At 45.2% G+C, this 142429-nt stretch overlaps 8 protein-coding genes, 1 non-coding gene and 1 pseudogene across 9 annotated transcripts in view; 7 read left to right on the top strand and 3 right to left on the bottom strand.

The window, feature by feature from the left end:
* LOC129395003 (heterogeneous nuclear ribonucleoprotein C-like 3) overlaps window positions 1–645 on the bottom strand; it is a 1563-nt gene extending 918 nt beyond the window's left edge. The window contains exon 1 of the mRNA XM_055105452.2: window positions 1–645. This exon is cut by the window's left edge and continues 918 nt beyond it. Coding sequence (XP_054961427.2) covers window positions 1–14 — 14 coding nt within the window. The 5' untranslated portion in view covers window positions 15–645.
* A 26718-nt stretch (window positions 646–27363) lies between these two features.
* LOC117978273 (PRAME family member 8) lies at window positions 27364–30149 on the top strand. The gene is made up of 3 exons (XM_034951113.4): window positions 27364–27650; window positions 28033–28608; window positions 29524–30149. Exons 1-3 carry the CDS (start codon window positions 27364–27366, stop codon window positions 30083–30085), a joined length of 1425 nt encoding a protein of 474 aa, XP_034807004.3. The 3' UTR covers window positions 30086–30149.
* Window positions 30150–32204: 2055 nt separating this feature from the next.
* LOC129395205 (U6 spliceosomal RNA) lies at window positions 32205–32311 on the top strand. Its single transcript, XR_008622713.2, has one exon. It is a non-coding gene; the product is annotated as a U6 spliceosomal RNA (small nuclear RNA).
* A 4422-nt stretch (window positions 32312–36733) lies between these two features.
* On the top strand, window positions 36734–37899 carry LOC129393906 (PRAME family member 1-like). Its single transcript, XM_055098130.2, has 2 exons — window positions 36734–36864; window positions 37341–37899. The coding sequence occupies exons 1-2, from the start codon at window positions 36734–36736 to the stop codon at window positions 37897–37899; spliced, it is 690 nt and encodes a 229-aa protein (XP_054954105.2).
* Window positions 37900–48001: 10102 nt separating this feature from the next.
* LOC129393907 (PRAME family member 15-like) lies at window positions 48002–57230 on the bottom strand. The gene is made up of 4 exons (XM_063596251.1): window positions 57153–57230; window positions 51881–52189; window positions 50637–51218; window positions 48002–48887 (listed from the first exon to the last, which is right to left on the bottom strand). The coding sequence occupies exons 2-4, from the start codon at window positions 52171–52173 to the stop codon at window positions 48326–48328; spliced, it is 1437 nt and encodes a 478-aa protein (XP_063452321.1). The 5' UTR covers window positions 52174–52189; window positions 57153–57230; the 3' UTR covers window positions 48002–48325.
* A 4605-nt stretch (window positions 57231–61835) lies between these two features.
* LOC129393908 (PRAME family member 17-like) lies at window positions 61836–65572 on the bottom strand (annotated as a pseudogene).
* Window positions 65573–80154: 14582 nt separating this feature from the next.
* Window positions 80155–86952, top strand: LOC117978308 (PRAME family member 18-like). The gene is made up of 3 exons (XM_055098132.2): window positions 80155–83219; window positions 83606–84184; window positions 85134–86952. Exons 1-3 carry the CDS (start codon window positions 82933–82935, stop codon window positions 85705–85707), a joined length of 1440 nt encoding a protein of 479 aa, XP_054954107.2. The 5' UTR covers window positions 80155–82932; the 3' UTR covers window positions 85708–86952.
* Window positions 86953–100217: 13265 nt separating this feature from the next.
* Window positions 100218–102481, top strand: LOC129395023 (heterogeneous nuclear ribonucleoprotein C-like 3). The gene has a single exon (XM_055105525.2). The coding sequence runs from the start codon at window positions 101523–101525 to the stop codon at window positions 102327–102329; it is 807 nt and encodes a 268-aa protein (XP_054961500.2). The 5' UTR covers window positions 100218–101522; the 3' UTR covers window positions 102330–102481.
* A 15729-nt stretch (window positions 102482–118210) lies between these two features.
* On the top strand, window positions 118211–122156 carry LOC129393936 (PRAME family member 10). Its single transcript, XM_055098192.2, has 3 exons — window positions 118211–118497; window positions 118894–119472; window positions 120584–122156. Exons 1-3 carry the CDS (start codon window positions 118211–118213, stop codon window positions 121140–121142), a joined length of 1425 nt encoding a protein of 474 aa, XP_054954167.2. The 3' UTR covers window positions 121143–122156.
* Window positions 122157–129025: 6869 nt separating this feature from the next.
* On the top strand, window positions 129026–130619 carry LOC134728972 (heterogeneous nuclear ribonucleoprotein C-like 1). Its single transcript, XM_063596255.1, has one exon. It carries the CDS (start codon window positions 129556–129558, stop codon window positions 130360–130362), a length of 807 nt encoding a protein of 268 aa, XP_063452325.1. The 5' UTR covers window positions 129026–129555; the 3' UTR covers window positions 130363–130619.
* The last annotated feature ends 11810 nt before the right edge of the window (window positions 130620–142429 follow it).

A 142429-nucleotide genomic window follows, 5' to 3' on the forward strand; every position in this document is an offset into this window, starting at 1 on the left:
ACGTTGCTGGCCATTGTGTTGGATGATAAGGTTTCTCCAAAAGCCAAAAACAGGAGGCGAGAGGGAGAAGAGATTCGATTCTAAGTCTCCTACTGCCGGGTTCTACGTGGAGAAGCTGACTGCAGCTCGAGGCCAGAAATGCAGCCAAAACAGCTCAGTCTTCCTCTCTTCACAAAATGGCTCCCAACAAGAATTCTGAAATGACGTAAAGAAAAGCACAATCAACATTTTTGAAATAAAGACAAAACTGCATTTAGAAAAAAAAAGATCAAAGCTTGAAACCGTTCTTATGAAAAAAAGAAAAAAAGACAAGATATAGTTCTGTGCCATCGTAGGCTACACTGTCATCATTCTACATCGGCTGACTGTAGGTCAGATGGGAGTGTCCTTACAGAAACTAGTGACTTACCAGATCTGGACTCAGTTTGCAGGGTGTTCAGACCTCAGGAAGAACCAAGCAGGAACTCCAGGCTTGAAGACTTTGGGTCTCTCCTGTGGGTCTTTAGAAGCTTTTATTGACCTTTCTAATCACAACTCCCACCCACGCCCTTCCACGTATGCACTGCTAGCTTCCAATCAAAAAGCAATATCTGATTGCATTTCTGAAGTTCCACCCAGCTAATCCTGATTGGGTTTTTGGCTTTCCGCAGATTAATGGATTGAACCAAATATCCATTCATATCACATATCCATATTCATTTCATGAATCAAGAAATTGACAGCATTAGGGATAGAGTGGAAGTCAAGAATTCATTCATTTAAGGCCAGCTGAGTTGGCTCATGCCTGTAATCCCAGCACTTTGGGAGGCCAAGACCGGCGGATCACCTGAGGTCAGGAGTTCAAGACCAGCTTGGCCAATATGGTGAAACCCTGTCTCTACAAAATTACAAAATTAGCCGGGCATGATGGCGGCTGCCTGTAATCCAGATACTTGGGAGGCTGAGGTGGGAGAATTGCTTGAACCCAGGAGGCTGAGGTTGCAGTGAGCCGAGATTGCACACAGCCCTCCAGACTGGGTGACAGAGGGAGACTCTGTCAACAACAACAACAAAAAAAGAATGCCTTCATTCACGAACTCCACAAGAACTGATGGAATTTTACTGATATGTCACCTTCATAGCCCTGAGTGTGAGGCAGGGAAGGGGTTGATCTGTTCCGGACATTAGACAGAAAAATAAAACCTGAGAGTAGTGTTGTTGGGAGATCTTTGGCCACATCAATATTTTAAAAATGCTTTATAGTTAAAATAGCTTTATAAAAACAGAGAAGTCATCCCTACAAAATAAGAATAAAAATCTCCATGTATGGAATGGTCTTGTGAGTTTTATATCACCTAAGGTAGCAGGTTATATGCTCATTCTGGTGGAAGAGAGGTGCTACTGAGGGTGTCAATGGTCTCAGGGCTTAGGTTAAGGCTTCTCTGAAAGAAATTGAAACCATACATATAAACTTTATGAATTTAATCAGTGAAGAAGGGAGGGGGAGAAACAAAAATAAAGCAAGCTTGCAGCTCATTCAGCATTCATCATGAGGTCAGCTTGAACTGCTTCCTCATGGTTGCTGGCAGCCTACTGTCCCAAAATCATGTAGACCTTAAATTACAGTTCCCCTTAACTGCCCTGCAGACAACAATTTAAGCATTGTGAAGCATTAACTTTTTCATTTGACATATTCTTTCAGGTTCTGCATGTCAGTGAAACTACTGATGCCAGGTGATCTGAAGGGCCCTGCAAGGCACCAACTCACCAAAGAATGCAGTTTCAACATCCTGATGACTTCATACCTCTTACTGCTACACCAACTTTCCAGCCGCTTGCTATCTGGGATCCACTGGAAACCCTCAGTACTCCTTGGGGAGATGAATTTGAGGATCTCCTCCTAGCTTCTCATTCAGCCACCCTGTGATCATTAAACTCTGCTGCAAACCCTGCTGTCTCAGAATATTGGTCAGCTACTGTGCAGCAGGCATAGGAACCTGATGGTCCTGTAATAAAATCATGCCAAAATTACAAATCTTATCATGAATGTAGCATCCTCAATTGCTACCCAACTGTGATGAAAGCAGGTTGTAGTATTAGCTATGATCCTTCCCTTTCATCTAAATGACTCCATAGCCAGCAATTGCTTTGGTTAGTGCGAGTGGCTACATTTTGAACAGAAGATCTTAGAAAGTGTTTGGTTTGAGTGGTGGAACTACCTAGCAACATAGAATATAGGTTTGATAATTTTGTGTTAATACAAAACCAAGTCTCAGTCAATGGAAGAAGATCAAATGGAGTCTTGTTCCATTGTCTTGGAAAAGCTGTCTACCAGGTGATGATGTCTGCTTCTAGGGAAGGCTTTTCCTCGGATATCTTTAAGTTTAAGTCATCTGGTACGGTCCCATCCATTGCCGCTCATGCGCAGATTTCCCTTGGCGTCATTTCTAAAGGATGCAATCTCCAAACGCTAGGGCATCAAGGTCTAAGCATCACTGAAAGCCTCCTTCACTTACTGGAAATAGTCTTTCAAATACTGCATCAAGGTCTTGCAGTATTGAGTCACATTGTTACTGAATGATGGGCTCACTGTCCTAAGTGCATAGAAGCCAATACTATGACACTATCTTTTGAGAAAAGAAAAAAGATTCAGCTGGATGCGGTGGCTCACATCTATAATCCCAGCACTTTAGGAGGCTGAGGCAGGCAGATCACGAGGTCAGGGGTTCGAGACCAACCTGGCCAACATGGTGAATTCCTGTTTCTGCTAAAAATACAAAAATTAGCTGGGTGTGATGGGGTGCGCCCATAATTCCAGCTACTCAGGGGGCTGAGGCAGGAGGATCTCTTGAACCTGGGAGGTGGATTTTGCAGTGAGCTGACATAGCACCACTGTACTCCAGCCTGAGCAACAGAGGCTCAGTCTCAAAAGAATATTAATAATAATAATCCAGTTTTCTTTGTTAGTTTAGCTAATTTTAGTTTCAAGATACCATTTGTTCTTGAATACCTTTGCAGAATACCAGGGATAATGAAATTAATGGTAGTGCCATTGAATCCGTAAAATTTTACCTGTGTGATCACCTGCCTAGTAAACTGAGGTTTCCTACCATTGGAGATTTCTCCAGAGATGCCCCAGAAAGGAAACACATTTTATAATCATTTATTTGCTATGACTGTGGCATCAGCCTTTCTAAGCTACAACCCATCCTGAAAACAGACAGACAATCACAAGAATTGTAGCCTTTTTACCTGGCTCACTGTTATGATTGGTCCATGACATTCCTCTTTCTTACAGCTAGATGTGTGTATGTCCATCTATTCATATCGATATCTATATCTATTTCCTTTTATTACCATGATTCATTTCCACTCCCCTTTCCATAGATAGCCACTCTACTCTTTGACCAACCTTGAATTTGGATGTGACCTTATAGGATATAAGTATATGGAAAGTATATAGAATATATACTGGCATTTCATATGTGTATTTATTTTAATCCACATGTATGCTATAGTGTATGGTGCTACAGAAGACGGCCTGACAATTGTCCAGTCCTGGACACTGGAGAGTGAATGAACATGCTGCTATAGCTAATTTTCTTTCTTTTCTTTTTTTTTTTCGGAGATGCAGCCTCACTCTGTTGCCAGGCTGCTGGAATGGAATGACATGATCTCGATTCACTGCAACCTCCACCTCCTGGGTTTGAGTGATTCTCTTGCCTCAGCCTCCACTCTACCTGGGATTACAGGCGCCCGCCACCATGCCTGGCTATTTTTTGTATTTTTATTAGGATGGGTTTTCACCATATTGGCCAGGCTGGTCTCAAACTCTTGACCTCAGGTGATCCACCCACCTCAGCCTCCCAAAGTGCTGGTACTACGGGCATGAGCCATCTTGTCCGTCCTTGTTGTAATTCAGATTTTCAGAACAACAGGGTGAATGAAGGCTTATAATCAACTTAACTATAGACCTTGGTCTCTTACCAAATTTTTAACTAATATATCTTTCAAATATAATAAGAATAAAAGTATTGCTTGCCCTATGTCAAATCCAGCTTGAAGTACTTAAATAGATTAACTCATAGCACTCTGTGAAGTCAATCTTGTGATTATTCCTTCTTATGGGTGAGTTAGCTGGGGCACAGAGGTTAAGTAAGTTGGATAAGATCATACAGCCATTGGCCACCGAGCCAGATTTGAACCTAAATTAATCAATCTGGATCTGGAATCTTTCCTACTGACCAAAATACCTATGTGCCTCTAAATCCTAAGCTGCTGAGGGTCTTACCTTGTTTCATATCTCAGTAGGAAGGGAGCTAATGTTTATCCATTACATCTTATGTTTAATGCAAATTTTTAATACATAACATTTCATTTTCCAAAATATGTTATTATACATTTACTTTGATTTTTCTGCATTTTTTAGGAACCTTGCTTTTCCTCCTTTAATTTGTTAGTGTGGTGAATTATGCATAGATTTTTCTGAGATTGTCTGGCATTCCTGGAATGGCCATTATATATTACTTTCTTTTCCTTTTTTTTTTTTTTTTAAGACGCAGTTTCACTCTTGCTGCCCAGGCTGGAGTGCAATGGCGTGATCTCGGCTGACTGCAACATCTGCCTCCTGGGTTCAAGGGATTCTCCTGCCTCAGCCTCCTGAGTAGCTTGGATTACAGGCACCCACCACCACACCTGGCTAATTTTGTATTTTTAGTAGAGATGGGTTTTCTCCATTTTGGTCAGGCTGGTCTCAAACTCCCGACTTCAGGTGATCCACCCGCCTTGGCCTCCCAAAGTGCTGGGATTACAGGCGAGATTCAGAATGCCTGGCCTATATAATACTTTCTAATGCACTGTTGCATTTATTAGCTGACATTTTATTAAGAACTTTTGCTGTCTTGCTCCAGATCATAGAAAAAAAGGCTTTCAATTTCTCCATTCAGTATGATGTTGGCTGTGGGTGTGTGAAAAATACTCTTTATTATTCTGAGGTTTTTGTAGAGAGTTTAATCATAAAGAGATGTTGGCCAGTTGCAGTGGCTCACTGGTGAAACAGTGAAACGCCTTCTCTACTAAACATACAAAAAGAAAATTAGCTAGGCATGGTGGTGTGTGCCTCTAGTCCCAGCTACTCAGGAGGCTGAGGCAGGAGAATCACTTGCACCTGGGAGGTGGAGGTTGCAGTGAGCTGAGATTGCACCACTGCACTCCAGCCTAGGTGAAAGAGTGAGGCTCTGTCACACACACACACACACACACACACACACACACACACACACACACACAAGACCTTTCAGGACAAAACCTTGTTCACTCGTGGTGTATATTTAATGTGCTTCCACTAGAAGTGAGAAATTCTCATAGTTTACATAACATTTTAAAATTATGAATCACTCCAAAGGCATACCTACTATTTGTAAAAGTATTAACTACTTTGTCTTTGACTATATGACAAACTCTAGTAAGGGTGTATCTTACTGTAAATTGTTCTGATATAAACTCTAAAATAAACGCAACAGAATTAACCAACTTTTAAAACAGGAAAAATAGGCTGGGAGCGGTGGCTCATGTCTGTAATCCAGCACTCTGGGAGGCCAAGTCAGGCAGATCACAAAGTCAGAAGATGGAGACCATCTTGGCCAACATAGTGAAACCCCATCTCTACTTAAAAAATATAAAAATTAGCCAGGCATGGTGGCACAGGCCTGTAATCCCAGCTACTTAGGAGGCTGAGACAGGAGAATCATTTCAACTACGGAGTCGGAGGTTAGAGTGAGCTGAGATCTCGCCACTGCACTCCAACCGGGGCAGCAGGTTGAGACTCCATCTCAAAAAAAAAAAAGAAGGCCGGTCGCGGTTGTGGCTCACGCCTGTAATCCCAGCACTTTCTGAGGCCAAGGCAGGCAGATTACGAGGTCAAAAGATTGAGACCATCCTAGCCAACATGGTGAAACCCCATCACTACTAAAAAATACAAAAATTAGCTGGGCATGGTGGCGTCCGCCCGTAGTCCTAGCTACTCAAGAGGCTGAGACAGCAGAATCGCTTGAACCCAGGAGGAGGAGGTTGCAGTGAGCCAAGATCGCGCCACTGCACTCCAAGCTGGTGACAGAGAGAGGCTCCATCTCAAAACAAACAGACAAAAACAAAACAACAACAAAAAAACCCAAAAAAGCTGGAAAAATAAATTCTGAAAGAATTTCCATCTCTATGAGTTCATCTTCAGAAGTGATAGCATTTCTTGCTTGGCATTTTTCTCTTACATTTTTGGCATAAAATCTATCAACAAAAAGTATAAACCCAGGTTTGTGTAATAGAATGTTACACAATATTCATACTTTCCTCAGGCTTTTTCCACCCTGCTGTAGTCATTCACTTTTAGGCTTTCCCAGGTCCTAATACATTTGTGTCAACTGATATAAACCAGGTAACCCACAGTCACAGCCTCCTGCGAGGATTCTAATTTACTCAGTAGATCGGTGCAGTGACTCACATCTGTAATCCCAGCACTTTGAGAGGCTGAGGTGGGAGGATCACTTGAGGCCAGAAGTTCAAAACCCACCTGGGGAACATTGCAAAACTCTGTCTCTGAACAAATAAAAATAAAAATCCAACAGAAAATAATGGATACTACGGAGAATATGGAGAAATGAGAACCCTGGTACAACATTGGTAGTTATGTAAATCAGTACAGCTACTATGGAAAACAGTATGGAGTTTCCTCCAAAAAATAAGAATAGGATTAGCATATGAACCATAAATCCCACTGCTGGATATATATCCAAAATTAAATAAATACATCCAGGAGATATCTACACTACCATGTTGGTCAGGCTGGTCTCGAACTCGTGACCTCAAGTAATCCACCTGCCTCAGCCTCCCAAAATTCTGGGATTACAGGCGTACACCACTGCACCCAGCCTGCACTCCCCTATTTATTGCAGCACTATCCACAATAGCCAAAATATGGAATCAAACAAAGTGTCCATCAACAGATGAATGGATCAAGAAAGTGTGGTAAATGCACACAATAGAATATCATTCAGCCATAAACATGAATGAAATCCTGTCATCTGCAACAACATGGATGGAACTGGAGGGCATTATGTTAAGTGAAGTAAGCCAGCTACAGAAGACAAACATGGCATCTTCTCACTCATATTTGGGAATTAAAAACACGAAACTTAAAAATAGTAAAATGACTGTTATCAGAAGCTAGGAAGGGTACTGGGAAACGGATAATAAGAAGGGGATGATTAATGGGAATAAAAACACAGATAGGAATAAGATCCAGGGTTCAGTAGCACAATAAGGCAAATCATGTTGACAATAGTTCATAGTAAATTTCTACATAATTAAAACAATGGAATTGGAATGTTGCTAACACAAAGAAATGATAAATTCTTGAGATGGTGGCTATCCCTGTTACCATGATTTGAACATTACACATCTTATGCTTATATCAGGATTTCAGGCCAGGTGCAGTGGCTCATGTCTACAATCTGAGCACTTTGGGAGGCTGAGGCGGATGGTTTGCCTGAAGTCAGGAGTTCAAGACCAGCCTGGTCAACATGGTGAAATCCCCCTTTCTACAAAAAATACAAAAATTAGCCAGGCATGGTGGCGGGTCCCTGTAGTTCCAGCTACTCAGGAGGCTGAGGCAGGAGAATTGCTTGAACCCAGGAGGCAGATTTCTAGAGACTTCTGATGTATAAATGTCTAAAACAGGTTGATCAATCATGGAAGACACCAGAAAGTTTCCATTCAGGTTCCATTTATTTTTGACATTTTTAAATAACCATCCTTGCGGTGGTAACTCCTGCATCACTCTAGAACTTCAGGTTCTATTTCTAAGTCTAAGACACAGGTCCCTGAAGGCCTCATTGATGCCAAGTCAGCATTTTTACCCAGTCCTGCCCCTGGCTGAGTCACCTTTGTTTTTCCACTCACAGTGAGCACGTGCCTCAAATACGTGGCTGTGTGCTTCCTTGAAGAAGCGGCTGACCGGGCCCTGCTGCTCACACCTGTAAACCTGGCACTGTGGAAGGCCAAGGTGGTCAGATCACTTGAGGTCAGGAGTTTGAGGTCAGCCTTCGCCAACATCGTGAAGCCGTGTCTCTCCTAAAAATACAAAAATTAGCCAGGGACGATGGCGCATGCCTGTAATCCAGCTACTCAGGAGGCTGAGGTGGGAGAATCGCTTGAACCCAAGAGGCAATGGTTGCAGTGAACCAAGATTGCACCATTGCACTCCACTCTGGGTGACAGAGGAAGACTTTGTCAGAAAAAAAAAAATTCATTCATTCATGAACTTCACAAACACTGATGGAATTTCACTAATATGTGACCTGCATAGTCCTGAGTTTGAGGCAGGGAAGGGTCTAATCTTTCCCAGATATTAGACAGAAAACTAAAATCTGAAAGTAGTATTGTTGGGAGATCTTTGGCCACATCAAAATCACAAAAATGTTTTATAGTTAAAATAGCTTTATAAAAACAGAGGAGTCATCCCTACAAAATCAGAATAAAAATCTCCATGTATTGAATGGTCTTGTGGGTTTTATATCACCTAAGGTAGCAATTTTTTCACTCCTGCTGGTGGAAGAGAGGTGCCACTGAGGGCTTGAGTGGTCTCAGGGCTTAGGTTAAGGCTACTCTGGAAGAAATTGCAACCATACTTATAAACTTTATAAACTTAATCAGTGAAGAAGGGAGGGGGAGAAACAAACATAAACCAAGCTTGCAGCACATTCAGCATTCATCATGAGGTCAGCTTGCTCTCTGACCTGCTTCTTCATGGTTGCTGGCAGCCTACTGTCCCAAAATCATGTAGACCTTAGATTACAGTTCCCCTTAACTGCCCTGCAGACAACTATTTAGGCCTTGTAAAACATTAACTTTTTCATTTGACATATTCTTTCAGGTTCTGCATGTCAGTGAAGCTACTGATGGCAGGTGATCTGAAGGGCCCTGCAAGGCACCAACTCACCAAGGAATGCAGTTTTGACATCCTGATGACTTCATACCTCTTACTGCCACCAAACTGCACCAACTTTCCAGCCCCTTGCTATCCATGATCCTCTGAAAACTCTCAGTACTTCTTGGGGAGATGAATTTGAGGGTCTCCTCCCAGCTTTTCATTTTGCCACCCTGTGATCGTTAAACTCTCTGCTGCAAACCCTGCCGTCTAAGAATATTAGTATGCTACTGTGCTGCAGGCATAGGAACCTGATGGTCCTGTAAAAAAGTCATGTCAAAATTACAAAGGGAAGTGAAGGTGGAGGCTGGTCAGAGTTGAGCTGTGTGTTTTAATGGGATCCGGGGAGTGAACCAAGACTTGGTAAACATGTTGGGGGTTATTGAGGGTGTGGAGGAGGAATCTTTCCAACATTGCACTGAGGCCCCCTTGGTGTTGATACTTGTGACCAAGAATGAGTCTTCCAAAACAGTGTATGTAATTCTCCTGATTTTTCCTTTCAAAACCTTTGTCTTCCTTTACCTCCCTGAATAATCTCACATCTATTCCCATTGCTTTGCTCATTTCATAATAAAAATCCTTTTTTTTTTTTAAAAGAATCTCTTTCTCTGTGAAGTAGACCATATATTTTATTGCCACACAAGATGAGTAGCCTGGTATTATGGAGAGAAAGTGTCAAAAGGATCCCATTCCCCACCAGCTGGGGGTGATATAAAGGTCCTGGTTATTATTTGTCATATGTGCACCTGCATATTGCCAGTGAAAACTTACAGGTCACATTTTTCAGGAGTCCAAATTAACCACCTGTGGAAGGTCTTATGATTGGCTTACATTCTGTCCCTGAGTAAAGAATCTGATCTTGAGTTCATGAGTGCCTCAAACTCTACATGTACTGATGAAGCTTCACCCACTGACAGTGAGAAGGACACTGATTTGATTCTGATCATGAAGTTTCACTGGTTGTCTTGCAAGGAAAATGTTTAACTTGTTATGTTGTCAGCTAAAGTCAATGATTGTAACCTCTGTATTGTACCTTCCAATGGAAAAAACAAAAACAAAACAAAAACTCAACTCTATTTGAGCCTTGCCAGGTCAGTAAAACAAAAGAAAATTAAAAAAAAAAACTGATAGGAGGAGTCTCATTCCCTTCTTTTAACTTTTCTCACAAAAGCATTCCAACTTGTAACAGACTTTGGAACACACCCACTTTGTTGGTCTGTGTCTTCCACATTGATTCTCACATTTAGCTTCCAATGAAGATTTATTTAATTATTTCTGCCTTAAGAGCCTTACCTTCCACTGACACCAGGTTGCATGGTGACAGTTTGAACTGGGGTGGGATGAAAAAATATTTTTATGAATTTTATTAAATAATCCTTGCATGTCATCTCCATTGAAGAATGAATAGGGTCTTCTCCAAATATGTGCTGAGTACGGATGCATCCAATAAATGAAACTATTGTTTATTTCATGTAGCAGAGCTATAGATGCATTCTATTTGCCTTGAGTTTCCAATGAACAAATGTCTAGTTTCAGTAAGTTCTCTGATTATATGGCAGAGGGTAACATGGTCATTTTCTGATTCTGTGTCTATGTCAATACTTATAGCATTTCAGTCTTCATAATGTGTGTCAAATGAAAGAGTTTGATTCTAGGGGGAGTCTGGGACACTACCTAGATTAGACCCGGTTACACTAATGTTTCCTATGCATGGAGATAAGTTACAAGTAATGAAATCAACAAGAGTCATAGGCCACTCATTTGCATCTATAGCTTCTGCTCAGTGCCAAGTCATTTAATTATAAATATTAACCAACCACGTGTGAGAGCAGATTCTACTATTAGTTGTGATCCTTCCCATTCATCTAAATGACTCCATAGCCAGTAATTGCGTTGGTTAGTGAGAGTGGCTAAATTTTGAATAGGAGACCTTAGAAAGTGTTTGCTTTGACTGGTGAAAGTACGTAACAAAATAAAATGTAGGCTTGATCATTTTGTGTTAATACAAAACAAAACCAAGTCTCAGTCAATGGAAGGAGATCAAATGGAGTTTTGTCCCATTTTCTTAAAAAAGCTGTCTACCATGTGATGATGTCTGCTTGTAAGAAAGGCTTTGTTCCTTGGTTATCCTTAATTTTAAGTCACCTGGTATGGTCCCATCCAATGCTGCTCATGGGAAGATTTCCCTTGGTGTCATTTTAAAAGATGCAGTCCCTCTCCCTCTCCCTCTCCCTCTCCCTCTCCCCACGGTCTCCCTCTCTTTCCACGGTCTCCTTCTGATGCTGAGCTGAAGCTGGACTGTACTGCTGCCATCTCGGCTCACTGTAACCTCCCTGCCTGATTCTCCTGCCTCAGCCTGCCGAGTGCCTGCTATTGCATGCGCGCGCCGCCAAGCCTGACTGGTTTTCGTATTTTTTTGGTGGAGACGGGGTTTCGCTGTGTTGGCCGTGCTGGTCTCCAGCTCCTAACCGCGAGTGATCCGGCAGCCTCGGCCTCCTGAGGTGCCAGGATTGCAGACGGAGTCTCGTTCACTCAGTGCTCAATGTTGCCCAGGCTGGAGTGCAGTGGCGTGATCTCGGCTAGCTACAACCTCCACCTCCCAGCCACCTGCCTTGGCCTCCCGAAGTGCCGAGATTGTAGCATCAGCCCGACCGCCACCCCGTCCGGGAAGTGAGGAGCATCTCTGCCTGGCTGCCCATCGTCTGAGATGTGAGGAGCCCCTCTGCCCAGCCGCCATCCCGTCTAGGAAGTGAGGAGTGTCTCTGCTCAGCCGCCCATCGTCTGAGATGTGGGGAGCGCCTCTGCCCCGTCGCGACCCCGTGTGGGAGGTGAGGAGCGTCTCTGCCCGGCTGCCCCGTCTGGGAAGTGAGGAGCCCCTCTGCCTGGCAGCCGCCCCATCTGAGAAGTGAGGAGCCCCTCCGCCCGGCAGCTGCCCCATCTGAGAAGTGAGGAGCGTCTCCGCCCAGCAGCCACCCCGTCTGAGAAGTGAGGAGCCCCTCTGCCCGGCAGCCACCCTGTCTGAGAAGTGAGGAGCCCCTCCGCCCGGCAGCCGCCCCATCTGTGAAGTGAGGAGCGTCTCCGCCCGGCAGCCACCCCGTCCGGGAGGGAGGCGGGGAGGCAGCCCCTGCCCGGCCAGCTGCCCCATCCGGGAGGGAGGCGGGGGTTCAGCCCCCGCCTGGCCAGCTGCCCCGTCCGAGAGGGAGGTTGGGGGCGCCTCTGCCCGGCCGCCCCTTCTGGGAAGTGAGGAGCCCCTCTGCCCGGCCACCACCCCGTCTGGGAGGTGTACCCAACAGCTCATTGAGAACAGGCCATGATGACGATGGCGGTTTTGTGGAATAGAAATGGGGGAAAGGTGGGGAAAAGATAGACAAATCAGATTGTTTCTGTGTCTGTGTAGAAAGAAGTAGACATGGGAGACTTCATTTTGTTCTGTACTGGGAGGGGTTCTTCTGCCTTGGGATGCTGTTGAACTGTGACCTCGCCCCCAGCCCTGTGCTCTCTGGGGCATGTGCGGTGTCCACTCAGGATTAAATGGATTAAGGGTGGTGCAAGATGTGCTTTGTTAAACAGATGCTTGAAGGCAGCATGCTCGTTAAGAGTCATCACCACTCCCTAATCTCAAGTACCCAGGGACACAAACACTGCGGAAGGCTGCAGGGTCCTCTGCCTAGGAAAACCAGAGACCTTTGTTCACTTGTTTATCTGCTGACCTTCCCTCCACTATTGTCCTATGACCCTGCCAAATCCCCCTCTGCGAGAAACACCCAAGAATGATCAATTAAAAAATAATAATAAAAAAATAAAAGATGCAGTCTCCAAATGGTAGGGCATGAAGGTCCAGTGATCATCAAAACCCTCCTTCACCAACTGGAAATAGGCTTTGAAAGGTCTTGCGGTACTGAGTCATATTGTTACTGAACGATGGGCTCACTCTCCTAAGCGCATAGAAAAGCAAAAAAGGCTGGGCATGGTGGCTGACACCTATATTTGCAGCACTTTAGGAGGCCAAGGCAGGCGGATCACAAGGTCAGGGGTTCGAGTCCAGCCTGGCCAATATGATGAAACCCTGTCTCTATGAAAAATACACAAATTAGCTGGGTGTGATGACCCATGCCTGTAATCCCAGCTACTTAGGAGGCTGAGGCAGAAGAATCGCTTGTTCCTGTGAGGCAGAGGTTGCAGTGAACCGAGATTGCACCTCTGCACTCCAGCCTGGGTGACAGAGCAAGCCTCCATTTTGGGAAAAAAAATTTATTAAGAGTTAACTGGGCTGGGCATAGTGGCTTATACCTGTAATCCCAGCACTTTAGGAGGCCAAGGTGGGCGGATCACAAGGTCAGGAGCTCCAGATCAGCCTGACCAATATGGTGAAACTCCCTCTCTATTAAAAATACAAAAATTAGCTGGGCATGGTGGTGCATGCCTGTAATCCCAGCTACTGGGGAGGCTGAGGCAGGAGAATCACTTGAACCCGGAAGGCCAATGTTGCAGTGAGCTGAGATCATGCCACTGCACTCCAGCCTGGGCAACACAGCGAGACTCTGTCTCAAAGAAAAAAATAAAAATAAAAATAAAAAAGAGTTAACTGACAAGCAGATAGGAGACAAGTTCTAAACCTGTCTCCCCAATCTGGGGATGGTGCAGCAAGCTTGCATCATCTTTCCAACTGGTTTCAGATGATGCCAATTCAAACAGTCTGCCTGGCTGTGTTAATAGTTAAGAGGTTAAACCTTTTTCCCATCGGACATGCCTGAGCAATTTGGGCTTTGCGTCATCACCTGTAACAACTTAAGCAATGACTAATCTGTTGGAGTTGATCCTCTGGTTACATGATCAGAGCTAAAAAGTGCAGGGGATACATGAGGTTCTATTATCAAAGGCATAGGTTCTCCAGTAAATACTTAATTATCAGTGTTTCTGATTGCAGTTGGTAAAAATAAAATACCTTATGGGGGATCTGGCTGTGTTTTCCCATAGGGGGTGGTAAAAATTTCATTAAAGTAATCCAGTCTTGCTGGACATGATGGCTCACACCTGTAATCTCAGCACTTTGGGAAGCTGAGGCTGGCGGAACACTTGAAGCCAGGAGTTGACCAGCCTGGGCAACATGGTGAAACCCCATTATTTACTAAAAATACAAAAATTAGCTGGGTGTGGTGGTATACCTCTAATCCCAGCTACTTGGGAGGCTAATGCATGAGAATCACGTGAACCCAGGAGGCAGAGGTTGCAGTGAGCTGAGATAGCACCACTGAACTCCAGCCTGGGTAACAGAGACTCTGTCTCAAAAAAAAAAAAAAAAAAAAATTAACCCAGTCTCCTTTGTTAGTTTAGCTAATTTTAGTTTCAAGATACCATTTCTTCACTCGACCTTTGTAGGATACCAAGGATAATGAAGTTAATGGTAGTGCCGTTGGATCTGAAAAATCTTATCTGTGTGATCACCCGCCCAGTAAACGGAGTTCTCCTACCACTGGAGATTTCTCCAGAGACGCCCCAGAAAGGAAACACATTTTATAATCATTTATTCACTATGGCTGTGGCATCAGCCTTTCTAAAAAGGTAAGCTACAACCCATCCTGAAAACAGACACATAATCACAAGAATTGTAGCCTTTTTATATGGCTCGCTGTCATCATTGGTCCATGACATTCCCCTTTCTTGCAGCTATATGTGTGTATGTCTATCTATTCCTATCTATATCTATACTTAATTTTTATTACCATGATTCACTTTCACTCCCCTTTCCATAGATAGCCACTCTACTCTTTGACCTAGCCTTGAATTTGCATGTGACCTCTTAGAATATAAGTATATAGCAAGGATTTAGAATATATACTTAAGATGGCCGAATAGGAACAACTCCAGTCTACAGCTCCCAGCATAAGTGATGCAGAAGACGGGTGATTTCTACATTTCCAACTGAGGTACCAGGTTCAACTCACTGGAGAGTGCCAGACAGTGGGTGCAGGACAGTGGGTGCAGTGCACCGTGCGTGAGCTGAAGCAGGGCGAGGCATCGCCTCACGTGGGAAGCACAAGGGGTCAGGGAATTCCCTTTCCTAGTCAAAGAAAGGGGTTACAGATGGCACCTGGAAAATCAGGTCACTCCCACCCTAATACTGCGCTTTTCTAATGGGCGTAACAACTGCACACCAGGAGATTATATCCCACACATGGCTTGGAGGGTCCTATGCCCACGGAGCCTTGCTCATTGCTAGCACAGCAGCCTGAGATCAAACTGCAAGGTGGCAGCGAGGCTGGGGGAGGGGCCCCCACCATTGCCGAGGCTTGAGTAGGTAAACAAAGCAGCCCAGAAGCTGGAACTGGGTGGAGCCCACCACAGCTCAAGGAGGCCTGTTTGCCTCTGTAGACTCCACCTCTGGGGGCAGGGCACAGACAAACAAAAGAAAGCAATAACCTCTGCAGACTTAAATGTCCCTGTCTGACAGCTTTGAAGAGAGTAGTGGTTCTCCCAGCATGCAGCTTGAGATCTGAGAACGGGCAGACTCCCTCCTCAAGTGGGTCCCTGACCCCTGAGTACCCTAACTGGGAGGCACCACCAAGTAGGGGCAGACTGACACCTCACACACCTGGGTACTCCTCTGAGACAAAACTTCCAGACGAACGATCAGACAGCAGCATTTGTGGTTCACCAATATCCACTGTTCTGCAGCCTCTGCTGCTGATACCCAGGCAAACAGGGTCTGGAGTGGACCTCCAGCAAACTCCAACAGAACTGCAGATAAGAGTCCTGACTGTTAGAAGGAAAACTAACAAACAGAAACGACATCCACACCAAAAACCCATCTGTACATCACCATCATCAAAGACCGAAGGTAGATAAAACCACAGAGATGGGCAAAAAACAGAGCAGAAAAACTGGAAACTCTAAAATTCAGAGTGCCTCTCCTCCTCCAAAGGAACGCAGCTCCTCACCAGCAATAGAACAAAGCTGGATGGAGAATGACTTTGATGATTTGAGAGAAGAAGGCTTCAGAAGATCGAACTACTCCGAGCTAAAGGAGGAAGTTCGAACCAATGGCAAAGAAGTTAGAAACTTTGGGAAAAAATTAGACAAATGGATAACTAGAATAACCAATGAAGAGAAGTTCTTAAAGGACCTGATGGAGCTGAAAACCATAGCATGAGAATTATATGATGAATGCACAAGCCTCATTAACCTATGCAATCAACTGGAAGAAAGGGTATCAGCGATGGAAGATGAAATGAATGAAATGAAGTGTGAAGAGAAGTTTAAAGAAAAAAGAATAAAAAGAAAAAAACAAAGCCTCCAAGAAATATGGGACTATGTGGAAAGACCAAATCTATGTCTGACTGGTGTACCAGAAAGTGGTGGCGAGACTGGAACCAAGCTGGAAAACACTCTGCAGGATATTATCCAGGAGAACTTCCCCAATCTAGCAAGGCAGGCCAACATTCAAATTCAGGAAATCCACAGAATGCCACAAAGATACTCCTCGAGAAGAGCAACTCCAAGACACATAATTGTCAGATTCACCAAAGTTGAAATGAAGGAAAAAATGTTAAGGGCAGCCAGAGAGAAAGGTTGGGTTACCCACAAAGGAAGCCCATCAGACTATCAGCTGATCTCTTGGCAGAAACTCTACAAGCCAGAAGAGAGTGGAGGCCAATATTCAACATTCTTAAAGAAAAGTATTTTCAACCCCGAATTTCATATCCAGCCAAACTAAGCTTCATAAGTGAAGGAGAAATAAAATACTTTACAGACAAGCAAATGCTGAGAGATTTTTGTCACCACCAGGCCTGCCCTAAAAGAGCTCCTGAAGGAAGCACTAAACGTGGAAAGGAACAACCAGTACCAGCCACTGCAAAAACATGCCACATTGTAAAGACCATCAAGGCTAGGAAGAAACTGCATCAACCAACGAGCAAAATAACCAGCTAACATCATAATGACAGGAACAAATTCACACATAACAATACTAACCTTAAATATAAATGGGCTAAATGCTCCAATTAAAAGACACAGACTGGCAAATTGGATAAAGAGTCAAGACCCATCAGTGTGCTGTATTCAGGAAACCCATCTCACGTGCAGAGACACACATAGGCTCAAAATAAAGGGATGGAGGAAGATCTACCAAGCAAATGGAAAACAAAAAAAGGCAGGGGTTGCAATCCTAGTCTCGGATAAAACAGACTTTAAACCAACAAAGATCAAAAGAGACAAAGAAGGTCATTACATAATGGTAAAGGGATCCATTCAACAAGAAGAGCTAACTATCCTAAATATATATGCACCCAATACAGGAGCACCCAGATTCATACTTTTTTTTTTTTTTTTTTGAGCAGTAGCAAGATTTATTGCAAAGAGCGAAAGAACAAAGCCTCCACACTGTGGAAGGGGACCCGAGCGGGTTGCCCCACCCAGATTCATAAAACAAGTACTTAGTGACCTACAAAGAGACTTAGACTCCCACACAATAATAACGGGAGACTTTAACACCCCACTGTCAACATTAGACAGATCAATGAGACAGAAAGTTAACAAGGATATCCAGGAATTGAACTCAGTTCAGCACCAAGCAGACCTAATAGCCATCTACAGAACTCTCCACCCCAAATCAACAGAATGTACATTCTTTTCAGCACCACGCCACACCTATTCCAAAATTGACCACATAGTTGGGAGTAAAGCACTCCTCAGCAAATGTAAAGGAACAGAAATTATAACAAACTGTCTCTCAGAACACAGTGCAATCAAACTAGAACTCAGGATTAAGAAACTCACTCAAAACTGCTCAACTACATGGAAACTGAACAGTCTGCTCCTGAGTGACTACTGGGTACATAACGAAATGAAGGCAGAAATAAAGATGTTCTTTGAAACCAATGAGAACAAAGACACAACATACCAGAATCTCTGGAACACATTCAAAGCAGTGTGTAGAGGGAAATTTATAGCACTAAATGCCCACAAGAGAAAGCAGGAAAGATCTAAAATGGACAACCTAACATCACAATTAAAAGAACTAGAGAAGCAAGAGCAAACACATTCAAAAGCTAGCAGAAGGCAAGAAATAACTAAGATCAGAGCAGAACTGAAGGAAATAGAGACACAAAAAACCCTTCAAAAAATCAATGAATCCAGGAACTGGTTTTTTGAAAAGATCAACAAAATTAATAGACTGCTAGTAAGACTAATAAAGAAGAAAAGAGAGAGGAATCAAATAGATGCAATAAAAAATGACAAAGGGGATATCACCACTGATCCCACAGAAATACAAGCTACCATCAGAGAATACTTTATAAACACCTCTATGCAAATAAACTAGAAAATCTAGAAGAAATGGATAAATTCCTCAACACATACACCCTCCCCAGAATAAACCAGGAAGAAGGTGAATCTCCGAATAGACCAATAACAGGCTCTGAAATTGAGGCAATAATTAATAGCTTACCAACCAAAAAAAGTCCAGGACCAGATGGATTCACAGTCGAATTCTACCAGAGGTACAAGGAGGAGCTGGTACCATTCCTTCTGAAACTATTCCACTTAATAGAAAAAGAGGGAAACCTCCCTAACTCATTTTATGAGGCCAGCATCATCCTGATACCAAAGCCTGGCAGAGACACAATAAAAAAAGAGAATTTTAGACCAATATCCTTGATGAACATTGATGCAAAAATCCTCAATAAAATACTGGCAAACTGAATCCAGTAGCACATCAAAAAGCTTATCCACCATGATCAAGTGGGCTTCATCCCTGAGATGCGAGGCTGGTTCAACATACGAAAATCAATAAACATAATCCAGCATATAAACAGAACCAAAGACAAAAACCACATGATTATTTCAATAGATGCAGAAAAGGCCTTTGACAAAATTCAACAGCTCTTCATGCTAAAAACTCTCAATCAATTAAGTATTGATGGGACGTATCTCAAAATAATAAGAGCTATCTATGACAAACCCACAGCCAATATCATACTGAATGGACAAAAACTGGAAGCATTCCCTTTGAAAACTGGCACAAGACAGGGATGCCCTCTCTCACCACTCCTATTTAACATAGTGTTGGAAGTTCTGGCCAGGGCAATCAGGCAGGAGAAGGAAATAAAGGGAATTCAATTAGGAAAAGAGGATGTCAAATTGTCCCTGTTTGCAGATGACATGATTGTATATCTAGAAAACCCCATCGTCTCAGCCCAAAATCTCCTTAAGCTGATAAGCAACTTCAGCAAAGTCTCAGGATACAAAATCAATGTGCAAAAATCACAAGCATTCTTATGCACCACTAACAGACAAACGGAGAGTCAAATCATGAGTGAACTCCCATTCACAATTGCTTCAAAGAGAATAGAATACCTAGGAATCCAACTTACAAGGGATGTGAAGGACCTCTTCAAGGAGAACTACAAACCACTGCTCAATGAAATAAAAGAGGATACAAACAAATGGAAGAATATTCCATGCTCATGGGTAGGAAGAACAAATATGGTGAAAATAGCCATGCTGCCCAAGGTAATTTATAGATTCAATGGCATCCCCATCAAGCTACCAATGACTTTCTTCACAGAATTGGAAAAAACTACTTTAAAGTTCATATAGAACCAAAAAGAGCCCACATTGCCAAGTCAATCCTAAGCCAAAAGAATAAAGCTGGAGGCATCATGCTACCTGACTTCAAACTATACTACAAGGCTACAGTAACAAAAACAGCATGGTACTGGTACCAAAACAGAGATATAGACCAACGGAACAGAACAGAGCCCTCAGAAATAATGCCACATATCTACAACTATCTGATCTTTGACAAACTTGACAAAAACAAGAAATGGGGAAACAATTCCCTATTTAATAAATGGTGCTGGGAAAACTGGCTAGCCATAAGTAGAAAGCTGAAACTGGATCCCTTCCTTACACCTTATAGAAAAATTAATTCAAGCTGGATTAAAGACTTACATGTTAGACCTCAAACCATAAAAACCCTAGAAGAAAACTCATAGGTGTTCTCACTCGTAGGTGAGAATTGAACAATAAGAACACATGGACACACGAAGGGGAACATCACACACCGGGGACTGTTGTGGGGTGGGGGGAGGGGGGAGGGATAGCAATAGGAGATATACCTAATGCTAAATGATGAGTTAATGGGTGCAGCACACCAACATGGCACATGTATACATATGTAACAAACCTGCACGTTGTGTACATGTACCCTAAAACTTAAAGTATAATAATAATGAAAAAAGAATATATACTTGCATTTTGTGTTTGTATTCATTTTAATCCACGTATATGCTCTGGTGTATGGTGCTACAGAAGAGGGCCTGACAATTAATTGTCCAGTCCCAGACACTTTGGAGAGTGAATGGACGTGTTGTTATAATTAATTGCATTTTTTTTGGAGATGGAGTCTCACTCTGTTGCCAGGCTGGAGAGCAATGGTTCGATCCAAACCATATCACAGGGGGTAATGCTGTCAGACAACGTATTTCTATTTCACTAGTAAAATTTCTTTGGAATAACAGATTTGGCAGTGAATATAAACATAGCAAACATTAGACCTGATGCTCTGGACCCCAACTCTTGCACAAGCCTCTGACTGTGGAGTTTTATTTGAAAGGATGAAAATGAGCAGCAGATTGCAGGGACTGGGACAGTATCATGTCACCGCCAAAGATGTTGACAAACAGGCATTCTGTCATTCCAGTCCCACCACTTACAGGCTGTCTGGCCTTGAAAATTTCTCCCTCTCTCTTTGAATCTGTCTCTTTCTCCATCAAATGTGTAGAAGGATAATCTCAATCTTCAGGTAAAAATGCTGAGCCCAAAGCATGGGGCATAATAAACCCTCCATAAATGTTGGCTACTTTTGTTGACATTCAAAGACAACAGGCATAATCAGGAAAACAGTTGAGGCCACAGGGGATAACTCAGCCCTAAGGCAGAGTCCTCTCCTGTGCCAGCCACTCCCTCTGCCAGGACACAAGCTTCACATCCACCCCAGGAAGAATTAAGAGCAAGTCCTGCTGACTCTGCCTCCAGGACGTCCCCATGCTGTCCATGGCCACTCAAGTGGACACCAGGACCTCCTGTCTGGACAGTGCAAGAATCTTCTGATGCATGTCCCTGCCCTCTGGTTATCCCCCAAGGGAACACGGTCCTCTCAGCCACCTCGGGGATGTGGAAAATAGGCTTCAAGTGGCCTCACAACCCTAACCCCAAACTGCCAATGACCCCTGAGTCACCCTTGCCCCTGGCTGCACCTCTCCAGTCTCATCTCCCTGAGCCAATTCACAACCTGCCACTTCAGACACTGGTCTTCTCATTCTCTCTGTGTTTCCCCTAAAGCACGTGAACTAGTCATTTTGTCCTTCTTGCTGGGGTCTGAGTCACTGGCCAGTCAAGGCCAAATGCTGGATCAATGAGACAGGAGGAGGCCAATGACTCCAGGCCCCAGGTGAGTGGAAGGGAGGCTTTTGTGAACTGGGTGCTATGGGAGAACCGCAGGCCCAGTGGGCATCCCTACAATGACCTCATGGTGTTTACATGTTTATGTGTGTGTGTGGTCAGCTAGGAAGTCACAGCTCTCCAGCATGGCTCCATGGCAGAGACAAGTAAAATATCCCATGTCTCTAGCAGGGCAAGTTTCCCGTGAGTCCAGCAAGAAGGCATGGGATCTGTGGAAAGGAGGCCTCTGGGAAAAACCCCACCTTTGAGGATAATGTTAAAAGCTGAACTTGAGACCCTGAGAATCCTATGTCCTTCCCACTCCCCGCAGGGCTTCTCTTGATCCGGCCCTGACTCCCAGATGCAGAAGCCCAGGGAGGAGCTGGGAGACAGGGAAACTTCCTGGGACGCTCCATGCATTTGTCTCCAAGAGGGTCCCCAAACCCAGGTGCCTGCAGCATCAGGGAGGCTCAGAGTTCCTGTGTCTGCCTGAAGGAAGCCTCATTTGCATGGATCCATGTAAGTTCTGAGATTCCTTCCCACACGTGGCCACCTGCAGGTGCCCCATAAATTCATCTTCCCAAGAAGAGCCAATGGGGATAGGCGAGGACCCCAAACCTGCTCCCAACCCCACATCCACAGGACGGAGAGGGATCACCTGAAGCACAGGCCAGGGGGTGAGTCCTGACCCCACTGTCTCCTCCTAATCCCAGAGGGCAGTGGAGTGGCCACAGGCACCCCACCAACTCCTCCTGTACCCCAAGCCCAAGATGAACAAACTTCCCGACTCACTGGCCTATCCCAACTTAAAAAAAAGCAGGACAACTCTCCCAGGTGGAGAAGACACCAGCTGCCTCTGCGGTGCTGAGCCCAGGAGCAAGATGATCACTGTTCAAACTGCCTTGGCAAGTTGTTTCAAAGAAATAAAACCCTTGGCTTCTCAGTGTTTTGAGTCACGTTGCACTTAGTAAATGTTCGTTTTACTAATGTTTTTCACTTCCCTGTATATTTATATTCAGCAGTGAGAGACCTCTTCATATTCCAACAAAAAGTGATTAAAGGATTTGGGACACCTGTGATTATCCCCATGGGTTATTATGATCGCTCTGCACCACGCAGCCTGCACAGACATTTTTCTGACCGGGACTGCAGTGCTGAGCCTGGTGTCCTCTGCTGAGTTCATTTTCCAGCTTCCTTGCATTTTATTCGTCTTCCCTGGTAGCACCCGGAATTGCAGGAAGCAATCCCAGGTGCTCAGTGAAGGTCTTTGAATGAATCAAGGGGAGAGGACTCAGGGGGAGGCAGAGGGTGTGGGAGGAGTCACATGTGCCAGAATCTTCTCTTCAGACGTGTCACAGAGAGTCCCCTCCAGGCACTCTTGTTGGGTCTCAGTGATGGACATTGGAGGATTTTTCTGACTGAGGATCATTGTGCCCTCTCTTGATCCACTGGAAAGCTCTGGGCAGCCAGATGAGCCTTGGTTTGACTTCCATCCTCTATGATTTTCCCTTTGTTTGTCAGAGGAGGTTTGGAATAACTTGGATGTCAGGGACTCTGAGCCAGACCCCATTCTCTTTCATTCCCTCCTGAAAAGCCCAGTCCTCACTGTCCCATAAGGCTCTGACCAGTGAAAAGATGGAGCTGCACGATTTCCAAACAGAATCCTTTTCTTGGCCTCAAGCCACAGCTGCTTCCCTCTGACCTGCTGCTTGTCTTTGGATCCAGGATGGACACTCGCCACCTGCTCTTCCTCTCCTGGGACTCCCCACTCTCCTGACTCTGTGCCCCCTGGGGCAGGATGGGGCAGCCACTAAAACCTCATTCAGACCAGGGCACATAAAGTGTCTTGGGAACTCACAGACCCAAGTCCAAGCCCCAGTGCCCCACGGTCTCAGACACAAGTCCCTGCCTTTCAGAGACACAGCTCTGTGAGAGCCAGAGAACCTGGCTGCCTGCTCTGCTGCCACCTCCTTCCTTCCCCTTTATTTCAGCCCCATCGGATCCTCTGGTCATGCCCCTTCTTGGCCCCATTCCTACTTTCAGTCCCTCTGGCTCCATCCAGCCCGGAGTGAGGGTGAAGACCTCCTCCCACCCCAGGCTCTGAGCACCTCCCTCAGCATCAAGTGTCTGCTTTCAGGGTGACCTTGTCCTCAGACTTGATTGGAGGAAGAAAGAGAGGAAGCCCCTACTTTAGCTCATGAGATTCATGAATCTGACCTGGAATCAGACCTGGTTGAGGACCAGAGAAGGGCAACAGGGCCAGAACAGGGAGTTTGACTCTTAGAAATGCAGAGAGGGTGAACAGCTCAGGCTAAGAAGAGACCTGACTTGGACAGAAACAGACTGACTGCATTCCAGGTGCAGCCTTGTCAGCTCTAAGGCTGAGCCAGGGGAGCCTGGGAAGGGATGGCCCCTGCACCGGGACATTTCCCAGGACCTCTTCTCAGCCTGGCACCCATAGGAAGACCAGAGGAGTCAGGTCTCCTTCTGCGTGCCAGGCAGGGTCACCCTCCAGCAGTCCGGTCGCAGGGGCCTCTTTAGGGCCAGAGCAGCAGCTGAGGAACTCCCTGCTTTATGGCTTCTCATGTTCACCAAAATAGCTCAATAGAATTTTGGGAGAATTCCTCAATGACTGCTCTGGGGTGAGGGTCTCCCAGCATTGTGGCCATGTTCTGTTGTTCAGGAGATTTGGACTGAGGTATCCAGGATGCATAAAGAGATACCTGCCTTGACAGCTCAGGCTGGAGGAGGGAAACAGAAGCTCAGAAATATTCTAGAGACCCTGAGCAAGGGCCTGGGGGAGCTTTGGTATTCTGGTGGAGATTCTGTGAGTGGAGAAGGGGTCAGGTCATCTTCTCAGAGGGGCTCTGAAGGCTGCTCTGAGTTTGACAGCAGATGAGCACCTTGAGAAGAACAGGTGACAGGACATGGTAGAAATGCCCCCATGTGCAGGATTCTCAATGGGGTCCTGGGGATGGTGCTGGACCTTCTGAATTGGGCAGGAAGGGAAAGTCTGTCAATCAGTTCTTTTCAACATTTAGATTATTGAACTACTTAGGGGATCCTCTGAGCCCCTCACCTGAGGGGTCTGTCCATCATTTGCTGCCTGAACACGGGCAGGTTCCTCTCCCTAGCCAAGTCTCAGGGTCACCACTTTAAAAATGGGGAATATAGCAACATGCCTTAGATTCCTCGTGAGGGAGAGCTGAGATCTCGGATGAATGGTACCAGTCCCTGCTGTGCCTTGTGCATGCTCAATCAACAGAGACACTCAGGATGACCTTTGGTGCTGAGCTCACCCTCAGCCTCAGGCTCACAAAGTGAGGGCAGGTGAAGTAGAAGCCGCACTGAGCACGTTTCAGTTTAACTCGATTGCACACATAGCAGGGCATTGATAGTGAGGTCAGAAATGTGGAGAAAGAACATTTACAGAAATATTCCATGATGGAGAACATCCTTCAAAGTACTGCAGTTTTGGAAGCCAGTGGCATCTCCGAGCTGTTTGGGTTTCATATGGAATGGGAGAGAAAGGCCTGGAGGACTTTCTGGAGGCGGGGGACGTTCTTGCTACTTTGTGCCCTAAAATAGCAGAAGAATGACTGTGTGATCCTGCTTAGGATGGGAGCCATCCCTGAACTTAGCAGATCTTTTAACATGAAATAGAGCTTCCAGGTTTTGTTGGGGAAATGTATTGTACATTTGCACACAATACAACCAGATGTGTGCACCGTTCTTAAAGACAGGAAGGCTGAGTTTCTCTCTCTTCCTTCCTTCCTTTCTTTCTTTCTTTCTTTCTTTCTTTTCTTTTCTTTCTTTCTTTATTTCCTTCCCTCCCTCCCTCCCTCCCTCCCTCCCTCCCTCCCTCCCTCCCTCCCTCCCTCCCTTCCTTCCTCCCTCCCTCACTTCCTTCCTTCCTTCCTTCCTTCCTTCCTTCCTTCCTTCCTGTGGCATCTGCCCCAGCTCACATTCTCAGATTCCATCTTCCCAGGCTGATTTTCTGAGGCGAGCCCATCATTTTTGGGAGTAAACACGCTTTCCCTTGTAGTAGAGGCCAAGACTGTATCTGCCTCCTCTGCCCTCAAAGACAATGTCGTGTTTGAAGAGTCTGCAATGTCTCTTTTGTAATGATTCCCTTTTTAATTTTTAAACTCAATCTAGACAGAGTCTTTCAATCCTTCTGTGGAGATGCCCACAAAATACCCACCATGTTTTATGCTGCCTTGGTTCCTTTCCAGGATTCTATTAGAACACCCGGTCCCATCCTGCCCAGACCCCACCTCACTTTGTCATTCTGTCCTGATTTCCTGCAGTGAAGCCTTGACCTTAGTCTTGTGATCAATCACACCCTCCGTGGTTCCCTTTTCAATCTGAACCCACATATGACCTGCCCTGTTATAAAACATAAAACCCAGGTGACCATTGGATAAAGGAGCTTTTTAATCCATTTTCTTAGGGTGGACATCACTGTCTTTTTAAAGCTGTTTTAACTGTCTTAACGAAACGTGTTGATAATTTCGATGTGGCCACAGATTTTTCCATAAAGATATCATCAGGTTTTGTTTTTTCTTTCTAATGCCAGGAACAGATTAAACCTTCCATATCACTATGAAGGTCACATATTAGTCAAACTTCATCAGTGTTTGGGGAATAAATGAATTAATGAGTTTTGGACTTTCACCCTGTAATTTATTCTTTCACTTTCATAAATGCACATCTAATTTAATCAATGAATCAGAAGAAAGTGTAAAACTCAATCAGGATTAACTAGGTGGAACTTCGGAATCTAATCAGGCATCACTTTCTGATTGGAAGCTGGTGATTGAGAAGGGGAGGGTGTGGTTAGAAACATCAATAAAAGCTCCTGAGTTTGCACAGGAGAGACCCAAAGCCCTGGTGCCTGGAACTACTGCTTGATTCTCTGAGAGATCCCAGCACCCTGCAAACTGAGTCCAGATCTGGTAAGTCACCACCTCCTTAGGAACATGCCCATCTGATCTGCAGCCAGCCAGTCAGGGATGGTGACACGCAGCCCAAAGTGGCACAGAGAATTTCCTGTCTGTTTTTTCAATTAAACAGATGTAGGTTTTGATTTTTCCTCTAAATATAGTTTTGACTTCATCCCTCAAATTTTGATTTCTGCTTCATTTTTCTCATTTCAAAATTCTTATTGAAGCAGTTTTTTAAAAAAGATATTAAAAATTTACAGTTGGATGAATTTTTATGTCTTGACATGTGAAGTTACTGGTTTCTGTGCCCTTCAGCTAGAGTTCACACACTTGGTGATATTGTGATTTTCTCGAGTCTTGTTCTGAACATGGGATTTATCTCTGCCCTTAGACTCTGTCCCTAAGTGGGTGATTGTGAGTATGTGGAAGGGATGTGTATTGGATCCTTCATCTGAGACTTAGTGTTTCCATCCGCACCTTCCAAGTGCTCTAGAATACTGCCACACTGCTTTTATAGTTTCTCTTATAATTTTTCAAAATAAAAACAAATGGCATTGATTTTAGGGAGTCACTTTAGTCTTCCCCAAGCATGCTAATTGTGTAAACTGAGAATGCAGGCTGTGTGGGGCCACAGGACAGTCATTCTCATTGTTTTTGGGTGGTAAGTAGCAAAAAAATTTCCCTCAAAAAGGTGGAGCTTAGCTTTCAGGATCCTGAGTGACAGATCCCAGTAATCCTGAGTTTCAGTGGAGCAATGCATAGAAATTAATGGGCCACTGGCCACCTGGTCCCCTCCTTGGTGTTTGGAAGACATTCTTTGTGGTAGTCGCAGGGGCACAGATACAGATTTGTGGCCACCAAGTGCAGAATGGAATTGGGGGGAATTGAGGGCTTTTCCACCTCCACCAGAGCAATGAGATTAGCAATAGGAGAAGATGAGGTGATCGTATTTGGCCTTAGAGTGATGCCTTTTCTCTGGATCTGTCCTCTAGAGTTTTCCCTTGCAGATTCATCAAGATGAGCATCAGGGCCCCACCCAGACTCCTGGAGCTGGCAAGGCAGAGGCTGCTGAGGGACCAGGCCTTGGCCATCTCCACCGTGGAGGAGCTGCCCAGGGAACTCTTCCCCACACTGTTCATGGAAGCCTTCAGCAGGAGACGCTGTGAAACCCTGAAAACGATGGTGCAGGCCTGGCCTTTCACCTGCCTCCCTCTAGGGTCCCTGATGAAGTCGCCTCATCTGGAGTCGTTAAAATCTGTGCTGGAAGGGGTTGATGTGCTGCTGACCCAAGAGGTTCGCCCCAGGTGAGGTGACCCAGGTGTCCAGGTGGGGAGGGCCCTTTTGTCCAGGGTAGGGACAGCTGTTTCAGGAGGAGGAGGGGCACAATGGAGGCCCAGAGGCTTCTGATGGTGCCAGTGAGGAAGCTCAGGAAGGCCTTGGCCATTGCCCAGCCCCTCTGGGAAAGGACTGCTCACCATGCAGGGTCCACTGAGGAAACAGAAACTTCTCTTCTAGTGGCTCTGAAAGCTACAGGCAATGGGGATGAGGCAAAATCCGGAGGGAAAAGGGGTTGGACAAAATCAGAGAGGGAAAAGTGGCAGAGAGGAGAACAGCTGATGTCTGGGATGTAAATAAAAGCTCAGGTCCTTGCCTTAGTTTGGAGCCTCTCTTCTCCTTTACCCACAGGCAGTCAAAACTTCAAGTGCTGGACTTGAGGAATGTGGATGAGAACTTCTGCGACATATTGTCTGGAGCTGCTGCATCCTTCCCGGAGGCTCCGAGTCAGAAGCAAACAGCAGATAACTGTCCAGGGACAGGCGGGCAGCAGCCATTCATGGTGTTCATAGACCTTTGTCTCAAGAACAGGACACTGGATGAATGCCTCACCCACCTCTTAGAGTGGGGCAAGCAGAGAAAAGGCTTACTGCATGTGTGTTGCAAGGAGCTGCAGGTTTTTGGAATGCCCATCCACAGTATCATAGAGGTCCTGAACATGGTGGAGCTTGACTGTATCCAGGAGGTGGAAGTGTGCTGCCCCTGGGAGCTGTCCATTCTTGTCAAGTTTGCCCCTTACCTGGGCCAGATGAGGAATCTCCGCAAACTTGTTCTCTTCAACATCCATGCATCTGCCCGCATTCCCCCAGACAACAAGGGGCAGTTCATTGCCCGATTCACCTCTCAGTTCCACAAGCTGGACTATTTCCAGAATCTGTTTATGCACTCTGTCTCTTTCCTCGAAGGCCACCTGGACCAGCTGCTCAGGTGAGGAAGGATGGTGAGCTTTCTCTGCAGACCACAGCAGAGCCTTTCTTTGTTACAGTAAACACCAGTGGGTATGCACTGTGAGCCTGTGAGGAAGTAAGAGTGAGGGGACACTAGAATATCCATGCATTATCCTGTTGGTGGCTCTGTCCTGATATGGGTATCACACAACCATCCCAATAAAGTCAGAGGGATCTCCTGGGCTAGATGCTATAGAGAAGGTGCCAAGCTAGGAAGCTAGCTACTACAGGGTTTAGATCTGATGAGAGTGCATTTGTGAATTCCTCCTGAGGATGTGTGTCTAAGTTAAGATGATGGGAAATAGGGAGGTGAAGAGGGCACTAAAGAAGAGAATGCCCATCACACTCCTATATTTTAAAATATGAGGTCTATCCTCACCTGCCTAGTGAACAGGCAAAATCCTGTGTTTCCCTGTCAGCACCCTGTTTTGAGCTCCAGGTCGGTAATTAATGTATTGAAATACATGATGATAGAATAGAGGGAGAGGGAGCAGGAGTGAAGAATGGTAAAAGTGATAGATGGTTTGCTGATGGTACAGGCATGTCAGGGTCCCCCGCAACCTGGCCACCCCAGCTGATGTTGCAGGATCCTGCCTGGGTTTGTCACTTAGGCCTGTGTCTCCATCGGGCTCCTGTGGCCCAGAGATGTGGTTTTCTACCTGAAAGATGAGGAAAGGGAGCCTTAGAGTTCATGGACTTGATCCAGTCACCTCGGTGATGGTGAAGGACTGAGCCTCGATTGGGACTGCACTGAAGGAACAGAGTCTCCATTCCCAAACCCCAGGTGCTGACTATCCTCAGATGAGCAGAGCAGCCCTGGGTTATGGAGAGCGTCATCTCTCACCCTGAAGTCATCCCCACCTCTCTCCTCTAACTCCTTCTTGTTCTCTCCCAGGTGTCTCCAGGCCCCCTTGGAGATGGTCGTTATGACCGACTGCCTGCTGTCAGAGTCGGACTTGAAGCATCTCTCTTGGTGCCCGAGCATCCGTCAATTAAAGGAGCTGGACCTGAGGGGCGTCACACTGACCCATTTCAGCCCTGAGCCCCTCACAGGTCTGCTGGAGCAAGTTGTGGCCACCCTGCAGACCCTGGACTTAGAGGACTGTGGTATCATGGATTCCCAACTCAGCGCCATCCTGCCTGTCCTGAGCCGCTGCTCCCAGCTCAGCACCTTCAGCTTCTGTGGGAACCTCATCTCCATGGCTGCCCTTGAGAACCTGCTGCACCACACCGTTGGGCTGAGCAAGCTAAGCCTGGAGCTGTATCCTGCCCCTCTGGAGAGTTATGACACCCAGGGTGCTCTCTGCTGGGGGAGATTTGCTGAACTTGGGGCTGAGCTGATGAAGACACTGAGGGACTTAAGGCAGCCCAAGATCATTGTGTTCTGCACCGTCCCCTGCCCTCGCTGTGGCATCAGGGCCTCCTATGACCTGGAGCCCAGTCACTGCCTCTGTTGAATGCCTGCCATCAGGGTGGATATATTTCAAGCTTTCTTCTGGTCATTTCGCAGCTGAAACCTAGGCCATGAGTGCATGTTAAAGGGAGCACAGACCCATCGTTTCAAATGCCTCCTCAGTGTGAATGGGAAAGGAATGAGGATGCAGGAGGGGCAGGACTGGGGGAAAAGTTGACTTGGAGTGGATGGGCTCTTTAGAGACCTGTGTCCCAGAGAATCAGAAATGGCAATCTGAATTGCTAGAGTGAGAATCGGGGAGGAGAGACACATGAGAGGGTTACCCCTGCACAGATGGTTGTAAAGTAACAGTCAGAAATAAAGGGAAACTGAGTGGAAACTGTCTGGTGTCCTCCATAATTGCTTAACATGGCTTAACAATTAAACAATTTAAACCTAAAAAAGTCCAGTTACTGATCGAGCTAATAAGGCACTGATTTGTCTGTGACTGATGAGGTTCAGCTCCTGGAAATCAAGCCATCAAAATGGAATTTGATCATTTGGATCAATTCCCTCCTTTTCTTTTCTTCTCTCTGTGCATCTGTTACCTTCTTGCTATTCTCTGTGCCTATTTAATGGGTTAATACACATGAGAGACGCACACAGGGCCTGAAGCATTCTAAGTGTAAAGTGAGTGTCAGCCCCTGAAGTTAAGCCCCTTCAGGTGCCCTCATTCTGTCCCAATGCCAAGACCCTGTTCACTCTCAATGGGTGGATTCAGAGCTCTCAGTTCCTGACCGTTACCTGTGCTGGGAAAGGACTTCACTGCCCAAGGCGTGGCCCTGCCCTGGAAGGAGAGCTCCACACTGTATGAGCAGGAGCCTCAGGGCATCACTAACCCATGCCTGTCATGGTGGGTAGCGGCCCTTGCTGAATTAAAGTAGTTGTGGCCAATAAAGACATCCAAATTCCCTTTTAGCAAAATGCTGACATTACGGAGGCATATAATACCTATAACATCAATGAAAGACCTTTTCTTAACTCCTCCTTTTTCTCCCTGTGAAGGAAGACTAGTGCATGGTAGTAGGAATCACACATCCTTAGAGGGTGGATAATGATCAAGTGCCTGTGGGTAATTAATGACCACACCTGTGCTGAGGGACCCTACACAAAGGGCACCTAAGTGTAGAACCCTGCCGAGGACTCAGGGGCTGGTGCTGTTGGGCACGAAACAGCCAAGAGGCTCAGTTTCCGTGTAAAATGAAGATGATGATGCCACCACCCTATGAGACTATCGTAGGACCCAATGAGACGGTGCACGGCCAGGACTTGGAATGGGGCCTGGCATACAGTAAGAGCTCAATACATGCATCTTGTTCTTTTTTTTCCCGTCCTAATAGAAGTCCCAGCATTCTTCACCCTTCAATCTCACCTTCTATTCCTGATAACAGGGAGGCAGCAGAAACCCAGGGCAGGCAATGGGACTCAACTTCTACATGCCACCACCACTTAATCATGATTCCCCCAAACAGCAGAGCCTCAGCAGCCAGCAGAGGGTGCGATGGGTGAGGCAGGACTGAGTTCATCTCTAGTGATCATGAGATAAAAATTTCCAACCCATAAGACTCATGTGCCATCTGCTGGTTGCTCAGACCATCTGGTGTAATTTATTGATGCAAACAGGGTGATATTGAGTGGTATCTCCAAAAATCTGCTGTTATGTAAATGTTTATAGAGAATAAATATTGTGATTTATATATAACACATTTATACATATTGAATATATATATAGAAATTTTAATTTATAATGGCAATTTGGTATTTTAAAGTATGTAGTGCAATATTTTAAAAATGTCTGTGGGCCAGGCACAGTGGCTCACGCCTGCAATCCCAGCACTTTGGGAGGCCAAGATGGGTGGATCACGAGGTCAGGAGATCGAGACCATACTGGCTAACACAACGAAACCCCGTAGCTACTAAAAATGCAATAAATTGGCCGGGTGTGTTGGTGGGCACCTGTAGTCCCAGCTACTCAGGAGGCTGAGGTAGGAGAATGGCGTGAACCCAGGAGGCAGAGTTTGCAGTGAGCCGAGAGTGTGCCATGCACTCCAGCTTGCGGGACAGAGTGAGACTCCGTCTCAAAAAAAAAAAAAAAAAAAGAAAGAAAAAAAAAGAAAATGTCTGTGTTGGTCTGGGCAGCACATATACTAAAACTGGAATGATACAGAGAAGATTAGCATGGCCCTTGCACAAGGATGACATGTAAATTCGTGACACGTTCCATATTTTTCAGGAAACAACAGATGCTGGAGAGAATGTTCAGAAATTAGGCATGCTTTGACACTGTTGGTGGGAGTGTAAATTAGTTCAACCTTTGTGGAAGACAGTGTGGCAATTCCTCAAGGACCTAGAACTAGAAATATCATTTGACCCAGCAATCCCATTACTGGGTATATACCCAAAGGATTATAAATCATTCTACTATAAACGCACATGTACACATATGTTTACTGTGGCACTGTTCATAATAGCAAAGACTTGGAGCCAAACCAAAAGCTCTTCAGTGATACACTAGATAAAGAAAATATGGCACATATACACCATTCAATACTATGCAGCCATAAAAAATGATGAGTTCAGGTCATTTTCAGGGACATGGATGAAACTGGAAATCATCATTCTCAGCAAACTAACACAAGAACAGAAAACCAAATACCACATGTTTTCAGTCATAAGTGGGAGTTGAACAATGGGAACACATGGACACAGGGAGGGGAACATCATACACCAGCGCCTGTCGGGCAGTGGGGGTGTTGGGGAGGGATAGCCTTAGGATAAATACCTAGCGTAGATGACGGCTTGATAGGTGCAGCAAACCACCATGGCATATGTATCGCTATGTATCCCTATGCACATTCTGCACATGTATCCCAGAACTTAAAGTAGATTTAAAAAATGCTTAATGTGGTTTTGAGTCTCAAATAAAATGACACCTTCAAAACTGATTTTGAAGATCAATGAATAAGAAATGCTCTTATTTAAAAATATTTGAATTTATACAATTTTGGAGCTGGAAGGAAGTGCAATATTTTTAGGGAAATATGATTTATTTTCTGAGAGCAGTTATAAGGTCACAGTGAAGTTGAGCAGAAAGTAGAGCATTCCCACATACTTCATGACCCCACTCTAGCACGGACTCCTAAAGGATCAACGTCCTGCCCCAGCGTGATCCATTTGTTCCAATGCATGAACCACACGAACCATCCTTATCACCCAAAGTTCATAATTAACATTAACGGTTCACATCTGGTGCTGTATATTCTATGAGCTCTGATGAATTGATGATGACAAGTATTCACCCTTATAGCATCATGCAGAGTAGCTTCAGTGCCCTAAAAATCACCTGTTCTCTTTCTATCCATCCCACTGTACCCTGACTCCTGGCCCCCCCAGGCTTTCTACTGTGTCCATAGATTTGCCTTTTCCAGAATGTCATGTGGCCTTTTCACGTTGGTTTCTTTCACATGGTTATGTGCATTTACTTTTTTTAATGTCTTTTAGGACTTAATAATCTACACTGTCAGGATGTGCTACAGTATATACATCCATTTATCTGCTGAAGAACATGTTGGTCCCTATTAAGTTTTGTCTATTGTGAATGTAGTGGTTAAAAACATCCAGGTTTTAGGTTTTCTCATTTGGGTAAGTGCCAAGGAGCGTGGCTGCTGGGCCATGTGCCTAGGTTGTGTTTGATAATGATTTTTTTCCTGGACAATCTCATGTGGTAGACAGAGATTGCTTCTTCAAGGGGAGGGACTGTGTCTCTGTCACCCTGTGGTCCCACAGCAGAGCATGGAGCCTGGCAGGTGGCTGTAAATGCTTATTGATCACATAGTGCTTAGAAATCACTTTATAGCCACTACAATGCAAATGTCGGGCAGTCAACATGAGCTGCCATCAATAATATAAACACGTTGAATATGGATGAAGTCACCCTCCTTTTGCCGGGGTCACTACCTGTGTGTCACGGCAGTGCCGTCATCACATGGATGAACTTCATGTGTTTTTTATAGATTTCCCCCCATGTAATACAGGACACAGTCTTTAAACAAAGAGTCACCAGGGTTCCTGATGGCCACTGGCCTGAGTCTGTCCCCTTGGAACTAAGGGCCCTCATAACTGCACTTACCTACCACAGGCGTCCCTGTAAGCACCACTAGAGGGCGAGCATCTTCACCAAACCTGATGGACCCAAGAAGTCTGACCTGAATGTCTCCCTGCTAGGCAGGAGTCCTCAGAGGAATCTTCTATCCAGTCCAGATGGAGGGAACTGGAAGAGTCTCCTCAAACCCAGGACCAACAAAGAGATTCCCTCCAAGATCCCAATTAGGGGGCCAGGACAGGGACTGAGAGGGAACAGGGAAGGGAAGGCACCATAGGTCCCAAAACCTGGAACTGATGGAGAAGGTCCCCTCCAGAAACTGTTTGGAGAGAACCAGCTGGGAAGAATTAAAGTCTCTGAGATCTTCCACCTAAGAGCTGGACATCTGAATTCAGGAAGACTTACCCGAGGCCTTCCCATGGCGCAATCGAGAAGAGCTCACGGGGCTCTTGCCAGTGCAGGATGCATTGGTTCTGGAGGCATCAGGAAGAAATCGGAGGTCCCCTTTGAATCCCACTTCTAACACCAATGAGGTCCACTAAAAATTATGGGGTCTATAGATTTAGAAAAAAGGAGCGTAATTTCTTCTAAAGGTTTACAACCTGCTCGCTGGGAAATGGGCCTCCAGGCAGGACCTGAGGCAAGCGCTTGGAGGGAGGGAAGGTGACGCAGGAATCTATGCTGCACCTGTAGGCCGCCAAGTGTGCATATTCAGCAGGTTATTGGAGCAGCTATGAAAATTCACAGGGTAGGGGATGCATGCATGTATGGTGAGCAAATATACATGTCACATACGTCCCAGGTTCACCTGGTGGTTGAGGCTTTACATTTAAATGCATTATAATTAGGTTCTCTGCATCCAAAGGTGAAGTTGGGACATGAAGGTCCCCAATTCCTAACTAAAGGGCCTGGGGAGTCACCTTCTACAAATCACAAAGTCCCCTCAGAGGGGGTTTATTTAACCCTATATAAAGTGGCTTGAGGCTGAGCGCAGTGGTTCACGCCTGTAATCCCAGCACTTTGGGAGGCCAAGGCAGGCAGATCACTTGAGGTCAGGAGTTGGAGACCAGCCTGACCAACTTGGAGAAACACCGTCTCCACTAAAAATACAAAATTACCTGGGCATGGTGGTGCATGTCTGTAATCCCAGCTACTCGGGAGGCTGAAGCAGGAGAATCGCTGGAACGCAGGAGACGGAGGTTGTGGTGAGCTGAGATCACACCATTGCACTGCAACCGGGGCAACAAGAGCAAAACTCCGTCTCAAAATCCATAAATAAATAAATAAATAAATAAATAAATAAATAAAATAAAGCGGTTTGTTTTCCAGCCTGACTCAGGGTAGCCCAGAGTCTTCTGATGGTGCTGGCAAGGAAGCTCAGGGAGGCTTTGGCCATTGTCCAGATCCTCAGAGAAAGGACTGCTCACCATACAGGGTCCACTGTGGGAACAGAAACCTGCTTTTTCCCAGTGGAAGGTAAAGGGACTAGAAGTGGGGAGCAGTCTGAATCAAAAGAGAAACCGGACTGAGAAAAGTCAGAGAGAGAACAGGGAGAAATGAGAATGAAAGCAAAAGTCAGGGATGGCTCCTTCTAAATTCTGAGCTTCTCCCTTACTTTACCTATAGGAGGTGGAAACTTCAAGTGCTGGACTTGCTGGATGTTGATGAGAATGTCTGGGCCGGATGGCCTGGAGGCTAGGCCCTGTCCTCCTCCCCAGAGGCCATGAGTAAGAGGCAGACAGCAGAGGACTATCCAAGGATGGGAGAGCACCAGCCCTTAAAGGTGTTCATAGACGTCTGCCTCAAGGAAACACCCCAAGATGAATGCCTGAGATACCTCTTCCAGTGGGTTTACCAAAGGAGAGTTTTAGTACACCTGTGCTGTAGTAAGTTGGTGAATTATCTAACACCCATTAAATATCTTAGAAAGTCATTGAAAATAGTCCACCTGAATAGTATTCAGGAGCTGGAAATTCACAACATGTCCTGGCTGCATCTGATAAGAAAGCTTCATTGTTACCTGAAGGAGATGAAGAATCTTCGCAAACTCGTTTTCTCCAGGTGCCATCATTACACGTCAGACAATGACCTCGAGGAATGGTTACTCACCAAATTCAGCCTGTGTTCCTCAGGCTGGAACACCTCCAATTGCTTAAAGTAAAATTGATCACCTTCTTCAGTGGGCACCTGGAACAGCTGATCAGGTGAGAAAGGATCGTGCACTTTCTCTGCAGACCACAGCACAGCCTTTTTTTGTTACAGCAAATGCTAGAAGGCATAACTTTTGTGTCAGCCAGTGGTGACATCACAGTGAAGGGGACACCAGAATATCAACACATTGTCCCGTTCAGTGCTCCATGTTCTGGAGTGGCTATCACAGGATCTCTGCAATGAGGGCAGCGGGGTTACCTGGGGTAGAGGCTAGAGAGCTACATCATGTACAAGCCAGGTAGTGGGGGTTTCAGCTCTACTGGGGGGTGCATATGTGAATTTCTTGTTACAAAGTGTGTTTCAAGTTGATATGATATAAAAGAGGTAATAGAGGAGGGTATGAAAGGAGGGACAGCGCATCAAACCTGTGCATTTCACAGTAGAAACTCTGTCCTCACCAGCTTAGTGATCACAAATGATCCTGTCTCTGATTCCCTGTTTGTAAAAGGTTGTTTTGAACTCCAGGAAAGGTAATTGACATGGGAAATGCATGCTTCCGGGATGGAGGTGAGGGAGTAGGCGTGAAAGTGGTAAAAAGTGACAGTTGGTTTGCAGATGCAGGCATGTCAGGGAGCCCCTGCTGACATGTAGCTCTAGCTGATGACCCTAGACCTTGCTCAGTTGAGTTCTTCGTGCACATCTCCCACCGGGTACCTGTGGCCCAGAGATGAACTTTTCTGCTAAAAGATGAAGAAAAGAGGCTTTAGTGATGTGATTTTGTGGCCTTGAACCAATCACACAAGCAATGGTGAAAGGATTGAGGCTAAACTAGGACTGCCCCTGAATGATCAGAGTCCTCATCACAGAGCAACTTGCATGTGGACCATCATCACATGATGGGAATAAACTTGTGTTTGGGTGAAGCAGACATTTCCCTTTCAGTTATTCCCCACCACCTTCATCTAACTGGTATCACTGCCCAGAACTAACTTCTTGATCTCCACACGTGCCTCCAGAACCCCTTGGAGAACTTGGAGTTAACTTGTGGCTACCTATTGGAAGAGGACATGAAGTGTCTCTCCCAGTACCCAAGCCTCGGTTACCTAAAGCATCTGAATCTCAGCTACGTGCTGCTGTTCCGCATCAGTCTTGAACCCCTCGGAGCTCTGCTAGAGAAAATTGCTGCCACTCTCAAGACCCTCATCTTGGAGGGCTGTCAGATCCACTACTGCCAACTCAGCGCCATCCTGCCTGGCCTGAGCCGCTGCTCCCAGCTCACCACCTTCTACTTTGGCAGAAATTGCATGTCTACGGATGCCCTGAAGGACCTGCTGCGCCACACCAGTGGGCTGAGCAAGTTAAGCCTGGAGACGTATCCTGCCCCTGAGGAGAGTTTGAATTCCTTGGTTCGTGTCGATTGGGAGATCTTCACCCCACATCGGGCTGAGCTGATGTGTACACTGAGGGAAGTCAGGCAGCCCAAGAGGATCTTCACTGGTCCCACTCCCTGCCCTTCCTGTGGCTCATCACCGTCTGAGGAACTGGAGCTCCATCTTTGCTGCTAGGGAAGGCGTGCCTAGTGGGGTTGATAAATCCAAACTTCTCTTCCAGGCACTTGGACACTAAAATCTAGTATGTAGGTGCAAGTTATGTTTGTTTTTTCTTATTTCCTTTTTTAATAAATCTAAAATTTTATTAAAGCACATTTGAGACAGGGTTTCGCTGTGTTGCCCCAGCTGGTCTGAAACTGCTGGGCACATGGGATTCTCCTGCCTTGGCCTCCTAAAGTGCCAGGATTACTGGCATGAGTGATTGTGACCAGGCCACATGCAACTTACAGGAAGCACAGAATTCTTTGCTTCAGGCAGGTGCTCAGTATGAGGGAAAAAAGATAACAGCAGGGGGCAAGACTAGAGGAAAATGTTGAGGTGGAGTCAATGAGACCTTACGGGACCCATGTCCTACAGAGTCAGAAAGAGAAGCTAAAGTCCTACAGTGATGAGAATGTTATCCCTGCAGGGACGGTTACCAAGGAATATCAGAAATAACCTCAATGAAAACTTTCTGGTGTCCTCTGTATTTGATTGACTTATTTTAGTGATTTATACATCAGAAATCTCTAGTTATTGAGTTACTGATGGAAAAGTATCAAAGTACTCTGTTGTCTGTGATTGAGATTCAGCTGCAAAACATCTAATTCCCACCCATTCTTTTTCTTTGCTTTTTTTTTTTAAAAATAATAATAATAAAAGACAACATCTTGCTTTGTCACCCAGGCTGCAGTGCAGTGGTCCCATCTGGGCTCACTGCAATCCTATCCTTTGGGGCTCCAGTGATTCTCATGCCTCAGCCACTCTAGTAGCTGGAATTGCATGCAAGTGCCACCAAGCCTGCTACTTTTTGTATTTTTAGTAGAGACGCGGTTTTTCCATGTTGACCAGGCTGGTCTTGAGCTCCTGGCTTCAGTGATCTGCTGACCTTGGCCTCCCAATGTGCTGGGATTACGGGTGTGCCAATGATCTCCACCCATTCTTTACTTCTCTTCAGTCATCTGTTTTTTCCTTACATTTTCGCCTGCAAGGAGCAGCTCAGTCAGGCACAAAGGGACGGGCAGAGAGGGGCCCCGAGGAGAAGATGGGCTTGAGGTGGTAGGCAGAGCTGGGATCAAGCTACAGGGGCCTTTGTTGGGAAGCAGAAATGGCACTTAGTTCAATGACCTGGCCAGCTATGGGGCCACTGTGCCCACCCTGCTAACAGTGCCAAGTTCCTGGGTGTCAAAGGGAGGTTCTGTGCTAATCCTCCTGGGGCTGCATTTCCAAGATCTGCCCCCCACAGGGGTGACCACGGAGACTGACGTTCCTAATTGCTGGGTCTGGGGACCACGGTCCACTCCTGGAGGCACCCCACCTTGGCAGGGTTGTGAGCCATGCCTGTGCCCCGTGTTCCTGGGGCAGACAGCTGTGCCACCCACACCCTCTCATGGCTTAATTAGACCCGCTCCCAGGTCTGGAGCCTCTACAAAGCCTCAAACTCACTCCTCACTGCCTGCTGTTAGCCTGCAATATTCTTAACTAGAGTGCAGTTGGGGCTCATTAAACCAGACCCAGAAGCATTGGGTTTGTTTTTGCAGGGTTGGCCAGAGCTGCTGTGAAACTGCATCTCACCTGTCACCTCTGTGGAGAAACACAGAGAGAGGGCATAACTGAGGCTACGTACACTTTGAACCTGATGGGATCCTGGGACAAGAGGGAGTCCTGGCCCTCCTGAGTTGGCAGGACAGTAGCTCCAAAGGCACAACTGAAGCTGCCCAGGTCACAGTTCCAACCAAGGTCCCCCAGTGCTCTTGAGGGCTCAGGAGGTCTCCCCTTCTCCTGCAGCATGGGGGTGTCTGCTCCCACTGTGTGGTCCCTCCTGGCACCTGCTGTAATTTTGGAGCGGGCTTGGGGTCAAGCATGTATGCTGTGGCAGCCCAGATGAGTGTGTGCATGCTCAGGTTAGTGCTGATGCACCGTCCGCCTGCTGTCTTGAACACTCTGGGCTTTGGGCCCTGATGAGCATGGGAGGGAGGCTGAGAGGGGGCTGAGGACAGATCAGTGCTGGCCTTTGGATGCTCCTTGATGCAAGTGACCTGGGCGCCATGGGTGGTGGTGGGAGGCAGACAGACACCTGGATGGGAAGACGAGGGTACCTGGTGAGGCTCTACCTTGTGACCAAGGAGGGCCTGAAGCCCGTGGGCTGGTCCACCAGTGCTATGGACCAGAGTGGGAATATGTGGTGCCTTTTCTGTGCCTGCCAATGGCTACCTATGACCCAAGCAGCACATACTTCCTTCCCCATGATGCCCCAAAAGCCCCAGACTCAGGGAAAACATCAGGATGAACAGTGGCAGAGTGAAACTACCCATTCTTGGGATGATTTTCCTGCAGAGACAAGCAATCCACTCTGGGGCCTTTTCTCTACTGAGAGCTGTGGAGATGATGAGATGACTTTCCTGGAAAGAGCAGCAGACACCACTGTGTACTCCAGGGACAAACATGGAAGCTGCTTTTGCTGTGCCTGGTTCATTTGCAGCCTTGCAAAAATCTGGCACCTGTGCTGGCACCTGGAGCTGCCTGCCCCACTGCTGCGGGAGCCAGTGACTGTCCAAAGTGGCCAGACCCCCTGCTCACTCACACACCCCTCACTGCTCCAGTCCTGACCCTCCCTTAATAGGCATGTGATCCAGGCCTGAAGCATGAGCCAAGCATAGTCTACCAGTCTGAGTGGGCAGAACAAACCCAGTGAACCCCATCAAAACTCTGGCAAAGGTGCCCCCAGCCATAGAGGCTTCTGGCCAGAAAAGTCACATCCCAAGGATTTCATAAGAGAAAATTACTTAAACACAAAGAAAGACAATAAGAAAGGAAGGATGGAAGAGAGAAGTCTCTAACCAACCAGAAAACAAGAAATTAAATGGGAGTACTAAGCCTTTATCAATAACAACAATGAAGACAATTTATCTCAGTTCTGCAAGTGAAAGGCTTAGGGTCGTTGAATGAGTAAAAGAATAAGACCATACTATATGCTGTTTTCCAGAAACTCACTTCACCTATAAGGACACATGTAGTCTGAAAGTGAAGGGGTAGAAAAAGATATTCCATGCAACACACCTGTATTTCCAGCTAACTGGAAGACTGACATGGGAGGATCATTTCAGCCTGAGAGGCCGAGGCTGCACTGAGCCGAGATTGCACCACTGCACGCCAGCCTTAGAAACAAGAGTAAGGCTCTGTCTTTCAAAAGAAGAAGAAAGAAAAGAAAAGCAAAGAAGATGTCTCTTCACATTTTATGCTGCACAGGCATTTTTTTTCTGATCTGCACTGCACTGCCAAGCCAGGTGTATTCTGTTGAGCTCACTTTGCAGCTGTCTTGCTTCTTGTTTATCCTAAGTGGCACCCAGAATAGTAGGTGGCACATTGCAGGCACTCAGTCAAAGGTTTTTTTTTGTGTTTCACATTTTTTTGTCTGTTTTGTTTGTTTGTTTGTTTTTGAGACAGAGTTTCACTCTTGTTGCCCACCCAGGCTGGAGTGCAATGGCGTGATCTCAGCTCACTGCAATCTCTGCTTCCCGGGTTCAAGCAATTCTCCTGCCACCACACCCGACCAATAGGAAGGGGAGGCACTGGATGTTAATAGTGTCAAATGTGCCAAAATCTTCTCTGTGGTTTTTCCCCAGAGTCTCCCCCTCCAGGGCCACCTGAAAATCCTCAGCCCTGGACAATGCAAGATTTTTTTTGACTGAGGATCACTGTGCTCCTTCTAGATCCACCAGAAAGTGCCAGGCAGTCTGATAGGTCCTGGTTTGACTTACATCTAGCAAGACCTTCACCTGGTTGGCACGAGTAGATATGGGGTCACTTGGATGACAGGGACTCCAGTCCAGACCCCATTCTACCCCATTCCCTCCTGCAAAGATCAATCCTCACAGTCCTATGAGGCTGTGGCAAGTGCAGAGACGGAACTGCACCATATCCAATGTGCCTCCCTTCCCCTGGCCTCACACCAAGTCTCCCTCCCTCTGACATGTCCCTTGTCTTTGCATCCAGGGTGGATGTTTGCCATTGACTCTCTCTCCCCATGTCTCCCTGCTAGACTGACTCTTTGCCCCTGGGGTGAGATGGGGCAGCCACTGGAACCTCATGTAGACCAGGGTGAAATCAAAGGGCCTTAGAAACTCACAGCTCCACATCCAGGCACAGGTCCTTTGAGGATCTCAGACACAAGTCCACAGCTTATCAGGGACGCGGCTCTGTGAAAGCCAAATAACCCGGCCCCCTACCCTGCTGCCATCTCTCTCCTCTGTACTTACTCTGGCCCACATCAGCTCCTCTGGGCCACTCCCTTTCTGGGCCCTGTTCTTTTCCTTAGTCCCCCTGGCTCCATCCAGGCTGCAGCGAGTTCCCAGACCTCCCCAACCCCAGGCTGCCACAAGTACCTTCTTAGGCATCCACTCTGCTCTCAGAGTGAGCTTCTCCTCAGATCTTTATTGGGGAAAAAAGGAGGGCAGCCCCTGATCTTGGAAAAGACAGTCACAAATGCGACCTGGAATGAGATCCTGTTGAGGACTAAAGAAGTCCAGCAGGGCCTGAACAGTGATTTCTACTGTTAGAAACATGGAGAGGGCAAACACCACGGGCAAAGAAAGCCCTGACTCAGAAACAGACTTACTGCATTCCAGGTGCAGCCTCGTCAGCTCTAAGACTGGGCAAGGGGATCCTAGAAGGGATGGGCCCCTGCACTGGGACCTGTCCCAGGCTCTGCCAATAGCCTGGCACTTCTAGGAAAACCAGAGGAGTCAGCTCTTCCTGTGGAAGGCAGACAGACTTCCCCTCCATTGGTCCTGGGTGCCTCTTTAGGTCCAGAAGAGCAGCTGAGGAGCTCCCTGTTTTGTGCCTTACTATGTGCACCCAAAAAGCTCAGTAGAATTTGGGGAGAATGTATGAGTCACTGCTGATTCCAGGGACAGTGTCTCTCAGCACTGTTTGTGGCCATAGTCCTCGGTGCAGGAGAGATCGGCTGACATTTCCAGGAAGCAGAGGATTCAGCTTCTCTCACAGCTCAGGCTGGGGGAGGAAAACAGAAGTTCAGAAATATTTTAGAGACCCCCATCAAAAGCCTGGAGAAGCTTTGGAATCCCAGTAGAAATTCTGTGAGTGGAATTGAAGTCAGGCCGTCCCTTCAGATGGGCTCTGAAAGCTACTCTGACCTGGACAGCAGAGGAGCACCTTCAGAAGCACATGCAACCAGAACATGGTAGAAAGACCCCCCAAACTGCAGGATTCTCACTGGGGTCCTGAGGATGGTGCAGGATTCCCCCAAGGGGTTCATTGTTCTCCCAAATTCTTCAGATACACAGCTTGCACCATTCATGCTTCCAGATTGAAAAGTCTCCCTCCTTATGTCTGACCACACCGCTCCTCTTTGGGCTCTGCCCCAGCTCGCACACTCAGATTCACTCTTCCCAAGCTGGTATTCTGAGGGAAGCCCATCACGTTTGTGAGTAATGATGCTTCACCTTCCAGTAGGAACCAAGACTGTATCTGCCCTCTCTGCCCTCAAAGACACTGTGATGTTTTACGAGTCTGCATTATGTCTTTTGTAATTAGGTTTTTTTAATTTTTAAACTCAATCTAGAAGGAAGTCTTTCAATCCTTTTGTCTAGATGCCCACAAAATACCTGCCGTGTTTTATGTTGTCTTGGTTCCCTCCTAGAGTCCCATTAGAACAGTCAGTACTGTCCAGCCCAACCTCCACCTCACTTTGTAATTTAGGCCTGATTTCTTTCAGTGATGCCTTGACCTTAACCTTGAGATAAATTACACCCTCAGTAGTTCCTGTCTTCCACCTGAATGGGCATATGATCTACCATGTTAGGTAGCACAAAACCCAGGTGACCAGTGGATACACTGAGATTTTATTGTGTTTTTAGGGATGATATCACTGTCTTCTTAAAGCTCTTTTAACTCTGAAAAGTTTTGATACTTTTGATGTGACCAAAGGTTCGCCAATAAAGATACCATATATATATATATATATATATATATATATATATATGTATTTCTAATGTCTGAAACAGATTAAACCCTTCCCTGTATCACTATGAAGGTCACATATTAGTCAAACTTTACCAATATTTATGGAATAAGTGAATAAATGAGTTTTAGTCCTTCACCCTATTATTAATTCTTTCACTTTCATAAATCCATATCTAATTTAATCACTTAATAAGAAGAAAGTTGAAAACTCAATCACCATTAACTGGGTGGAAGTTCAGGATCCAGTTGGATGTCATTTTTGGATTGGAAGTTGGTAATTGAGAAGGGGGTCGTGGTGAGAAAAGTCAATAAAACTCCTGAAGATGCACAGAAGAGACCCAAAACCCTGGCTCCTGGAGCTACTGCTTGATTCTCAGAGAGGTCCCAGCACCCTGCAAAGTGAGTCCAGATCTGGCAAGTCACCACTTATTAGGGATGTGCCCGTTTGATCTGATGTTCTGTATAGCATGTCACACAAAAGTCTGGAAGACACTAGCACATACACTGTGAAGAGAACTCTCAAAAAAAGGGAAGGTTATAGAAGACACTTGCTCTGTGTTTTTGGAATGTTTTGCATTGAGAATTCTGTCCAGAGAAGGCAAAAAGAATGAAAAACAAAGGAAGCTCACCCACATGTACCTCTATGTACCTTTTACCATACTGGACTTTCTTTTGTTTTGTTTTCTTTTCTCTCTCTCTCTTTTTTTTTTTTTTTTTGATATGGCATCTCACTCTGTTGCCCAGGCTGGAGTGCAGTGGCACGATCTTTGATCACTATAACCTCCACCTCCTGGGTTCAAGCAATTCTCCTCCCTCGTCCTCCCCAGTAGTTGGGATGATACGTGCCACCACGCCCAGTTAATTTTTGTATTTGTTTTTATTATACTTTAAGTTTTAGGGTACATGTGCACAACGTGCAGGTTAGTTACACATGTATACATGTGCCATGTTGGTGTGCTGCCCCCAGTAACTTGTCATTTAACATTCGGTATCTCTCCAAATGCTATCCCTCCCCACTCCCCACACAACAGGCCCCAGGGTGTGATGTTCCTCTTCCTGTGTCCATGTGTTCTCATTGTTCAATTCCCACCCTATCACAAGGACAAAAAAAAAACACCGCATGTTCTCACTCATAGGTGGGAATTTTTGTGTTTTTAATAGATACAGAGTTTCACCATGTTGCCCAGACTGGTCTCGAACTCCTGACCTGAAGTGATCCATGCGCCTCAGTCTCCCAAAGTGCTGGGATTACAGACGTGAGCCACCACACCGGCCCAATTGCTGGACTCTCATGACACACATGGATATGGTATCACAAAGGCAATTTTTTCCATAATCCAATTTATTTATATTATTGGTAGTGAGCTAATGTTGACGTCCCCAAGTTAGCAATTCAGTGGCTATACCCATGACAAACGTTTCCATGCATCACGTGGTCAACAGCATTTGCTCCTGGGTTCAAGAGATTCTCTTGCCTCAGCCTCCTGACTCTCTGGGATTACAGGGGCCCGTCACCACCCCAGGCTAATTTTTTGTATTTTTAGTAGAGACGGGTTTTTACCACATTGGCCAGGCTGGTCTCAAATTCCTGACCTCGTGATCTGCCTGCCTCGGCCTGCCAAAGTACTGGGATTATAGGCATGAGCCACCACGCCTGGCCATTAACCATTCTTAAAATATCACATTGCATTCTTTAAAAGTTTTATATCTTTCATATACGTAAATTACAACACAAATATTTATACTCAACTAGTATTTACATTATAGTAAATTTTCTTTTCTTGCTCTGTCCCCCAGGCTGGAGTGCACTGGTGCGATCACAGCTCACTGCAATCTTCGCCTCCCGGGTTCAAGCGATTGTCCTGCCTCAGTCTCCTGAATACCTGGGATTACAGGCGAATGCCACCACGCCCAGCAATTTTTTTGTATTTTGAGTAGAGACAGGGTTTCACCATGTTGGCCAGCCTGGTCTCAAAATCCTGACCTGAAGCGATCTGCCCACCTCAGCCTCCCAAAATGCTGGGATTACAGGTGTGAGACACCAAGCCTGGCCATGACAATAGCCTCAGCCTCCCAAAGTGCTGGGATTACAGACATGAGCCACCGCTCCTGGCTCATAATAGTAAATTTTTAAAAATACCATATAATATAATCCTTGCAACATTAAATTACACCATCTGGTCTGATCTACCAGCAGATGGCACCCGAGACCTATGGATTGGACATTTTACTCTTCTTAGGAATGAATCCAGTCCAGAAATGCCCACCCTGCCCCCTGCTGGCTCCTGGGGCTCTGCTGTTTGGGGGAGTCATGATGAAGTTGTGGCAGAGGGTAGAAGATGAGCCCCATTGCATGCCCTGGGTTCTTGTTGCCTCCCTGTTAACAGGAAAAGGAGGTGAGATTGAAAGATGAAAATGGCTGGGACTTCTGCTGAGAAGAGAAAAAAGAACAAGATGTATTCATCTAACTGTGTGCCAGTCCCCATGCCAAGCCCTAAACATGAACCATCTCATTGGATCCTTCCAGGGTCCTATAAGCTGTTGGACATCATCATCCTCATTTTACAGGAACCTGAGGCTCTTGGCTAAGATCCCTGACAGCAACACCAGCCCCTGAATCCTCAGCAGGATCCTTCACTTGGATGCCCATTATGCAGGCTTCCTCAGCACAGGGAAGGTCACACATCACCCACAGGCACTTGATCGTTATCCACCCTTTGATGATGTGAGATTCCAGAACACGCTGCACTGGTCTCTTCCTTGTTAGGGAGAGAGGGGAGTTGTTACGAGAAAATCTCTCATCGATCTGACCTAGCTCCCTAATAAGAAGTAACTTTTTAAAATGTCAGATGGAAATATTTAAAAAGTGTTACATACCTGTATAGTTTTAGTATTTTACTTAAAGGGAATGTGGCTGTCTTTACTGGCTACAACCAGTTTAATTCAAGAAGGGCTGCTAGTCATCAGGGGAACAAGCAAGGGTTGGTGCTGCCCAGAGTCTCCAGCTAATACACAATATGGACATCCCCTTCCAGGGCAGCGGGAAGAGAGTGGCTCCTTGTGCAGTGAAGCTGACGTCCACCAACTAAGGCTTCTGGAACCATGTGGAGACTCACAGGGAGTGGGCAGGGTCTCAGCATCTGGCTAGCAGTGAAAGACCCTGAGAAGAAGGAGCTTTCCACGTGGATTGGCTCACTGTTCTTGCCCAGTAATGTTCCAGGCCCTTGGTGCCCACCTAGTGTGTATTAACCCACTGAGCAGGCACAGAAACTAACAAGGAGTTAACAGACATCTAAAGAAGTGAAGAACTGGAGGAGGCCAAGCCAATCGTGGTGGTCCACGCCTACACTCCCTGCATTTTGGGAGGCCAAGGCAGGAGAATCACAAGCTCAGAAGTTCCAGATCAGCCTGGGCAAGACAGCAAGACCTTGTCACCACTTAAAAAAACAAGCAAACAGGCGTGGTTGCTCACACGCCTGTAGTCCTAGCTCCTCAGGAGGCTGAGGTGGGAGGATCGCTTGAACCCAGGAAATTGAGGCTGCAGTGAGCTGTGATTGTGCCACCGCACTCTAGCCTGAGTGACAGGAGACCTTTAAAAAACAAAAACAAAAACAAGCCTGACAAAGTGGCTCACACCTGTAATCCCAGCACTTTGGTAGGCCTACTTGCGTGGATCACCCAAAGTCAGGAGTTTGAGACCAGACTGACCAACATAGTGAGGAAACCCTGTCGCTACTAAACATACAAAAATTAGCTGGGCATGGTGGTGCATGCCTGTAATCCCAGCTACTTGGGAGGCTGAGGCAGGAGAATCATTTAAACCCCAGGTGGAGGTTGCAGTCAGCTGAGATGGCACCATTGCACTCTAAACTCCATCCTGGGCAACAAGAGTGAAACTCTGTCTCAAATAAAAGAATGGGAGGAAACTGATTACAATAACCAAATTTCATTTAAATGCCTTGATTTTCTTGGGCTGCATCTTATTGATTGGACAACTCAGTGCCTTTTGTTTTTTCCATCAATAACTGAAGATTCCTGAGGCTTAAACTGGAAAACACGTTACTTAATAATAGAGGGCACCAGACAGTTACCACTCAGTTTTCCTTTATTTCTGATTGTTTCTTTACAACCATCCATGCAAGAGTAACTCCCTCAAGTATTCTCAAGCCTCCACTCTAGACATTCAGATTCCCATTTTCGACTCTACAGGACACAGGTCCCCAAAGTCCCATCGAATCCATGGCAACACTTCCCCCAAATCCGGCCCCTGCTTGATCACCTTTCCTTTCCCACTTTCAGAGCCCATGTGTGAAACGATGGGTTCTGTGCTCCCTTTAGGGTGTACCTAAGACCTAGGTTTTAGTTTCCAAGTGTACAGAAGAAAGCGTTTGACATATCCACCCAAATAGGCAGGCATTCAACAGCAGCATTGATCTGCCTCCAGGTCATAAAATGACCTGTTGCCACAGTCAGGGCAGTTGTCAGTACCGAACAAGATCCTCTTGGGGTGCCTTAAGTCCCTCACTCTCTTCATCAGCTCAGCCCTAATTTGAGCAAATCTGCTCCAGCAGAGAGTACCATCAGCATCATAACTCTCCCGGGGGGCAGGATACAGCTCCACGCATAAGTTTTTGAGTATGATTGTTTGGCTCAGCAGGTTCTCCAGGGTTGCCATGCAGATGGGATTTCCACAGAAGCTGAAGGTGTTGAGCTCAAAGCAGCGGCTCAGGGCAGGCAGGATGGCGTTGACTTGGGAGTCTATGATGCCACAGTCATCTAAATCCAGGTACTCAAGGGTGGCTGCAACTTTTTCTAGGAGAATTTGGAGAGGCACAAGACTGTAATTGGTCAGTCTGATGCCACTCAGGTCCAGGGTCTTTAGTTGACTGATACTCGGGCACTGGGATAGATGCTTCAAGTCTGATTCCAAAAGCACACAGTTAGTTATTGTGAGGACCTTTAACGAGGTCTTCAGACAGCTGGGGAGAGAGAGCAAGAAGTTAATTCTGGGGAATCATAGGGGTGAGTGGACGGTGGTGGGGAATGGCTTCAAGGTAATGGATGGAGACCATTTTGCCCAAGTCCAGGGTCATTCTCATGGCCTGATGGTCAACACTTAGGATGATGCGTGATGAAGAGCTTTGCCACCGAGGTCAATTCCATTTTAGACCCAGCCAGGTAACTCACACCTGTAATCCCAGAACTTTGGGAGGCTGAGACTGGTGGATTCCTTGAGATCAGGAGTTTGAGACCAGCCTGGTGAACATGGCAAAACCTCCTCTCTACTAAAAATCCAAAAATTAGCCAGGTGTGGTTGCGGGAGCCTGCAATTCCAGCTACTTGGGAAGCTGAGGCAGAAGAACCGCTTGAACCCAGGAGGTGTAAGTTGCAGTGAGCAGAGATCATGCCACTACACTCCAGCCTGGGTGACAGAGAGAGACTCTGTATTAAAAAAAAAAAAGGAGAAAAAATAATTCCATTTGAGGCTGAGTCATTTCACCATCATTTATAGGAATGGATCAAGTTCACAGAATCCCTCAAGCTCCCTTTCCTCATCTGTCAGGCAGAAAACCACATCCCTGGGCCACAGGAGCCCAGTGGAGATGCAGGCATAAAGGACAAACCCAGGCAGGATCCTGCAACATCAGCTGGGGTGGGCAGGCTGTAGGCGTCCCTGACACGCCTGTATCATCAGCAAACCATCTATCACTTTCACCATTCTTTGTGCCTGCTCCCTGACCCTCTATTTCAGAATCATGCATTTCCTAGGTAATTAATTTACCTGAAGCTCAAAAGAAACTTTTACAACAGGGAATTAGAGATGGGATCATTCATGTTCACCAAACTGTGGGGCACAAAGCTGATTTTCTGACATGTGCAGGTTTGCTGAGCATTCCCCTCTTCAGTGCCCACTTCACTTCCCTACTTCACATCATCTTCTTAAAAATTATCTTGTTGGCTGGGCATGGTAGCTCTCGCCTATAATCCCAGCACTTTGGGAGTCCATGGTGGGTGGATCACCTGAAGTCAGGAGTTGGAGAATAACCTGGCCAACATGGTGAAACCCTGTCTCTACTTAAAATATAAAAATTAGCCAGGTGTGGTGGCCCACGCCTGTAATCCCAGGCACTCAGGAGGCTGAGGTAGGAGAATCGCTTGAACCTGGGAGGCAGAAGTTACTGAGAGCTGAGATGTCACAACTGCACTCTAGCCTGGACCATCAAAGTGAAAATCCATCTCAGAAAAAAAAAAGTAATCTTGTTTGTTTTTACTTTTATTTATTCATTTCTGACAGGGGTCTTGGGATGTTACCCAGACTGGTCTTAAACTCCTAGGCTCAAGTAATCCTCTTGCCTCAGACTCCCAAAGTGATAGGATTACAGGCATGAGCCACCGCCCCTGGTGTATTTTTCATCATCTTAACCTAGACAGACGTCCTCAGGAAGAATTCAGAAAGGCACCCTCACTAGATCTGAACCCCCCAGTAGCTAGCTTCCTAGCATGGCAGCCTCTCCATAGCATCTCCCCTAGCTGATCCCTCTGCCTCTATTGGGAGGGTTGCGTGATACCCATTTCAGGACAGGGCCGCCAACAGGACAATGCATGGACATTCTAGTGTCGCCTTCACTGTTACATCCTCATACGCTGGCTCACAGTAGAGGCCCACTAGTGTTTACTGTAACAGGCTCTGCTGTGGTCTGCAGAGAAAGCTCACCACCCTCCCTCACCTGAGCAGCTGGTCCAGGTGGCCTTCGAGGAAAGAAACAGAGTTCATATAAAGCTTTTGGAGGCAGCGCAGCTTGAGGAACTGAGTGGTGAACTGGGTAACAATCTCCTTCTTCTGCTCTGGGGAAACGTAGCGAGAGACATCCATGTGGGAGAGAACGAGCTTCTGAAGATTCCTCATGTGGCCCAGGTATGGGGTAAACTGTGTCAGGATGGGCAGTACCCACTTGCAATTCACTTCCACCTCCTGGATACAGTCTAGGTTCACCATTTTCAGGATGCTTCTGATATTGCGGAAGGGCATTCCCAAAATTTTCAGCTTCTTACAGCACAGGTGTAGTAAATCTTTCCTCTGCTTGACCCATAGAAGGAGGTAGGTGAGGTATTCATCCAGAGTCCTGTTCTTGAGCCAAAGTTCTATGAACACAGTCAAGGGCTGCTGTCCTCTCATCCTTGGACAGTCCTGCACTGGTTTTTTGCTCCTCTTGGCATTGAGGAAGCACCCATGGGCCATAGCTTCAGACCAAACCATCCAGAAGTTCTCACAGACATCCTGTAAATCCAGCACTTGAAGTTTGCACCTCCTGTGGGAAAATAGAGGTGAGACTGAGAATTTCAGAACTCATTTCTGAACTTAAACTCCACATCCTGGATAGCAGCTCCTCCCCTCCCTGCTTCTTGTCCCTGTCTCTGACTTTTCTTCACCCTGTTTTCCCCTTGGGTCCTGCCCATTTCCACATTTTTTTTTTTTTTGAGACCAAGTCTCCCTCTGTCACCCAGGCTGGAGTGCAGTGGTGTGATGTCACCTCACTGCAACCTCTGCTTCCCGGGTTCAAATGATTCTCCCGCCTCAACCTCACATGTAGCTGGGATTACAGGAACCCACCACCATGTCCAGCTAATTTTAGTATTTTTAGTAGAGTTGAGGTTTACCATGTTGGACAGGCTGGCCTCCAACTCTTGACCTCAGCCTCCCAATGTGCTGGGATTACATTGTGAGCCACCGTGCCTGGCCCAGTTCTCACTTTTCATGGTGCCTTTCAGTGCCATTAGAGGAGAGGTTCCTGTTACCTCCATGGACCTTGCGTGGTGAGCAGTGCTTTCCTTGAGGAGCTGGTGAATGGCCAAGTCCTCTCAGCTTCCTCACCACCACCATCCCCCTTGGGCCTCCTCACTTGTCATGACCCAGCTCTTCCTTCGGTTGGACACCTGGGCCCTCCCCACGAGCCCACCTGGCCCACCTCACCTGGGACGAACCCCTTGGATAAGCAGTGCATCAAGCCCATCGAGCACAGCTTGGAAGGCCTCCAGACAAGGCATCTTTATCAGAGGCCTCAGAGGGAGGCGGCGGAAGGGCCAGGCCTGCACCATCAGCTTCAGGGCCTCACAGCGTCTCCTGCTGAAGGCCTCCATGAACAGTGGGGGGAAAAGTTCCGTGGGCAGCTCCTCCAGGGTGGACGTGGCTAAGGCTTGGTCCCTCAGCAGGCTCCGCCCCGCAAGCTCCAGGAGTCTGGGTGGAGTCTGGATGCTCATCTTCATGAATCTGCAGAGAAAACTTCCAGAGGACAAACCCAGAGAAAAGGCATCACTCTCAGGCCAAGCCCATGCAATATCATCTTCTCCCAGGGCCAAAGTCACTGCTCTAGCAATGGTGAAAGAGCCCTCAGTTTACTCCAATTCTGCTCTGTACTCAGTGGCCATTAAGCCAGCATTCTGCCTCTGCTGCATCAGCATGAGTGTCTCCGAAGCAGTGAGGAGGCAGGGCCACCACTAGCCCTTCCTTTCTATGCAGTGTTCCATCCGGTGACTAGTGATTGTGGAGGAACCTGAAAGTGAACCCCTCCTATCATTGGGGGAAATTACTAATTACTCAAGGTTCTAAAACAATGGGAATGGGAGTGTCACAAGCCTACATGCCCACATTTTCAGTTCCTACAAATAAGCTTGTTGGGAACATTCATGGGGCATCCCTAGAACAGGTTCTACTTGTTTTCTTTTCATTATTTAAGCTTGCTTTCTCTTTCTCTCTCTTTCTTCTTTCCTTCTTTCCCTCTGTCCCTCCCTTCTTTCTTTCTTTCCTCCTCTCTCTCCCTTCTTTCTTTCTTTCCCCCTCTCTCTCCCTTCTTTCTTTCTTGTCTTCTTTCCCTGCCTCCCTTCTCTCATTCTCTCTCTCTTTCTCTCTCTCCCTCTCTCACTCTCTTTCTGACAGGGTCTTGCTCTGTCACCCAGCCTGGAGTGTAGTGGTGGGATCTCAGCTCAGTGCAGCCTTGACCTCCCCGCTCAAAGGATTCTTCCTCCTCAGCCTCCCAAGTAGCTGGGACCACAGTTATGCATCACCACACCAAGCTCATCTTTTATTTTTTGAATTTTTGTAAAGACAGTGGATTTCGCTATGTTGTCCAACCTGGTCTTGAACTCCTAGTCTCAAGCAATCTATCCGTCTTGGCCTCCCAAGATACTGGGATTATAGGTGTGAGCCTCCGTCCCAGCCTCATTATTGAAAATTTCAGTGAGAAGCTCTGAAAGCTATGTGACACTCTTATGCATCACTCGCAAGATAGATGTTTCCAATGCACACCTCTTACACATATTCAAAGTGAACCACTTTGGCTGGGTGCAGTGACTCACACCTGTAATCTGAGCATTTTGTGAGGCCAAGGCAGGTGGATCATCTGAGATCAGGAGTTCAAGACGAGCCTGGCCAACATGGTAAAACCCTGCCTCTACTAAGACAGCAAAAATTAGCCAGGTGCAGTGGTCTGCACATGTAGTCCAAGCTACTAGGGAGGCTGAGGTAGGACGATTGCTTGAACCCAGGAGGCAGAAGTTGCAGTGAGCTGACATTATATCACTCCACTCCAGCCTGGGAAATAGGCTAGATTGAACAGAGAGACAGACAGAGCTACATTTGATTAGAATTCTTAATCTCTACCCTGTTAATCCTGATTGGATTTTTGCCTTTCTTAAATATTAACTGATCGAGTTAGATATTGATCCATCAAAATGAAAGATTTAGGGATAGGGTGAAAGTCCAGGACTCATTCACTGATTCCCTTCACAAACACGGAGTTTTACTAATATGTGTCCTTCAAAGTCCTGAGTGTGAGATAGGGAAGGGTTGAATCTCTTCCTGATATTAGACAGAAAGAAAGAAAACTTGAAAGTATCTTTGTTGAGGGATCCTGGGCCACATCAAATTTATCAAAATATTTCAGAGTTAAAACAGTTTTCAAAGACAGAGATGACAGTCCCTAAGAAAACACAATAGAAATCTTCATATATCCAATGATCACCTAGGTGGCGTAATTCATTTTGGTGTTGAGGGAGCTGAATCTCACTTCATCGGCCAGGCTAGAGTGCAGTGGTGTCATCTCAGCTCACTGTTGCCTCGGCCTCCAAGATTCAAGCAATTCTCATGCTTCAGCCTTCCACGTAGCTGGGATTACAGGCATGCACCCCCCACTCCCATGTCTCCATTTGGGTGGAAGAGGATGTGATTGGTTTAAAATTAAGTTCAAAGATCCTTTTTGACTGATTTTGTTTTTGTTTTTTGGACAGGGTCTCTCTCTTTTGCCCAGGCTGGAGTACAGGAGTGGTATGAGCATGGCTCACTGCAGCCTCAATCTTCTGGGCTCAAGTGATTCTCCCCCAGCAGCCACCCAAATAGCTGGGACTACAGATGCATGTCACCATGCTCGGCTAATTAAAAAAAAAAAAAAGTAGAGGCCAAGCACCAGCGATTCACAGCTGTAATCCCAGCACTTTGGGAGGCCAAGGCAGGTGGATCACTTGAGGTCAGGTGTTAGAGACCAACCTGGCCAGCATGGTGAAACCCCACCTCTACTAAAAATACAAAACTTAGCCAGGCATGGTTTCAGATGTCTGTGACACCAGCTTCTGAGGATGGAGACTGAGGCATGAGAATTGCTTGAACCCCAGAGGTAAAGGTTGCAGTGAGTTGACATCGTGCCACTGCACTCCAGTCTGGGCAACACAGTGAGACTCCATCCCCACCCTCAAAAAAAAGAACGTTGTGTAGAGGAGGGTTTTTGTCATGTTGCCCACGTTGGTCTCAAACCCCTGGGCTGAAATGATCCTCCCACTTTGGCCTCCCAAAGTGTTGGGGTTAAAGGCATGAGTCACTGCTCCCTTCAAGAATTTTAAAATGGCATCAACCAAAGCACAATCAACTTTTTTGAAATAAAGACAGAACTGCATTTAGAGGAAAACATTCAAAGCTTCAAATTGTTCATATGAAAAAAAAAAGGACAGGATACAGCTCTGTGCCATCGTAGGCTGCACTGTCACCATCCCAGACCGACTGACTGTAGGTCAGATGGGAGTGTCCTTACAGAAATTAGTGACTTACCAGATCTGGATGTAGTCTAGAAGGTGCTCAGACCTCAGGAAGAACCAAGCAGGAACTCCAGGCTTGAAGACTTTGGGTCTCTCCTGTGGGTCTTTAGAAGCTTTTATTGACCTTTCTAATCACAACTCCCACCCAAGCCCCTCCACCTATCCGCTGCTAGCTTCCAATCAAAAAGCGATATCTGATTGCATTTGTGAAGCTCCACCCAGTTAATCCTGATTGAGTTTTTGGCTCTCCCCAGATTACCGGATTGAATCAGATGTCCATTCATATCACATATCTATATTTAATTCGTGAAGCAAGAAATTGACAGTGTTAGGGATAGGGTAGAAGTCAAGAATACATTCATTCAAGGTCAGACGAAGTGGCTCACACCTGTAATCCCAGCACTCTGGGAGGCAGAGGCAGGTGGATTATCTGAGGTCAGGAGTTTGAGACAAGCCTGGCCAACATGGTAAAACCCTACCTCTACTAAAATTACAAAAATTAGCCAGTTGTGGTGGTCTGCGCCTATAGTCCAAGCTACTAGGGAGGCTGAGGCAGGAGGATCACTTGAACCCAGGAGGCAGAGGTTGCAGTGAGCTGACAATACACCACTGAACTCCAACCTGGGAAATAGGCTAGACTCAAAAAAAAAAAAAAAAAAAAAGAAAAAAGAAAAAGGAGAGAGAGAGAGCTAGATTTGATTCGACTTCTACCCAGTTAATCCTGATTGGATTTTTGCCTTTCTTCCAGATTTACTGATGGAATTAGATATTCATCCATCAAAGTGAAAGATTTAGGGATAGGGTGAAAGACCGGGACTCATTCACTGATTCCCTTCACAAACATGGAGTTTTACTAATATGTGTCCTTCATAGTCCTGAGTGTGAGATAGGGAAGGGTTGAATCTCTTCCTGATATTAGACAGAAAGAAAAAACTTGAAAGTATCTTTGTTGAGGGATCCTCGGCCACATCAAATTTATCAAAATATTTCAGAGTTAAAACAGTTTTCAAAGACGGAGTTGACAGTCCCCAAGAACACACAATAGAAATCTTCATGTATCCAATGATCACCTGGGTGGTATAATCTAATTTTTTTTGGAGTGGGTGAAGCTGAGTCTCACTTTGTCGCCCAGGCTGGAGTGCAGCGGCGCCATCTCAGCTCCCTGTAACCTCCACCTCTGAGATTCAAGCAATTCTCATGCTTCAGCCTTCCACGTAGCTGGGATTACAGGCATGCACCCCCATAGCCATGTCTCCATTCGAGTGGAAGAATTACAGTGAGGACGTGATTGGTTTAAAATTAAGGTCATAGATCCTTTTTGGTTAAGATATTGTTTTTGTTTTTTGGACAGGGTCTCTCTCTTTTGCCCAGGCTGGAGTACAGCAGTGGTGTGAGCATGGCTCACTGCAGCCTCAATCTTCTGGGCTCAAGTGATTCTCCCACACCAGCCACCCAAATAGCTGGGACTACAGATGCATGATACCATGCTTGGCTAATTAAAAAAAAAAAAAGTAGAGGCCAAGCACCAGTGACTCACAGCTATAATCCCAGCAGTTTGGGAGGCCAAGGCAGGTGGATCACTTGAGGTCAGGTGTTTGAGACCAACCTGGCCAGCATGGTGAAACCCCACCTCTACTAAAAATACAAAAATTAGCCAGGCATGGTTTCAGATGTCTGTGACACCAGCTTCTGAGGATGGAGACTGAGGCATGAGAATTGCTTGAACCCCGGAGGTAAAGGTTGCACTGAGTTGAGATCGTGCCACTGCACTCCAGTCTGGGCAACACAGTGAGACTCCATCCCCACCCTCAAAAAAAAGAACGTTGTGTAGAGGAGGGTTTTTGTCATGTTGCCCAGGTTGGTCTCAAACCCCTGGGCTGAAATGATCCTCCCACTTTGGCCTCCCAAAGTGTTGGGGTTAAAGGCATGAGTCACTGCTCCCTTCAAGAATTTTAAAATGGCATCAACCAAAGCACAATCAACTTTTTTGAAATAAAGACAGAACTGCATTTAGAGGAAAAAATTCAAGCTTTAAACTGTTCATATAAAAAAAAGAAAAAGACAGGATACACTTCTGTGCCATCGTAGGCTGCACTGTCACCATCCCAGACCAGCTGACTGTAGGTCAGATGGGAGTGTCCTTACAGAAATTAGTGACTTACCAGATCTGGATGTAGTCTAGAAGGTGCTCAGACCTCAGGAAGAACCAAGCAGGAACTCCAGGCTTGAAGACTTTGGGTCTCTCCTGTGGGTCTTTAGAAGCTTTTATTGACCTTTCTAATCCCAACTCCCACCCACGCCCCTCCACCTATCCGCTGCTAGCTTCCAATCAAAAAGGGATATCCGATTGCATTTGTGAAGCTCCACCCAGTTAATCCTGATTGGGTTTTTGGCTGTCCCCAGATTAATGGATTGAGTCAGATATCTATTCATATCACATATCTATATTCAGTTCGTGAAGCAATAAATTGACAGTGTTAGGGATAGGGTAGAAGTCAAGAATGCATTCATTCAAGGGTGAGTGAGGTGGCTCATAGCTGGAATTCCAGCACTTTGGAAGGACAAGGTGAGTAGATCACCTGATGTCAGGGGTTCAAGACCAGCCAGGGCAAAATGGTGAAACCGCGTCTCTACAAAAATACAAAAATTAGCTGGGCGTGATGGCAGGTGCCTGAAACCCAGCTACTTGGGAGGCTGAGGCAGGAGAATTGCTTGAACCCAGGCGGCAATGGTTGCAGTGAGCCAGAATTGTGCCACTGCACTCCAGTCTGGGTGACAGAGGGACATTCTGTCAAAAAATAAAAAAATCATTCATTCATGAACTCCACAAACACTGATGGTATTTTACTAATATGTGCACTTCATAGTCTTGAGTCTGAGGCAGGGAAGGATTTGATCTGTTTATGACATTAGACAGAAAAATAAAATCTGAAAGTAGTGTTGTTAGGAGATCTTTGGCCACATCAAAATATAAAAATGCTTTATACTTTAAAAAGCTTTATAAAAACAGAGGAGTCATCCCTACGAAATCAGAATAAAAATCTCAATGTATTGAATGGTCTTTGGGATTTTGTATAACGTAAGGTAGCAGATTACATGCTCGTTCTGGTGGAGGAGAGGTGCCACTGAGGGCGTGAGTGGTCTCAGGGCTTAGGTTAAGGCTTCTTTGGAAGAAATTGAAACCACATCGATAAACTTTATAAATTTAATCAGTGAAGAAGGGAGGGAGAGAAACAAAAATAAACCAAGCTTGCAACACATTCAGCATTCATCAGGAGGTCTTCTTGCTCTCTGACCTGGTTCCTCATGGTTGCTGGCAACCTACTGTTCCAAAATCATATAGACCTTAGATTACGGTTCCCCTTAACTTCCCTGCAGACAACGATTTAAGCATTGCAAAACATTAACTTTTTTATCTGAGATATTCTTTCAGGTTCTGCATGTCAGTGAAACTACTGATGCCAGCTGATCTGAAGGGCCCTGCAAGGCACCAACTCACCAAAGAATGCAGTTTCTACATCCTGTTGACTTCTTCCCTCTTACCGCTACCCCGACTTTCCAGCCCCTTGCTATCCAGCATCCACTGGAAACCCTCAGTACTCCTTGGGGAGATGAATTTGAGGATCTCTTCCTAGCTTCTCATTCAGCCACCTTGTGATCATTAAACTCTCTGCTGCAAACCCTGCTGTCTCAGAATATTGCTAAGCTACTGTGCAGCAGGCATAGGAACCTGATGGTCCTGTAATAAAGTCATGTGAAAATTACAAATGGAAGTGAGGGTGGAGCTGGTCAGGGTTGAGCTGGGTTTTTATTGGGAACCTGTGAGTGAACCAAGACTTGCTGAACATGTTGGGAGTTATCGAGTGGGTGTAAGAGGAATCTATCTAACATTGCACTGATGCCCTTTTGGTTTTAATCCTTATGACCAAGTATGAGTCTTTCAAAACAATTTGTATAATCCTCCTTATTTTTCCTTTCAAAACCTTCAACTTCCTTTATCTCCCCAAATAATCTCACATCTATTCCCATTTCTTTGCTTACTTCATAATAAACTTTTTTTTTTTTTACAGAGTCTTCTTCTCTGTTAAGTAGACCACATATGTTGTTGCCACACAAGATGAGTAACCTGTTTCTATGGACAGAAAGGGTCAAAAGTATCCCATTCCTCAACAGCTGGGGGTGATGTAAAGGTCATGGTTATTCTTTGTCATATCTGCACCTGCATATTGCCAGTGAAAACTTGCAGAACACATTGGGCAGGCTTCCAAATTCACCACCTGTGGAAGGTCTTTTGCTTGGCTTACATCCTGTCCCTGAGTAGAGAGTCTCATGGTGAGTTCATGAGTGCCTCAAACTCTTCAAGTATTGATGAAGGCTTCCACCCACTGACAGTGAGAAGGCACTGATTTGATGCTGATCATGAAGTTTTGCTGGTTGTCTTGCAAGGAATATGTTTTATTCTTTTATCTTATCATCTAAAGCCAATTATTGTAACCTCTGTATTGTCCCTTCTAATGGAAAAAACTAAAACAAAAACTCAACTCTATTTGAGCCTTGTCAGGTCAATAAAACAAAAGAAAATTTAAAAAAATAATTGATAGGAGGAGTCCCATTCCCAGCCCGGGCAATAGAGTGAGACTCCATCTCAAAAGAAAAAAAAAAAAAAAAAGGCCGGGCACGGTGGTGGCTCACACCTGTTATCCCAGCACTTCAGGCCAAGGCAGGTAGATCTTGATGCCAAAAAATCGAGACCATCTTAGCCAACATGGTGAAACCATGTCTCTGCTAAAAATGCAAAATTAGCTGAGCATGGTGGCGCCCACCCATAGTCCTAGCTACTCGAGAGGCTGAGGCAGGAGAGTCGCTTGAACTCAGGAGGAGGAGGTTGCAGTCAGCCAAGATTTCACCACTGCACTCCAACTTGGTGACAGAGCGGGACTCTGTCTCAAAACAAACAAACAAACAAGGAAACAAGCACAAATGAACAAACAAACAAAGGAAAAAGCTGGAAAAATAAATTCTGAAAGAATTTCCATCTCTATGAATTCATCTTCAGAACTGATAGCATTTCCTGCTTGGCATTTTTCGCCTACATTTTTGGCATAAGATCTATCAACAAAAAAGTATGAACCCAGGTTTGTGTAATGGAATATCTTAAACATCAATAGGAGGAGTCAATAGTTCTGATGCCACACACACATGTATTGTCTTCTCCATCATCAGGAAATGGCAACAAAGTGGTAGAGTTATGCAGAGTGTAGCATTTGAAATGGAGATTTGAAGGTGACAAGGAAAGGATTTTGTAAGACATTAGTGTACAAGTTGAGCAATGTTGGTTCCTGTCACAGTATTTTTATTTATTGATTTATTTATTTTATTCATTTATTTTTTGAGATGGAGTCTCGCTGTGTCACCAGGCTGGAATGCAGTGGCACAATCTCAGCTCATTTCAACCTCTGCCTCCCCGGTTCAAGCAATTTTCCTGCCTTAGCCTCCTAAATAGCCGGGACTACAGGTGCATGCCACTACACCTGGCTAATTTTTTGTATTTTTAGTAAAGACGGGGTTTCACCATGTTAACTAGGATGGTCTCAATCTCCTGACTTCGTGGTCTGCCTGCCTCGGCCTCCCAAAGTGCTGGGATTACAGGCCTCAGCCACCATGCCCAGTCGGTTCACGTCAAAATTTAAGAGGTATTCAATTGCATATGAAACTTGTAGGCAAAGTTTATTTCTTTTTTCTTTAAAGCATTAATTTATTTATTTATAATGTATTTATTTATTAATTTTTTTTCTGAGATGGAGTTTCATTCTTGTTTTCCAGGCTGGAGTGCAATGGTGCGATCTCAGCTCACTGCAACCTCTGCCTCCCGGTTCAAGTGATTCTCCTGTCTCAGTCTCCCAGTCATCTGGAATTACAGGCACAGGCCACCACACACAGCTAGTTTTTGTATTTTTAGTAGAGACAGAGTTTCACCATGTTGCCCAGGTTGGTCTGGAACTCCTGACCACAGGTGATGTACCCACCTCAGCCTCTGAAAGTGCTGAGATTACAGGTGTGAACCACCGTGCCCGGCCTACCCTCATCACTTTTAATACTTTCTACATCACATGAGGAAGAAGAGCAGAAACACTTGAGTACTTCATGAAGATCAAGGTTGGTATGAGTTTGGGTTCTAATATGATCAATTTCTGCTTCTAGGGAACCAAGCAGTTCAGGTTAAGGAAGGTCAGGAAACTCTAGGGTTTTCTCTCCCTCCAAAGAAAGCTTTACGTATCACCTTAATGGAGAAAGCAAATCTCATCCCCATGTTGTCACTTAATAAAAAGCCATACTTTCCTAAAAATGGTCCAAATGTCATTTGGACTGCTTCTAACACAGGAATTTTCTGAGCTTCATGTGAAGCTTTCAGTGAATTTCATGTGAATTCACTCCTGGTCCAATGAAGCCATTTCCTGGCATGGCCAAAGATCAGGGACGGATTCCTCTGGATCTGTCCATTAGGAGTGAGCAGGGTCTCAGTATCTGGGGAGCAGTGAGGGCCCCTGAGAAGAGGGTAGGTTTCAGTGGCTCATCATCACTGCCCACACAGAATGTTCCAGGCCCCAAGTGTGCATCCTTTGTGAATGAACCCAGTGAACAGGCATGGGAGAAATTAAGGAAGAAACAGATGACTGAAAGAAAGCAAAAAATGAGTGAGAATTAATCAAAATGATCACATTTCAGTTTTGATGCCTTGATTTGCTGCAGCTGAACCTCAATCACAGATGACGTAGTACCTCTCATCAGTAACTAGAGATTTCTGATATATAAATGGCTAAAACTGGTTGATCAATCGTGGAAGACACCAGAAAGTTTCCATTCAGGTTCCATTTATTTTTGACATTTTTAAGTAACCATCCTTGCGAGGGTAACTCCTGCATCATTCTAGAACTTCAGGTTCCATTTCTGAGTCTAGGAAACAGGTCCTTGAAGGGCTCATCAATGCCAAGTCAGCATTTTCACCCAGTCCTGCCCCCAGCTGAGTCACCTTTGTTTTTCCACTCACAGTCAGCACGTGCCTGAAACACATGGCTGTGTGCTTCCTTTAAGATGCACCTGACCAGGCCCGGCTGCTCATGCCTGTAAACCCAGCACTGTGGAAGGCCAAGGTAGTCAGATCACTTGAGGTCAGCAGTTTGAGGCCAGCCTCCTCCAACATCGTGAAACCCTGTCTCTAATAAAAATACAAAAATTACACTTTGGGAGGCCGAGGCGGGTGGATCACGAGGTCAGGAGATCGAGACCATCCTGGCTAACTTGGTGAAACCCTGACTCTACTAAAAATACCAAAAATTAGCTGGGTGTGGTGGTGGGCACCTGTAGTCCCAGCTACTCTGGAGGCTGACGCAGGAGAATGGCGTGAACCCTGGAGGCGGAGGTTGCAGTGAGCCGAAATCACGCCACTTCACTCCAGCCTGGGCAACAGAGCAAGACTCTGTCTCAAAAACAAAAGAAAAAAAAATACAAAATTAGCTGGGTGTGGTGGTGCATGCCAGTAACACCAGCTACTAGGGAGGCTGAGGCAGGAGAATCACTTGAACCTGGGAGGTGGAAGTTGCAGTGAGCTGAGATTGTGCCACTGCACTTCAGCCTGAGGGACAGAGCGAGACTCCATCAAAAAAAAAAAGCACTGGTGTCCTAGATTTTAGTGCCCAAGGGTCCAGAAGAAAGCGTATCCATCCCACTAGCCAGGCCTTCCCTAAGAGCAAAGATGGAGGTCCACTTTCTCAGATGGCCATGAGCCACAGGAAGGGCAGGGAACGGGACCAGAAAAGATCCTCTTGGGCTGCCTGACTTCCCTGAGTGTACACATCAGCTCAGCCCGAATTGGGGCAAGGATCTCCCACTTGGCATGACCCCTGTTGTCAAGACTCTCCAGACGGGAAGGATACAACTCCAGGCCTAACTTGCTCAGCCCGCCTGTGTGACACAGCAGGTCTTTCAGAGCATTCATGGAGGTCTCGTTTCCATGAAAGTTGAAGGTGGTGAGCTGGGAGCAGCGGCTCAGGGCAGGCAGGAGGAGCCCGAGTTGGGAGTCCTGGATCTGACAGTCCTTTAACGTGAGGGTCTCGAGAGTAGCAGCAACTTTCTCTAGCAGAGCTCCAAGGGGCTCAAGATTGGTGGTCCACATTAGGATATGAATCAGATGCAGCTCCTTTAGCTGACTGAGGCTTGGTTACTAAGACAGACACTCCATGTCCCGATCAGCTAGGTAAGCATGACAGAATATAAAGGCCCCCAAGAGGTTCTTGAGGCACCTGGGGAGAGCAAGAAATTAGTTATGGGCAATGGTGCCAGTTAGAGGAGGGGGGTGGGAAATAATCTCAATGGTAAACTTGAAGTGGGCATTGAGTAATTCTGCACCTTACTACCACACAGGTGTTATAGTAACTGCAACGGGGAAGCCTGTTTCACCCAAACACAAGTTTGTTCCCATCATCAGATGATGGTCTGTGTGCAAGGTGCTGCCTGATGAAGACTCAGATCATTCAGGGGCAGCTCCATTTTAGGCTCAGTCCTTTCAGCCTTGCTTGTGTGATTGGTTCAAGGCCACAAAATCTTTAAGGCCTCTTTACTGCATCTTTCAGCAGACAGCCTCATCTCTGGGCCAGAGGAGCCCAGTGGGAGATGTGCACAAAGAACTCAACTGAGCAAGGTCTAGGGACATCAGCTAGGGCCACCTGCCTGCAAAGGTTCCGTGACGTGCCCGCATCTGCAAACCACCTATCACTTTATACCACTCTCCGGCCTACTCCCTCACCTCTGCCCAAGAGGCATGCTTTTCTCATGTCAACTACTTTTCCTGGGGTTCAAAAGAACCTTTTACAGACAGAGAATTAGAGACAGGATCATTGGTGTTTACTAAGCTGTGAGGATGGAGCTTCTACTGTGAAACACGCAGGTTTGATGCACTTTCCCTTCTTTCATACTCTCCTCTATATGAAGAGTAAGTTTCATCATATTAACTTCAAACGCACTTCCTAAAAAGGAATTCACAAATGTACCCTCCCTAGATCTGAACCCCTAACTAACTAGCTCCCTGCATGTCTCTCTCTGTAGCATCTGCCCCAGGCCATCCCTCTGCCCTTATTTGAGCGGGCTTGTGATACCCACTTCAGGATATAGAGCACTGAACAGCATAATGAGTTGACATTCTAGCGTCCCATTCCCTGTGACATCACCAGTGGCTGGCACACAGTAGATGCCCACTAGCATTTACAGTGAAAAAGAACAAAAGTCTGTGGTGTGGTCTGCAGAGAAAGCTCACCATCCTTTCTTACCTGAGCAGGTGCTCCAGGTCTTTGATATTATTGACCTTTCTTATATAAAGCATCTGAGGGTAGGACAGGCAGAGGAATGGACAGTCCAAGTCAGGAACTAACTGCTGTTGGCCGCTTACATATAATTCATCGTCATAACCGAAGGCTAAAAAGAGTTTGCGAAGATTGCTCATCTGGCCCAGTTAAGGGGCAAACTTTCCTGTTTTATTCAGAGAGCACTTTCTCCTAACTTCCAACTCCTGGATACTGTCTGGGTACACCCTTTTCAATAAATTTCTGAAACTTGAAGTTGGCATTGAGTAATTCTGCACCTTATTACAGCACAGGTGCACTAGGCCTCTTCTGTAGTGGATCCACCCACAGAGGTAGCTCAGGCATTCATCCAGTGTACTTTTCTTTAGGCAGAGGTCTATGAACACCTTCAAGGGCTGGCACTCTCCCATCCTTGGACAGTCCTCCACTGTCTGCCTTTTACTCATGGCCTCTGGGGAGCAGGAGAGGGCCCTGGCTCCAGACCATATGGTCCAGAAATTCCCATCAACATCCCACAAATCCAGCACTTGAAGTTTCCACCTCCTGTGAGTAACATAGGGGAAAAGCTCGGAATGTAGGCAAGGATCCACCCCTGACCTGAACTTTCACTCCACATCCAGGACATCAATCAGCTGCTCCTGTCCTCAGTGCTCCTCCTTCTGTCTCTTCTCCATCCCGCTCCCCCTTAGGTTCTGCCTGGTTCTCACTTCTAGAACCTTTACGTTCCACTGGGAGAAAGCAGGTTCCTGTTTCCTCAGTGGACCCTGTATGGTGAGCAGTCCTTTCCCAGAGGATCTGGGCAATGGTCAAGGCCTCTCATGGGCACCATCAGAAGCCTCTGAGGCACCCTAGCTCCCCAACCCCACCACTCCTCCTGAGCCAGCTGTCCCTTCCCTGGATGCCTGGACCCTTCCCACCAGGCCACCTGAGTCACTTCACCTGAGGCAAACCTTCTGGGCCAGCAGTGTATCAAGTCCCTTCAGCACAGCTTGCAAGGTCTCCAGATGAGGTGTCTTCATCAGGGATCCCAGAGGGAGGTGGAGGAAGGACCAGGCCTGCACCATCAGCTTCAGGGCCTCATAGCATCTCCTGCTGATGGCCTCCATGAACATCAGAGGGAAGACCTCCCTGGGCAGCTCGTGCAGGGTGAAGATGGTCAAGAACTGGTTCCTCAGCAGGCTCTGCCCTGCCAGCTCCAGGAGTCTGGATGGGGACTGGAGGCTCATTCTGACAAATCTGCAAGGAAAAACTCTAGAGGACAATCCAGTGAAAAGGCAAGTTTCTCAGGCCTATCCCCTGCAACCCCTGCTTCTTCTAGGGCCAAAGTCAGTTCTCTAGCATGTGTGAAAGAGCCCTCAGTTTACTCCAATTCCATTCTGCAATAAGTGGCCACAGAGGCATAGTTCTGCCCTTCTGGTACTAAGAAGAGTGTGTCCCAACCTCTAAAGAGCAGGCAAGATCCCTCCTATAGGGTCCATGAATTATTAGCCACTGCACCACTACACTGATAGCACTGGAAAGTGTTAGCAAGGATCTTTGAAGCTCAGATCTCCACTTTTTTGAGAAAACAAAATGTCTTCTTGGCCAGGCACGGTGGCTCATGCCTGTAATCCCAGCACTTTGGGAGCCCAAGGTGGGCGGATCATGAGGTCGGGAGTTCGAGACCAGCCCGGCCAACATGGTGAAATACCATCTCTACTGATACAAAATATTAGCCGGGTGTGGTGGTCCCTGCCTGTAATCCCAGCTACTTGGGAAGCTGAGGCAGGAGAATCTCTCAACCCGAGGGCCAGAGTTTGCAGTGAGCCAAAATCTAGCCACTGCACTCCAGCCTGGGTGGCAGAGTGAGACTCTGTCTCAAAAAAAAAAAAAAAAAAAAATGTAAAGGGAAGCCAAGCATGGCGTCTTACAGCTGTAATCCCAACACTTTGGGAAGCCAAGGCAGAACAATCACTTGAGCCCAGGAGTTCCAGACCAGCTAGGGCAACATAGTGATAGCCCATGTCTACTAGACTCTACTAGAATATTAAATAATTATCTGAGCATTGTGGCACATGCCTATAGTCTCAGCTACTCTGCAGACAGAGGTGGGAGGATGGCTTGAGCCTGGGAAGCAGAGGTTTCAGTTATCTGAGATTGTGCCACCACACTCCAGCCTGGCCAACAGAGAAAGACCCTGTCTCAAGTAATAATAATAATAGTAATAATAATAATAATAATAACACACATTGGGATTGAGTCTACGGGAAGAAATGGATCCTACATTCAAAACAAAGACTCTACTCTTGAAAATAGTGTATGGGGCCAGACATGGTGGCTCATGCCTGTAATCCCAAGACTTTAGGAGACAAGGTGGGGTGTTTGCTTGAGTCCAGGTGTTCCAGACCAGCCTGGCTAACAAAGCCAGACCCCATCACTATAAAAAAATTTAATAGAGCATGGTGGAAGGAATATCTTTATAATTTTAGTAAAAAACAAAGCCTATCTTTCAAAATCACAATAGCATTCTTGGGTGGGGTGACTCTTGCCTGTAATCCCAGCACTTTGGGAGGCTAAGGGCTGGCAGATCAGATGGAGTCCAGGGGTTCCAGACCAGCCTGGGCAATATGGTACAACCCCATCTCTACTAAAAATACAATTAGCCAGGCCTCATGGTGTGGGTCTGTAGTCCCAGCTACTGGGAAGGCTGAGGTGAGAAGATCCCTTCAATACAGGAGACAGAGGTTGCACTGAGGCAATTATCACACCACTGCAGTACAGCTGGGAGACAGAGTGAGACTTTGTCTCAAGAAATTTTAAAATCATAATAACATACTCTATAAACTGCAAATTAAGGGCACACAATCTACAAATTTTAAATGTCAAGGAATGAGACATTAATTAATTGGATTCTTTTTTTTTTTTAATTGAGACAGAGTCTATTGCCCAGGCTGGAGTGCAATGGCGTGATCTCGGCTCACTGCAACCTCCACCTCCTGGGCTGAAGCAATTCACCTGCCTCAGCCTCCTCAGTAGCTTGGATTACAGGCATGTGCCACCATGCCCAGTTAATTTTTGTATTTTTAGTAGAGAAGGCGTTTCACTGTGTTGGTCAGCCTGGTCTCAAATTCCTGATCTCAGGTGATGCACCCACCTTGGTCTCCCAAAGTGCTGGGATTACAGGCATGAGCTGCTGTCCCTGGCCCAGTTGGATTCTTTTTTAATTCTTTGGTTAAGAATTTTGGAATGACATAAAACAAAGCACAAATAAATTTTTTTTTTCCTTTTTAAGGCAGAGTCTTGCTGGGTCACCCAGGTGTGCACCACCATGCCCGGCTAATGTTTGCATTTTAAGTAGAGATGGAGTTGGCCTCATGTGATCTGGCTGCCTTGGCCTTTCAAGGTTGCTGGAATTACAGGTGTGAGCCATCATGGGAGTCTCAGCTACTTGGAAGGCTGAGGAGGGAGGATCCGTTGAGCATGGGGGGCAGAGGTTGCAGTGAGGTGAGGAGTTTGAGAGCAGTGTACCCAACATGGCAAAATCTCATCTCTACTAAAAATACAAAAATTAGCTGCGCATGGTGGCAGGTGCCTTGTAATCCCAGCTACTTTGGAGGCTGAGGCGGGAGAATTCCTTGAAGCCGGGAGGCGGAGGTTGCAGTGAGCTGAGATCGTGACACTGCACTCCAATGTGGGCGACAGAGTGAGACTCCTTCTTGGAGAAAAAAAAAAAAAAAGAACTTTGAAATGTGGCAGGGCCCAGTAGCTCATGCCTATTATCCCAGCACTTTGGGAGGCCAAGGCAGGTTAATCACTTGAGAGGTCAGGAGTTCAAGACCAGCCTGGCCAACATGGTTAAAACTTACCTCTACTAAAAATACAAAATTAGGGCTGGGCACGGTGGCTCACACCTGTAATCCCAGCACTTTGGGAGGCCGAGGCAGGCGGATCACGAAGTCAGGAGTTCGAGACAAGCCTGGCCAACATGGTGAAACCCCACCTCTACTAAAAATACAAAAATTAGCCAGGTGTGATGGTGGTTGCCTATAATCCCAGTACTCGGGAGGCTGAGGTAGGAGAATCACTTGAACCTGGGAGGTGGAGGTTGCAGTGAGCCGAGATTGTGCCTGTCAGGTCTCTGAGCCCAAGCCAAGCCATCGCATCCCCTGTGACTTGCACGTATACATCCAGATGGCCTGAAGTAACTGAAGATCCACAAAAGAAGTAAAAACAGCTTTAACTGATGACATTCCACCATTGTGTTTTGTTCCTGCCCCACCCTAACTGATCAATGTACTTTGTAATCTCCCCCACCCTTAAGAAGGTACTTCGTAGTCTCCCCCACCCTTAAGAAGGTTCTTTGTAATTCTCCCAACTCTTGAGAATGTACTTTGTGAGATCCACCCCTGCCCACCAGAGAACAACCCCCTTTGACTGTAATTTTCCATTACCTTCCCAAATCCTATAAAATGGCCCCACCCCATCTCCCTTCGCTGACTCTCTTTTCGGACTCAGCCCGCCTGCACCCAGGTGAAATAAACAGCCATGTTGCTCACACAAAGCCTGTTTGGTGGTCTCAACACGGACACGCATGAAAGTGCCATTGCCCTGCAGCCAGAGCAAGAGTGACGCTCCGTCTCAAAAAAAAAAAAAAAAAAGAAACTTATCAAGCCCTGAAGCAATATGGAAAAAAAAAAATACAAAATTTAGTCAGGCATAGTGGTGGGTGCCTGTAATTCCAGATAGTAGGGAGGCTGAGGCAGGAGAATCACTTGATCCAGGAGGCGGAGGTTGCAGTGAATCAGGATCGCACCACTGCACTCCAGCCTGGGTGACAGAGCAAGTTTGTCTCAAAAAAATAAAATAAAAGAGAACTTTGAGATGGCATAAACTAAAACAGAAATAAAATATTTGGAGAGTGGCTGGGCGTGGTGGTTCATGCCGGTAATCTCAGCACTTTGGGAGGCTGAGGCAGATGAACCACGAGGTCAGGAGTTCAAGACCAGCCTGGCCAACATGGTGAAACCCTGTCTCTCTAAAAATACAAAAAAAAATTAGCCAGGCGTGGTGGTGGGCGTCTGTAGTCCCAGCTACTCGGGAGGCTGAGGCAGGAGAATTGCTTGAACTCAGGAGGTGGAAGTTGCAATGAGCCGAGATCGTGCCACTGCATTCCAGCCCAGGCAACGGAGTGAGGCTCTGTCTCATAACAAACAAACAAACAAAAATATATATGTACATATATATTTGGAGTGTAGATAAAAGTGTATTAGAGGAAAAATCAAAGCCTACATCTGTTCATCTGAAAAACAGGCAGGAGAATTCCTGTGTCATCTTGACCTCCATGTCGTCATCCTGACTGTCTGACTGTGGGTCATAGGAGTGCCCTTTGTGGAGGTCACTGACTTACCAGATCTGGACTCACTTTGCAGTGTACTTGGATCTCATGGAGAACCAAGCGGTAACTCCAGGCACCACAGCTCTGGGTCTCTTCTGGGGGTGCTGACAAGCTTTCTTGAACCTTTCTCATCACACCTCCCCTTTTCAACCACCAGCTTCTCATCAGAGAGTGATGCCTGATTGGATTTCTGAAGCTCCACCCAGTTAAGCCTGTGAATTCAGGTGTCCATTCAATCCCTTGGATATCCAATCATGAAACTGAAAGTGTTGGGATTAGAACGCAAGTCAAGAATTCATTTTGATAACGTTGATCCAGCCGAAGATCTCTGAACCATAAAGCTTTCAGGTTTTGTGTTTCTGTCTAATCTCAGGAACAGATTGAACCCTTCCCTGTCTCAAACTCAAAAATAGGAAGGAAGGTCACATATTAGTACAACTCATTCTCTGTGGAGGGCATTAATGAATGAATTCTTGACTTCCACCCTAATCCTAACAAACACTGATGGAATTTACTAAGGGACTGACTGATAAGGTGGATGGTGTGTGCCTGTACTCCCACTGAGCAATTCATATTGAGGAATTATTTTCTTATTTTGCTGAGAATATTTTTAAAATCCTGAATGAGTCATTGAATTTTTTCAAATGTTTTTCCTACATCAATTAAGATGATCATTTTCTGGTGCTTTTATTCTATTTATTTGTTTAAATATGTTGGTTGAATTTTTTTTTTTGTTGGGGGAGACAGAGTCTCGCTCTGTGGTCCTGGCTGGAGTGCAGTGGTGTGATCTCGGCTCACTGCAACCTCTATCTTCCGAGTTCAAGCAATTCTCCTGCCTCAGCCTCCTGAGTGGCTGGGATTACAAATGTGCACCACCACGCCTGGCTAATTTTTGTGTTTTTACTAGAGACAGGGTTTCCCATGTTGCCCAGGCTGGTCTTGAACTTGTGATCTCTGGTGATCTGCCCACCTCGGCCTCCCAAAGTTGTTGGGAGTGCAGGCGTGAGCCACTGCGCCTGGCCCAATCATGCATGTTTGGTTGATATTCAAATGTTAAAACCATTTTCATTGTCCCTTTGGTCATTTTTATAAATTGTTGGAAGACACGTAGGTGGATGGGATTGGAAGGAGAAGAGTGGAGAGACAGGTGGCCCTAAAGTGGGAGGAAGGTACATATGCCTTCATTTTACTGAGGACTAAGGTCTGAATTTTTTATCTTGCCCAAATTCCTAAGGAGTCTACAGAGTCATGCCCCAAAATCATAAATTCCCATCAGATGAGTTTTTTTTAGCCCTGTATATGGTGACTTACTTTCCAATCTGACTCTGGCATAACATCCTGTGACAGAGGAGAAAGTCAAGATATTTTGCCCCAAGGCATGTTTCTTTGCCATATCTTGAAATGGCCCTGCAAAGCTGTCCTTTATGGGGGAAAATCTGCATCTGTAAAGAATCTCTATTAACACAGCTAGATCTTTTTCTTGCAGGCCCTCCCAATCCTGAAGAGATGGACTGTCTGGCACATTTTAAGGGTCTGAATAGGAAACATTTGTCATCTGTTGTCTCGAAGGGTGGCCACTATAAGATTTCAAAAGAACCTTGGTCTCCACAATCTTTTATTTCACCCTGACCATTTCCTTTCTATGGATCCCAGGTCTTTAGACAAACTCAACCAATTGTCAACCAGAAAATGTTTAAATTTACCTATAGCCTGGAAGCCCCCCACCCTTCAGTTGTCTCTCCTTTCTGAGCTAAACCAATGTAATTCTTTTCTTTTCTTTTCTTCTCTTTTCTTTTCTTTTCTTTTCTTTTCTTCTCTCCTCTCTCTCTCCCTCTCCCCCTCCCTCCCTCTCTCCCTCTCTCTTTCTTTCTTTCACACAGATTCTCACTCTGTCGCCCAGGCTGAAATGCAGTGGTGTGCTCTTGGCTTACTGCGATCTCTGTCTCCCGGGTTCAAGTAATTCTCCTGTCTCAGCCTCCCGAGTAGCTGGGAATACAGGCACACACCATCACGCCTGGCTAATTTTTGTATTTTTACAAAAATTAGACGGGGTTTCACTATGTTGGCCAGGCTGGTCTCTAACTCCTGACCTCAGGTGTTCCACCCGCCTCGGCCTCCTAAAGTGCTGGGATTACAGGCGTGAGCCACCACTCACCTGGCCATGTATTTCTTTTTTCTTTCTTTTTTTTTTTTTTTTTTTTTTGAGATGGATTCTGGCTCTGTCACCCAGTCTGGAGTGCAGTGGTGTGATCTCAGCTCACTGCAAACTCCACCTCCCAGATTCAAGCAATTCTTCTGCCTCAGCCTCCTGAGTAGCTGGGATTAAAGGTGTGTAGCACCGTGACAGGCTAATTTTTGTATTTTTAGTAGAGATGGGGTTTCAGCATGTTGGCCAGGCTGGTCTCGAACTCCTGACCTCAAATGATCCACCCACCTCAGCCTCTGAAAGTGCTGGGATTACAGGCGTGAGCCACTGAACCAGGGGGACTGGCCATATATTTCTTAGATGTATTTAATTGATGTTTCATGTACCCCTAAACTGTATAAAACCAAGCTGCGCCCCAACCACCCTGGGCACGTGTTCTCCAGACCTCTTTATTTTTTTTTTTTTTTGAGATGGAGTCTTGCTCTGTCACCCAGGCTGGAGTGCAGTGGCGTGATCTCAGCTCAAAGCAAGCTCCGCCTCCCGGGTTCACGCCATTCTCCTGCCTCAGCCTCCCGAGTAGCTGGGACTACAGGCGCCCGCCACCATGCCCACCTAATTTTTTTTTGTATTTTTAGTAGAGACAGGGTTTCACCATTTTAGCCAGGATGGTCTCAATCTCCTGACCTTGTGATCCGCCTGCCTCGGCCTCCCAAAGTGCTGGGATTACAGGCATGAGCCACTGTGCCCAGCCTCTCCAGACCTCTTGAGGGCTGTGTCATGGGCCATGGTCATTCATATTTGGCTCAGAATAAATCTCTTCACATATATTTCAGAGTTTGACTCTTTTTATCAACATTACTATTATATTTTTCAACTGCATACATATTATATGTGTGTATTTACTATATACAGTGTTCTGTTGGTATGTATCATTTATTTTACTACTTATTTATTTTAAGTTTGGAAGAGAGAGCTTTATTTTTCATAAAAGGTGGCCATGGCCAGGCAAGGTGGCTCATAGCTGGAATTCCAGCACCTGATCCCAGTGGGTGGATCACCTGAGGTCAGGAGTTCGAGACCAGCCTGGCCAACATGTTGAAACCCTGTCCCTACTAAAAATACAAAAATCAGCTGGGCATGGTGGCCCACGCCTGTAATCCCAGCTACTTGGGAGGCTGAGGCAGGAGAATGACTTGAACCTGGGAAGCAGAGGTTGCAGTGAGCCGAGATGGCACCACTGCACTCCAGCCTGGGTGACAGAAGGAGACTCCGTGTCAAAAAAAAAAAAAAAAAAAAGAGTGGCCAAGTGTCGGATGGCCACTCTGACGGGAGGAGCAGCATCAGGCAGTTGGTTGCTATGAGCGGTAGATTCTTAAAGAGCTGGTTTCTGTTTGACCCTCAAGGAAGAAAGGCTAATGGTGGTTAGCAAGGGAGGGGGTATACTGAAGCATGTGGACCCCCCCACCCACCATCTCGTTCTCCTTGAGAACTCAGTTTTCAAGGATAACTGGGGGTTCCTCTTGACCAACAGGGGGTCTGTTTCTTCAGTTAGGGGGCTTAGAAATTCACTGTTATTTCTCATTTTCCCCCCTGTTCATCAGGATATGCCAGAAGCAGCATCAATGGCCAAAGTTTTAATTTGTCTCATGTGGATGACAGGGTGGCGGAGCTACCTGCCTTGGTCCACCCAACCCCTAGGTGGGACTCCTATGGACGTGAGATTCAGAGCCAAAAGACTTACAGCCAATTAAAGCATCCTAGGCCAGATGAGCATGGCGGTGGGCAGGCACGCATCAACACTTAAAACCTTTTAGGCAACATAAGCCTAAAACCAAAGCCAAAAAGCAAGCTTACAAAAATGGACTTATCTATAAGTTCTACGCATTGAGCTACTGCAACCTTGGTTTTAGTTAGACTTGTAGCAATTAGCTATAAACATAAACATTTCCCTGAAACCACTTAAGGTAAGGGATTTAGAGACTTCTGTGTCCCACAGCATTTTTTTGTGGTTTCTTTTGTAATCTGTCCTAAAGTGGCCAAAAAATGTCTTTATCATATCTCCATTGGCATAAACCCAATAGTGAGAACAACTATACCCAAAAGGCTTTATCACCACCTGTCTTGATATCCTCTTGGTGATTCTCCTTTAATGCTCTAGAAAGCAGGAATTTTTCCATAATTGGAATGGATGGATAATGACCCAGGAGGAAAAGTCCCTCAGTTGCCAACTGTTGAGGCATCTGTGTGCCCATTCTTCCTTTTTTGGATACGGAGTCTTGCTCTGTCACCAGGCTGGAGTGCAGTGGCACGATCTCAGCTCACTGCAACCTCTGCTTCCTGGGTTCAAGGAATCTCCTGCCTCAGCCTCCCAAGTAGCTGGAACTACAGGCATCCCCCACCACACCCAGCTAATTTTTGGTAGAGACAGGGTTTTACCTTGTTGGCCAGCAATAAGGAAATGATTCAGAACAGCTGGGCTCCCAACTAAACCCACCCTCAATCCTGGAAACTCGGCCCTAAGTGAAAACAGCTAACCCCATTTTTCTGCCCAAATGATTGCCCTTTTGGCCTTCCCCACACCCTATCCTGGGCCCATAAACAGACCAGCTGGCAGAGCAACACAAGCGGCTGCTGCAAGTGGTCGGGGATGCAAGATGCTGAGCATCGGAATACAAGTGACTGAACGTTGGGGATACAAGCAGATGAGCATTAAATCCTACAGAGAGATGCAGCTAACTTCAGATGGTGTGGCTTCAGGGGAAGATCACCTTCTTGCTTCACCGTCCCCTTTCTTTTTTTTTTTTTGAGACGGAGTCTCACTCTGTTGCCCAGGCTGGAGTGCAGTGGCGTGATCTCAGCTCACTGCTCACTGCAAGCTCTGCCTCCTGGGCTTAAGAGATTCTCCTGCCTCAGCCTCCCAAGTAGCTTGGATTACAGTTGCCCGCCACCACGCCCAGCTAATTTTTTTGTATTTTTAGTTGAGATGGGGTTTCACCATGTTGGCCAGGCTGGTCTCGAGCTCCTGACCTCAGGTGATCCATCTGCCTCAGCCTCCCAAAGTGCTGGGATTACAGACTTGAGCCACTGTGCCTGGCAGCACCACCCCCTTTCTAACTCCCCTTTCCACTGAGAGCCACATTTATCACCCAATAAAATCCTTCACTTATGCTACTCTTTAAATAGCTAATGGGACCTGGTTCTTCCTTTACACCGAATAAGAACTTGAGTGTCAAACAGGGCAGGTGCGGGAAGCTGTCACTCTGACCCTACACTGAGCTGTTCACACTCAGCCATCCACAGACTGCAGCCGGAATGAAACAAGCCACTCTAGTTCCTGCCCATGAAGAAGGTCAAAGTCAAGGGAACAATCCTGTCTCAGGAACACACTTTACTGGACAGGTTATCAAACGCTTAAAGAAGATTTTACAAATTTAGTGGCACTACCATTGCCCTTGTTTTTCTCAGCCTTCTACAAAGGTTGAATGAACAAATGGTATCTTGAAACTAAAATTAGCTAAATCAGGCTGGGAGCGGTGGCTCACATCTGTAATCCCAGCACTTTGGGAGGCCGAGGCGGGTGGATCACTTGTCAAGAGTTCGAGAGCAGCCTGGCCAACACGGTGAAACCCCTTCTCTTCTAAAGATACAAAAAGTAGCTGGGCATGGTGGTGCATGCCTGTATTCCCAGCTACTAGGGAGGCTGAGGCAGGAGAATCACTTGAACCCAGGAGGCAGAGGTTGCAGTGAGCCGAGATCGCACCATTTTACTCCAGTCTGGGAGACAGAGGAAGACTCTGTCTCAAAAAAAATAATAATAAAAATAAAATAAAATTAGCTACATCTGCAGGGAAGACTAGATTACACTAACCGAAAGTTTTTTTTGTTTGTTTGTTTGTTTTGAGACGGAGTCTTGCTCTGTCACCCAGGCTGCAGTGCAGTGGCATGATCTTGGCTCACTGCAAGCTCTGCCTCCTGGGTTCATGCCATTCTCCCGCCTCAGCCTCCTGAGCAGCTGGGACTACAGGCACCTGCCACCACGCCTGGCTAATTTTTTTCTATTTTTAGTAGAGATGCGGTTTCACCATGTTAGCCAGGATGGTGTCGATCTCCTGACCTCATGATCTGCCCACCTCGGCCTCCCAAAGTGCTGGGATTACAGGCATGAGCCACCATGCCGGGCTAATTTTTGTATTTTTAGTAGAGACGGGGTTTCACCATGTTGGCCAGGCTGGCCTCGAACTCCTTACCTCAAGTGATCCTCCCACCTTGGCCTTCCAAAGTGCTGGGATTACAGGTGTAAGCCACCGTGCCTGGCCTCAAACTGAACATTCTCAAAGTTCTACTGTTCAAAGTTTAGCTGCTTTCACTAAGCAAATCAATTGCTGGCTATGTAAACATTTTTTTTTAATCTTTGTTTTTGTTTTTCTTTTTCGAGACAGGGTCTTGTTTTGCAACCCAGGCTGGAGTGAAGTGGCACGATCATGGCTTATTGCAGCCTTGACCTGCCAGTCTCAATCAATCCTCCAAATCAGTCTCCTAAATAGCTAGGATTACAGGCGTGTGCCACCACACCTGGCTAGGTTTTGTGTTTTTTAATTTTTTTGTAGAGACAGGGTTTCACCATGCTGCCCTGGCTGGTCACTAACTCCTGGCCTCTGGGCTTAAGCAATCTGCCTGACTCGGCCTCCAAAAGTTCTGGGATAACAGGTGTGAGCCACCAAGCAGGGCCTGGAAATTTATTTCTGTGCATAGAAAACCTTAGTGCAACTGGGTTGATCTAGGCAGTGTTCCAGACTCCCTCTGTAATCAGACTCTTTGGTTTGACACACATTATGGAGATTGGAAGCCAATGTGTAAGGGAAATAGATATAAAATTAGAACATGACCACTACTTAGGAGGCTGCAGCAGAAGGATCACTTGAGTCCAGGAGTTCAAGGCTGCTATGAGCTATGATTATGCCACTGAATGCCTGGGCAACAGAGTGAAGAAGGCCTTATCTCAAAAAACAAAACAAAACAAAAACAAACAAACAAAACAACAGTCAGAGGTAGTAGTTCATGCCTGTAATCCCAGCACTTCGGGAGGCTGAAGAGGGCAGATCACTTGAGATCAGGAGTTCAAGACCAGCCTGGTCAACATGGTGAAACCCCATCTCTACTAAAAGTACAAGAAAAATTAGCTGGGTGTAGTAGCAGGCCCCTGTAATCCCAGCTACTTGGGAGGCTGAGCCAGGAAAATCGCTTGAACCCAGGAGGTAGAGGTTGCAGTGAGCTGAGATGGCAACACTACACTCCAGCCTGGGCAACAGAGTGAGACTCTGTCTAAATCAAAGCAAAACAAAACAAAACAACAAAACAAAACAAAACAAAACGATACATGAGCATGATCATGTTACCCTCTACTACGTAATCAACGTCTTACTAAAACCAGACATTGGTGGCCGGGCGCAGTGGCTCACATCTGTTATCCCAGCATTTTGGGAGGCCGAAGCAGGCAGATCTCCTGAGGTCAGGAGTTCAAGACCAGCCTGGCCAACGTGGTGAAACCCTGTCTCTACAAAAAATACAAAAAAATCAGCTGGGCATTATGGCGAGTGCCTGTTATTCCAGCTACTTGGGAGGCTGAGGCAGGAGAATCGCTGGAACCTGGGAGACAGAGGTTGCAGTGAGCTGAGATCGTGCCATTGCACTCCAGCCAGGGTAACATAACAAGACTCTGTCTCAATAAAAAATCCAAAAAACAAAAAACTAAAAAACTAGACATTGGTTTAATGGAAACATGAGAGGCAAAGGGATTGTCTCTACAGTTCTACTATATGAAATAAATAATAGCTTCTTTTGCTTGTTTGTGTTGTTTTTGTTTTTTTGAGACAGAGTCTCACTCTGTTGCCCAGGCTGGAGAGCAATGGCATGATCTTGGCTCACTGGAACCTCTGCCTCCGGGGTTCAAGAAGTTCTCCTGCCTCAGCCTCCAAGTAGCTAGGATTACAGGTGCTCTCCACCACACCTGGCTAATTTTTTGTATTTTTAGTAGAGACGAGGTTTTGCCATGTTGGCCAGGCTGGTCTGAAACTCCTGAGCCCTAGTGATCCATCCACCTTGGCCTCCCAAAGTGTTGGGATTGCAGGCGTGAGCCACTGCACCCGGCCAATAGTTTGGTTTATTAGATGCATCAATAATCAGGGCATTTTGTAGAGGAACCTACTTATCCTTTAATGGAGATAGCATGCAATGGCTACTTCATCTAATTCATTAAAATACTTTTTCTTCCTACATTTATTTATTTATGTATTTATTTTATTTTATTTTTTTTGAGATGGAGTTTCACTCTTGTTGCCCAGGCTGGAGTGCATTGGTGTGATCTCAGCTCACCACCACCTCTGCCTCCCTGGTTCAAGCGATTCTCCTGCCTCAGCCTCCCTAGTAGCAGGGATTACAGGCATGTGCCACCACGCCTGGCTAATTTTGTATTTTTAGTAGAGACGGGGTTTCTCCATGTTGGTCAGGCTGGTCTTGAACTCCCGACCTCAGGTGATCCACCCACCTCGACCTCCCAAAGTGCTGGGATTACAGGTGTGAGTCACTGTGCCCAGCCTTATTTATTTATTTATTTATTCATTTATTTATAAGACAGGTTCTCACTCTGTCACCCAGGCTGCAGTGCAGTGGCAGATCTCAGCTCACTGCAACCTCTGCCTCCTGGGCTCAATTGATTCTTCCACCTCAGCCCCCCAAGTCACTGAGAGTACAGGTGCATGCCACCATGCCCAGCTAATTTTTGTATTTTTTGTAGAGATGAGGTTTTGCCACATTGCCCAGGCTGGTCTTGAACTCCTGGACTCAACAGTCTGCCCACTTTGGCTTTCCAAATGCTGGGATTACTGGTGTTAACCACCATGCTTGCTCCTCTATCCCAATTTAAACCACAACCACACAATCTGGTGTCAATGGAAATTAAGGCTGTTGAGGGAGAAATAATTTGATACAAGTTTATTGGAAGCTGAATGTGAGAATTGACCCAGGAACATACAGCAACAAAGTGGGTGTGTTCCAAAGTCTATTATAAGTTGGAATGCTTTCATGAGAGAGTGTAGAAGGCAGTGGGACTCCTCATAGCTGAGTTGTCCTTCTTCAATGATGGGTACAACACAGAGGTTACAATCATTGGCCAAGGTTGACAATGAACAGGCCAAAATGCTTGAAGTGCAAGACAGTCAAACTTCATGATCAAAATCAAATCAGCGTCCTTCTCAATGTCAGAAGGTGAAGGCTTTGTCAGTACTTGAAGAGTTTGAGAAGCTCATGATCAGATGATTTACTCAGGGACAGGATGTAAGCCATGAATCCTAAGTCCTTCCCCAGATGGTTGGTTTGGAAGCCCGCCAACTGTGATTTGCAGGTTTTTGCTTTTGTTTTTGTTTTTTTTGAGATGGAATCTCACTCTGTCACCCAGGGTGGAGTGAATTGGTGCAGTCTTGGCTCACTGCAATGTTCGCCTCCCTTGTTCAAGCAATTCTCCTGCCTCAGCCTCCCAAGCAGCTGGGATTACAGGCATGCCCCAACACACCTGGCTAATTTATATATATGTATATATTTTTTAGTAGAGATGGGGTTTCACCATGTTGGCCAGGCTGGTCTCGATCTCCTGACTTCGTGATCCACCCGCCTGGGCCTCCCAAAGTGCTGGGATTACAGGCATGAGCTACCGCACCTGGCCCATTTTGATAATTTTGATGGGGCCAAAGATTTCCCCAACATTAATCTTTTTAGGTTTTGTTTTTCTCTTTAATGTCAGGAACAGAGTGAGAGTTCCCTGTCTCACACTCAGGACAAAGAAGTTCACATACTGGTAAATTCCATCAGTGTTTGTGAGGGTGGAAGTCAAGAATTCAATCATTAATGCCCTCCACAAGCAGAGATGGAGTGGTAGTAATATGTGACCTTCCTAGTCCTGAGTGGAAGACAGGGAAGGGTTCAACCTATTCCTGAGATTAGACAAAAAAGCAAAACCGGAAAATATTATGGTTGGGAGTTCTTTGGTGACATCAAAATCATCAAAATGAGTTCTTGACTTCCACCCTAATTACAGTGCTTTCAGTTTCATGATTGGATATCTGATTCAATCCATTATTCTGCAGAAAGCCAAAACTTCAATCAGGCTTAACTGGGTGGAATTCGGAAATCCAATCAGGCATCACTTTCTGATAGGAATCTGGAAGTTGATAAAGGAGGTGGGATTAAGAAAGTCCAAGAAAGTTGCTGGGAGCTGTGGCTCATGCCTGTAATCCCAGCGCTTTGGGAGGCTGAGGAGGAGGGTGGGTCATGAGGTCAGGAGTTCCCAAGACCAGCCTGGCCAATATGGTGAAACACCATCTCTGCTAAAAATACAAAATTAGCTAGGTGTGGTGGCGCATGCCTGTAATTCCGGCTACTTTGGAGGCTGAGACAGGAGAATCACTTAAATCCAGGAGGTGGAGGTTGCGGTGAGCCGAGATCACGCCATTTTACTCCAAACTGGGCAACAAGAGCGAAACTCCATCTCAAAAAAACAGAAAGGTCCAAGAAAGCTTGTGAACATCCACAGAAGAGACCCCAAGCTGTGGTACCTGGAGTTATTGCTTGATTCTCCAAGAGGTCCGAGCAGACTGCAAAGTGAGTCCAGATCTGGTAAGTCAGGGACCTTCACAAGGGCACTCCTATGACCCACAGTCAGCCAGTAGAGATGGCGACATGAAGGCCAAGGTGGCACAGAGAATTTTCCTGCCTGTTTTTCAGATGAACAGATGTAGGCTTTGATTTTTTTCTCTAATGCAGTTTTATCTCTTCACTCCAAATATTTTATTTGTGTTTAGTTTATGTCATTTCAAATGTTTTTTTTTTTTTTTTTTTTTTTTTTTTCTGAGATGGAGTCTTGCTCCGTCACCCAGGCTGGAGTGCAATGAGGAGGTCTCGGCTCACTGCAACCTCCGCCTCCTAGGTTCAAGCAATTCTCCTGCCTCAGCCTCCTGAGTAGCTGGGATTACAGGTGCCCACCACCATGCCCGGCTAATTTTTGTATTTTTAGTAGAGACAGGGTTTCACCATGTTGGCCAGGCTGGTCTCGAACACCTGACCTCGTGATCTGCCCACCTAGGCCTCTCAAAGTGCTGGGATTATAGGTGTGAGCCACCATGCCCAGCTTCAGAGTTCCGAATCAGGCAGTTGAAAAATAATGCAATTGACTGAAGTCTTTTTTTTTTTTTTTCTTTGATACATTGTCTTCCTGCGTCATTCTTGGTGGAATGCAGTGTTGTGATCTCGACTCACTGCAACCTCTGCCTTCTGGGCTCTAGCCATCCTCCCTACTCAGAAGTTCTAGCCTTCTGAATAGCTGGAATTCAGGCATGCACCAGTATAACCGGCTAATTTTTTTGTTTTTGTTTTTTTCTTTTTTTTTTTTTTTTGAGAGAGAGTCTCACTCTGTTGCCCAGGTTTGAGTGCAGAGGCATGATCTTGGCTCACTGCAACTTCTGCTTCCCGGGTTCAAGTGATTCTCCTGCTTCAGCCTCCCAAGTAGCTGGGACTGTGGGTGTGTGCCACCACACCTGGCTAATTTTCGTATTTTTAATAGAGATAGGGTTTCACTATGTTGGCCAGGCTGGTCTTAAACTCCCAAACTCAGGCGATCTGCCCGCCTCAGTCTCACAAAGTGCTGAGATTACAGGTGTGAGCCACCGTGCCAGGCCTATTATTATTATTTTTTATAGTGATGGGGTCTTGGTTTGTTACCTAGGCTGGTCTGGGACACCTAGATTCAAGCAAACCTCCCACTTTGCCTTCTAAAGTCTTGGGATTACAGGCATGAGCCAACATGACTGGTCTCATACAACATTTTCAAGAATGGAGTCTTTGTTCTGAATGTGGGATCCATTTGTTTCTCTAGACTCCATTCCAAAGTGGGTAATATTTTATTTATTTATTTATTTTATTAAGACAGAATCTTGCTGTTCTGCCCGGGCTGGGGGTACAGTGGCAGAGTCTCAGATCACTGTAACTTCTGCTTCCCAGACACAAGCCATCCTTCCACCTCAGCCTGCAGAGCAGCTGGGACTACAGGTGTGCGCCATCACATCCATCTATTTTTTGTATTTTTTTGGAGAGACAGGGTCTCACTATGTAGCCCAGGCTGGTCAGCAACTCCAGGGCTTAAGTGATTGTTCTGCCTTGGCTTGCCGAAGTGTTGGAATTACAGCTGTGAGCCTCCATGTGTGGCCCCTCATTACTCTTTTGAAAGTGAACATAATGGTGTCTAATTAAAAATACCCCTTTAGTCTCTCCCAGCCAAGTTCACTGTGGGAACTGAGACTGTAGGCTGTTTGGGGCCACAGGAGACTCCCATTACCATTGTTTTATTGTTTTATTTTTTATTTTTTATTTTTTTGAGACTGAGTCTCGCTCTATTGCCCAGGCTGGAGTGCAGTGGCACTGTCTCAGCTCACTGCAACCTCCGCCTCCTGGGTTCAAGTGATTCTTGTGCCTCAGCCTCCCGAGTAGCTGGAGTTACAGGCACCTGCCACCATGCCAGGCTACTTTTTGTATTTTTAGTAAAGACTGGGTTTCACCTTGTTGGCCAGGCTGGTCTCTAACTCCTGACCTCAAGTGAGCCGCCCGCCTTGGCCTCCAAAGTGCTGGGACTACAGTTGTGAGCCACCAAGCCCAGCCACATGACCATTGTTTTAGATCCTTAAATTGAGAAGACATTTTTTCTCAAAAAAGGAGCTGAGCTTTGAAGATTCTTGGTAACACTTCCCAGAGCTAACAGAGTTGGGTGGAGCCATTAATGAAAATTCATGGAGTAGGAGTGATCTTGCCCATTCCTTGGAGGTTGGGAGACACTCTTCTTGGTACCAGAAGGGCAGAACTATGTCTCTGTGGCCAATTATTGCAGAGTCGAATTGGGGTAAACTAAGGACTCTTTCACACCTGCCAGAGTAGTGACTTTTGGCCCAGGAGAAGTCAGGGTGTGAGAGGACTGGCCTGATAAGTTTGTCTTTTCTCTGGATTTGTTTTCTTGCAGATTTATCAGGATGAGCCTACAGGCCCCACGCAGACTCCTGGAGCTGGCAGGGCAGAGCCTGCTGAGGGACCAGGCCTTGGCCATCTCCGTCCTGGATGAGCTGCCCAGGGAGCTCTTCCCCCTACTGTTCGTGGAGGCCTTCACTAGCAGACGCTGCGAGGTTCTGAAGGTGATGGTGCAGGCCTGGCCCTTCCCCTGCCTCCCTCTGGGGTCCCTGATGAAGACGCCTGATCTGGAGATCTTACATTATGTAGTGGATGGGATTGATTGCCTGCTTGCCCAAAAGGTTCGCCCCAGGTGAGGTGACCCAGGTGGGGAGGGCCCAGGTGTCCAGGGACTAAACAGCTGGGTCAGACAAATTGGGAACCCGGGGTGGCCCAGGGGCTTCTGATGGTGCCAGTGAGAAAGCTGAGAAAGTTCTTGGCTATTGCCCAGCTCCTCTGGGAAAGGACTGCTCACCATACAGGGTCCACTGGGGAAACAGGAACCTGCCTGCTCCCAGTGGAAGGTAAAGGCACTAGAAGTGGGTACCAGGCAGAATCCAAGGGGGAAAGGGATGGAGAAGAGACAGAAGGAGGGATGCTGAGGATAAAAGCAGCTGAAGTCCTTGATATGGAGTGAAAGCCCAGGTCAGGGGTGGGTCCTTGTCTACGTTCTGAGCTTTTCCCCTATGTTACTTACAGGAGGTGGAAACTTCAAGTGCTGGAATTGCGGGATGTTGATGAGAATTTTTGGACCATATGGTCTGGAGCCAGGCCCCTGCCCTGCTCCCCAGAGGCCATGAGTAAGAGGCAGACAGTGGAGGACTGTCCAAGGACAGGAGAGAAGCAGCCCTTGAAGGTGTTCATGGATGTTTGCCTCAAGGAAAAATTCATGGATGAAGATCTGAGCTTCTTCTCTGGGTGGGTCCAGCACAGAAGAGGTTCAGTACACCTGTGCTGTACTAAGGTGGTGAATTATTCAATGAGCATTCTAAATTTCAGAAACATATTGGAAACAGTATACCCAGACAGTATCCAAGTGTTGGAAATTTGGAACGTGTGCTGGCCGTGTATGATAGTAGAGTTTAGCCGTTACCTGAGCCAGATGAGGAATCTTCGCAAACTCTTCATCTCCGATGGCTGTCGTTACCTGCTAAGCTCTGACAGCCAAGAACGGTTAGTTGCTGAATTCAGCTCTGTGTTCCTCAGGCTGGAGTACCTCCAGATGCTTTATATAAGAAGGGTCGACTTCTTCAGAGGCTACCTGGACCAGCTGATCAGGTGAGGAAGGATGGTGAGCTTTCTCTGGGGGCCATAGCACAGCCTTTTTTTGTTACAATAAACACCAATCAGCATCTACTGTGTGCCAGCCACTGGAAATGTCTAGGGAAGGGGACACTAGAATGCATTGTCCTGTTTGGTTCTCTATATACTGAAGTGGGTATCACAGGATCGCTCCAGTAAGGGCAGAGGGATGACCTGGGGTAGAAGCTACAGAGAGGGACATCGTGTAGGGAGCTGGTTAGTGGAGGGTTCAGCTCTGGTGAGGGTGAATTCCTTTTAGGAATTCCTTGTTAGGAAGTGTGTTTAAAGTGAATATGATCAAAAAGAGGCAACAGAGGGGAGGGTGTAAAAGAAGAGAAAGTGCACCAAACCTGTGCGTTTCACAGAGGAAGCTCTGTCCTCACAGCTTAGTGAACATGAATGATCCCCTCTCTTATTCCCTGTCTGTAAAAGATTGTTTTGAACTCCAGGAAAGGTAATTGACATGGGAAATGCGTGCTTCTGGGATGGAGGTGAGGGAGTAGGCACGAGAGTGGTACAAAGTGACAGGTGATTTGCAGATGTGGCCATGTCAGGGAGCCTCTGAAAGCAGGTAGCCCTAGCTGATGTCCCTAGACCTTGCTCAGGTCAGTTCTTCGGGCATCTCTTCCACTGGGCTCCTGTGGCCCCGAGATGAAGCTTTCTGCTGGAAGATGAAGAAAAGAGGCTTTAGAGATTTTATGGCCTTGAACCAATCACACCAGTGATGGTGAAAAGACTGAGCCTAAAATGGGACTGCCTCTGAATGATCCAAGTCCTCATCAGGCAGCACCTTGCAGGAGGACCATGATTAGATGATGAGAACAAACTTGTGTTTGGGCAAAACAGGCTCTTCCCTTGACGTTATTTTCTACCACCGTCCTCTAACTGGTGCCATTGCCCAGTACTAACTTCTTGCTCTCCCCAGGTGCCTCAGGAGCCCGTTGGAGACATTGGCATTAACTTATGGCTTCCTAGAAGAAGAGGACTTGAAATGGCTGCCCTGGTACCCAAGTCTCAGTCAACTGAAGCAGCTGAATCTGAGTCATGGTGCACTGCGCTTCATCCGTCTTGAGCCCCTCCGAGCTCTGCTAGAGAAAGTTGCTGCCACTCTTCAGACCCTCTTCTTAGTGGACTGTGGGATTGGGTACTCCAAACTCAGGGTCATCCTGCCTGCCCTGAGCCGCTGCTCCAACCTCACCACTTTCTGCTTTCACGGCAATGACACGTCCATGGATGCTCTGAAGGACCTGCTGCGCCATACAGGCAGGCTGAGCAATTTGAGCCTGGAAACATATCCTGCCCCTCGGGAGAGTCTTGACAACAGGGGTCGTGTCATTTTGGAGCTCCTCACCCCACTTCAGGCTGAGCTGATGCGTATACTGAGGGAAGTAAGGGAGCCCAAAAGGATCTTCTTTGGTCCCGTCTCCTGCCCTTGCTGTGGCACGTCGCCCATTGAGCAACTGGAGTTCAATTTTTGCTTGTGGGGAAGGCCTGCCTAGTGGGGTGGAGGTATAAAAAGCTTTTTCTCCAGGCACTTGGAAACTAAAATCTGGGACATAGATGTCTTTTATTTTTCTTTTTCCTTATTTTACAATTTTACAGTTTTTATTTAAAAATTTGAGACAGGGTTTCCCTATGTTGTCCAGGCTGGTCTCAAACTCTTACGCTTAAGGGAGCCCCCTGCTTGGTCTCCCAAGATTCTGGGATTACAGGCATAAGCAGCTGTGCCGGGTCTATAGGTGCATTATAAAGGGAGCAGAGAAACCTCTGTTTCAGGCATGTGCTTTCTGTGAGTGGAAAACAAAAAACAAAAAATCCCAGCAGGGGGCAGCACTGGGGGAAAAAGTTGAATGGAGTCAATGAGACTCAGGGATCTGTGTCCTAGACAGTCAGAAATAGAAAGCTGAAGTTCTAGAGTGAGGGAGTTAACTCAGCAAGGATGGATACAAAGAAACGTCGGAAGTAGAGGGAACCTAAATGGAAACTCTCTGCTGTCCTTCATGATTGATTAGCCTGTTTCAGCAATTTATACATCAGAAAGCTTTAGTTCCTGATGAATTAAAAAAAGAGGTAGTAGTTCATCTGTGATTTAGGTTCATCTGCAGGAAATAAAGGAATCAAAATAAACTTCATTTTGTTGTTGTGGGTTTTTTTTCTTTTCTTTTTTTTTTTTTTTGTTTTAGACGGAGATTCGCTCTTGTTGCCCAGGCTGGAGTGAAATGGCGCGATCTTGGCTTACCACACCCTCTGCCTCCTGGGTTCAAGCGATTTTCCTGCCTCAGCCTCCCAAGTAGCTGGGATCACAGGCATGCACCACCATGCCCGGCTAATTTTGTATTTTTATTAGAAACGGCATTTCCCCATGTTGATCAGGCTGGTCTCGAACTCCTGACCTCAGGTAATCTGCCCACCTTGGCCTCACAAAGTGCTAGGATTACAGGCATGAGCCACTGAGCCTGACCTGTTTTGTTTGTTTGTTTGTTTGTTTTGTTTATTTGACGGAGTCTTGCTTGGTCACCTAGGCTGGAGTACAGTGGTGTGATCTTGGCTCACTGCAACCTCCAACTCCCAGGTTCAAGGGAATTTGTGTTTTTAGTAGAGACGGGGTTTCACGATGTTGGCCTGACTGGTCTCAAACTCCTAACCTCAAGTGACCTCAAGGAAGCCTCCCAAAGTGCTAGGATTACAGGCGTGAACCACCGTGCCCAGCCTAAACTTTGATTAATTTATGCCCATTCTTTACCTCTCCAGTCATCTCTTCCTTACTTTCTCCTGTGGTTATTTACTGGGTTCATCCACAAAAGATGCATGCCGGGGACCTGGAACATTCTATGTGGGCAGTGATGATGAACCATTGAGTCAACCCTCTTCTTGTCAGGGGCCCTCACTGCTCCCCAGATACTGAGACCCTGCTCACTCCTAATGGGCAGATCTGGGAGAATCTGTTCCTCATCATTGGCCGTGTCAGGAAAGGGCTTCACTGCACAAGGTGCGGCCCCCTGCCTTGGGAGGGAATGGCCATAGTGTGTACTAGTGGGAGCCTCATGGCATCACCAACCCTTGCCTGTCCTCATGGTGGCTAGTGGGTTTTACTGAATTAACATAATTGTGTGTAGTAAAGATGTCCAATTTGTCTTAGAAAAATGCTAAAATCATTTAGGTAGATAACACTTTCTAAATATTTCTAGCCCACAACAATATGCATCCTTTTGGAAATTAACTCATTTCAATGAGACATCTTCCTGTAACACCTCCCTTCTCTCCTTATCAAAAAACAGGAAAACCAGGGCACTGACCTGTCCTCATGGTGACTAGTGGGGTTTACTGAATTAAAGTGATTGTGTCCAGTAAAGATAACCAATTTCTCTTTTAGAATAATGCTAAAATCATTTAGGTGGATAATACATTCTAAATATTTCCAGCCCATATTAATGGAAATATACATCCTTTTGGAAACTAACTCATTTCAATGAGAGATCTTCCTATCACACCTCCCTTCTCTCCTTATCAAAAAGCAGGAAAACCTGGGCTTGACCTAGCTAGCGCTCCTACACTGCCATGAGAATCCCTTTGGGACTTTCCCCATTTGGGACTGGCAGCACTCTCGCGGTTTACTAAAACTTAGGTAAACCTGGGCTTAAGCCACCACCTGGAGCCAAGAAGGAAGCAGCAACCTAGTGGTGAAGATTCACTAAGGGAATGTATTCAGTCCAAACCAAAGCAAGCCAGACAGAGAAAACTGGAGTAAATCATTCTTCCTTCAGTGCAAAAATACAGATCTATATCTACAACAAACTAGAGCAAATAGGAAACCGTGACCTCCCCAAAATGACAAAGCAGAAATCTAGTGGGTGACTCTAATGTGATGGCTATTTGTCAGCTCTCTAACCAATCACTGAAAATCGCAGGTTTTCAAACTTGTATTTTAGTTCCAGAAATACAGATGCAGGTTTGTTCAATAGATAATAGACAAACTATCAGATAATAATTTTGGTAGTTTTTGTTTGTTTGTTTTTTGAGGTGGCGTCTCACTCTGTCACCAAGGCTGGAGTGTAGTGGCATGCTCTCAGCTCACTGCAACCTCTGCCTCACAGAGTCAAGCAATTCTCCTGCCTCGGCCTCCCAAGTAGCTGAGACTACAGACTTGCATTACCACGCCAGGCTAAGTTTTTGCATTTTTAGTAGAGACAGGGTTTCACCATGTTGGACATGGAGAACTCCTGACCTCAAATGATGCACCTGCCTCAGTGCTGGGATTAGAGGTGTGAGCCACCATGTCCAGCCGGTTTTGGTAGTTTTTTGATACCCACTCCCCTTCCACCCTCCACTCTCCAGCAGTCCCGGGCGTCTATTGTTCCCATTATTATGTCACGTATACTTAATATTTGGCTCCCATTTATAAGTGAGAACATGTGGTGTTTGGTTTTCTGTGCCTGCTTTAGTTTGCTTAGCATAACGGCTTCTAGCTCCATCCGTGTTGCAGCAAAAGGAGGATGAGGACTTAATGAAAGGGCATTATCTTGTTCTTGTTTCAGGCTGTGCAGGTTTCCATGGTGTATCTGTACCATATTTTGTTAATCCAGTCCACCACTGATGGGCATTCCAGTGGATTCCACGTCTTTGCTGTTGTGAATAGTGCTGCGATGAGCATCCACATGTGACCACTCCCACTCAACATGTGCTAGAGTCTCACGTTACTGGAGTGTCTATATTACCCGGGCTGGTCCAGAACGGCCAGGCTAAGGCAGGGCTCCAATCTTAGCCTTACAAAGTATTGGGATTACAGGCATGAGCCACCACACATGGCTCTATTTTATTATAACATATATTTCTAGGCAGGGTGTGGTGGCTCACGCCTGTAATCCCAGCAATTTGGGAGGCCGAGGCGGGTGGATCACGAGGTCAAAAGATGGAGACCAACCTGGCCAACATGGTGAAACCCCGTCTCTACTAAAAATACAAAAATTAGCTAGGCATGGTGGCACGTGCCTGTAATCCCAGCTACTCAGGAGGCTGAGTCAAGGAGAATCGCTTGAACCCGGGAGGCGGAGATTGCAGTGAGCTGAGATCATGCTGCTGCACTGCAGCCTGGGCAAAGAGTGAGACTCCCTCTCAAAAAAAAAAAAAAAGCTGTAATTCTATAGGCCAAGCAAGGTGGCTCACGCCTGTAATTCCAGCACTTTGGGAGGCCGATGTGGGTGGATTGCTTGAACCAAGCAGTTCTAGCCTGGGCAACAAAGCAAAATCCTGTCTCTACTTAAAAAGGAAAAAAAAGATATATTTCTGTAGCTTATGGCCTGTAGGCTCGCCATGCCTCAGGCTCGAAAGTGCAGCTTTCAGAAAAGATCCTTCACTGGTATTTCCAGGGAGGAAGTGATGAGGCAGGAATTTATGCTGAGTGGGTTGGCCAAGTATACACACTCAACAGGTCATGAAATGGGCTATGAGTATTCTTGAAGGGGGCCTAACACATGCATACTGAATAAACATACATGTGGCTTATGTCCCATGTTCACTTTGGGGTGGAGACTTCACATTTCTTTTTCTTTTTGAGACAGAGTCTTGCTCCGTCACCCAGGCTGGACTGCAATGGCACCGTATCAGCTCACTGCATCCTCCACCTCCCAGGTTCAAGCGATTCTCCTGTGTCAGCCAAGTAGCTGAGACTACAGGTACATGCCACCACACCTGGCTACTTTTTTTTTTTTTTTTTTTGAGATGGAGTCTCGCTCTGTCGCCCAGGCTGGAGTGCAGTGGTGCAATCTCCGCTCACTGCAAGCTCCACTTCCCGAGTTCACGCCATTCTCCTTCCTCAGCCTCCCCAGCAGCTGGGACTACAGGCACACGCCACCATGCCCAGCTAATTTTTGTATTTTTAGTAGAGACGGGGTTTCTCTGTGTTAATCAGGATTGTCTCGATCTCCTGACCTTGTGATCCGCCCGCCTCGGCCTCCCAAAGTGCTGGGATTACAGGCATGAGCCACCGCACCTGGCCCACTTTTTCTATTTTTAGTAGCGATAGGGTTTCACTATGTTGGCCAGGCTGGTCTGGAACGCCTGACCTCAGGTGATCTGCTGCCTCGGTCTCCCAGAGTGTTCCAAAGTGCTGGGATTACAGGCGTGAGCCACCGTGCTGCGCCGAGACTTCATGTTTCAATGCATTGCAGCTAGACCCCCCATATCAAATGGTGCATCAGGGACATGAAGACGCTCACGTGCTAAGTCTCTTTCAAGTGGCCAGATGCAGTCAATGCTCAGAGGCCTCTCATCAGCAGAAAGTTATTGGAATCAATCTCTTGTCCAATCAAAGCTGGAGTCATGGCTTGTGGAACAGGGGGTCAGTTAGTCAGAATCTGGGATGGATGAGCTGCAGTCATTTCAATATTGCTTATCTTAGGGCCTGTGCTTGTTCAGCTGCTAGAGAGAGAAAAACCCTGTGGCAGTTAGAATATAGTTCATTCAGCTGGGCACGGTGGCTCTTGCCTGTAATCCCAGCACTTTGGGAGGCTGAGGTGGGTGGATAACAAGGTCAGCAGGTCAAGACCAGCCTGGCCAACATGGTGAAACCCTGTCTGTACTAAAAATACAAAAAATTAGCTGGGTGTGGTGGCATGCACCTGTAATCCCAGCTACTCGGGAGGCTGAGGCAGGAGAATTGCTTGAGCCTGGGAGGCAGAGGTTGCAGTGAGCCAAGATCATGCCACTGCACTTCAGCCTGGACTACAAAGCGAGACGCTGCCTCAAAAAAAAAAAAAAGTATATAGTTCATTTTTTAAGGGTAGGGGCCCTTGACGTAACCCTTGCCTGGTAAGACCTTAGGTCCTGTATATAACTTGGTATCTTATTACCCTAAATAGTCAATTCAGTCAGCCTTATAATCTCTATTTTAACATGAATGCTGGTCAGTTTTTGTGTCTCAACCATGAAAGGAAGGAAGTAAAATGAGATGTGTCTAACCTCCCATCCCGCCATAGCCAGGAACTCAGTTTTAAAGATTTCTCTGGGTACACTTGGCCGAGAGGGAATCTGTTCAGTTCATAGGGGGAGCTTAGGATTTTATTTTTAGTTTTCAGAACGAGGGATGAATAATCATGGAGGCTTCTGCTGGGAGGGAAAAAGTAGAAAAAATGCATTAATTTCACTCTTCCTGTATGCCAGGCCCTATGCCAAGCCCTTAAGTTGCCCCATCTCATTCGATTCTACCAGGGTCACACAGGTGGTGGACATCATCATCCTCATTTTTCAGGAAAACTGAGGCTCTCGCCCAAGGTCCCTGCCCAACAACACCAGGCCCTGAGTTCTCAGCATGGTCCTCACTCAGATACTCTTTGTGTAGGGTTTCTTACCTGAGTCCTCAGCAGGGTCCTCACCTGGATGCCGTTTGTGTAGGGTTTCTCACCTGAGTCCTCAGCAGGGTCCTCACTCGGATGTCCTTTGTGTAGGGTTTCTCACCTGAGTCCCCAGCAGGGTCCTCACTTGGATGCCGTTTGTGTAGGGTTTCTCACCTGAGTCCTCAGCAGGGTCCTCACTCGGATGTCCTTTGTGTAGGGTTTCTCACCTGAGTCCCCAGCAGGGTCCTCACTTGGATGCCCTTTTTGTAGGGTTTCTCATCTGAGTCCTGAGCAGGGTCCTCACTCGGATGTCCTTCGTGTAGGATTTCTCACCTGAGTCCCCAGCAGGGTCCTCACTCAGATGCCCTTTGTGTAGGGTTTCTCACCATAGGGAAAGTCACTCATCACCCACAGGCACTTGACTATTATCTGCCCTCTAAGGATGTGCGATTCCAAAACACGCTTGCTCTGAGAAAAACCAGGGCCGTATCATTTTCCCCGCCAAACCGGAAAGGAGCCAAGAGATCAAAGGATGACTCAGATGAGCCCAACTTGGCAAATAATGAGTTGATTAGGATTCACATGCAGGGCACTCCAGGGCAGCAGCAGCACAGCCCCAAAGATCTGTGCCACCTCCTGTCTCTAAACTGCTTTTAAGTGAATTTTCTGGCTCTTTGTCCACTGATTTTGAGCAATCAGCCTCTTCTGCTTGGTAGGTTCTCAGATACTGTCTGGGATGTTTGGGTTCTCGGGGACACCTGCTTCTTGGCTGGGCACAAGAGACTTGGCTTCCTACCTGGCCTTCAGGGTTCAGGCAGGGGACATGCACCCTTAAGTAACCTGATGGGACCTGTCACACCAGAATTCTATACACTTGAAGTGGGGCCGGCCTCTCCACACCTGTGGTTACTTCTCATCAGGTGGGATGAGAGACTGAGGAAAGAAATAAGACAGAGAGACAAAGTATAGAGAAAGAAATTGGGCCCAGGGGACCGGCACTCAGCATACAGAGGACCTGCACTGGCACTGGTCTCTGAGTTCTCTCAGCTTTTATTGATTACTGTTTTCACTATCTCATCAAGGGGAATGTGGCAGGAGAACAGGGTGATAGTGGGGAGAAGGTCAGCAAGAAAACATGTGAGCAAAGGAATCTCTGTCACAAATAAGTTCAAGGGAAGGTTCTATGCCTGGATGTGCACATAGGCCAGATTTATGCTTTTCTCCACCCAAACATCTCAATGGAGTAAAGAGTAACAAAGCAGCATTGCTCCCAACATGTCCCACCTCCTGCCACAAGGCGGTTTTTCTCCTATCTCAGAATGGAACAAATGTACAATCCGGTTTTATACCAAGACATTGCATTCCCAGGGGCAGGCAGGAGACAGACGCCTTCCTCTTATCTCAGCTGCAAGAGGCCTTCCTGTTTTACTAATCCTCCTCAGCACAGACCCTTCACGGGTGTCGGGCTTGGGGACGGTCAGGTCTTTCCCATCCCGTGAGGTCATATTTCAGACTATCACATGGGGAGAAACCTTGGACAATACCTGGCTTTCCAGGGCAGAGATCCCTGCAGCTTTCCACAGTGCATTGTGCCCCTGGTTACTTGAGAATGAAGAATGGCGATGACTTTTATCAAGCACACTGCCTGTAAATATTTTGTAAACAAGGCACATCCTGCACAGCCCTAGATCCCTTAAACCTCGATTCCATACAACACATGTTTCTGTGAGCTCAAGGTTGGGGCTAAAGTTACAAATTAACAGTATCTCAGGGCAAAGGAGTTGTTCAGGGTACAGATAAAAATGAAATTTCTTATGTCTTCCTTTTCTACATAGACACAGCAACCGTCTGATCTCTCTTTCTTTTCCCTACATATCCCCCTTTTCTTTATGAGAAATCCGCCATCATCATCATGGCCCGTTCTCACTGGTCGCTCTCTCTTTGGAGCTGCTGGATACACCTGTAGACTAACAACAGACAAAACAGATATACCAGGATTAATATGAAATTACAATAGTTGAACTTCTGATGGTTTTAACCCAAGTGACAGGGTTAAGATTTGTGAGGCCATCAGCAACTTTCACGATTGCCTCAGTTTCTGGCACCAAATTTAAATGGGCTTTTGATGCCTCAAAAATTTGTTCTTTTAATTTTGAAATATCTAAAGTATGATTATCTTCTCTTCCTTATAGATGACATCTAACCATGGCTCCATATTGATGGAACTTCAAATAACTCTCTAGTAAATTACTTTCTATAATACTCTTAAATAAAAATGGAGAAGCTGGGATGCAGATCAATGCAGACTTAGGTACAGAGTTGGTGGAAACTAGGGCTGCCATATCCAGTTTACACCCCAACCCAATATATCAGCAAATCCCTTGGAGTAAGGAAAATATTTCCGAGGAGGGGTTTCACATGAAGTTCAGAAAATTCTGGCATTTGAAGTAGTCCAAATGACATTTGGACCATTTTTAGGAAAGTATACCATTTTACTAAGTGATAACATGGGGTGAGATTTGCTTTCTAAGTTAAGGTGATGCGTAAAGCTTTCTTTGGAGGGAGAGAAAACCCTAGAGTTTCCTGACCTTCCTTAACCTGAACTGCTTGGTTCCCTAGAAGCAGAAATTGATCATATTGGAACCCAAACTCATACCAACCTTGACCTTCATGAAGTACTCAAGTGTTTCTGCTCTTCTTCCTCATGTGATGTAGAAAGTATTAAAAGTGATGAGTTTAGGCCGGGCACGGTGGTTCACGCCTGTAATCCCATCACTTTCAGAGGCCGAGGTGGGTGGATCACCAGTGGTCAGGAGTTCCAGACCAGCCTGGGCAACATGGTGAAACTCTCTCTCTACTAAAAATACAAAAATTAGCTGTACATGGTGACCTGCGCCTGTAATTCCAGCTAACTAGGAGACTGAGGCAGGAGAATCACTTGAACAGGGAGGTGGAGTTTGCAGTGAGCCAAGATCATGCCATTGCACTCCAGCCTGGAAAACAAGAGTGAAACTCCATCTCAAAAAAAAAAAAATGAATAAATAAATACATTATAAATAAATAAATAAATAAATAAATGCTTTAAAGAAAAAAGAAATAAACTTCACCTACAAGTTTCATGTGCAATTGAATACCTGTTAAATTTTGATGTGAACCAGACAGGCATGGTGGCTCATGCCTGTAATCCCAGCACTGTGGGAGGCCGAGGTGGCTAGATCATGAGGTCAGGAGATCGAGGTCATCCTAGCTAACACGGTGAAACCACGTCTTTACTAAAAATACAAAAAATTAGCCGGGCATAGTGACATGAACCTGTAGTCCCAGCTATTCAGGAGGCTAAGGCAGGAGAATAGCTTGAACTGGGGAGGCAGAGGTTGCAGTGAGCTGAGATCATGCCATTGCACTCCAGCCTGGTGACAGAGTGAGACTGTTTCAAAATGAATAAATATATAAATAAAAATATTTTGATGTGAACCAACATTCTTCAACTTGTAGACTAATGTCCTACAAAATCCTTTTCTTGTCACCTTCAAATCTCTATTTCAAATGCTACACTCTGCATACCTCTATCACTTTTTTGCTGTTTTCTGATGATGGAGAAGACCATACATGTGTGTGTGGCATCAGAACTACTGACTCCTCCTATTGATGTTTAAAATATTCTATTACACAAACCTGGGTTTATACTTTTTGTTGATAGATTTTATGCCAAAAATGTAGAAGAAAAATGCCAAGCAGGAAATACTATCACTTCTGAAGATGAACTCATAGAGATGGAAATTCTTTCAGAATTTAGTTTTCCAGCTTTTTTGGGGTTTTTTGTTGTTGTTTTGTTTTTGTTTGTTTGTTTGTTTGTTTTGAGATGGAGTCTCTCTCTGTCACCAGGTTGGAGTGCAGTGGCATGATGTTGGCTCACTGCAAACTCCTCCTCCTGGGTCCAAGCGATTCTCCTGTCTCAGCCTCTTGAGTAGCTAGGACTACGGGTGGGCGCCACCATGCCCAGCTAATTTTTGTATTTTTAGTAGTGATGGGGTTTCACCATGTTGGCTAGGATGGTCTCAATCTTTTGACCTTGTGATCTGTCTGCCTTGGCCTCCCGAAGGGCTGGGATTATAGGCATGAGCCACAACAGCGACTGGCCTTCTTTTTTTTTTTGAGATGGAGTCTCACTCTGCTGCCCCGGTTGGAGTGCAGTGGTGAGATCTCAGCTCACTGTAACCTCCGACTCCGTAGTTGAAATGATTCTCTTGTCTCAGTCTTCTAAGTAGCTGGGATTACAGGCCTGTGCCACCATGCCTGGCTAATTTTTATATTTTTTAGTAGAGATGGGGTTTCACTATGTTAGCCAAGATGGTCTCCATCTTCTGACTTCGTGATCTGCCTGATTTGGCCTCCCAGAGTGCTGGATTACAGACATGAGCCACTGCTCCCAGCCTATCTTTCCTGTTTTAAAAGTTGGTTAATTCTGTTGCGTTTATTTTAGAGTTTATATCAGAACAATTTACAGTAAGATACACCCCTACTAGAGCTTGTCATATAGTCAAAGACAAAGTAGTTAGTACTTTTACAAATAGTAGATATGCCTTTGGAGTGATTCATAATTTTAAAATATTGTGTAAACTATGAGAATTTCTCACTTCTAGTGGAAGCACATTAAACATAGACCACGAGTGAACAAGGTTTTGTCCTGAAAGGATTTTGTGTGTGTGTGTGTGTGTGTGTGTGTGTGTGTGAGACAGAGCCTCACTCTTTCACCTAGGCTGGAGTGCAGTGGTGCAATCTCAGCTCACTGCAACCTCCACCTCCCAGGTCCAAGTGATTCTCCTGCCTCAGCCTCCTGAGTAGCTGGGGTTACAGGCACACATCACCATACCTAGCTAATTTTTTTGTATGTTTAGTAGAGAAGGTGTTTCACTGTTTCACCGGTGAGCCACTGCAACTGGCCAACATCTCTTTACGATAAAACTCTCTACAAAAACCTCAGAATAATAAAGAGTATTTTTCACACACCCACAGCCAACATCATACTGAATGGAGAAATTGAAAGCCTTTTTTTTCTGTGATCTGGAGCAAGACAGCAAAAGTTCTTAATAAAATATCAGCAAACTAAGTGCAACAGTGCATTAGAAAGTAATATATAGGCCAGGTGTGGTGAATACCACCTGTAATCCCAGCACTTTGGGAGGCCAAGGTGGGTGGATCACCTGAAGTCGGGAGTTTGAGACCAGCCTGACCAAAATGGAGAAAACCCATCTCTACTAAAAATACAAAATTAGCCAGGTGTGGTGGTGGGTGCCTGTAATCCAAGCTACTCAGGAGGCTGAGGCAGGAGAATCCCTTGAACCCAGGAGGCAGATGTTGCAGTGAGCCGAGATCACGCCATTGCACTCCAGCCTGGGCAGCAAGAGTGAAACTGCATCTTAAAAAGAAAAAAAAAAAAAGGAAAAGAAAGTAATATATAATGGCCATTCCAGGAATGCCAGACAATCTCAGAAAAATCTATGCGTAATTCACCACACTAACAAACTAAAGGAGGAAAAAGCAAGGCTCCTACAAAATGCAGAAAAGAATTGCAGAAAAATCAAAGTAAATGTATAATAACATATTTTGGAAAATGAAATGTTATATATTAAAAATTTGCATTAAACATCAGATGTAATGGATAAACATTAGCTCCCTTCCTACTGAGATATGAAATAAGGTAAGACGCTCAGCAACTTAGGATTTAGAGGCACGTAGGTATTTTGGTCAGTAGTAAAGATTCCAGATCCAGATTGATTAATTTAGGTTCAAATCTGGCTTGGTGGCCAATGGCTGTGTGATCTTATCCAACTTACTTAACCTCTGGGCCCCAGCTAACTCACCCATGAAAAGGAATAATCACAAGATTGACTTCACAGAGTGCTATGAGTTAATCTATTTAAGTACTTCAAGCTGGATTTGACATAGGGCAAGCAATACTTTTATTCTTATTATATTTGAAAGATATATTAGTTAAAAATTTGGTAAGAGACCAAGGTCTATAGTTAAGTTGATTATAAGCCTTCATTCACCCTGTTGTTCTGAAAATCTGAATTACAACAAGGACGGACAAGATGGCTCATGCCCGTAGTACCAGCACTTTGGGAGGCTGAGGTGGGTGGATCACCTGAGGTCAAGAGTTCGAGACCAGCCTGGCCAATATGGTGAAACCCCATCCTAAAAAAAATACAAAAAATAGCCAGGCATGGTGGCGGGCGCCTGTAATCCCAGGTAGAGTGGAGGCTGAGGCAAGAGAATCACTCAAACACAGGAGGTGGAGGTTGCAGTGAATCGAGATCATGTCATTACACTCCAGCAGCATGGCAACAGAGTGAGACTCCATCTCCAAAAAAAAAAAAGAAAAGAAAGAAAATTAACTATAGCAGCATGTTCATTCACTCTCCAGTGTCCAGGACTGGACAATTAATTGTCAGGCCGTCTTCTGTAGCACCATACACTATAGCATACATGTGGATTAAAATAAATACACATATGAAATGCCAGTATATATTCTATATACTTTCCATATACTTATATCCTATAAGGTCACATCCAAATTCAACGTTGGTCAAAGAGTAGAGTGGCTATCTATGGAAAGGGGAGTGGAAATGAATCATGGTAATAAAAGGAAATAGATATAGATATCAATATGAATAGATGGACATACACACATCTAGCTGTAAGAAAGAGGAATGTCATGGACCAATCATAACAGTGAGCCAGGTAAAAAGGCTACAATTCTTGTGATTGTCTGTCTGTTTTCAGGATGGGTTGTAGCTTACCATTTTAGAAAGGCTGATGCCACAGTCATAGCAAATAAACGATTATAAAATGTGTTTCCTTTCTGGGGCATCTCTGGAGAAATCTCCAATGGTAGCAAACCTCAGTGTACTAGGCAAGTGATCACACAGGTAAAATTTTACAGATTCAATGGCACTACCATTAATTTCATTATCCTTGGTATTCTGCAAAGGTATTCAAGGACAAATGGTATCTTGAAACTAAAATTAGCTAAACTAACAAAGAAAACTGGATTATTATTATTAATATTTTTTTGAGACTGAGTCTCTGTTGCTCAGGCTGGAGTACAGTGGTGCTATGTCAGCTCACTGCAAAATCCACCTCCCAGGTTCAAGAGATCCTCCTGCCTCAGCCTCCTGAGTAGCTGGAATTACAGGCGCACACCATCACACCCAGGTAATTTTTGTACTTTTAGCAGAAACAGGATTTCACCATGTTGGCCAGGTTGGTCTCGAACCCCTGACCTCGTGATCTGCCTGCCTCAGCCTCCTAAAGGGCTGGGATTATAGATGTGAGCCACTACACCCAGATGAATCTTTTTTCTTTTCTCAAAAGATAGTGTCATAGTATTGGCTTCTATGCACTTAGGACAGTGAGCCCATCATTCAGTAACAATGTGACTCAGTACTGCAAGACCTTGACGCAGTATTTGAAAGACTATTTCCAGTAGGTGAAGGAGGCTTTCAGTGATGCTTAGACCTTCATGCCCTAGCGTTTGGAGATTGCATCCTTTAGAAATGACGCCAAGGGAAATCTGCGCATGAGCAGCAATGGATGGGACCATACCAGATGACTTAAACTTAAAGATATCCGAGGAAAAGCCTTCCCTAGAAGCAGACATCATCACCTGGTAGACAGCTTTTCCAAGACAATGGAACAAGACTCCATTTGATCTTCTTCCATTGACTGAGACTTGGTTTTGTATTAACACAAAATTATCAAACCTATATTCTATGTTGCTAGGTAGTTCCACCACTCAAACCAAACACTTTCTAAGATCTTCTGTTCAAAATGTAGCCACTCGCACTAACCAAAGCAATTGCTGGCTATGGAGTCATTTAGATGAAAGGGAAGGATCATAGCTAATACTACAACCTGCTTTCATCACAGTTGGGTAGCAATTGAGGATGCTACATTCATGATAAGATTTGTAATTTTGGCATGATTTTATTACAGGACCATCAGGTTCCTATGCCTGCTGCACAGTAGCTGACCAATATTCTGAGACAGCAGGCTTTGCAGCAGAGTTTAATGATCACAGGGTGGCTGAATGATAAGCTGGGAGGAGATCCTCAAATTCATCTCCCCAAGGAGTACTGAGGGTTTCCAGTGGATCCCAGATAGCAAGCGGCTGGAAAGTTGGTGTAGCAGTAAGAGGTATGAAGTCATCAGGATGTTGAAACTGCATTCTTTGGTGAGTTGGTGCCTTGCAGGGCCCTTCAGATCACCTGGCATCAGTAGTTTCACTGACATGCAGAACCTGAAAGAATATGTCAAATGAAAAAGTTAATGCTTCACAATGCTTAAATTGTTGTCTGCAGGACAGTTAAGGGGAACTGTAATTTAAGGTCTACATGATTTTGGGACAGTAGGCTGCCAGCAACCATGAGGAAGCAGTTCAAGCTGACCTCATGATGAATGCTGAATGAGCTGCAAGCTTGCTTTATTTTTGTTTCTCCCCCTCCCTTCTTCACTGATTAAATTCATAAAGTTTATATGTATGGTTTCAATTTCTTTCAGAGAAGCCTTACCCTAAGCCCTGAGACCACTGACACCCTCAGTAGCACCTCTCTTCCACCAGAATGAGCGTATAACCTGCTACCTTAGGTGATATAAAACCCACAAGACCATTCCATACATGGAGCTTTTTATTCTTATTTTGTAGGGATGACTTCTCTGTTTTTATAAAGCTATTTTAACTATAAAGCATTTTTAAAATATTGATGTGGCCAAAGATCTCCCAACAACACCACTCTCAGGTTTTATTTTTCTGTCTAATGTCCGGAACAGAGCAACCCCTTCCCTGCCTCACACTCAGGGCTATGAAGGTGACATATCAGTAAAATTCCATCAGTGCTTGTGGAGTTCGTGAATGAAGGCATTCTTTTTTGTTGTTGCTGTTGTTGTTGTTGTTGTTGACAGAGTCTCCCTCTGTCACCCAGTCTGGAGGGCTGTGTGCAATCTCGGCTCACTGCAACCTCAGCCTCCTGGGTTCAAGCAATTCTCCCACCTCAGCCTCCCAAGTATCTGGATTACAGGCAGCCGGCATCATGCCAGGCTAATTTTGTATTTTTGTAGAGACAGGGTTTCACCATATTGGCCAAGCTGGTCTTGAACTCCTGACCTCAGGTGATCCGCCTGTCTTGGCCTCCCAAAGTGCTGGGATTACAGGCATGAGCCAACTCAGCTGGCCTTAAATGAATGAATTCTTGACTTCCACTCTATCCCTAATGCTGTCAATTTCTTGATTCATGAAATGAATTTGGGTATGTGATATGAATGGATATTTGGTTCAATCCATTAATCTGCGGAAAGCCAAAAACCCAATCAGGATTAGCTGGGTGGAACTTCAGAAATGCAATCAGATATTGCTTTTTGATTGGAAGCTAGCAGTGCATACGTGGAAGGGCGTGGGTGGGAGTTGTGATTAGAAAGGTCAATAAAAGCTTCTAAAGACCCACAGGAGAGACCCAAAGTCTTCAAGCCTGGAGTTCCTGCTTGGTTCTTCCTGAGGTCTGAACACCCTGCAAACTGAGTCCAGATCTGGTAAGTCACCAATTTCTGTAAGGACACTCCCATCTGACCTACAGTTAGCCGATGTAGAATGATGACAGTGCAGCCTACGACGGCACAGAACTATATCCTGTCTTTTTTTCTTTTTTTCATAAGAACGGTTTCAAGCTTTGATCTTTTTTTTTCTAAATGCAGTTTTGTCTTTATTTCAAAAATGTTGATTGTGCTTTTCTTTACGTCATTTCAGAATTCTTGTTGGGAGCCATTTTGTGAAGAGAGGAAGACTGAGCTGTTTTGGCTGCATTTCTGGCCTCGAGCTGCAGTCAGCTTCTCCACGTAGAACCCGGCAGTAGGAGACTTAGAATCTAATCTCTTTTCCCTCCCGCCTCCTGTTTTTGGCTTTTGGAGAAACCTTATCATCCAACACAATGGCCAGCAACGTTACCAACAAGATGGATCCTCACTCCATGAACTCCCGTGTGTTCATTGGGAATCTCAACACTCTTGTTGTCAAGAAATCGGATGTGGAGGCGATCTTTTCCAAGTATGGCAAAATTGCGGGCTGCTCTGTTCATAAGGGCTTTGCCTTCGTTCAATATGATAAGGAGAAAAATGCCCGGGCTGCTGTAGCAGGAGAGGATGGCAGAATGATTGCTGACCAGGTTGTAGATATTAACCTGGCTGCAGAGCCAAAAGTGAACCGAGGAAACGCAGGTGTGAAACGATCAGCAGCAGAGATGTACGGCTCCTCTTTTGACTTGGACTATGGCTTTCAACGGCATTATTATGATGGGATGTACAGTTTCCCAGCACGTGTACCTCCTCCTCCTCCCATTGCTCTGGCTGTAGTGCCCTCGAAACGTCAGCGCGTATCAGGAAACACCTCACGAAGGGGCAAAAGTGGCTTCAATTCTCAGAGTGGAAAGCGGGGATCTTCCAAGTCTGGAAAGCTGAAAGGAGATGACCTTCAGGCCATTAAGCAGGAGTTGACCCAGATAAAACAGAAAGTGGATTCTCTCCTGGAAAACCTGGAAAAAATTGAAAAGGAACATTGCAAGCAAGGAGTTGAGGTAAAGAATGCTAAGTCTGAAGAGGAGCAGACCAGCAGCTCCTTGAAGAAGGATAAGACTCATGTGAAGATGGAGTCTGAGGGGGGTGCAGATGACTCTGTTGAGGAGGGGGACCTACTGTATGATGATGATAATGAAGATCGGGGGACAACCAGCTGGAGTTGATCAAGGATGATGAAAAAGAGGCTGAGGAAGGAGAGGATAACAGAGACAGCACCAATGGCCAGGATGACTCTTAAGCACATAGTGGGGTTGAGAAATCTTATCCCATTGTTTCTTTACCTAGGAGCTTGTCTAACAACAAATTTTTCACCAGATCCTCTCCCTTAGTATCTTCAGCACATGCTTACTGTTCTCCCCATCCTTATCCTTCCCACATTCATTAATTCATATTGCCCTGCACCTAGTCCCATTTTCACTTCCCTTGACACCCCTAGTAGTTTTCCTAAGTCTTACCCTGTAATTTTTGCTTTTAATTTTGACACCTCTTTATGACTTAACAGTAAAAAGGACGTATGGTTTTTATCAACTGTCTCCAAAATAATTTCTTTTTATGCTGGGAATACAGTTCTTTTCTTTCATACATAAGTTCAGTAGTTGCTTCCCTAACTGCAAAGGCAATCTCATTGAGTTGAGTAGCTCCTGAAAGCAGCTTGGAGTTAGAAGTATGTGTGTTACACCCCATATTAGTGTGCTGTGTGGGGCAGTTCAACAAAAATCTAACAATGTATTTTTGTGAATGAGAGTTGGCAGGCATGTCAAATGCATCCTCAGAAACATGATTGGTGTTATAGTCTTCAAACGTGTTTTCTAAAGTTGATACTGTGGGTTATTTTTGTGAACAGCTTCATGTTTGGGACCTTTTTCCTCAAAATAAACAAGTCCTTATTAAACCAGCAATTTAAAGAAAAAAAATTCTTGGTGGGAGCAGTGACCCATGCCTGTAACTACAACACTTTGGGAGGCCAAGGCGGGAGGATCATTTGAGCCCAGGGCTTCGAGACCAACCTGGGCAACATGGCAAAACCCTATCTTTACAAAACATTTGTTTTGAGGGGTGGGATGGAGTTTCACTCTGTTACCCAGGCTGGAATGGAGTGGCACAATCTCAGCTCACTCCAACATCCACCTCCCAGGCTCAAGCAATTCTCAAGCCTCAGCCTCCTGAGTAGCTGGGATTATAGCCACCCGCCACCATGCACAGTTCATTTGTATATTTTTGGTAGAGACGGCGGTTCACCATGTTGGCCAGGCTGGTCTCGAACTCCTAACCTCAAGTGATCCACCTGCCTTGGCCTCCCAAAGGGCTGAGATTACACCAGTGAGCCACCAATGCCCTGCCTCTTTTTTAAAAAATTAGACGGGCATGGTTGAAGAGGAGCAGCCCCTCCACACCTGTGGGTATATCGCATCAGGTGGGACGAGAGACTGAGAAAAGAAATAAGACACAAAGTATGGAGAAAGAACAGTGGGCCCAGGGGACTGGTGCTCAGCATAAAACATGTGAGAAAAGGAATGTGTGTCACAAATAAGTTCAAGGGAAGGTACTCTGCCTGGATGTGCATGTAGGCCAGATGTACGCTTCTCTCCACCCAAGCATCTCAGTGGAGTAGAGAATAACAGAGCAGCATTGCTGCCAACATGTCTCACCCCACACCACAGGGCAGTTTTCCTCCTATCTCAGAATAGAACAAATCTGCAATCGGGTTTTATCCTGAGACATTCCATTCCCAGGGGGAGGCAGGAGACAGAGGCCTTCCTCTTATCTCAGCTGCAAGAGGCCTTACTCTTTTACTAATCCTCCTCAGCACAGACCCTTCACGGGTGTGGGGCTGGGGGATGGTCAGGTCTTTTCCATCCCAAGAGGCCATATCTCAGGCTATCACATGGGGAGAAACCTTGCACAATATCCGGCTTTCCAGGACAGAAGTCCCTGTGGCTTTCCACAGTGCATTGTGCCCCTGGTTTATAGAGAATGGAGAATGGCAATGATTTTACCAAGCATATTGCCTGTAAACATATTGTTAACAAGGCACATCCTGCACTGCCCTAGATCCCTTATACCTTGATTCCATACAACACGTGTTTTTGTGAGCTCAAGGTTGGGGCAAAGTTACAGATTAGCAGCATCTCAGGGCAAAGCAATTCTTCAGGGTACAGGTCAAAATGGAGTTTCTTATGTCTTCCTTTTCTACATAGACACAGTAACAGTCTGATCTCTCTTTCTTTTCCCTACACATGGTGGCATGCATCTGTAGTCCCAGCTATTTGGGTGGCTGAGGTGGGAGGATCCCTTGAACCCAGAAGATTGATGCTGCAGTGAGCCATGCTCACACCACTGCTGTACTCCAGCCTGGGCAGCAGAGTCAGACTCTGTCGAAAAAAAAAAGAATCTTAACCAAGCAGTTAAAAAAAATCCAATTAATTGTAATCAGTAGGCAGATCCCAAATTCCTCAAAGAGGGAGAGAAAGAGTTTAGAAGGCGCTACATGCTAGCATCCCATTCAGACTGTTTAATCCTACCATTGTGGTTTTGTAAGAAAAACAGTCTTAAAGATTTCCAATAATTCCCACAATGGCCATAAATTAACCTGGGTGTCATTTTCCCACCAACTTAAAAAGGCACACGATAGGCCGGGCACGGTGGCTCACACCTGTAATCCCAGCACTTTGGGAAGCCGAGGCAGGTGGAACACCTGAGATCAGGAGTTCGAGACCAGCCTGGCCAACATGGAGAAACTCCATTTCTACGAAAAATACAAAAAATAGCCGGGCATGGTGGTAAGCACCTGTAATCTCAGGTACTTGGGAGGCTGAGGCAGGAGAAACAGTTGAACCCGAGAGTTGGAGGTTGCATTGAGCCAAGATAGCACCTTTGCACTCCAGCCTGGCCACAGAGCAAGACTCCATCTCCAAAAAATACTACTAATAATAATTATAACAGCATGTCCATTCACTCTCCAAAGTGTCCAGGACTGGACAATTAATTGTGAGGCCCTCTTCTCTAGCACCCTACGCTATAGCATATATGTGGATTAAAATAAATACACATAAAAATGCAAGTATATATTCTATATACTTTCCATATACTTATATTATATAAGGTCACATGCAAATTCAAGGCTAGCTCAAAGAGTAGAGTGGCTATATATGGAAAGGGGAGTGGAAGTGAATAATGGTAATAAAAGGAAACAGATAGATATAGATATAGATATGAATAAGTAGACATACACATATGTAGCTGCAAGAAAGGGGGTTGTCATGGACCAATGATGACAGTGAGCCGTGTAAAAAGGCTAAAATTCTTGTGATTGTGTTTCCATTTTCAGGATGAGTTGTAGCTTACCTTTTTAGAAAGGCTGATGATGCAGTCATAGCAAATAAGTGATTATAAAATGTGTTTCCTTTCTAGGGCAATTCTGGAGAAATCTCTAATGGTAGGAGAATTCAGTTTACTGGGTAGGTTATCAGATAAAATTTTACAGATCCAATGACACTAGCATTAACTTCATTGTCCTTGGTATTCTATAAAGGTTGAGTGAACAAATGGTATCTCTAAACTAAAATTAGCTAAACTGACAAAGAAAACTGGATTATTATTATTTATTTTTGAGACAGAGTCTCTGTTGCCCAGGCTGGAGTACAGTGGTGCTACATTGGCTCACTGCAACCTCCGCCTCCCAGGTTCAAGGGGTTCTCCTGCCTCAGCAACCTACATAGCTGGGATTACAGGCACACACCACCACACCCAGCTAATTTTTGAATTTTTGGCAGAAGCGGGGTTTCGCCATGTTGGCCAGGTTGGTCTCGAACCCCTGACATCAGGATCTGCCTGCCTCGGCCTCCTAAAGTGCTGGGATTATAGGCGTCAGCCAGCACACCTGGCCGAATCTTTTTTGCTTTTCTCAAAGATGGTGTCATAGTATTGGGTTCCATGCACTTAAGAGAGTGATCCCATCATTCAGTAACAATATGAATCAATACTGCAAGACCTTGATGCAGAATTTCAAAGACTATTTCCAGTAGGTGAAGGAGACTTTCAGTGATGCTTAGATCTTCCTGCCGTAGCATTTGGAGATTGCATTCTTTAGAAATGACACCAAGGGAAATCTGCGCATGAGCAGCAATGGATGGGACCGTACCAGATGACTGAAACGTAAAGATATCCGAGGAAAAGCCTTCCCTAGAAGCAGACATCATCACATGTTAGACAGCTTTTCCAAGACAATGGAACAAGACTCCATTTGATCTTCTTCCATTGACTGAGACTTGGTTTTGTTTTGTATTAACACAAAATTCTCAAACCTGTATTTTATATTGTTAGGTACTTTCACCACTCAAACCAAACACTTTCTAAGGTCTCCTGTTCAAAATGTAGCCACTCTCATTAACCAAAGCAATTGCTGGCTATGGAGTCATTTACATGAAAGGGAAGGATCACAAATAATAGTAGAACCTGCTCTCATACACAGTTGGGTAGGAATTGAGGATGCTAACTTCATGATAAGGTTTGTTATCCTTCCTTTGGAAGGTTGGTTAATATTGATAATTAAATGACTTGGTACTGAGAACAAGCTATAGGTGCAAATGGGTGGCCTATGACTATTATTGATTTCATTACTGGTAATTTATCTCTATGCCTAGAAAACATTAGTGTAACTGGGTCTAACCTAGATAGTGTTCCAGACTCCCACTGGAATCAAATTCTTTGGTTTGACACGCATTATGTAGATGGGAATGCTATAGATATCGACATAGACATAGAGTCAGAACATGACCATGTTACCCTCTGCCATATAATCAGAGAACTTAGTGAAACTAGGCACTGGTTCACTGGAAACTCTAGAGGCAAATAGAATGCATCTATAGCTCTACTGTATGAAATAATAGTTTTATTTACTGGATGCATCAATACTCAGGACATATTTGGAGAGGAAACTATTCTTTCTTCAATGGAGATGGCATGCAAGGATTACTTTATAAAACACACAGAAATGTTTTTTCTTCCCACCCCAATTCCAACCATTACCGTGCAACCTGTTGTCAATAGACGTTAAGGCAGTTGAGGCAGAAATAATTAAATAAAGCTTCATTGGAAGCTAAATGTCAGGATCGACCTGGAAGACACACACTGACAAAATGAGTGTTTTCCAAAGTCTGTTACAAGTTGGAATGCTTTTATAAGAAAGGTTGAAAGAAGGGAATGGGACTCCTCCTATCAGTTTTTTTTTTTTTTTTTTAATTTTCTTTTGTTTTATCCTGGCAAGGCTCTAATAGAGTTGAGCTTTTTTGTTTTTGTTTTTTCCATTGGAAGGGACAATACAGAGGTTACAATCATTGACTTTAGATGACAACATGACAGGCAAAAATATTTTCCTTGCAAGACAACCAGCAAAACTTCACGATCAGAATCAAATCAGTGTCCTTCTCAGTGTCACTGGGTGAAGCCTTCATCAGTACTTGAAGAGTCTCAGGCACTCATGAAGTCAAGATCAGATTCTTTACTCAGGGACAGGATGTAAGCCAATCATAAGACCTTCCACAGATGATTAATTTGGAAGTCTACCTAATGTGACCTGCAGGTTTTCACTGGCAATATGCAGGTGCAGATATGACAAAGAATAATCCTGACCTTCATATCACCCCTAGCTGATGAGGATTGGGATTCTTTTGTCCCTTTCTCTCCATAAAACCAGGTTACTCATCTTGTGTGGCAACAAAATATATGGTCTACTTAACAGAGAAAGAGACTCCACAGAAAAAAAAAAGGATTTTTATTATGAAATGAGCAAAGCCATGGGAATAGATGTGAGATTATTCGGGGAGGTAAAGGAAGACAAAGGTTTTGAAAGGAAAAATGAGGAGAATTACATAAAGTTTTTTGAAAGACTCATTCTTGGTCACAAGTATGAAAACCAAGGGAGCCTCAGTGCAATGTTGGAAGGATTCCTCCTCCACCCTCTCAATAACCCCCAACACATTTACCAACTCTTCGTTCACTCCCAGGATTCCATTAAAACACCCAGCTCAACACTGAGCAGCCTCCACCTTCACTTCCCTTTATAATTTTGACATAAATTTGTTACAGGACCATCAGGTTCCTATGCCTGCTGCACAGTAGCTTACCAATATTCTGAGACAGCAGGGTTTGCAGCACAAAGTTTAATGATCACAAGGTGGCTGAATGAGAAGCTGGGAGGAGATCCTCAAATTCATCTCCCCAAGGAGTACTGAGGGTTTCCAGTGGATCCTGGATAGCAAGGGGCTGGAAAGTTGGTGTAGTTTGATGGCAATAAGAGGTATGAAGTTATCACCAAGTCAGAATGGCATTCTTTGGTGAGTGGATGCCTTGCAGGGCCCTTCAGATCAGCTCGCATCAGTAGTTTCACTGACATGCAGAACCTGAAAGAATATCTCAAATGAAAAAGTGAATGTTTCACAATGCTTAAATTGCTGTCTGCAGCGTAGTTAAGGGGAATTGTAGTCTAAGTTCTACATGATTTTGGGACAGTAGGCTGCCAGCAACCATGAGGAAGCAGGTCAGAGGGCAAGCTGACCTCCTGGTGAATGCTGAATGCGCTGCAAGCTTGGTTTGTTTTTGTTCCTCCCCCTCTCTTTTTCACTGATTAAATTTATAAAGTTTAGAGATATGGTTTCAATTTCTTCCAGACAAGCCTTAACCTAAGCCCTGAGACCACTCAAGCCCTCAGTGCCACCTCTCTTCCACCAGCATGAGCAAATAAATTGCTACCTTAGGTGATATAAAACCCACAAGACCATTCGATACATGGAGAATTTTTTTCCTGATTTTGTAGGGATGACTCCTCTGTTTTTATAAAGCTGTTTTAACTATAAAACAATTTTATAATTTTAATGTGGCCAAAGATCTCCCAACACTACTTTCAGGTTTTATTTTTCTGTCTAATATCCGGAACAGATCAAACCCTTCCCTGCCTCAAACTCAGGACTATATAAGTCATATATCAGTAAAATTCCATCAGTGTTTGTGGAGTTCATGAATGAATGAATTCTTTTTTTTTTTTTTTTTTTTTTTTTTTTTTGGACAAAGTCTACCTCTGTCACCCAGAACTGTGTGAAATGGTGCAATCTTGGCTCACTGCAACCATTGCCTCCTGGATTCAAGCGATTCTCCCACCTCAGCCTCCTGAGTAGCTGGATTACAGGCACCTGCCATCATGCCAGGATAATTTTTGTGTTTTTGTAGACATGGGGTTTCACCATGTTGGCCTTGCAGGTCTTGATCGCCTGACCTCAGGTGATCCAGCCAACTTGGACTCTCAAAGTGCAGGGATTACAGGTGTGAGCCACCTCACCCGGCCTTTAATGAGTGAATTCTTGATTTCCACCCTATTCCTAACACTGTCAATTTCTTGATTCATGAACTTAATATGGATAGCTGATATGAATGGATATCTGATTCAATCCAGTAATCTGGGGACAGCCAAAAACCCAATCAAGATTAACTGGGTGGAGCTTCAGAAATGCAATCAGATAGCACTTTTTGACTGGAAGCAAGCACTGGATACATGGAGGGGTGTGGGTGGGAGTTGTGATTAGAAAGATCAATAAAAGTTTCTGAAGACCCACAGGAGAGACCCGAAGTCTTCAAGTCTGGAGTTCCTGCTTGGTTCTTCCTGAGGTCTAAGCACGCTGCAAACTCAGTCCAGATCTAGTAAGTCACTCATTTCTGGAAGGACACTCCCATCTGACCTATAGTCAGCCGGTCTCGGACGGGGACAGTGCAGCCTATGATGGCACCGAGCTATATCTGTCTTTTTTATATATTCCAGCTAACTGGGAGACTGAGGCAGGAGAATCACTTGAACAGGGAGGCAGAGGTTGCAGTGAGCCGAGATCGCACCATTGCACTCCAGCCTGGAAAACAAGAGTGAAACCCCATCTCAAAAAAAAATTAATAAATAAATACATTATAAATAAATAAATTAATTAATGCTTTAAAGAAAAAAGAAATAAACTTTGCCTACAAGTTTCATATGCAATTGAATACCTCTTAAATTTTGATGTGAACCGACCAGGCATGGTGGCTGAGGCCTGTAATCCCAGCACTTTGGGAGGCCGAGGCGGGCAGACCACGAAGTCAGGAGGTTGAATCCATCCTAGTTAACATGGTGAAACCCCGTCTTTACTAAAAATACAAAAAATTAGCCAGGTGTAGTGGCATGCACCTGTAGTCCCGGCTATTTAGGAGGCTGAGGCAGGAAAATTGCTTGAACCGGGGAGGCAGAGGTCGAAGTGAGCTGAGATCGTGCCACTGCATTCCAGCCTGGTGATGGAGCGAGACTCCATCTCAAAAAATAAATGAATAAAATAAATAAATCAATAAAAATATTGTGACAGGAACCAACATTGCTCAACTTGTACACTAATGTCTTACAAAATCCTTTCCTTGTCACCTTCAAATCTCCATTTCAAATGCTACACTCTGCAAAACTTTACCACTTTGTTGCCATTTCCTGATGATGGAGAAGACCATACATGTGTGTGTGGCATCAGAACTATTGACTCCTCCTATTGATGTTTAAGATATTCCATTACACAAACCTGGGTTCATACTTTTTGTTGATAGATCTTATGCCAAAAATGTAGGCAAAAAATGCCAAGCAGGAAATGCTATCAGTTCTGAAGATGAATTCATAGAGATGGAAATTCTTTCAGAATTTATTTTTCCAGCTTTTTTCTTTGTTTGTTTGTTCCTTTGCGTTTGTTCGTTTTCAGACGGAGTCTCGCTCTGTCACCAAGTTGGAGAGCAGTGGTGAAATCTTGGCTGACTGCAACCTCCTCCTCCTGAGTTCAAGCGACTCTCCTGCCTCAGTCTCTTGAGTAGCTAGGATTATGGGTGGGAGCCAACATGCTCAGCTAATTTTTGTATTTTTAGCAGAGACAGGGTTTCACCATGTTGGCTAGGATGGTCTCAATTTTTTGGCATCGTGATCTACCTGCCTTGGCCTCCTGAAGTGCTGGGATTACAGGTTTGAGCCACCACCGTGCTCGGCCTTTTTTTTTTTTTTCTTTTGAGATGGAGTCTCACTCTATTGCCCGGGCTGGGAATGGGACTCCTCCTATCAATTATTTTTTTAAATTTTCTTTTGTTTTATTGACCTGACAAGGCTCAAATAGAGTTGAGTTTTTGTTTTTGTTTTTTCCATTGGAAGGGACAATACAGAGGTTACAATCATTGGCTTTAGATGACAAGATAAAAGAATAAAACATATTCCTTGCAAGACAACCAGCAAACTTCATGATCAGCATCAAATCAGTGCCTTCTCACTGTCAGTGGGTGGAAGCCTTCATCAATACTTGTAGAGTTTGAAGCACTCATGAACTCACGATCAGACTCTTTACTCAGGGACAGGATGTAAGCCAAGCAAAAGACCTTCCACAGGTGGTGAATTTGGAAGCCTGGCCAATGTGACCTGCAAGTTTTCACTGGCAATATGCAGGTGCAGATATGACAAAGAATAACCATGACCTTTACATCACCCCCAGCTGTTGAGGAATGGGATCCTTTTGACCCTTTCTGTCCAGAGAACCAGGTTGCTCATTTGTGTGGCAACAACATATATGGTCTACTTAACAGAGAAGAAGACTCTGTAAAAAAAAAAAATGTTTATTATGAAGTAAGCAAAGAAATGGGAATAGATGTGAGATTATTTGGGGAGATAAAGGAAGTTGAAGGTTTTGAAAGGAAAAATAAGGAGGATTATACAAATTGTTTTGAAAGACTCATACTTGGTCATAAGGATTAAAACCAAAAGGGCATCAGTGCAATGTTAGATAGATTCCTCTTACACCCACTCAATAACCCCCAACATGTTCAGCAAGTCTTAGTTCACTCCCAGGTTCCCATTAAAAACCCAGCTCAACCCTGACCAGCTCCACCCTCACTTCCCATTTGTAATTTTCACATGACTTTATTACAGAACCATCAGGTTCCTATGCCTGCTGCACAGTAGCTTAGCAATATTCTGAGACAGCAGGGTTTGCAGCAGAGAGTTTACTGATCACAAGGTGGCTGAATGAGAAGCTAGGAGGAGATCCTCAAATTCATCTCCCCAAGGAGTACTGAGGGTTTCCAGTGGATGCTGGATAGCAAGGGGCCGGAAAGTTGGGGTAGCGGTAAGAGGGAAGAAGTCAACAGGATGTAGAAACTGCATTCTTTGGTGAGTTGGTGCATTGCAGGGCCCTTCAGATCAGCTGGCATCAGTAGTTTCACTGACATGCAGAACCTGAAAGAATATCTCAGATGAAAAAGTTAATGTTTTGCAATGCTTAAATCGTTGTCTGCAGGGAAGTTAAGGGGAACCGTAATCTAAGGTCTATATGATTTTGGAACAGTAGGCTGCCAGCAACCATGAGGAACCAGGTCAGAGAGCAAGAAGACCTCCTGATGAATGCTGAATGTGTTGCAAGCTTGGTTTATTTTTGTTTCTCTCCCCCCCCTTCTTCACTGATTAAATTTATAAAGTTTATCGATGTGGTTTCAATTTCTTCCAAAGAAGCCTTAACCTAAGCCCTGAGACCACTCACGCCCTCAGTGGCACCTCTCCTCCACCAGAACGAGCATGTAATCTGCTACCTTACGTTATACAAAATCCCAAAGACCATTCAATACATTGAGATTTTTATTCTGATTTCGTAGGGACGACTCCTCTGTTTTTATAAAGCTTTTTAAAGTATAAAGCATTTTTATATTTTGATGTGGCCAAAGATCTCCTAACAACACTACTTTCAGATTTTATTTTTCTGTCTAATGTCATAAACAGATCAAATCCTTCCCTGCCTCAGACTCAAGACTATGAAGTTCACATATTAGTAAAATACCATCAGTGTTTGTGGAGTTCATGAATGAATGATTTTTTTATTTTTTGACAGAATGTCCCTCTGTCACCCAGACTGGAGTACAGTGGCACAATTCTGGCTCACTGCAACCATTGCCGCCTGGGTTCAAGCAATTCTCCTGCCTCAGCCTCCCAAGTAGCTGGGTTTCAGGCACCTGCCATCACGCCCAGCTAATTTTTGTATTTTTGTAGAGACGCGGTTTCACCATTTTGCCCTGGCTGGTCTTGAACCCCTGACATCAGGTGATCTACTCACCTTGTCCTTCCAAAGTGCTGGAATTCCAGCTATGAGCCACCTCACTCACCCTTGAATGAATGCATTCTTGACTTCTACCCTATCCCTAACACTGTCAATTTCTTGCTTCACGGACTGAATATAGATATGTGATATGAATAGATATCTGACTCAATCCATTAATCTGGGGACAGCCAAAAACCCAATCAGGATTAACTGGGTGGAGCTTCACAAATGCAATCAGATATCACTTTTTGATTGGAAGCTAGCAGCGGATAGGTGGAGGGGCGTGGGTGGGAGTTGGGATTAGAAAGGTCAATAAAAGCTTCTAAAGACCCACAGGAGAGACCCAAAGTCTTCAAGCCTGGAGTTCCTGCTTGGTTCTTCCTGAGGTCTGAGCACCTTCTAGACTACATCCAGATCTGGTAAGTCACTAATTTCTGTAAGGACACTCCCGTCTGACCTACAGTCAGCTGGTCTGGGATGTTGACACTGCAGCCTACGATGGCACAGAAGTGTATCCTGTCTTTTTCTTTTTTTTATATGAACAGTTTAAAGCTTGAATTTTTTCCTCTAAATGCAGTTCTGTCTTTATTTCAAAAAAGTTGATTGTGCTTTGGTTGATGCCATTTTAAAATTCTTGAAGGGAGCAGTGACTCATGCCTTTAACCCCAACACTTTGGGAGGCCAAAGTGGGAGGATCATTTCAGCCCAGGGGTTTGAGACCAACGTGGGCAACATGACAAAAACCCTCCTCTACACAACGTTCTTTTTTTTGAGGGTGGGGATGGAGTCTCACTGTGTTGCCCAGACTGGAGTGCAGTGGCACGATCTCAACTCAGTGCAACCTTTACCTCCGGGGTTCAAGCAATTCTCATGCCTCAGTCTCCATCCTCAGAAGCTGGTGTCACAGACATCTGAAACCATGCCTGGCTAATTTTTGTATTTTTAGTAGAGGTGGGGTTTCACCATGCTGGCCAGGTTGGTCTCAAACACCTGACCTCAAGTGATCCACCTGCCTTGGCCTCCCAAACTGCTGGGATTATAGCTGTGAGTCACTGGTGCTTGGCCTCTACTTTTTTTTTTTTTAATTAGCCAAGCATGGTATCATGCATCTGTAGTCCCAGCTATTTGGGTGGCTGGTGTGGGAGAATCACTTGAGCCCAGAAGATTGAGGCTGCAGTGAGCCATGCTCACACCACTGCTGTACTCCAGCCTGGGCAAAAGAGAGAGACCCTGTCCAAAAAACAAAAACAATATCTTAACCAAAAAGGATCTATGACCTTAATTTTAAACCAATCACGTCCTCACTGTAATTCTTCCACTCGAATGGAGACATGGCTATGGGGGTGCATGCCTGTAATCCCAGCTACGTGGAAGGCTGAAGCATGAGAATTGCTTGAATCTCAGAGGTGGAGGTTACAGGGAGCTGAGATGGCGCCGCTGCACTCCAGCCTGGGCGACAAAGTGAGACTCAGCTTCACCCACTCCAAAAAAAATTAGATTATACCACCCAGGTGATCATTGGATACATGAAGATTTCTATTGTGTGTTCTGGGGGACTGTCAACTCCGTCTTTGAAAACTGTTTTAACTCTGAAATATTTTGATAAATTTGATGTGGCCGAGGATCCCTCAACAAAGATACTTTCAAGTTTTTTCTTTCTGTCTAATATCAGGAAGAGATTCAACCCTTCCCTATCTCACACTCAGGACTATGAAGGACACATATTAGTAAAACTCCATGTTTGTGAAGGGAATCAGTGAATGAGTCCCGGTCTTTCACCCTATCCCTAAATCTTTCACTTTGATGGATGAATATCTAATTCCATCAGTAAATCTGGAAGAAAGGCAAAAATCCAATCAGGATTAACTGGGTAGAAGTCGAATCAAATCTAGCTCTCTCTCTCTCCTTTTTCTTTTTTCTTTTTTTTTTTTTTTTGAGTCTAGCCTATTTCCCAGGTTGGATTTCAGTGGTGTATTGTCAGCTCACTGCAACCTCTGCCTCCTGGGTTCAAGTGATCCTCCTGCCTCAGCCTCCCTAGTAGCTTGGACTATAGGCGCAGACCACCACAACTGGCTAATTTTTGTAATTTTAGTAGAGGTAGGGTTTTACCATGTTGGCCAGGCTTGTCTCAAACTCCTGACCTCAGATAATCTACCTGCCTCTGCCTCCCAGTGTGCTGGGATTACAGGTGTGAGCCACTTCGTCTGACCTTGAATGAATGTATTCTTGACTTCTACCCTATCCCTAACACTGTCAATTTCTTGCTTCATGAAGTAAATATAGATATGTGATATGAATGGACATCTGATTCAATCCGGTAATCTGGGGAGAGCCAAAAACTCAATCAGGATTAACTGGGTGGAGCTTCACAAATGCAATCAGATATCGCTTTTTGATTGGAAGCTAGCAGCGGATAGGTGGAGGGGCTTGGGTGGGAGTTGTGATTAGAAAGGTCAATAAAAGCTTCTAAAGACCCACAGGAGAGACCCAAAGTCTTCAAGCCTGGAGTTCCTGCTTGGTTCTTCCTGAGGTCTGAGCACCTTCTAGACTACATCCAGATCTGGTAAGTCACTAATTTCTGTAAGGACACTCCCATCTGACCTACAGTCAGTCGGTCTGGGATGGTGACAGTGCAGCCTACGATGGCACAGAGCTGTATCCTGTCCTTTTTTTTTTCATATGAACAATTTGAAGCTTTGAATGTTTTCCTCTAAATGCAGTTCTGTCTTTATTTCAAAAAATTGGATTGTGCTTTGGTTTATGTCATTTCAAAATTCTTGAAGGGAGCAGTGACTCATGCCTTTAACCCCAACACTTTGGGAGACCAAGGCGGGAGGATCATTTCAGCCCAGGGGTTTGAGACCAACCTGGACAACACAGCAAAAACCCATCTCTATAAAATATTCTTTATTGAACGGGGGATGGAGTCTTGCTCTGTTTCCAAGGCTGGAGTGCAGTGGCACGATCTCAAATCATTGCAACCTCTGCCTCCCAGGCTCAAGCAATTCTCATGCCTCAGCCTCCTGAGTATCTGGTATTACATCCAACTGCCAACTTGCCTGGCTAAATTTTGTATTTTTAGTAGAGGTGGGGTTTCACCATGCTGGCCAGGTTGGTCTCAAACTCCTGACCTCAAGTGATCCACCTGCCTTGGCCTCCCAAAGTGCTGGGATTACAGCCATGAGCCACTGGTGCTTGGCCTCTACAAAATATACATATTTTTTAATTAGCCGGGCATGGTAGCATGCATCTGTCTTCCCAATTGTATGGGTTGCCGACATGGGAGAAACTATTGAGCCCAGAAGATTTTGGCTGCAGTGAGCCATGCTCACACCACTGCTGTACTCCAGCCTGGGCAACATTGTGAGACCCTATTAAAGAAAAAAAATCTTAACCAAAGAGGATCTTTGACCTTAATTTTAAACCAATCACATCCTCATTGTAACTCTTCCACCCAAACGGAGACATGGGTGTGGAGGTGCATGCCTGTAATCCCAGCTACATGGAAGGCTGAAGCATAAGGATCACTTGAACCTGGGAGGCAGAGGTTACAGTGAGCCGAGATGGCACCACTGCACTCCAGCCTGGGTGATGAAGTGAGACTCAGCTCCCCCGACACGAAAAAAATTAAATTATACCACCCAGGTGATCATTGGATTCATGAAGATTTCTACTGTGTTTTCTTAGGGACTGTCATGTCTATCTTTGTAAAACTGTTTTAACTCTGAAATATTTTGATAAATTTGATGTGGCCAAGGATCTCTCAACAAAGATACTTTCACGTTTTTTTCTTTCTGTCTAATGTCAGGAAGAGATTCAACTCTTCCCTATCTCACACTCAGAACTACAAAGGACACATATTAGTAAAATTCCATGTTTGTGGAGTAAATCAGTGAATGAGTCCTGGACTTTCACCATATCCCTAAATATTTCACTTTCATGGATGAATAACTAATTTGATAGTTAATCTGGAAGAAAGACAAAAATCCAACCATGATTAACTGGATGGAGCTTAAGAAGTCTAATCCAATGTAGTTCTCCCTCTCTCTCTCTTTTTTGAATCTAGCCAATTTCCCAGGCTGGATTGTAGTGGTATAATCTCAGCTAACTGCAACCTGTACCTCCTGGGTTCAAGCGATCCTCCTGCCTCAGCCTCCCTAGTAGCTTGGACTATAGGCGCAGACCACTGCACCTGGCTAATTTTTGTAATTTTAGTAGAGGTAGTGTTTTACCATGTTGGCCAGGATGGTCTCAAACTCCTGAACTCAGATGATCCAATGCCTCTGCCTCCCAAAGTGCTGGGATTACAGGTGTGAGTCACTGTGCACAGCCCAAGTGGTTCATTTTGAACATGTGTAAGAGGTGTGTATTGGAAACATCTGTGTCTTGCGAATGATGCATAACACTGTCACATAGCTTTCAAAGCTTCTTGCTGAAATTTTCAATAATGAGGCCGGGAAGAGGATTACGCCTGTAATCCCAGTAGTTTGGGAGGCCAAAGTGGGTGGATTGTTTGAGTCTAGGAGTTCAAGACCAGCCTGGACAACATAGTGAAACCCACTGTCTTTACAAAAAGTCAAAAAATAAAAGATTAGCTGGGCATGAGATCCGAGCTTCAGAGATCCTCGGTAACATTTCCCAGTGCTATGAGTTTATTGCAACAGTGGCTAATAATTCATGGACTAGGAGGGATCTTGCCTGCTCTTTAGAGGTTGGGACACACTCTTCTTGGTACCAGAAGGGCAGAACTATGCCTCTGTGGCCACTTATTGCAGAATGGAATTGGAGTAAACTGAGGGCTCTTTCACACATGCTAGAGAAATGACTTTGGCCCTAGGAGAAGCGGGGATTGCAGGGGATTGGCCCGAGAAACTTGCCTTTTCACTTGATTGTCCTCTAGAGTTTTTCCTCAGAGATTTCTCAGAATGAGCCTCCAGTCCCCATCCAGACTGCTGGAGCTGGCAGGGCAGAGCCTGCTGAGGAACCAGTTCTTGACCATCTTCACCCTGGATGAGCTGCCCAGGGAGGTCTTCCCTCTGATGTTCATGGAGGCCTTCAGCATGAGACGTTTTGAGGCCCTGAAGCTGATGGTGCAGGCCTGGCCCTTCCTCTGCCTCCCTCTGGGATCCCTGATGAAGACACCTCATCTGGAGACCTTGCAAGCTGTCCTGAGGGGACTTGATACACTGGTGGCCCAGAAGGTTCGCCCCAGGTGAGGTGACTCAGGTGGCTTGCGGGGAAGGGTCCAGGCATCCAGGGAAGGGACAGCTGGCTCAGGAGGAGTGGTGGGGTTGGGGAGCTAGGGTGGCTCAGAGCCTTCTGACAGTGCCCATGAGAGGCCTTGGCCTTTGCCCAGATCCTCTGGGAAAGGTCTGCTCACCATACAGGGTCCACTGAGGAAACAGGAGCCTGCTTCCTCCCAGCAGAAAGTAAAGGTATTAGAAGTGGGTACAAGGCAGAATCCAAGGGGGAACAGGATGGAGAAGAGACAGAAGGAGGAGCACTGAGGACAGGAGCAGCTGACTGATGTCCTGGATGTGGAGTGAAAGCTCAGGTCAGGGGTGGGTCCTTTCCTACATTCTGAGCTTTTCCCCTATGTTACTCACAGGAGGTGGAAACTTCAAGTGCTGGATTTGCGGGATGTTGATGAGAATTTCTGGACCATATGGTCTGGAGCCAGGGTCCTCTCCTGCTCCCCAGAGGCCATGAGTAAGAGGCAGACAGTGGAGGACTGTCCAAGGATGGGAGAGCGCCAGCCCTTGAAGGTGTTCATAGACCTCTGCCTAAAGGAAAGTACACTGGATGAATGCCTGAGCTACCTTTGTGGGTGGATCCACTACAGAAGAGGCCTAGTGCACCTGTGCTGTAATAAGGTGCAGAATTACTCAATGTCCACTTCAAGTTTCTGCAATTTATTGGAAAGGATATACCCAGACAGTATCCAGGAGTTGGAAGTCTGGAAAGAGTCCTCTCTGAATAAAACAGGAAAGTTTGCCCCTTACCTGAGCCAGATGAGCAATCTTCGTGAACTCTTTTTAGCCTTCGGTTATGAGCGTGAGTTATACGTGAGCATCCAGTGGCCGTGCATTCCTGACTTGGACTCTCCATTCCTCTGCCTGTACTACCCCCAGATGCTTTATATAAAAAAGATCAGTAATATCAAAGAGCACCTGGAGCACCTGCTCAGGTAAGAAATGATGGTGAGCTTTCTCTGCAGACCATACCACAGACTTATGTTCTTTTTCACAGTAAATGTTAATGGGCATCTACTGTGTGCCAGCCACCGGTGATGTCACAGGGAATGGGACGCTAGAATGTCAACTCATTATGCTCTTCAGTGCTCTATATCCTGAAGTGGGTATCACAAGACCAGTCAAATAAGGGCAGAGGGATGGCCTGGGGTAGATGCCACAGAGAGAGGTGTGTAGGGAGCTGGTTAGTTGAGGGTTCAGATCTAGTGAGGGTGCATTTGTGAACTCCTTGTGAGGAACAGTGTATAAAGTTAATATGATGAAAACACATTCTTCATACAGAGGATGGTACAAAAGAAGGGAAGGTGTGGCCGGTTGTGGTGTCTCATGCCTGTAATCCCAGCACTTCGGGAGGCCAAGGCAGGGAGATCATGAGGTCAGGAATTTGAGACCAGTCTGGCCAACACAGTGAATCCCCGTCTCTACTAAAAATACAAAAAAAAATGTCACCGGGCATGCAGACAGGCATCTGTAATCCCAGCTGCTTGGGAGACTGAGGCAAGGGAAGTGGAGGCTGCAGTAAGCTGGGTTGGTGCCACTACACTCCAGCCTAGGTTACAATGTGAGACTGTCTCAAAAAAAAAAAAAAAGAAAGTACATCAAACCTGTGCATTTCACAGTAGCAGCTCTGTCTTCAGCAGCTTAGCAAACTGCTCTAATTCCCTGTCTGTAAAATGTTGTTTTGAACTCCAGGAAAGATAATTGATATCAGAAGTGCATGCTTCTGGGATGGAGGGTGAGGGAGTAGGTGTGAGAGTGGTACCAATCACACAGGCAAGGGTGAAAGGACTGAGCCTAAAATGGAGTGGCCCCTGAATGATCTGGGTCTTCATCAGGCAGCACCTTGCACGCAGACCATCATCTGATGATGGGAACAAACTTGTGTTTGGGTGAAACAGGCTTCCACATTGCAGTTACTATAACACCTGTGTGGTAGTAAGGTGCAGAATTAATCAATGCCCACTTCAAGTTTACCGTTGAGATGATTTCCCACCCCCCTCCTCTAACTGGCACCATTGCCCATAACTAACTTCTTGCTCTCCCCAGGTACCTCAAGAACCCCTTGGGGGCCTTTATATTCAGTGATGCTTACCTAACTGATCGGGACATGGAGTGTCTGTCTCAGTACCCAAGCCTCAGTCAGCTAAAGGAGCTGCGTCTGATTCATATCCTAATGTGGACCACCAATCTTGAGCCCCTTGGCGTTCTGCTGGAGAAAGTTGCTGTTACTCTCAAGACCCTCGTCTTAAAGGACTGTCGGATCCAGGACCCCCAACTCAGGGTCCTCCTGCCTGCCCTGAGCCACTGTTCCCAGCTCACCACCTTCAACTTTCATGGAAATGAGACCTCCATGAATGCTCTGAAAGACCTGCTGCGTCACACAGGTGGGCTGAGCAAGTTAGGCCTGGAGTTGTATCCTGCCCCTCTGGAGAGTCTTGACTACAAGGGTCATGTCAATTGGGAGATCCTCACCCCAATTCGGGCTGAGCTGATGCGTACACTCAGGGAATTCAGGCAGCCCAAGAGGATCTTCTTTGGTCCCGTCCCTTGCCCTACGTGTGGCTCATGGCCATCTGAGAAAGTAGACTTCCATCTTTGCTCCTAGGGAAGGCCTGGTTCGTGGGATGGATAAGCTTTCTTCTGGACACTTGGGAACTAAAATATTGTACATGGGTGCATTTTTTAAATTTTTATTTTATTTTTTATATTTTTTATTTTATTTTGTTTTATTTTATTTTTATTTTATTTTATTTTTTGGGACAGAGTCTCACTGTGTCCCTCAGGATGAAGTGCAGTGACACAATCTCAGCTCACTGCAAGCACCACCTCCTGGGTTCAAGTGATTCTCCTGCCTCAGCCTCCCAAGTAGCTGGTGTTGTGGGTGTATGTCCCCACGCCCGGCTAATTTTTGTATTTTTAGTAGAGACAGGGCTTCACGATGTTGGCGAAGGCTGACCTCAAACTCCTGACCTCAAGTGATCTGACCACCTTGGCCTTCCACAGTGCCAGGTTTACAGGTGTGAGCAGCAGGGCCCGGTCAGCCGCTTCTTCAAGGAAGCACACAGCCGCGTATTTGAGGCACGTGCTCACTGTGAGTGGAAAAACAAAGGTGACTCAGCCAGGGGCAGGACTGGGTAAAAATGCTGACTTGGCATCAATGAGGCCTTCAGGGACCTGTGTCCTAGACTTAGAAATAGAACCTGAAGTTCTAGAGTGATGCAGGAGTTACCACCACAAGGATGGTTATTTAAAAATGTCAAAAATAAATGGAACCTGAATGGAAACTTTCTGGTGTCTTCCATGATTGATCAACCTGTTTTAGACATTTATACATCAGAAGTCTCTAGAAATCTGCCTCCTGGGTTCAAGCAATTCTCCTGCCTCAGCCTCCTGAGTAGCTGGAACTACAGGGACCCGCCACCATGCCTGGCTAATTTTTGTATTTTTTATAGAAAGGGGGGTTTCACCATGTTGACCAGGCTGGTCTTGAACTCCTGACTTCAGGCAAACCATCTGCCTCAGCCTCCCAAAGTGCTCAGATTGTAGACATGAGCCACTGCACCTGGCCTGAAATTCTGATATAAGCATAAGATGTGTAATGTTCAAATCATGGTAACAGGGATAGCCACCATCTCAAGAATTTATCATTTCTTTGTGTTAGCAACATTCCAATTCCATTGTTTTAATTATGTAGAAATTTACTACGAACTATTGTCAACATGATTTGCCCTATTGTGCTACTGAACCCTGGATCTTATTCCTATCTGTGTTTTTATTCCCATTAACCATCCCCTTCTTATTATCCGTTTCCCAGTACCCTTCCTAGCTTCTGATAACAGTCATTTTACTATTTTTAAGTTTCGTGTTTTTAATTCCCAATTATGAGTGAGAAGATGCCATGTTTGTCTTCTATAGCTGGCTTACTTCACTTAACATAATGCCCTCCAGTTCCATCCATGTTGTTGCAGATGACAGGATTTCATTCATGTTTATGGCTGAATGATATTCTATTGTGTGTATTTACCACATTTTCTTGATCCATTCATCTGTTGATGGACACTTTGTTTGATTCCATATTTTGGCTATTGTGGATAGTGCTGCAATAAATAGGGGAGTGCAGGCTGGGTGCAGTGGTGTATGCCTGTAATCCCAGAATTTTGGGAGTCTGAGGCAGGTGGATTACTTGAGGTCACGAGTTCGAGACCAGCCTGACCAACATGGTAGTGTAGATATCTCCTGGATGTATTTATTTAATTTTGGATATATATCCAGCAGTGGGATTTATGGTTCATATGCTAATCCTATTCTTATTTTTTGGAGGAAACTCCATACTGTTTTCCATAGTAGCTGTACTAATTTACATAACTACCAATGTTGTACCAGGGTTCTCATTGCTCCATATTCTCTGTAGTATCCATTATTTTCTGTTGGATTTTTATTTTTCTTTGTTCAGAGACAGAGTTTTGCAATGTTCCCCAGGTGGGTTTTGAACTTCTGGCCTCAAGTGATCCTCCCACCTCAGCCTCTCAAAGTGCTGGGATTACAGATGTGAGTCACTGCACCGATCTACTGAGTAAATTAGAATCCTCGCAGGAGGCTGTGACTGTGGGTTACCTGGTTTATATCAGTTGACACAAATGTATTAGGACCTGGGAAAGCCTAAAAGTGAATGACTACAGCAGGGTGGAAAAAGCCTGAGGAAAGTATGAATATTGTGTAACATTCTATTACACAAACCTGGGTTTATACTTTTTGTTGATAGATTTTATGCCAAAAATGTAGGAGAAAAATGCCAAGCAGGAAATGCTATCACTTCTGAAGATGAACTCATAGAGATGGAAATTCGTTCAGAATTTATTTTTCCAGCTTTTTTGGGGTTTTTTGTTGTTGTTTTGTTTTTGTCTGTTTGTTTTGAGATGGAGCCTCTCTCTGTCACCAGCTTGGAGTGCAGTGGCGCGATCTTGGCTCACTGCAACCTCCTCCTCCTGGGTTCAAGCGATTCTGCTGTCTCAGCCTCTTGAGTAGCTAGGACTACGGGCGGACACCACCATGCCCAGCTAATTTTTGTATTTTTTAGTAGTGATGGGGTTTCACCATGTTGGCTAGGATGGTCTCAATCTTTTGACCTCGTGATCTGCCTGCCTTGGCCTCAGAAAGTGCTGGGATTACAGGCGTGAGCCACAACCGCGACCGGCCTTCTTTTTTTTTTTGAGACGGAGTCTCACTCTGCTGCCCCGGTTGGAGTGCAGTGGCGAGATCTCAGCTCACTCTAAACTCCGACTCCGTAGTTGAAATGATTCTCCTGTCTCAGCCTCCTAAGTAGCTGGGATTACAGGCCTGTGCCACCATGCCTGGCTAATTTTCATATTTTTTAGTAGAGATGGGGTTTCACTATGTTGGCCAAGATGGTCTCCATCTTCTGACTTTGTGATCTGCCTGACTTGGCCTCCCAGAGTGCTGGATTACAGACATGAGCCACCGCTCCCAGCCTATTTTTCCTGTTTTAAAAGTTGGTTAATTCTGTTGCGTTTATTTTAGAGTTTATATCAGAACAATTTACAGTAAGATACACCCCTACTAGAGCTTGTCATACAGTCAAAGACAAAGTAGTTAGTACTTTTACAAATAGTAGATATGCCTTTGGAGTGATTCATAATTTTAAAATGTTATGTAAACTATGAGAATTTCTCACTTCTAGTGGAAGCACATTAAATATACACCACGAGTGAACAAGGTTTTGTCCTGAAAGGACGTGTGTGTGTGTGTGTGTGTGTGTGAGAGAGAGAGAGAGAGAGAGAGAGAGATAGAGCCTCACTCATTCACCTAGGCTGGAGTGCAGTGGTGCAATCTCAGCTCACTGCAACCTCCACCTCCCAGGTCCAAGTGATTCTCCTGCCTCAGCCTCCTGAGTAGCTGGGACTAGAGGCACACACCACCATGCCTAGCTAATTTTCTTTTTGTATGTTTTGTAGAGAAGGCGTTTCACTGTTTCACCAGTGAGCCACTGCAACTGGCCAACATCTCTTTATGATAAAACTCTCTACAAAAACCTCAGAATAATAAAGAGTATTTTTCACACACCCACAGCCAACATCATACTGAATGGAGAAATTGAAAGCCTTTTTTTCTATGATCTGGAGCAAGACAGCAAAAGTTCTTAATAAAATGTCAGCTAATAAATGCAACAGTGCATTAAAAAGTATTATATAGGCCAGGCATTCTGAATCTCGCCTGTAATCCCAGCACTTTGGGAGGCCAAGGTGGGTGGATCACCTGAAGTCGGGAGTTTGAGACCAGCCTGACCAAAATGGAGAAAACCCATCTCTACTAAAAATACAAAATTAGCCAGGTGTGGTGGTGGGTGCCTGTAATCCAAGCTACTCAGGAGGCTGAGGCAGGAGAATCCCTTGAACCCAGGAGACAGATGTTGCAGTCAGCCGAGATCACGCCATTGCACTCCAGCCTGGGCAGCAAGAGTGAAACTGCGTCTTAAAAAAAAAAAAGGAAAAGAAAGTAATATATAATGGCCATTCCAGGAATGCCAGACAATCTCAGAAAAATCTGTGCATAATTCACCACACTAACAAATTAAAGGAGGAAAAGCAAGGTTCCTAAAAAATGCAGAAAAATCAAAGTAAATGTATAATAACATATTTTGGAAAATGAAATGTTATATATTAAAAATTTGCATTAAACATCAGATGTAATGGATAAACATTAGCTCCCTTCCTACTGAGATATGAAACAAGGTAAGACCCTCAGCAGCTTAGGATTTAGAGGCACATAGGTATTTTGGTCAGTAGTAAAGATTCCAGATCCAGATTGATTAATTTAGGTTCAAATCTGGCTCGGTGGCCAATGGCTGTATGATCTTATCCAACTTACTTAACCTCTGTGCCCCAGCTAACTCACCCATAAAAAGGAATAATCACAAGATTGACTTCACAGAGTGCTATGAGTTAATCTATTTAAGTACTTCAAGCTGGATTTGACATAGGGCAAGCAATACTTTTATTCTTATTATATTTGAAAGATATATTAGTTAAAAATTTGGTAAGAGACCAAGGTCTATAGTTAAGTTGATTATAAGCCTTCATTCACCCTGTTGTTCTGAAAATCTTAATTACAACAAGGACGGACAAGATGGCTCATGCCCGTAGTACCAGCACTTTGGGAGGCTGAGGTGGGTGGATCACCTGAGGTCAAGAGTTCGAGACCAGCCTGGCCAATATGGTGAAACCCCATCCTAAAAAAAATACAAAAAATAGCCAGGCATGGTGGCGGGCGCCTGTAATCCCAGGTAGAGTGGAGGCTGAGGCAAGAGAATCACTCAAACCCAGGAGGTGGAGGTTGCAGTGAATCGAGATCATGTCATTCCATTCCAGCAGCCTGGCAACAGAGTGAGGCTGCATCTCCGAAAAAAAAAAGAAAAGAAAGAAAATTAACTATAGCAGCATGCTCATTCACTCTCCAGTGTCCAGGACTGGACAATTGTCAGGCCGTCTTCTGTAGCACCATACACTATAGCATACATGTGGATTAAAATAAATACACATATGAAATGCCAGTATATATTCTATATACTTTCCATATACTTATATCCTATAAGATCACATCCAAATTCAAGGTTGGTCAAAGAGTAGAGTGGCTATCTATGGAAAGGGGAGTGGAAATGAATCATGGTAATAAAAGGAAATAGATATAGATATCGATATGAATAGATGGACATACACACATCTAGCTGTAAGAAAGAGGAATGTCATGGACCAATCATAACAGTGAGCCAGGTAAAAAGGCTACAATTCTTGTGATTGTCTGTCTGTCTTCAGGATGGGTTGTAGCTTAGAAAGGCTGATGCCACAGTCATAGCAAATAAATGATTATAAAATGTGTTTCCTTTCTGGGGCATCCCTGGAGAAATCTCCAATGGTAGGAAACCTCAGTTTACTAGGCAGGTGATCACACAGGTAAAATTTTACAGATTCAATGGCACTACCATTAATTTCAGTATCCTTGGTATTCTGCAAAGGTATTCAAGAACAAATGGTATCTTGAAACTAAAATTAGCTAAACTAACAAAGAAAACTGGATTATTATTATTAATATTCTTTTGAGACTGAGCCTCTGTTGCTCAGGCTGGAGTACAGTGGTGCTATGTCAGCTCACTGCAAAATCCACCTCCCAGGTTCAAGAGATCCTCCTGCCTCAGCCCCCTGAGTAGCTGGAATTATGGGCGCACCCCATCACACCCAGCTAATTTTTGTATTTTTAGCAGAAACAGGATTTCACCATGTTGGCCAGGTTGGTCTCGAACCCCTGACCTCGTGATCTGCCTGCCTCAGCCTCCTAAAGGGCTGGGAATATAGATGTGAGCCACCACATCCAGCTGAATCTTTTTTCTTTTCTCAAAAGATAGTGTCATAGTATTGGCTTCTATGCACTTAGGACAGTGAGCCCATCATTCAGTAACAATGTGACTCAATACTGCAAGACCTTGATGCAGTATTTGAAAGACTATTTCCAGTAGGTGAAGGAGGCTTTCAGTGATGCTTAGACCTTCATGCCCTAGCGTTTGGAGATTGCATCCTTTAGAAATGACGCCAAGGGAAATCTGCGCATGAGCGGCAATGGATGGGACCGTACCAGATGACTTAAACTTAAAGATATCCGAGGAAAAGCCTTCCCTAGAAGCAGACATCATCACCTGGTAGACAGCTTTTCCAAGACAATGGAACAAGACTCCATTTGATCTTCTTCCATTGACTGAGACTTGGTTTTGTATTAACACAAAATTATCAAACCTATATTCTATGTTGCTAGGTAGTTCCACCACTCAAACCAAACACTTTCTAAGATCTTCTGTTCAAAATGTAGCCTCTCGCACTAACCAAAGCAATTGCTGGCTATGGAGTCATTTAGATGAAAGGGAAGGATCATAGCTAATCCTACAACCTGCTTTCATCACAGTTGGGTAGCAATTGAGGATGCTACATTCATGATAAGATTTGTAATTTTGGCATGATTTTATTACAGGACCATCAGCTTCCTATGCCTGCTGCACAGTAGCTTAGCAATATTCTGAGACAGCAGGCTTTGCAGCAGAGTTTAATGATCACAGGGTGGCTGAATGATAAGCTGGGAGGAGATCCTCAAATTCATCTCCCCAAGGAGTACTGAGGGTTTCCAGTGGATCCCAGATAGCAAGCGGCTGGAAAGTTGGTGTAGCAGTAAGAGGTATGAAGTCATCAGGATGTTGAAACTGCATTCTTTGGTGAGTTGGTGCCTTGCAGGGCCCTTCAGATCACCTGGCATCAGTAGTTTCACTGACATGCAGAACCTGAAAGAATATGTCAAATGAAAAAGTTAATGCTTCACAATGCTTAAATTGTTGTCTGCAGGGCAGTTAAGGGGAACTGTAATTTAAGATCTACATGATTTTCAGACAGTAGGCTGCCAGCAACCATGAGGAAGCAGTTCAAGCTGACCTCATGATGAATGCTGAATGAGCTGCAAGCTTGCTTTATTTTTGTTTCTCCCCCTCCCTTCTTCACTGATTAAATTCATAAAGTTTATATGTATGGTTTCAATTTCTTTCAGAGAAGCCTTAACCTAAGCCCTGAGACCACTGACACCCTCAGTAGCACCTCTCTTCCACCAGAATGAGCATATAACCTGCTACCTTAGGTGATATAAAACCCACAAGACCATTCCATACATGGAGCTTTTTATTCTTATTTTGTAGGGATGACTTCTCTGTTTTTATAAAGCTATTTTAACTATAAAGCATTTTTAAAATATTGATGTGGCCAAAGATCTCCCAACAACACTACTCTCAGGTTTTATTTTTCTGTCTAATGTCTGGAACAGATCAACCCCTTCCCTGCCTCACACTCAGGGCTATGAAGGTGACATATCAGTAAAATTCCATCAGTTCTTGTGGAGTTCGTGAATGAAGGCATTCTTTTTTGTTGTTGCTGTTGTTGTTGTTGTTGTTGACAGAGTCTCCCTCTGTCACCCAGTCTGGAGGGCTGTGTGCAATCTCGGCTCACTGCAACCTCAGCCTCCTGGGTTCAAGCAATTCTCCCACCTCAGCCTCCCAAGTATCTGGATTACAGGCAGCCGGCATCATGCCCGGCTAATTTTGTATTTTTGTAGAGACAGGGTTTCACCATATTGGCCAAGCTGGTCTTGAACTCCTGACCTCAGGTGATCCGCCTGTCTTGGCCTCCCAAAGTGCTGGGATTACAGGCATGAGCCAACTCAGCTGGCCTTAAATGAATGAATTCTTGACTTCCACTCTATCCCTAATGCTGTCAATTTCTTGATTCATGAAATGAATATGGATATGTGATATGAATGGATATTTGGTTCAATCCATTAATCTGCGGAAAGCCAAAAACCCAATCAGGATTAGCTGGGTGGAACTTCAGAAATGCAATCAGATATTGCTTTTTGATTGGAAGCTAGCACTGCATACGTGGAAGGGCGTGGGTGGGAGTTGTGATTAGAAAGGTCAATAAAAGCTTCTAAAGACCCACTGGAGAGACCCAAAGTCTTCAAGCCTGGAGTTCCTGCTTGGTTCTTCCTGAGGTCTGAACACCCTGCAAACTGAGTCCAGATCTGGTAAGTCACCAATTTCTGTAAGGACACTCCCATCTGACCTACAGTCAGCCGATGTAGAATGGTGACAGTGCAGCCTACGACGGCACAGAACTATATCCTGTCTTTTTTTCTTTTTTTCATAAGAACGGTTTCAAGCTTTGATCTTTTTTTTTCTAAATGCAGTTTTGTCTTTATTTCAAAAATGTTGATTGTGCTTTTCTTTACGTCATTTCAGAATTCTTGTTGGGAGCCATTTTGTGAAGAGAGGAAGACTGAGCTGTTTTGGCTGCATTTCTGGCCTCGAGCTGCAGTCAGCTTCTCCACGTAGAACCCGGCAGTAGGAGACTTAGAATCTAATCTCTTTTCCCTCCCGCCTCCTGTTTTTGGCTTTTGGAGAAACCTTATCATCCAACACAATGGCCAGCAACGTTACCAACAAGATGGATCCTCACTCCATGAACTCCCGTGTGTTCATTGGGAATCTCAACACTCTTGTTGTCAAGAAATCGGATGTGGAGGCGATCTTTTCCAAGTATGGCAAAATTGCAGGCTGCTCTGTTCATAAGGGCTTTGCCTTCGTTCAATATGATAAGGAGAAAAATGCCCAGGCTGCTGTAGCAGGAGAGGATGGCAGAATGATTGCTGACCAGGTTGTAGATATTAACCTGGCTGCAGAGCCAAAAGTGAACCGAGGAAACGCAGGTGTGAAACGATCAGCAGCAGAGATGTACGGCTCCTCTTTTGACTTGGACTATGGCTTTCAACGGCATTATTATGATGGGATGTACAGTTTCCCAGCATGTGTACCTCCTCCTCCTCCCATTGCTCTGGCTGTAGTGCCCTCGAAACGTCAGCGCGTATCAGGAAACACCTCACGAAGGGGCAAAAGTGGCTTCAATTCTAAGAGTGGAAAGCGGGGATCTTCCAAGTCTGGAAAGCTGAAAGGAGATGACCTTCAGGCCATTAAGCAGGAGTTGACCCAGATAAAACAGAAAGTGGATTCTCTCCTGGAAAACCTGGAAAAAATTGAAAAGGAACAGAGCAAACAAGAGGTAGAGGTGAAAAATGCTAAGTCAGAAGAGGAGCAGAGCAGTAGCTCCATGAAGAACAATGAGACTCATGTGAAGATGGAGTCTGAGAGGGGTGCAGAAGACTCTGCTGTGGAGGGGGACCCACTGGATGATGATGATAATGAAGATCGGGGGACAACCAGCTGGAGTTGATCAACGATGATGAAAAAGAGGCTGAGGAAGGAGAGGATAACAGAGACAGCACCAATGGCCAGGATGACTCTTAAGCACATAGTGGGGTTGAGAAATCTTATCCCATTGTTTCTTTACCTAGGAGCTTGTCTAACATCAAATTTTTCACCAGATCCTCTCCCTTAGTATCTTCAGCACATGCTTACTGTTCTCCCCATCCTTGTCCTTCCCACATTCATTAATTCATATTGCCCTGCGCCTAGTCCCATTTTCACTTCCCTTGACACCCCTAGTAGTTTTCCTAAGTCTTACCCTGTAATTTTTGCTTTTAATTTTGACACCTCTTTATGACTTAACAGTAAAAAGGACGTATGGTTTTTATCAACTGTCTCCAAAATAATTTTTATGCAGGGAATACAGTTCTTTTCTTTCATACATAAGTTCAGTAGTTGCTTCCCTAACTGCAAAGGCAATCTCATTGAGTTGAGTAGCTCCTGAAAGCAGCTTGGAGTTACAAGTATGTGTGTTACACCCCATATTAGTGTGCTGTGTGGGGCAGTTCAACAAAAATCTAACAATGTATTTTTGTGAATGAGAGTTGGCATGTCAAATGCATCCTCAGAAACATAATTGGTGTTATAGTCTTAAAACGTGTTTTCTAAAGTTGATACTGTGGGTTATTTTTGTGAACAGCTTCATGTTTGGGACCTTTTTCCTCAAAATAAACAAGTCCTTATTAAACCAGCAATTTAAAGAAAAAAAATTCTTGGTGGGAGCAGTGACTCATGCCTGTAACTACGACACTTTGGGAGGCCAAGGCGGGAGGATCATTTGAGCCCAGGGGTTCGAGACCAACCTGGGCAACATGGCAAAACCCTATCTTTACAAAACATTTGTTTTGAGGGGTGGGATGGAGTTTCACTCTGTTACCCAGGCTGGAATGGAGTGGCACAATCTCAGCTCACTCCAACATCCACCTCCCAGGCTTAAGCAATTCTCATGCCTCAGCCTCCTGAGTAGCTGGGATTATAGCCACCCGCCACCATGCACAGCTCATTTTTATATTTTTGGTAGAGACGGCGGTTCACCATGTTGGCCAGGCTGGTCTCGAACTCCTAACCTCAAGTGATCCACCTGCCTTGGCCTCCCAAAGGGCTGGGATTACACCAGTGAGCCACCAATGCCCTGCCTCTTTTTTAAAAAATGAGATGGGCATGGTTGAAGAGGAGCAGCCCCTCCACACCTGTGGGTATATCGCATCAGGTGGGATGAGAGACTGAGAAAAGAAATAAGACACAAAGTATGGAGAAAGAACAGTGGGCCCAGGGGACTGGTGCTCAGCATAAAACATGTGAGAAAAGGAATGTGTGTCACAAATAAGTTCAAGGGAAGGTACTCTGCCTGGATGTGCATGTAGGCCAGATGTACGCTTCTCTCCACCCAAGCATCTCAGTGGAGTAGAGAATAACAGAGCAGCATTGCTGCCAACATGTCTCACCCCACACCACAGGGCAGTTTTCCTCCTATCTCAGAATAGAACAAATCTGCAATCGGGTTTTATCCTGAGACATTCCATTCCCAGGGGGAGGCAGGAGACAGAGGCCTTCCTCTTATCTCAGCTGCAAGAGGCCTTACTCTTTTACTAATCCTCCTCAGCACAGACCCTTCACGGGTGTGGGGCTGGGGGATGGTCAGGTCTTTTCCATCCCAAGAGGCCATATCTCAGGCTATCACATGGGGAGAAACCTTGCACAATATCCGGCTTTCCAGGACAGAAGTCCCTGTGGCTTTCCACAGTGCATTGTGCCCCTGGTTTATCGAGAATGGAGAATCGCAACGATTTTACCAAGCATATGGCCTGTAAACATATTGTTAACAAGGCACATCCTGCGCTGCCCTAGATCCCTTATACCTTGATTCCATACAACACGTGTTTTTCTGAGCTCAAGGTTGGGGCAAAGTTACAGATTAGCAGCATCTCAGGGCAAAGCAATTCTTCAGGGTACAGGTCAAAATGGAGTTACTTATGTCTTCCTTTTCTACATAGACACAGTAACAGTCTGATCTATCTTTCTTTTCCCTACACATGGTGGCATGCATCTGTAGTCCCAGCAATTTGGGTGGCTGAGGTGGGAGGATCCCTTGAACCCAGAAGATTGATGCTGCAGTGAGCCATGCTCACACCAGTGCTGTACTCCAGCCTGGGCAGCAGAGTGAGACTCTGTCGAAAAAAAAAAAAGGGGAATATCATACTCTGGGGACTGTGGTGGGGAGGGGGGAGGGGGGAGGGATAGTATTGGGAGATATACCTAATGGTAGATGACGAGTTAGTGGGTGCAGCGCACCAGCATGGCACATGTATACATATGTAACTAACCTGCACAATGTGCACATGTACCCTAAAACTTAAAGTATAATAAAAAAAAAAAAAGAAAAGAAAAAAAGAAAAATCTTAACCAAGCAGTTAAAAAAAATCCAATTAATTGTAATCAGTAGGCTGATCCCAAATTCCTCAAAGAGGGAGAGAAAGAGTTCAGAAGGCTCTACATGCTAGCATCCCATTCAGACTGTTTAATCCTACCATTGTGGTTTTGTAAGAAAAACAGTCTTAAAGATTTCCAATAATTCCCACAATGGCCATAAATTAACCTGGGTGTCATTTTCCCACCAACTTAAAAAGGCACGTGAGAGGCCGGGCACGGTGGCTCACACCTGTAATCCCAGCACTTTGGGAAGCCGAGGCAGATGGAACACCTGAAATCAGGAGTTCGAGACCAGCCTGGCCAACATGGAGAAACTCCATTTCTACTAAAACTACAAAAAATAGCAGGGCGTGGTGGTAGGCACCTGTAATCTCAGGTACTTGGGAGGCTGAGGCAGGAGAAACAGTTGAACCCGAGAGGTGGAGGTTGCATTGAGCCAAGATAGCACCTTTGCACTCCAGCCTGGCCACAGAGCAAGACTCCATCTCCAAAAAATACTACTAATAATAATTATAACAGCATGTCCATTCACTCTCCAAAGTGTCCAGGACTGGACAATTAATTGTGAGGCCCTCTTCTCTAGCACCCTACGCTATAGCATATATGTGGATTAAAATAAATACACATAAAAATGCAAGTATATATTCTATATACTTTCCATATACTTATATTATATAAGGTCACATGCAAATTCAAGGCTAGCTCAAAGAGTAGAGTGGCTATATATGGAAAGGGGAGTGGAAGTGAATAATGGTAATAAAAGGAAACAGATAGATATAGATATAGATATGAATAAGTAGACATACACATATATAGCTGCAAGAAAGGGGGTTGTCATGGACCAATGATGACAGTGAGCCGTGTAAAAAGGCTAAAATTCTTGTGATTGTGTTTCCATTTTCAGGATGAGTTGTAGCTTACCTTTTTAGAAAGGCTGATGATGCAGTCATAGCAAATAAGTGATTATAAAATGTGTTTCCTTTCTGGGACAATTCTGGAGAAATCTCTAATGGTATGAGAATTCAGTTTACTGGGCAGGTTATCACACAGATAAAATTTTACAGATCCAATGACACTAGCATTAACTTCATTATCCTTGGTATTCTATAAAGGTTGAGTGAACAAATGGTATCTTTAAACGAAAATTAGCTAAACTGACAAAGAAAACTGGATTATTATTATTTATTTTTGAGACAGAGTCTCTGTTGCCCAGGCTGGAGTACAGTGGTGCTACATTGGCTCACTGCAACCTCTGCCTCCCGGGTTCAAGGGGTTCTCCTGCCTCAGTCACCTAAGTAGCTGGGATTACAGGCACACACCACCACACCCAGCTAATTTTTGAATTTTTGGCAGAAGCGGGGTTTCACCATGTTGGCCAGGTTGGTCTCGAACCCCTGACATCGGGATCTGCCTGCCTCGGCCTCCTAAAGTGCTGGGATTATAGGCGTGAGCCACCACACCAGGCCGAATCTTCTTTTCTTTTCTCAAAGATAGTGTCACAGTATTGGGTTCTATGCACTTAAGAGAGTGATCCCATCATTCAGTAACAATATGAATCAATACTGCAAGACCTTGATGCAGAATTTCAAAGACTATTTCCAGTAGGTGAAGGAGACTTTCAGTGATGCTTAGATCTTCCTGCCCTAGCATTTGGAGATTGCATCCTTTGGAAATGACACCAAGGGAAATCTGCGCATGAGCAGCAATGGATGGGACCGTACCAGATAACTGAAACGTAAAGATATCCGAGGAAAAGCCTTCCCTAGAAGCACACATCATCACCTGGTAGACAGCTTTTCCAAGACAATGGAGCAAGACTCCATTTGATCTTCTTCCATTGACTGAGACTTGGTTTTGTTTTGTATTAACACAAAATTCTCAAACCTGTATTTTATATTGTTAGGTACTTTCACCACTCAAAGCAAACACTTTCTAAGGTCTCCTGTTCAAAATGTAGCCACTCTCACTAACCAAAGCAATTGCTGGCTATGGAGTCATTTACATGAAAGGGAAGGATCACAAATAATAGTAGAAGCTGCTCTCATACACAGATGGGTAGCAATTGAGGATGCTAACTTCATGATAAGGTTTGTTATCCTTCCTTTGGAAGGTTGGTTAATATTGATAATTAAATGACTTGGTACTGAGAACAAGCTATAGGTGCAATTGGGTGGCCTATGACTATTATTGATTTCATTACTGGTAATTTATCTCTATGCCTAGAAAACATTAGTGTAACTGGGTCTAACCTAGATAGTGTTCCAGACTCCCACTGGAATCAAACTCTTTGGTTTGACACGCATTATGTAGATGGGAATGCTATAGATATCGACATAGACATAGAGTCAGAACATGACCATGTTACCCTCTGCCATATAATCAGAGAACTTACTGAAACTAGGCACTGGTTCATTGGAAACTCCAGAGGCAAATAGAATGCATCTATAGCTCTACTGTATGAAATAATAGTTTTATTTATTGGATGCATCAATACTCAGGACATATTTGGAGAGGAAACTATTCTTTCTTCAATGGAGATGGCATGCAAGGATTACTTTATAAAACACACAGAAATATTTTTTCTTCCTACCCCAATTCCAACCATTACCGTGCAACCTGTTGTCAATAGACGTTAAGGTAGTTGAGGCAGAAATAATTAAATAAAGCTTCATTGGAAGCTAAATGTCAGGATCGACCTGGAAGACACACACTGACAAAATGAGTGTTTTCCAAAGTCTGTTACAAGTTGGAATGCTTTTTATAAGAAAGGTTGAAAGAAGGGAATGGGACTCCTCCTATCAGTTGTTTTTTTTTTAATTTTCTTTTGTTTTATCCTGGCAAGGCTCTAATAGAGTTGAGCTTTTTTGTTTTTGTTTTTTCCATTGGAAGGGACAATACAAAGGTTACAATCGTTGACTTTAGATGACAATATGACAGGCAAAAATATTTTCCTTGCAAGACAACCAGCAAAACTTCACGATCAGAATCAAATCAGTGTCCTTCTCACTGTCACTGGGTGAAGCCTTCATCAGTCTACTTGAAGAGTCTCAGGCACTCATGAAGTCAAGATCAGATTCTTTACTCAGGGACAGGATGTAAGCCAATCATAAGACCTTCCACAGATGATTAATTTGGAAGTCTACCTAATGTGACCTGCAGGTTTTCACTGGCAATATGCAGGTGCAGATATAACAAAGAATAATCCTGACCTTCATATCACCCCTAGCTGATGAGGATTGGGATTCTTTTGTCCCTTTCTCTCCATAAAACCAGGTTACTCATCTTGTGTGGCAACAAAATATATGGTCTACTTAACAGAGAAAGATACTCCACAGGAAAAATAAAAGGATTTTTATTATGAAATGAGCAAAGCCATGGGAATAGATGTGAGATTATTCGGGGAGGTAAAGGAAGACAAAGGTTTTGAAAGGAAAAATGAGGAGAATTACATAAATTTTTTTGAAAGACTCATTCTTGGTCACAAGTATGAAAACCAAGGGAGCCTCAGTGCAATGTTGGAAAGATTCCTCCTCCACCCTCTCAATAACCCCCAACACATTTACCAAGTCTTCGTTCACTCCCAGGATTCCATTAAAACACCCAGCTCAACACTGAGCAGCCTCCACCTTCACTTCCCTTTATAATTTTGACATAAATTTGTTACAGGACCATCAGGTTCCTATGCCTGCTGCACAGTAGCTTACCAATATTCTGAGACAGGAGGGTTTGCAGCAGAAAGTTTAATGATCACAAGGTGGCTGAATGAGAAGCTGGGAGGAGATCCTCAAATTCATCTCCCCAAGGAGTACTGAGGGTTTCCAGTGGATCCTGGATAGCAAGGGGCTGGAAAGTTGGTGTAGTTTGATGGCAATCAGAGGTATGAAGTTATCACGATGTCAAAACGGCATTCTTTGGTTAGTGGATGCCTTGCAGGGCCCTTCAGATCAGCTGGCATCCGTAGTTTCACTGACATGCAGAACCTGAAAGAATATCTCAAATGAAAAAGTGAATGTTTCACAATGCTTAAATTGCTGTCTGCAGCGTAGTTAAGGGGAATTGTAGTCTAAGTTCTACACGATTTTGGGACAGTAGGCTGCCAGCAACCATGAGGAAGCAGGTCAGAGGGCAAGCTGACCTCCTGGTGAATGCTGAATGCGCTGCAAGCTTGGTTTGTTTTTGTTCCTCCCCCTCTCTTTTTCACTGATTAAATTTATAAAGTTTAGAGATACGGTTTCAATTTCTTCCAGACAAGCCTTAACCTAAGCCCTGAGACCACTCAAGCCCTCAGTGGCACCTCTCTTCCACCAGCATGAGCAAATAAATTGCTACCTTAGGTGATATAAAACCCACAAGACCATTCGATACATGGAGATTTTTTTTCTGATTTTGTAGGGATGACTCCTCTGTTTTTATAAAGCTGTTTTAACTATAAAACAATTTTATAATTTTAATGTGGCCAAAGATCTCCCAACACTACTTTCAGGTTTTATTTTTCTGTCTAATATCCGGAACAGATCAAACCCTTCCCTGCCTCAAACTCGGGACTATGTAGGTCATATATCAGTAAAATTCCATCAGTGTTTGTGGAGTTCATGAATGAATGAATTCTTTTTTTTTTTTTTTTTTTTTTTTTTTTTTTTTTTTTTTTTTTGGACAAAGTCTACCTCTGTCACCCAGAACTGTGTGAAATGGTGCAATCTTGGCTCACTGCAACCATTGCCTCCTGGATTCAAGCGATTCTCCCACCTCAGCCTCCTGAGTAGCTGGATTACAGGCACCTGCCATCATGCCAGGATAATTTTTGTGTTTTTGTAGACATGGGGTTTCACCATGTTGGCCTTGCAGGTCTTGATCGCCTGACCTCAGGTGATCCAGCCAACTTGGACTCTCAAAGTGCAGGGATTACAGGTGTGAGCCACCTCACCCGGCCTTTAATGAGTGAATTCTTGATTTCCACCCTATTCCTAACACTGTCAATTTCTTGATTCATGAACTTAATATGGATAGCTGATATGAATGGATATCTGATTCAATCCAGTAATCTGGGGACAGCCAAAAACCCAATCAAGATTAACTGGGTGGAGCTTCAGAAATGCAATCTGATAGCACTTTTTGACTGGAAGCAAGCACTGGATACATGGAGGGGTGTGGGTGGGAGTTGTGATTAGAAAGATCAATAAAAGTTTCTGAAGACCCAAAGGAGAGACCCGAAGTCTTCAAGTCTGGAGTTCCTGCTTGGTTCTTCCTGAGATCTAAGCATGCTGCAAACGCAGTCCAGATCTAGTAAGTCACTCATTTCTGGAAGGACACTCCCATCTGACCTATAGTCAGCCGGTCTGGGATGGGGACAGTGCAGCCTATGATGGCACCGAGCTATATCTGTCTTTTTTATATATTCCAGCTAACTGGGAGACTGAGGCAGGAGAATCACTTGAACAGGGAGGCAGAGGTTGCAGTGAGCCGAGATCGCACCATTGCACTCCAGCCTGGAAAACAAGAGTGAAATTCCATCTCAAAAAAAAATTAATAAATAAATACATTATAAATAAATTAATTAATTAATGCTTTAAAGAAAAAAGAAATAAACTTTGCCTACAAGTTTCATATGCAATTGAATACCTCTTAAATTTTGATGTGAACCGACCAGGCATGGTGGCTGAGGCCTGTAATCCCAGCACTTTGGGAGGCCGAGGCGGGCAGACCACGAAGTCAGGAGATTGAGTCCATCCTAGTTAACATGGTGAAACCCCGTCTTTACTAAAAATACAAAAAATTAGCCAGGTGTAGTGGCATGCACCTGTAGTCCCGGCTATTTAGGAGGCTGAGGCAGGAAAATTGCTTGAACCGGGGAGGCAGAGGTCGAAGTGAGCTGAGATCGTGCCACTGCATTCCAGCCTGGTGACGGAGCGAGACTCCATCTCAAAAAATAAATGAATAAAATAAATAAATCAATAAAAATATTGTGACAGGAACCAACATTGCTCAACTTGTACACTAATGTCTTACAAAATCCTTTCCTTGTCACCTTCAAATCTCCATTTCAAATGCTACACTCTGCAAAACTCTACCACTTTGTTGCCATTTTCTGATGATGGAGAAGACCATACGTGTGTGTGGCATCAGAACTATTGACTCCTCCTATTGATGTTTAAGATATTCCATTACACAAACCTGGGTTCATACTTTTTCTTGATAGATCTTATGCCAAAAATGTAGGCAAAAAATGCCAAGCAGGAAATGCTATCAGTTCTGAAGATGAATTCATAGAGATGGAAATTCTTTCAGAATTTATTTTTCCAGATTTTTTCTTTGTTTGTTCGTTTGCGTTTGTTCGTTTTGAGACGGAGTCTCGCTCTGTCACCAAGTTGGAGTGCAGTGCTGAAATCTTGGCTGACTGCAACCTCCTCCTCCTGAGTTCAAGCGACTCTCCTGCCTCAGTCTCTTGAGTAACCAGGACTATGGGTGGGCGCCACCATGCTCAGCTAATTTTTGTAATTTTAGCAGAGACAGGGTTTCACCATGTTGGCTAGGATGGTCTCAATTTTTTGGCATCGTGATCTACCTGCCTTGGCCTCCTGAAGTGCTGGGATTACAGGTGTGAGCCACCACCGTGCCCGGCCTTTTTTTTTTTTTCCTTTTGAGATGGAGTCTCACTCTATTGCCCGGGCTGGGAATGGGACTCCTCCTATCAATTATTTTTTTAAATTTTCTTTTGTTTTATTGACCTGACAAGGGTCAAATAGAGTTGACTCTTTGTTTTTGCTTTTTCAATTGGAAGGGACAAACAGAGGTTACAATCATTGGCTTTAGATGATAAGATAAAAGAATAAAACATAGTCCTTGCAAGACAACCAGCAGAACTTCATGATCAGCATCAAATCAGTGCCTTCTCACTGTCAGTGGGTCGAAGCCTTCATCAATACTTGCAGAGTTTGAGGCACTCATGAACTCACGATCAGACTCTTTACTCAGGGACAGGATGTAAGCCAAGCAAAAGACCTTCCACAGGTGGCAAATTTGGAAGCCTGCCCAATGTGACCTGCAAGTTTTCACTGGCAATATGCAGGTGCAGATAGGACAAAGAATAACCATGACCTTTACATCACCCCCAGCTGTTGAGGAATGGGATCCTTTTGACCCTTTCTGTCCATAGAACCAGGTTACTCACCTTGTGTGGCAACAACATACATGGTCTACTTAACAGAGAAGAAGACTCTGTAAAAAAAAAAAAAAGTTTATTATGAAGTAAGCAAAGAGGTGGCAATAGATGCGAGATTATTTGGGGAGATAAAGGAAGTTGAAGGTTTTGAAAGGAAAAATAAGGAAGATTATACAAATTGTTTTGAAAGACTCATACTTGGTCATAAGGATTAAAACCAAAAGGGCATCAGTGCAATGTTAGATAGATTCCTCTTACACCCACTTGATAACCCCCAACATGATCAGCAAGTCTTGGTTCACTCCCAGGTTCCCATTCAAAACCCAGCTCAACCCTGACCAGCTCCACCCTCACTTCCATTTGTAATTTTGACATGACTTTATTACAGGACCATCAGGTTCCTATGCCTGCTGCACAGTAGCTTAGCAATATTCTGAGACAGCAGGGTTTGCAGCAGAGAGTTTAATGATCACAAGGTGGCTGAATGAGAAGCTAGGAGGAGATCCTCAAATTCATCTCCCCAAGGAGTACTGAAGGTTTCCAGTCGATCCTGGATAGCAAGGGGCCGGAAAGTTGGGGTAGCGGTAAGAGGGAAGAAGTCAACAGGATGTAGAAACTGCATTCTTTGGTGACTTGGTGCATTTCAGGGCCCTTCAGATCAGCTGGCATCAGTAGTTTCACTGACATGCAGAACCTGAAAGAATATCTCAGATGAAAAAGTTAATGTTTTACAATGCTTAAATCATCTGCAGGGAAGTTAAGGGGAACTGTAATCTAAGGTCTATATGATTTTGGAACAGTAGGCTGCCAGCAACCTTGAGGAACCAGGTCAGAGAGCAAGAAGACGTCCTGATGAATGCTGAATGTGTTGCAAGCTTGGTTTATTTTTGTTTCTCTCCCTCCCTTCTTCACTGATTAAATTTATAAAGTTTATCGATGTGGTTTCAATTTCTTCCAAAGAAGCCTTAACCTAAGCCCTGAGACCACTCACGCCCTCAGTGGCACCTCTCCTCCATCAGAACGAGCATGTAATCTGCTACCTTAGGTTATACAAAATCCCGAAGACCATTCAATACATTGAGATTTTTATTCTGATTTCATAGGGATGACTCCTCTGTTTTTATAAAGCTTTTTAAAGTATAAAGCATTTTTATATTTTGATGTGGCCAAAGATCTCCTAACAACACTACTTTCAGATTTTATTTTTCTGTCTAATGTCGCAAACAGATCAAATCCATCCCTGCCTCACACTCAAGACTATGAAGTTCACATATTAGTAAAATACCATCAGTGTTTGTGGAGTTCATGAATGAATGACTTTTTATTTTTTGACAGAATGTCCCTCTGTCACCCAGACTGGAGTGCAGTGGCACAATTCTGGCTCACTGCAACCATTGCCTCCTGGGTTCAAGCAATTCTTCTGCCTCAGCCTCCCAAGTAGCTGGGTTTCAGGCGCCTGCCATCATGCCCAGCTAATTTTTGTATTTTTGTATTTTTGTAGAGGCGGGGTTTCACATTTTGACCTGGCTCCTCTTGAACCCCTGACATCAGGTGATCTACTCACCTTGTCCTTCCAAAGTGCTGGAATTACAGGTATGAGCCACCTCGCCCACCCTTGAATGAATGCATTCTTGACATCTACCCTATCCCTAACACTGTCAATTTCTTGCTTCATGAACTGAATATAGATATGTGATATGAATGGATATCTGACTCAATCCATTAATCTGGGGAGAGCCAAAAACCCAATCAGGATTAACTGGGTGGAGCTTCACAAATGCAATCAGATATTGCTTTTTGATTGGAAGCTAGCAGTGCATATGTGGAAGGGCGTGGGTGGGAGTTGTGATTAGAAAGGTCAATAAAAGCTTCTAAAGACCCAGAGGAGAGACCCAAAGTCTTCAAGCCTGGAGTTCCTGCCTGGTTCTTCCTGAGGTCTGAGCACCTTCTAGACTACATCCAGATCTGGTAAGTCACTAATTTCTGTAAGGACACTCCCATCTGACCTACAGTCAGTCGGTCTGGGATGGTGACAGTGCAGCCTACGATGGCACAGAGCTACATCCTGTCCTTTTTTTTATATATATGAACAATTTGAAGCTTTGAATGTTTTCCTCTAAATGCAGTTCTGTCTTTATTTCAAAAAAGTTGATTGTGCTTTGGTTTAGGTCATTTCAAAATTCTTGAAGGGAGCAGTGACTCATGCCTTTAACCCCAACACTTTGGGAGGCCAAAGTGGGAGGATCATTTCAGCCCAGGGGGTTGAGACCAACCTGGGCAACATGACAAAAACCCTCCTCTACACAATGTTTTCTTTTTTGAGGGTGGGGATGGAGTCTCTCTGTGTTGCCCAGACTGGAGTGCAGTGGCACAATCTCAACTCACTGCAACCTTTACCTCCCAGGTTCCAGCAATTCTCATGCCTCAGTCTCCATCCTCAGAAGCT

Source organism: Pan paniscus, chromosome 1 (assembly GCF_029289425.2).
Source record: "Pan paniscus chromosome 1, NHGRI_mPanPan1-v2.0_pri, whole genome shotgun sequence".
In the NCBI taxonomy this organism is placed as follows: Eukaryota; Metazoa; Chordata; class Mammalia; order Primates; family Hominidae; genus Pan; species Pan paniscus.

Coding starts and splice junctions, on each gene's coding strand:
- LOC117978273 (XM_034951113.4), top strand. CDS start 27,364: ATGAGCATCAGGGCCCCACCCAGACTCCTGGAGCTGGCAAGGCAGAGG. Junction 27,651..28,032: donor ACCCAAGAGGTTCGCCCCAG/GTGAGGTGACCC, acceptor CTTTACCCACAG/GCAGTCAAAACTTCAAGTGC. Junction 28,609..29,523: donor CACCTGGACCAGCTGCTCAG/GTGAGGAAGGAT, acceptor GTTCTCTCCCAG/GTGTCTCCAGGCCCCCTTGG.
- LOC129393906 (XM_055098130.2), top strand. CDS start 36,734: ATGAAAGGAGGGACAGCGCATCAAACCTGTGCATTTCACAGTAGAAAC. Junction 36,865..37,340: donor TGTTTTGAACTCCAGGAAAG/GTAATTGACATG, acceptor TGATCTCCACAC/GTGCCTCCAGAACCCCTTGG.
- LOC129393907 (XM_063596251.1), bottom strand. CDS start 52,173: ATGAAGATGAGCATCCAGACTCCACCCAGACTCCTGGAGCTTGCGGGG. Junction 51,219..51,880: donor ATCCAAGGGGTTCGTCCCAG/GTGAGGTGGGCC, acceptor ATTTTCCCACAG/GAGGTGCAAACTTCAAGTGC. Junction 48,888..50,636: donor CACCTGGACCAGCTGCTCAG/GTGAGGGAGGGT, acceptor CTCTCTCCCCAG/CTGTCTGAAGACCTCGTTAA.
- LOC117978308 (XM_055098132.2), top strand. CDS start 82,933: ATGAGCCTACAGGCCCCACGCAGACTCCTGGAGCTGGCAGGGCAGAGC. Junction 83,220..83,605: donor GCCCAAAAGGTTCGCCCCAG/GTGAGGTGACCC, acceptor TGTTACTTACAG/GAGGTGGAAACTTCAAGTGC. Junction 84,185..85,133: donor TACCTGGACCAGCTGATCAG/GTGAGGAAGGAT, acceptor TGCTCTCCCCAG/GTGCCTCAGGAGCCCGTTGG.
- LOC129395023 (XM_055105525.2), top strand. CDS start 101,523: ATGGCCAGCAACGTTACCAACAAGATGGATCCTCACTCCATGAACTCC.
- LOC129393936 (XM_055098192.2), top strand. CDS start 118,211: ATGAGCCTCCAGTCCCCATCCAGACTGCTGGAGCTGGCAGGGCAGAGC. Junction 118,498..118,893: donor GCCCAGAAGGTTCGCCCCAG/GTGAGGTGACTC, acceptor TGTTACTCACAG/GAGGTGGAAACTTCAAGTGC. Junction 119,473..120,583: donor CACCTGGAGCACCTGCTCAG/GTAAGAAATGAT, acceptor TGCTCTCCCCAG/GTACCTCAAGAACCCCTTGG.
- LOC134728972 (XM_063596255.1), top strand. CDS start 129,556: ATGGCCAGCAACGTTACCAACAAGATGGATCCTCACTCCATGAACTCC.